This window comes from Diplotaxodon limnothrissa, linkage group LG12, assembly GCF_057381915.1.
Source record: "Diplotaxodon limnothrissa isolate DT_005_m linkage group LG12, D_limnothrissa_male_GT1.1, whole genome shotgun sequence".
Classification (NCBI taxonomy): Eukaryota; Metazoa; Chordata; class Actinopteri; order Cichliformes; family Cichlidae; genus Diplotaxodon; species Diplotaxodon limnothrissa.
Window position 1 is genome coordinate 37,077,884 of NC_140607.1, and position 122,827 is coordinate 37,200,710.

General features: G+C 42.2%; 3 protein-coding genes across 3 annotated transcripts; all 3 read left to right on the forward strand.

The window, feature by feature from the left end:
• The first annotated feature begins 5,574 nt into the window (after positions 1-5,574).
• LOC146621837 (uncharacterized) lies at positions 5,575-7,349 on the forward strand. The gene is made up of 3 exons (XM_085367683.1): positions 5,575-5,591; positions 5,677-5,726; positions 5,806-7,349. Exons 1-3 carry the CDS (start codon positions 5,575-5,577, stop codon positions 7,347-7,349), a joined length of 1,611 nt encoding a protein of 536 aa, XP_085223809.1.
• Positions 7,350-9,979: 2,630 nt separating this feature from the next.
• Positions 9,980-11,059, forward strand: LOC146621838 (uncharacterized). Its single transcript, XM_085368579.1, has 3 exons — positions 9,980-10,116; positions 10,280-10,332; positions 10,428-11,059. Exons 1-3 carry the CDS (start codon positions 9,980-9,982, stop codon positions 11,057-11,059), a joined length of 822 nt encoding a protein of 273 aa, XP_085224705.1.
• A 1,248-nt stretch (positions 11,060-12,307) lies between these two features.
• Positions 12,308-102,020, forward strand: LOC146621839 (protein unc-13 homolog B-like). Its single transcript, XM_085368580.1, has 12 exons — positions 12,308-12,387; positions 32,520-32,549; positions 47,028-47,127; positions 72,258-72,375; positions 74,018-74,141; positions 76,824-76,882; positions 77,199-77,256; positions 77,681-77,716; positions 78,142-78,334; positions 97,235-97,522; positions 98,044-98,131; positions 102,015-102,020. The coding sequence occupies exons 1-12, from the start codon at positions 12,366-12,368 to the stop codon at positions 102,018-102,020; spliced, it is 1,122 nt and encodes a 373-aa protein (XP_085224706.1). The 5' UTR covers positions 12,308-12,365.
• Positions 102,021-122,827: the final 20,807 nt, after the last annotated feature.

The window sequence follows — 122,827 nt, forward strand, 5'->3', positions numbered from 1 at the left end:
AATATATATTTTGTACAGTTTTTAAATTTAATGTTGCTGAAACAACAAAATACTAAATCTGATGGAGAAATCACTCATCTTTGGAAAAGAGAGTTTATTACAGAGAAATGTCTCTTTCCAAAATAAAAGCTATACTATACGCTTCTTCTGGGCTATATTCTCAGCAGCATATTAAACATATCAGGTCCCCATAAGGAGAATCCTGTGCTAACGGCTGTCTAAATGACTCGGGTAAAGTTTGTAGCATGCTGCTTGTTGTTTTTGTCTGCTTCCACTTGTCTTTGCACTAGGATGATGTCGGAGTAAATGTGCAGTCATATTCGTTGTGTTCCCACTAGTGCTGTCAGCGTTAATCTCGTTAAAATGACATTAACGCCAAAACGTGGCAAATCTCCATTAACGAGCTACCGCGGATCACCCGTGTGTGGGACTGGACTGCGTGAACACGTTAACAAGCTAACTGCGCTAACGCACTAGTTCCCACAAATTGAGCATTGCGTGGCACATCCGACATACTGTTTTACTTTTGTCCATGACGCGCTTACCTTCAGGGTCATGCTTCATATGAAAATAGTTCCAAACGCCAGATCTGAATGAGGGTGGGGGAGGTTCAATTTGCCATCTTGCAGCGAGCTTAGCTTCTGTCTTGCTAGCTTGCGCTGCGCTCAGTGGATCTGCGCTCGACAGTGCAGCCTAGGCGGAGTAGTCGAACGCAGATCCACTGAGCTCTCAACACAGACAGCATCATCAGAAGACAAGTTGATAAAATAAACAAAAAATGTTGTATTGTTCGATACATATGCGTACCGAACCCAAAGCACTGTATCTAACGGTTCAATATCTACATGAGTATCGTTGCACTCCTAATGAAAACCAAATAAGATTTTGAAATCCATAATAATCTGTTTTTAATCGATTATTTGATTGACTAGAAGTCCCAACCACCGCTTTAATGATTCTCAGCAGAGCTGAGCACAAGCAGCTTAAGATTCCCTCTCCAAGAATGGAGTTCACTTTAAGAGTAAACTTGATCAGGAAAGACAGACACGTGTTGGATCATGTAAGACTGTGAACTGTTGTCTGTCTATGTGTTGGCCCTGAGATGCAACAGTGATCTGTCAGGATCAAATACCTGTGAATAATATAGAAAACAAATTCTACCATCACTTTGATCAGTAGTTATTTCACTGGAAATACGACTTTGAAATTTCAAACCCCACACAGAGACCTTCACGGGTTTCAATGCTACGTGTTTACTGGTGCAAAACAAAACCATCTTTTGGCATCACATTTATTCAAAACAGTTTTGCTTCATCATTTTCATATCTAAAAGCATCCACAAAATCATCAAGGTTCATGGCTCTAGCCCTTCTTGCCTCAGTGCTTAATGCCCCCAAACTGCTGAGTCGGTTGTCACTCATCGTGTTCCTTAAAGAAGATGTGAGCACTGAAAAGCTGTGCTCACATGACGCAGGTCACGGTAATGGAAGTGCTATTTTGCACGGTTTGAATAGTTCACGAAACAGCTCCTTATACGGCTCATGATAAGCTCTAATAAACTTGTGTTTATGTTTTACAGTCGCTCTTTTTTTTTTCAAGAATTCATGTTAGTTGGGGAATCTGTATTTCCGGTTGTTGATGTTGCTGTGTGTGTACTGTGCAGAAAATGGAAAAAATTTAGATTTAAAGCTTGTATACCTTTCATAATAACAGTTTCCTGATGATAATCTTCTCTTCTCTCAGACCGAAGCATGTCAGTGATTGGAGGAATGTACCAGTTTGAAATGATTCCTTGTCTGTGCTGATCTGTCTTTGAACTACTGGAGTGGAAATATAGTAGGCTCTAAGCCAGAGCTTGGTGTGACGTGACGGCCTGGAGATGCATCACCAGTGTTACCACCAGTGTTTCAACAAGAGCGTCAATAACAGCTGTGACTAAACTGAGCTGTGGGGATGGCAAAATATCAGACAGATGTTTGACCTCACCAAACACAAAACAAAGTTATAAGAAGACAACATTTAGATGTATTTAGGCTAACAGACCTCTTGTCTCTACAGTTCTGTCACCATTCCCTTCCTCAGATAACTCTTTCAGCAGACGTACAATGGCAGGTAGTCTGTCCCTCACTGTTGTGTAAGCATTGTACCTTCATACCCACTGTGTTTCTATCAGCCTTTGTAACTCTCTAGGTGGACCTTAAATATTTTCCCTTTGTACCTCTGGCCACTTTTGGTACCAGAAACAAAAACATAAAGCTATTGGAAAAAAGAAAAAAAAAAACAGTCTGCTTCAGGAATGCATTTCACACTGTGAACTAATACTAAACTTAAACAATGTGCATTAAAGCAAACATAAAAAGCTAATGGGGCATAAAATTTAACGCGTGCCTGCACACCTGTGTTCTTTCCACTCATTACTGAGGCCCCAACATTTACAAGGTTAGTGTTAAACCACAAGGTGGTTTCTGTAGTCAGGCCCATACTTCTGCAGTATTTATAGCAGCATCCAGATGCTCTGCAGCTTTAGAGTTGAGGAAGCACCCACACACTGACCCTTTATAATAATATGTTATTACAAAAGACATCTGGTCCTTCTTACTGAGGTCTTTGGTTACATCCACCATTATAATAAAAGCCTCACTTTGTGTAACTTCACTAATTATTGAGGAAAGGCCCATTTCAGCCAGGCAATCCATTATTTCATTTTGTGTAGCATGTCCAAGGTATGTGACATTTCTCTGACTTGTCATTTTTTTCCTTACAGCAGGATCGTGCTTTGCTCGTAGTTCCATAATTGACAGGAGATTTCCTTTATTTTCACCATCTCTGTCATTGTGTGCTCTCTGTGCTATGTTTTGACAAGCTGATTTGTTGTGTTGCAAAGTTATTGCATATGATATGATTTTCTGTCATATCATTCTGCCCCGCCCCAGGCAACCGCCCGTGTCGCCCGTATCAAAAACCGCTACTCGGTGATGGCAAGCTACATTGTAGCCACAGCCACCCTGCCCTCTGACCACCACCAGTAGGCAACGGGCGAAGTGTCTTGACAGTCTTGGTCATTATGGACACAACGACCGAGACTGTCGGAGCTGGGGCTCGAACCAGCAACCTTCCGATTATAAGACGAACTGCCAACTCTTGAGCCTCAATCTCCCCCTCATTCAAAATCTGGAAAATAATGATTTTATGTTTGTTTTATTTTTGTAACTGTGTTATTTTAGTCAGATTACTTTGAATCTTTACATCCTGTAACTTGATGGAACAAAACAACTGATATGTGAATACAGTAACTAAAAAAATCAGTTGAATTAAAATGAAATTAGTGCCTGGGCCTGCAAATTATATCTTACAGCAGGTTTAAAATTATTTATACCATAAACTAAAATATTACATGTTTGGCTACAAACAAATAATATGAAATAATTGACCTGTAAATAAAAAACTTGAGTTTTTTTCTCAAACAAAAGACAATTTTGTTGTGTAACATAACCAACGGGACTCTCATAACTTTGTTTATTCTAATCTTCTTTTTTCTCATGCATGGAAGAGGTTTAGTTTAAAAAGTGCAAAAAAAGGGACCCCCCTCCCCCCAACAGCTGAACAAAGATATAAACTATAAACAAATGGCAAAGTTGTGCAGGTTGCAATGATTGCCTGAAACTGTCTGATTAATTGTACTTGTTGAAAAGCAAGCTTATGGTTTCTTCATTCTCATGCGGCTTGCCCAACCTGCAACCATTATCTCAGTTCACAAAGATGAGGGTCAACAACCAAACATCTTAGGTTGAAATAAGAATATGTCTGATAAAGGTGAGAAGCCATAACAACATGATGAGCCTCACAAAAGACTGTAGGTGATGCAATCTCCCACACAAATGGGGCTGCCAGGCCAGGTGTGGAGAAGAGGAGACAAACAAACCTCTTATGGATTTTGCAGAAGATTATTTCATTTAGACTATACATTATACTATACTATACTACTATACAGCATAATTTGAAGGACAATCGTTTACTTTCAGAATGGCTGAGGTTCAGGGCCTAGAGTAGGTCATCTACTAACTGCAAGGGTGGTAGTTAAATCCCTTGCTGATCCACTCTGCATGCCAAAGTACCCTTGGGTAAGATACTGATCCTCGAGTTGCTCGATGCATTTAAATGTGAATGTTAGACAGAAAGCGTTTAAACGTAGAACTAAAAAAAACTCATATGAACGGGTGAATGAGACATGCTGTATAAAGTGCTCTGAGTACCAGTGTTGAAAATCACTATACAAGAACCAGGCCACTTTCCTTCCCAATGAGATTTAAACTCCAGTTCAGTTTGAGTGAGAATTGCATATGCTGAGCTCCACCTACTGGTTTCCTGATGTTATTGCAATGGCCAAGACAAAGTTACCCACAGGAACTAAAGCTGACATGACGTTAATGTGAATAGGCCCGAATCCAATCCAGCCCTGATTTGTACAGCCTTGAGCTCTATGGATAAAGATTATGTCAGTTAGTTATCCAGCTATCTTTCAGTTCCATTCAAGCCCTTAAAAAACGCTCCCACTTGTCTTTATTTCATTTATGTTATTCTTTAACATCAACGAAAATATAAACTGTTCAAATATGTACAAAATCATGTATTGTTGTAACTGAATTTTAAGGCGGGAGAAGTTTCACATATCAATACGTGTCAATACATCACTCGCACTTCTAACTTTAGCTCTATAATCAGAACAATGGTTTGGCTTTTTATCCACTTACATACAGTGGCTGTTGTAGACTCTGTTAGGATCTCGGAAAAACCCACAGAGGGATGCGGTGGGTTCATCACTGTGTTCATCATCATTATGTTACAAATAATCTGACACCAACAGAAAGATTGCATGCTCAGTCACATCACACAGGATGCTCTGTTAGCTAAGTCAAAGTCAGAATAAAGAAAAGAAATAATGTCGTGCTACAGGAAGCTCTAATATTCAAGTGTCCCCAACATTTAAGGATAGACTATTTACCATTAGATTTAATTGTTATGTGCCTAACTCACTGATTTGTTGCTTCGATTGCTTTCATTTCTCCTCTTTTCTCTTTTTTCTTCATCTTTCTTTTTTATCTTGGTGTCAGATTGTTAGATTTAAATTTTTTACACAATCATCATACATGCCACTTGCACAGAGTGAGTGGAGTCAAGTGGGGCTCTCTTTAGAAGGCCGGGTCTCTCATACTTTCACTGCAAACTTTGCACACTCTGCCGCTGCTGGAAAGTTAAAGTTTGTCCGTCTTCAGCACCACACACTGGCATCACTAAGCAATTGACTGGTTCAGAAAGAAGTCTCTTCTCTTCTGAACACCTGTGTATCATAGTGAATCTGCATCAGGTGCAAGCAATCTGTCTGTTTCCTGTCAGTTGCTTTGGAACCGAGAACTTTGATTGGCTGTCAAGAGAAGATAAATTGGGTGCCTTGACCCTACCTGATACTGTGCTGCAGAAGGAGGGAAGCAGAGTTGTAGTTGTTTTGTGCTGGGCTAACAGACGCTAGATTGGGGCTTCTCAAGTTTATACCTGATATTATTTCTGCTTGAAGCAATGAGCTTTATATTTTGGTAATCTCAAATAATTCTTTTCCTGAGATTTATGATTTTATTTGATGTGATCACAATAGTTTGTTCAAATATGTTTTTGTTTTAGTGTGTTGCTGCCATGGGTACTTGTTGGGGAGCTTCAAGCAAGTATGAAACGTAAGTCTCATGTGAAGCTAGAATTTGAGTTAAGTATGACAAACATGGTTATTCACTATTAAATTTCATCTCTTTTCAGCTTCCTATCTTGGCTTTGGAAATCTTGATGCCAGTAAGCAGGTCTCGGGTGACCAGCTTCATCAGTTGCCACACTGGTTCCACCCTCTGCGCCAGGACCAGGCCCAGCCTCAGCCTCGGAGCTCTCTGGCTCCTAGCTCTCAGCCCAAGGTCCAACCCCAGTCTCGCAGCTACCTCCCCCAGCCATTGCTGCAAGCTCATGGTTCTCAACCACAAGTCCAGCCCCTGGTGCAGGCTCGCAGCTATCAATCTCAGCCACAGGTTCATAGTTACTGGGCTGAGGCCTATCCCCAGCTGCAGATTCGCAGTCAAGGCCATCCTGAGATCCAGGGTCCCCCCCAGGTCCGTCCCCACACCCAGCCTCGGAGCTTTCAGAATCGTGCCCAAATCCAACCACAGCCTCGCAGGATTGAGGGCCATCCCAAGACCCAGATGCAGCCTCAGCCTCGTACCTTTCAGGGCCAACCCCAGACACAGACTCAGCTGCAGCCTCGCAACTTTCAGGGTCATCCTCAGGGCCGTCCCCAATTCCAGCTTGAGGGTCATCCCCAGAACCAGTTGCAGCCTCACAGCTTTCATGGCTATTCCTACCAGCCACAGCCTCGCATCTATCGTGGCTATCCCCAGGCTCAGCTGAAGTCACAGCTTCAGCCTCGTAGCTTTCAGGGCCATCCCCAGGTACAGACCCAGCCACAGCCTCGTAGCTTTCAGGGCCATCCCCAGGTACAGACCCAGCCACAGCCTCGCAGCTTTCAGGGCTATGCCCACCAGCCACAGCCCCATAGCTTTCAGAGCCAGGCCCAGAACCAGCTGCAGCCCCGCAGCTTTCAAGGCCAGGCTTATCCCCAGGCGCAGCCACAGCCTCGCAGCTTTCAGGGCCATCTCCAGGTACAGACGCAGCCACAGCCTCGCAGCTTTCAGGGCCATCTCCAGGTACAGACGCAGCCACAGGTTCGTACCTTTCACGGCCATCCCCAGGGCCATCCCCAGGTCCGTCCCCAGACCCAGCTTCGTAGCCATGAAGTCCATCCTGAGACCCAGCTGCTGACCCAGCCACAGCCTCGCAGCAATCAGGGCCATCCCCATGCCCAGCTGAAGTCCCAAATGCAGCCCAGCAGCTTTCAGGGCCATGCCCATCCTCGGGCCCAAATCCAGACCCAGCTGCGGCCTCGCAGCTTTCAGGGCCAGGGCCATCCCAAGGCCCAGACCCAGCTGCAGTCTCTCAGCTCTCAGCCTGAAGGCTATCAGGCTGACTCACTGCCACAACCTCGTAGTTCTCCGGCTCAGCCCCAAGACCAGCTGCATGCTAGCAGTTCTCAGTCACGGGGCCACTTAAAGCCTCGCAGTCATCATGCTCAGGCCAAGACACAGCCTCATAGTTATCCAGCATATCCACATGCCCATTCTTACTATCAGACTCAAATCCCAATACAGGCACGCAGCTATCAAATGCGTCCTCGGATGATGCGTTACCAGCACAGACCTCATCTTCAGCCTTGGGTCAGGACAACTGGCACAAACCACCAGATTCTGCAAGGGGCTTAACCGAAGAGGTATACTCCATAAAACTAGTTGGTGTTTACTTTGTCGTTTTTTTGTTTTTTTTCCTCTTTCCCTTTAGAACCTGCATAAGCTCAACATCACTAATTATCTTTCTCATTCCAGGGCCAACATCAGAAGATGGATCATTAACTGCATGGATACAATTAAACTGATCTTTAGGGGAAATGTAAATAAATCTTTCTAGATGAGTCTGTGTGTGGGCTAGCTTATTTATACTTTATAGTAATATCTCACAGTTGTGAGAGCAGGTGGTGCATGTTTCAAATTTTTAGCTCAAACTGAAGCCATTCATGTGCAGCACTACGGCAGGCAAAGAAGATCTGCTCTGAAAGCACAGGTGATGCGTAATGACCTGCTCTTCATTTTGCTGGTGACCCAGTTCAACTGGAACTTTTTTCCTTTTTTTTTTTTTTTAAAAGGGTGGGGGGACCCAGGCAAAGAACCCTACTGTACAGAACTTAAACAAAATAGAGACTTTAACATTGGTTCTGCATATAGAGCCAAAGTTTACATTTTTTTTTTCAGCATGTAACTGAAAACGTATGAAATCTTGAATACTTTTTTGCACCTTTTATTTCCAGATTGCTTTTAACTTAAAAGAGAAAATCCAACTGATTCAGAGCAGTATTCAGTCTGGTTACTAGATAAAGTCAGATTTTTGATGTGCACCAGAGACAAATGAGTCTCAGGTGCACATCTAAATTCACTGGATAACTGCAAGAAGAGAGAAAACAGGCCTTCATGGAAAACTGCTGCATGCAGTGCACTCGCAATGCTTAACTCCCATGTTCCTTTTCAACAACCAGCAAAGCGACCAAATTCATCTCTTTATCAGTTAAGTATCCTCCAGGAGGTATGGATAGAACATAGGTGGTAGAAATAAGATTGTTCATTATAAGCTTTGAAAATGTGCATGTCTCTGATAATTCCCTTGACTGATGAAATGCTGTTTGTCCAAATCGTGGTTTTGGTGGATCTTGTTAAATTGCTTTGAGATGTGGAGACTGCAGGCCTGTGACTAATTCCATTTTGTTTGGCAATCCCTCCAAGTCCTTAGCAGAGGCATTCCATGTTTTTGAACTTCACAGCACATTTAATCTATCAACTGTTTCCTATCCAGCATACAGTGTTCCTACACGTCCATGCTTATGTTCTGCCATTAGGTGGCACCATCTGACATGAAACTTGAGACTGTCATGGACATGTTGGGACTAAAAGACAAATACTGCTGGGACTAGAACATTTTAATAGTTTTTTTTTTTTTTTTTAAACTATAAAACCAGTTTCCCTTAAATGGCAAATGTCAGGATAGATTCTTTAAGGAACTGCTTTCTAGAAAGTTGCTTTTAACTGAAATGACTTTACGCTGTCTCAGAAGTATAACTTGTGCTATAATGATATATTATAATGAGTTAAAATTCTTCTATATCTCCTGTTTAAAATGACAGTCACATTTTAAGGTTTTAAAGTAACAACAAAGTAACACGTAATGACAGCTGCAGCTTAAAAGTTATATAATTTCCGGTCACACTAATGCTCAGACGTGTGTGTGTGTGTGTGTGTGTATATATATATATATGTGTGTGTATGTATGTGTGTATGTATGTATGTATGTATGTAAATTAAAAGGTTAAAAAAATACAGTTGAAAACTGACATTAAGCCACCAAAAAGTCAGCTGTGAATGCAGCTTGAGTCACTGCAGCAAAAGGTTGATCCTGCAAGAAAGGCCAGAGGGCTGAAGAGGCGAGCCTAGTGATTGTTTTGTCCTGCCTCCCTTCAGCTGTGGCAGATGGCCCCGCCCCTCCCTGAGCCTGGTTCTGCTGAAGGTTTCTTCCTGTTAAAAGGGAGTTTTTCCTTCCCACTGTCACCAAGTGCTTGCTCATAGGTGGTTGTCTGAACATTGGTGTTATTCCTCTGTAGTATTTTTAATCTTGAGGTGCCCGTTGCTGGGATTTGGTGCTATATAAATAAAACTTAACTGCATTGAATAAAGACCGCCAGTCTCCAGAGGGGTTTCTGTTTCAATAGTCACTACAAGCACAACTGGTTATGTTAGTGTTAAATCATGCAATTTACATGCTACACTATGAAGTCCAGTGTCCAAAGAACTCCCCGAACATCTGCGCAGTTAATTGTATTTGGTCTAGTTTAGGCCATGTGTCACCAGATCCTATCATTTAACAGCATAATACATTTAGTAAGCCAATCTTCTTTAGTTGATTTCTTATTAATTTTTTTTGTTTTGTTTAATTTTTGTACATTTGTTTTTTTAATTAGCTTCTTTACATGCAATATTGCTTTGACTCTGAGTCTAGTAATTGCATTGGCAGTAGTGATGCGTTATTGTTACCTAACAATAATAAAACTCATTTTAATCTTGTCTCCATTAATTTCAAACACAGATCTTTAGACAACCATTCTGTGAATCAAACTGGTTGGCATAGTGACCACTAAGCATTTAATTATAGAATAACTCAAACAATAAATGCAAAGCTACCAGATGGTAACCAGAATGTGTCGTTTGCTTTATGGCAATTTTGAAATAAGATTGTGGCTTTGATATTGTTCAAAGTGTTTCACAACAAAGTCCCACAACACCTGTGAATCATGATGAATCTGGTCCAGGTGCAATCAATCCACCTGTTTCCAGTCAATCAGATGGAGGGCAAGAACTTTGACTGGCTGTCAAAAGAAGATAAATTATGTGCACTGGACCGCTCCTACAACTGCACCACCGAAGGAGGAAAGCAGATTTTTTTTTTTGTTTTTTTGGGTCTAGCTGCCTTTCTGCATGCATTTAGGTCACTGATTGAAGCTATGAGACTATTATGGTACTATTTTGTGCCCCCATACAATGGCTATGTCCATTTGAAGTGACACAGGGTTACTTAAACCTGTATTCTTTTCTAGTGCGGTGCTGCCATGGCTACTCTGTGTGGGGGAGCTTCAAGCAAATGTAAAATGTAAGACAACATGTTGACTCAAACTACAGCTTAAGTAGGAAATGACATAAGAACTATTTCACTTGTGGCGTCGATCTGAAATTTTCTGTTTTCAGCTTTGTATCCTGACTCTGAAACTGCAGATGTGGTAAAACCTCAGCAGGCCTCAGGTTACCAGTCCAACCTTCAGCTCCAGCTTCCCAACTACCGGCCCTGGTCACATTTCCAGATTCCTAATTATCAGTCCTGGTCAGATTCCCAGATTCCCAATTACCAGTCCTGGTTGCGTTCTGAGGTTCCCACCTATAAGCCTCGGTCAAATTATCAGATGCCCAGCTATAAACCTTGGTCACATTACCAGATTCCCAACTACAAGCCTAGGTCACAACACCGGGTTCCCAACTACCAGGCTTCGTTGCCGTCCCAGGCTTCCAGGTATCAGGTTTGGCCTCGGTCCCTGGTTCCTGCCCACCAATACCAGGTTGGATTACAGGATCAGGCCTTCCAAAGCAGTACTCTGCCTCAAAGTCAGGGCACACAGAGAAAGCCTCAGACTTGGAGGCAAGTACAGAATTCCCAGCACAGGTTTCCGACACGTACCCAGAGGCAGGGCTCTCAGCGCAGGCTTCAGATTGAGACCCAGAGGCAGGGCTCCCAGGATATCCTTCAGACTCAGCCTCAAAGCAGAACGTGGCCTTATCCTAGGGGCAGGGCTTTTCCCATAGACAACCATCAAGCTTGGAAATAGGCTTAATTAGCACACATGAGGATGCTCAAGGTAAGAATGGCATTTACTTTCTAATCTACTGTTGTGCTTTTAACATAAGATCGACACCCTAAATTATCTTTCTCATTTCAGATATGTCAGAAAATGCATCTTTAACTACTTGGACCCAATTAAAATGATCTTTGTAAAAATAGTAATAAAAAACTTCTATTTGTTTCTTGCTGTGAAGCAAATCTCTATAGTTCAGTCCTGGAATTGAGAACTTATGCACATGCTGTGCTGAAGTCTTGTCTCAGAGGCCAAACTGCTGATGTACTTTACAAGCTTGCACCTACTACAGACACGTGTATCTGCTCAAGTAGGATGACTGTCTTGACTCCATACAGTGAAGGAAGATGGAGAGTGTGGTATTGGGTGGGGTTGCTCTATGTTGGGATGGAGCACTGCTTAGCATATTTTATTTTGGGTATCGTGCCTTTTTTACATCTGCATTTAATATTCATTATGTTGATGAGCAGAATGAATGTTCAAAATCATGCTGTACTTGAAATTACTTACTGTATAATTTGTTTCTCCTCTTCTGTAAAATACCTCAAATTGTGCAATATTTAAAATGACTTCTGCACTGCCAAAAATGACTTACGCATCAATTAAAATCCTTACAGACTTTAATCACTTTACTGAAATATATAATTATTCTTTGTTTGTTGTAAAAACTTTACTCGTTAACCCTTTATTTTAGCGTACGTGCCCTTAAGTATTAGTAGGTAAACATAATTACTTTGTAATTTTAAATACAATAGAATGAAGTTCAATTTAATTACAAAGGAATTACGTGTTTAGTCGCGGTCATATCATAAAGTGTTGCCAAGTTTTCTTTTGGCATCACTTAATACTGTACTGTTTTTCCCTTCTTTTTGTCAGTGAAGCAGGAAACTAGGATTTGGGCATGGCAAGCTGAATTCAACATTTCAAATGTGGCGTAAAGTGTTATGAACCACAGGAGGACAATTGTATGCTCGAGCTGATAGCCCAGATTCCTACTTTGCCTGTGACATTTGAACGCAGCACAAGTGCCGCCCCGCTCTACCGGATTTCAGCCGGTAGGCACTCGTTTTCTGCCAGTGACAGTCATCCCTTTAAACCCTAAGGACCTCCTGGATTGTCCACCTGCCCGACATCTGTCCCTTTCCTCACCGCGCGGCGCGATGAAGCGGAAACTGAGCGACATTTAGGAGCAGTCTAAAGGACTTCTGTGCAACAGGCACCTGGGCTGCAAACTCACTGAAGGCTGGTCGGAGGAACTGTTGCACAAAATCCCGCTGCGATGTCTCTGCTGTGCGTTAGAGGTATGCTCTCACTTCACAGCTACAGGTTATCGTTTCAACAGGAGAACTCATGGATCTGCTCGTGTGAGGGTTTCTTAAACAGGCGAAGTTCTCACGGAAAAGATTTTATATATAAAACACAAAAACTTAGATGAAAGAAAAAAGGAAGGCAGAATATTTGAGGGCAATACTGTAACATGATTCTGAAACTATCCAGTTGTGAAGATACAGAGCATAACATAAACTTTAAGTGTTTCCCTGAAAGGTGAATTTAAACCATTTGCCTCCAGTGACATTTAGTGTAACACTCAGGCTGGATGCTGACTTTAAAAAAGGAAAATCACAGTTAAGTGAGAGCGTTTGGTCATTATCGATGGCTATGTGCGCATTAATGTTTTGTTGCTATTCTATGGTGCGATATTGCGAGTCTGAAAAGTTACGCTGTGGTTAAATCGAGCCATAGTAATCAGTGCTCAATGCCAATGCTCACCAAAGAGCACTCTCAGTTTTCACCTGTTAAGGTATTAGCTTTGTATCTAAAGGAGGATGGATTTAGTCTGTTAGGCTATACCCAAACATAAGAGGGACATTTATTTCTGAAACTATTAAAAATCATAGACTCGTTTTTCTGAATGAAAAAATGCTCACAAAATGATTGAAGTTTGTTTTCTTCCTGTTATAGTAACATATGCTTGATTCTGATAGGAGGTCTTCTGGCCCTGATTTTTACCCATTTCGTTGGCATATTTTTATGATTATTGTTTTTTTGTTTTTTTTGGTTTGTTTTTTTTAGCTTTTCATTATTGTTCTTGAACTTTAATTTGGATTTCCATTTATCCGAGATTCTATGATTATTTTAGCGTTCCAAGTCCTGTTTAGAATCATCATTATAGGTCAAGTAGTCTTTGAGTTCTATTATATTTGGTCCTTGGTGTTTTTGGTGATCGTAGCCTCCACCGTGTTTCTCGGTGTTCAGTTGAGTGTCAGTGGCTTGTCACTGTGTCTAGTTGGCTACTTCCTGTTTGATTTTGTCAGTCTCTTTTCTTCACCTTAGTTTTACTACAGGTGCTTCATGTCTCAGTAGTTTGAGTTCAGCTGTGTCTTCTTACCTTTATGTTTCCATTTCCCTGTGCATATCCTCGGCTACAGTGCAAACAAGGCTGGATGCCGTGTCTCCATGCCGTTTTCAGACTTGATTTGTGATCTGGAGCTACATCAGTAAAAGCTCGGTTTTCTGATTCTTTCAGGTGGATTCTTAGCAGCCTACATTTGGGTCACTTATACTCTTAAATGACATGAACCTGAAAACTGTCAATACTACATGTTAAAATAGTTTAAAACTGGATTCATAACATAACTTAGGACCGTATACTCTCACCTGACCGTTAAGACTGCACATCTTCAATACGGTAAGAGGAAGAAAATAGATTAATCAGTGGCTATTTCTTTGTAATTTGCTGTGGCAAGAGCACATTTTATGTATTTGCTGACATTTGGTACTTTAAGGTCTTTATCCTTAAGCTGACTGACCCCTTTAAGGTAGCAGGTTATAGATCTCTGCAGGGACATTATTAATAAAATGTGCACTTCCTCCTTCATCGTTCAGCGTTCTCTTTCCACGTGAACTGCCCCCCGAGTTGCCCTGAAGCAAGTCACTTGATCTGCAGTTGTTCAACTAAAGCTGATGAGCGATGTGAGATTTTAATGTCTAAGTAAAAGAATAAGAAATGATTTTGGATATTTTTTTGTTGAAAACCTGCATGTTTATCGGGTCTGACAGTTTGATTCATTAAAGGTTAAAAAGCCGGCGCTTCCCCTCACCGCCAGTTTATTAACATTTTTGGCTCCTTCCCAGATCACAAATTGCTCTTCTCTCGCAGATTGCTGATTGATTTTTCACACCATCAAACTATTGTCTGGCTATCTCCAGCTCTCAGCCCCTGGTGTATTGTTTCTCACTGATCATTTCTGACCATTTCTCATCTTTGGGTGCGAGTGCTGCCTGAGGATGAAAGGCCACCACCACCTCCACCCAACTCCTATTACAGAGTGATGAGATGAGGGTGAGGCTGGAGATGGAGGGAGTGAAGCACACCTGGGTCGCAGTGGGCTCAGACAAGTGGAATTATAAAATAATCTAATTTTGTTTCATAGCTTGCCCTGGGATTGAGAAAGTGTGCTTCATGCTCACATAAAAGTTGTTACTTGTTCAGGTTAGCATGAACCCTGGACTCGGCTTTTTAAGCTTTGCTGTTTCACTCAGAAGGACAGAAATATGGATTCAAATCAGTCATGACATTGTCCCACAACATCTGGACATATACGCCAGAAATGTTCACTACATCATCTTTATAAAGTGCAGATTTGTGAGTGCTTGCAACTTGTTTCTGCTGCCCAGATGAGGCCATAAATATCAGTTATTGCAGGTCTGACTTAGGATGGACTCAAACACTCATCGAAGCGGTGATTGAAGTAAATGCATCTTATAAATATGAGTGGATGTGTGATTCTCAACACAAGTGAATCTACATAATATGTCATCTGACTGTCCTTTAAACAGTATTTCTTTTCCTTTTTAAAAAAAATCTGAGATATTCCATCATCTGACTTTCACAGACGCATCAAATCTTTTATAAAGAATATATTTTTAGATGCCAGACTAGAATGGTTTAATAGTAAACAACAACACTGTCAGAAATAGGAAGTAAACCACAGTTTCCCATGTGAAAAGCTAATGTTTTGTTAACTTGTCCAGCCCATCATTGTTTCTTTGCAGATTCAGTGCTTTATAATGTCACCTGAATTCTTCCTGAGATAATCTCCCTTTTTAATGGAAAGGTCTCGAGGGGTCAAGCTTGGTGGCCTTTCTTTGTAACGCTAATAATAGACTTGGAACTCTACCTAGTATCTCCTTGCATATGCAGACAGTAAGGTGAGAAACATGAGCTACAGGCAAATAAGGAGAAATAACCTCACAGGAACGAGCAGCGAACAAAAACAAACAGTCTATAGTATTAAGATTCACGCTGTCAAAGAGCAGTCCTTGGACGTGCATGACCCCACCTCCTGTAATGTGTGCTCTTTACTCTGCTTTTAGGTAATTTCTGCATAAAAGTAAATTTAGCTGCTTTAAAATTTCCACAATCCTTATGTTTTTTCCCTGTTTCTATGGTTTAAAAACTGCTTGGTGTAGTTTAAAGTGATTATATTGGACTAAAAAGAGCCTTTCTTGGCGTAAAACGTCAGACGCTGACAACACCAGCAGATAACAGATAACCAACTGTGTTCTTATGATGTCTTCAGGCTGTTCAGGGACAAGAGATGTATCTCTGTGTGATGAGCTGGGAAATGCTCTCTCTGCCTGTGGTAAATGTGTTCTTTGGCAGTTTTCTTGTCTATGATGTACCTGACATGCTATCAGAGAAGCCAGTCTTTCCATCTCTTAAAGGAAGTGCCTGATATAAACCCTGACGAGTGGCATTCTTTCTTGGAAGCTGTGATACCTTTCAGAGGCTCATTTCCTCATTCCTGGTTGTGTTGAGCGCCCTCAGAACCTGCATGGTGGCTTGCAGATCTCTGCAGGAAGTGAACGGCTGCAGAAACGAAAGCAGGATGGGAGGACACAGCTTCTGACAGCTCAGTCAGTACCCACTCCTAGCTATTTCTGGATAGCAATTATCAGTGGAATAAATGCATACACTGATGGCATTGCATAATTTGCTCAGTGTTGAGTAAGGTTACTGTGAAGAAATTGGATTAGAGGAAATTATCCGGCAGTAATAGAAGATAAATACGTGCAGGTCGACTGTCAGGCATTTGGAGAAAGCAGAGTGGCATTCAGTCTCAGCAGATCGGCACAAAAACTGGAGCTTGTGCTGATTTTATTTATGTTTTTTTTTTTTTTAATGGCCTGGTTTGGATTCATCCATTCAAGGTGATAACTAAAACCATTTTGTAGGCCACCAGATGAGGGCAAAGGTGAAGGCAGACCAGGTCAGCCAGTACACTGGCACACACTGTAGTGAAATGACAGGGATGCAAGCAAAGCTTCAGCGGCCAATCTGTGGAGGCGGGGGTGGGGATAGAGGGGAAATAATCCCCATGCCATCTGCTGCTTTTCCTATCCTGCGTGGTTATGCTTGTATACGTGTGTGTATGTTGGACTGCAGCTCACATGGGCCAGAGGACTTCACTTCCTCCTTCTCTTTCCCTCCCTGTCATGATAAGGCTATTTCCTGCTACGAGCATTGGCTCAGTCTAACAGTTTCTCTTTACACTTAATCTTTGCTACTGGCCACTTGTCTCAACTCAGGTCGAGGAGTGCTCAAAGAAGTACACTCCAAGACGATTGTGACATGAAATGCAGAGAAAATACAGACACAAAACTGCGTTCACCTGATTTTTCTGCTCTTTGCAGAAATTGGTGCTGTCTCAGCACTTTTTCTTCTCTTTTTCTTTTTTCTTACAAAGGCGGGAGTTTTGATAGTGATTGGTGATTCTTATTGCAGTAAAAACATCAGTTGGCACATCACCACACGTATTTGTAATGACAAATATGTGTAAACCAGCATCCGTCCATTTTTTTGCACTTATCTGAAACAGAATTGGATCAGTATTAGGCTAAACGTTCCTAACATCACTGTTTTCCAGTTACTCCTGGAAAATCCCGAGATGCTCCCAGGGTAGATGAAATATATATTTAATATCTCCAAAGACTTCTGGTCTCCCCTCAGAATCTCCCAGCTGAAAACAGTGAAGGTGCAAGGAGTAGAGATGGTGAGAGTACATGAGTTTAAATACCAGGGCTCAACCATCCAAAGCAATGGGCAGTGCACAAGAGATGAGAAAGAGAGTGCAGGCAGGGTGGAGTGGGTGGAGATGAGTGTCGGGGTGATTTGTGACAGAATGATAGCAGCGAGACCTGCTATGGTTTATTATTTGGAAACCGTGGAGCTGACAAAAGACAGGAGGACAAGCTGGAGGTGGCAGAGCTGAAGATGCTTTTTACTGGGAGTGACCAGAAAGGACAAGATTAGACATGAGTACATCAGAGGGACAGCTCAGGTCAAGCTCTTTGGCAACAAAGTTACAGGAAAAGAGGGAGACCACAGAAATGATCCATGGATGTATTGAAGGAAGCTGTGCAGAGGATGCTAGGGATGGAAGTACATGATCCACTGTGGAGGCCCCTAAAGAGAAAACCAAACAAGAAGAGGACAAAGAGTATTTAACAGTTCATGTGCACTGCATGGTTTTACATAGGTGATCGTAAAAGTTGTAATATTTCAATTAGGGCGCAGCGTTGTGGTTAGCACCACCGTTTCACAGCAGGTGGGTTCTGGGTTCGAACCTTATGGTTACCTGAGGCTCTATGTGTGGAGTGTTCTCCTGTGGCTTTCCTCTCACAGTCCAAAGACTGTTGGTTAGGTTCATTGATGACTCTGAATTGGGTGTAGATGTGATTGTGTGGTTGTCTGTCTTTCTGTGCTCAGCCATGTGATGGCCTCTTCCCTCGGTGACATCTGGGATGGCCATGATCGCTGTAAACCTAAGATAGACAAGGTGGAAAAAAATCAACATATGAAGGCTTCTGGGATGAAGCGTTATGACTCCTGGATTCTGGATTCTCTTTGCGCTCATCACAGTGACCACAAAGGTTAGATACTGATAAAACTGATTTAATGTCATTGTTTTTATTGATTCTTATCGTTTCCTGGTCAATTTTCTTGAATTAAAAAAAATAGACCTGCAGAGGTTTGAAGGGTCAAAGTAATTGTGCAAAAACTGATCAGGAAAAAGGGGTTGGATGTAACTCAGGAATGCAGAAGTCCATAAGTTTCATTTCCTTATGAATGCAGGTCCTAGAAAAACACGGAGGATCTAAAACTGGTTTTAATCCTGGTTTGTAAACTAGGTTTGTGAGTTCTGATTTGTTTTAGACCCCAGATATTGATCGATTGGGACTCTAATTTGTGTTTGTGATGAATACATGTTGATACACAGTGAACAAATGAAGACAAGCACTCAGGTAATGGTGCGACTGTATGTGTCTGTGGTAATGTCATGGTCTATAAAGCCCTCGTTCCATGATCCACTCATACTGGATCACTCGTGGACTTTCAGTAGCGTCTCTCTAATTGGCTCATTACCGTGGAGAGGTAGGGAGACGGTCTCTTTTAATTTGCGTTTATGCAGGATAATATGTGGTATACATGCTAATGTAAACACAATGAGGCACTGGCATTGAAACAGATAATTAAATGAAGGAATGTGTATGCCCACAACACTAAACTATACACAGAATATATATATTACAGCTTAACCTTGCAATATAAAGTGTCTTTAGATACAGTTCAGAGAAATTATGTTAAACCTTGGACTAAATGAAGACAAGGATAGGCTCAATACAGCGGGAACTCAGCGTAATTGGCAGTCCACAAATATAATCAAACAATATATGAGCGACTTTGGTCTTTGCGATGCATGGCGCTCCCTTCACCCCACCAGTAAGGAATATACTTTTTTCTCACATGTCCATCACTCCTACTCTCGTCTGGATTATTTTTTGGTCAGCAGCTCACTGCTGAACGACATTTCAGACACTGAGATTCACCCTATAGCTGTCAGCGATCATGGTCCTGTATCTTTAACACTAATGCACAAGAATAATACTACGCCAAGAAAAAACTGGAGATTTAATATATCACTACTTAAAGATGAAGACTTTATTAAATATTTTAAAAAAGAGTGGACTTCATATTTGAACTATAATGACACTCCCGAAACATCAGCTTCTGTTCTATGGGAAGCAGGGAAAGCTGTGATGAGAGGTAAAATAATTTCTTTCTCATCACATAAAAAGAAAAAAGAAAACAAAAATATTCAGGAATTAGAAAAAAACATCAAATCACTAGAAGAAGCCTACGCGTCCCACCAAGATCAGGAAACATTGAACAAAATACGCAAAACAAAACTAGAATTAAATGAGATAATTGATAAAAAAACAAAATTCTTAGTACAAAGACTACGCCTACAAAATTATGAACATGGTAATAAATCTGGTCAATTTCTAGCAAACCAGCTAAAAATAAATAAAGAAAAAACAACTATATGTGCTGTTCAAGATTCATCTGGGAACACAATATATGATCCGATACAAATAAACAACATTTTCAGGGATTTCTATAAAACGTTGTATTCACCACAAATAAACCCATCTAAAAAAGAAATTGATCAGTTTTTGGACAACATAACTCTTCCAAAATTATTGGACACTCAAGCAATGGCACTGGATTCACCACTGACACCAGGTGAACTCCAGGAAGCCCTGATAAGTATGCACAATAATAAGGCTCCAGGTCCAGATGGCTTTCCTGCAGAATTCTACAAAGAATTCTGGTCGATTCCAGCACCAGTTTTCTACAGAACGTTGTTGGAAATTAAAGAAAAGGGCAGACTTCCATCAAATATGAATTCTGCAAACATTAATCTCCTGCTAAAACCAGGCAAAGACCCTGTATATCCCTCAAGCTATCGTCCAATATCCCTTATAAATGTAGACCTTAAAATAATCTGCAAAGCTCTCTCAAAGAGACTGGAGAAAATAACCCCCCTCTTAATTCATCCTGACCAAACTGGTTTCATAAAAGGTAGGCACTCATCAACAAATACACGTAGATTACTTAATTTGATAGACTACTCATACAGTAAAAACCTAGAAACTACAATATTCTCTTTAGACGCAGAAAAAGCATTTGACAGAGTTAACTGGAAATTTCTATTTGCAACTTTACACAAATTTGGTTTTGGATCCTCTTTCATAAACTGGTTAAAAATATTATATAATTCCCCAACAGCTTGTGTTAGAACAAATGACCAGACATCCTCCAGCTTCTGTCTCTTGAGGGGCACCAGGCAGGGATGCCCACTCTCCCCTTCACTATTTGCAATTTTTATTGAACCACTAGCAGCAGCAATTAGACAGAATTCAGTAATTAAGGGCATAAAATGCAAGAACGTGGAACATAAAATCAGCCTTTATGCGGATGATGTGTTACTCTTTCTCCAAAATTCACAAACCAATATCTCTGGGGTGATTGAATTGATAAACTCTTTTGCAAGAATATCAGATTACTCAATTAACTGGTCAAAATCTACAGTCCTACCGATTAATTGCTCCTTCCATAATTCCTCTTCTACACCACTGCAATCGGGAAATATAAAATATTTAGGTATTAATGTTTCTCCCAAGCTTGCAGATCTAACTAAATTAAACCATATCCCACTTTTAAAGAAGGTAGAAGATGATCTGGCTAGATGGAAATGTCTACCCATATCACTCATGGGAAGGGTTGCCGCTATAAAAATGATGGTCTTACCAAAAATAAATTATTTATTCTCAATGATCCCAACTAAACCGCCACAAGATTGGTTCAGATCTCTAGATTCATGTATGTCCAAATTCCTTTGGAAAAATAAACCCCCACGTATAAGCTTAAAAACACTACAAAAGACCAAGGATAAAGGAGGACTAGAACTGCCTAACTTTCAGCACTACTTCTTAGCCAACAGGCTTCAGTTTATCTCAGGATGGCTAAAACACACCCTCTTAGATGAACCTTGGCTAGATGTAGAACAAGCACTCTGCAATAATCTAGAGATCTCAGACCTACCATTTATCAGCTCAAACATCCAACGACATGAATGCTTTAAAAGCATCAACATCAGCTCTTCTCTGACAGCATGGTGGGAGTTTCTAAAATTGACGGCGTCTTCATTAATCCCATGCAAACGTACACCTATCTGGAACAACCCTGACATATTACAAAACAATAATATGATAAACTTTTCAGATTGGAGTGATAAAGGAATCAAATATTTAGAACATATACTAGAAGGAACAGAATTTATTTCATTTGACGGACTAGTTACACAATATGGGATCAACAAGAAAAGATTTTTAGAATATCAACAAATTAAATCCATAGTAAAAAAGAAATTTAAACCGGGTCAAGTTGAACTACAAACACCACCAAGTGTGGTTCAATTTCTTACTCTTAAAACCCCCAAATTACTATCCAAAATATACAGAATGCTTTCTAAAACAGATGAATCAATATCACTTCCTATTGCAAAATGGGAAGCGGATTTATCAGTTAACTTAGACCTAAACTTCTGGTCTCAGATTTGCTTAAAAACCTTTCATCTAATTAGAAATCCCAGTCTTCAATTAATTCAATACAAAATATTACATAGAGTACACTATACAGGTCATCGGATGTTCAAGATGGGCTTTACGTCTACCAACAACTGCTCACACTGCCAAACCAATTCACCGGACAATTATATCCACGCTCTTTGGTTCTGTCCACCAGTTCAGAAGTTTTGGCGCGAGATATGTGAAGACTTATCGAAGTGTCTGAAATGTAACATTCCAACTTCCCCCTTAGTGTGTTTGTTGGGCAGCTTAGATAATGTCACTTCAGAAAAGAATATCGCCCATATGGTTTTCACTGCCCTATGCATAGCCAAGAAAACAGTCCTCATGAACTGGAAAAATAAAAATAATCTTAATTCTAACCAATATAGAAATTATCTATTAGATTACATTAGTCTTGATACAGCCTCTGCCACCACATCAGATCAATTGCTCTGGGCTCCTTTGATCAGCTCCATCACCTAGTGGGGGTGGGGGGTCATAGTTTGGTCCCGCCTTCACTGTTGTGATTGGTGTGGGGGTAGGGACAGGCTTAGGGCGTCGGGGGGTTCCCCGGAGGCATCTTCCTTGGGGGGCTCAACCCGGGGTAGCGGTCATGTCCGGTTAGGGGCTCTGTTGGCTCTCCGGTGACTGTTTCCTCGCGGCTGCGTGCAGCGGGGCTAGGGGAGGGTCTGTGCTGACGGACGTGGGTTACTGACCTGGTAGCCTGGCTGGCCCTGGGTGGGTCCGGGATGGGCGTGAGGTTCTGGGGGCGCTCCGTCTCTGGGCTGGGACCCGGACTGGGCCTCGGGGGCTTGGGTCCTGGTTGGTGTGTTGCCGGGGTGGTGGGCGGGTGGGTGCATGGGGGCCCAGCCCTGGAGCAGGGTGCCGCCGGTGCGTCGAGCCACCTGGGGGGCTCTTCAACTGGTGGGGGAGATTGTCACATCTTGCAGGAGCTTTCCTCTCCTCAGGAGCTCCCTCTGCAAGAGGGGGAGATACAGGAGAGGTGGAGGAAGATCTCAGCCTGGGTGTTTATTGTCTTATGTAGTCTGGAAGATGAGTGGATGGTGGGGTGGGTGCAGTTTTCTCTGTGGTGGGGTTGGGTGGACTGTCCCGGGCTCTGTGGGGCCGGGCGGCGCTGCTGCACTGGGCCCCGGTCTGGATGGGCCTGGGCCCCCTTTCCCTGGCGGGTCGCGGAGTATGGGGGTGCCTACTGGGGTCAGCGGGGGAGCTGGCCCCAGGGAGGGGTCACTTGCCCCTCCCTTCCTTCCCTCCCCATCTCCAGCTGCCTCCCTCTTCCCGCTCCACCACAACCACCCACACATGCAGGGCCTTGGAGTAGGGGTATGTCACCAGGGTGCAGAGGAGGCTACCCCCCCTCTGTCCCCTTCTGGCTGCCTCTGCCTCAATTTTATCCCACAACTTAGACATTCACATTACTCACACTCTCATTACACATACATATAGGATCTTGGGGGTGGGCACGATACACGGAGTCCAAAGTACCATCAGGGTGTACACCTCACCCCTGGCATCGTTGCCCACCTCTCAATTTTAAATACACGTAGACATTGAGGGCTATCAGGAGGGACCATGCGCTTACCTGCTGCTCTCTGGCAGGTAGCTCCATGCCCTCCTGGGTTTTAAATGCACCTTAGAACACACATGCATCAACATTACAATGAGCGGGTGGAGGGAGGTTTGGAGTCTTCTCTCACCCCCGTTCTCTGCGACCTGCTGGAGCAGGGGGGCTAGGAGGAGGAGTTGGCCGTCCGACTGCGGTCTGGAGTGTGGAGCCTTCCTGCTGCTGCGGAGTCGGGGCGGTCTGCCTCCCCCCACCGCAGGGAAAAGGGAAACACCACCTGGGTCTGGGTGCAGTTCCCCCCTCCAGGGGCGAGGGCACCTAGACCCGGTTTGTAGAGTACGCTTGGGGAGTGTGATCGTGTGTACAACGTCTCTTTATGTCTGTCTCCACGTTGGTTGAGTGTGGAGTAAGTGTATATGAGAGCATGAGGGTGGGAATGGATGTTTGTGTCTGTGTGTGCCTGTATGTCTGTGTCTATATGTCAGGTTGGGTGTCAGGCGCCACCTCTCTGGGGACATCTCAGGCCCTCCAAGGTTTGGAGGCCTATCTCCCCCTACCACCACTTCCCCTGCCAGTGGCGGACCCCCTCAGACATCGGTGCGTTGGTGGTTCTTTGTGTCCGGGGATGGGCGTCCAGGTACACACCGGCTCACTCCTTGGCGGCCGCTTATCGGGGCCTGGAGCCTGGGGCTCGCTCGGGCCACTTCGGAGGTGGGGTGCCCCCGGCCTCTCGGCCTGGGGCTCGGTCACTCAGGCGCAGCTGGCTGCCGGCGGAGCTCACGGGCGCGTCACTGCAACTCCCCCTGGCTTCTGCTCCGCGGCTGCTGAGTGAGCCCTCATCTGGGACTCTCCTCAGCTCTTTCCGGGACAGTGGCGCAGCTGCCCCTCTGTTGGTCTTCCTTGGTCTCTTGTGTTCTGGGGGCCTCTGGATGTCTGGAGTTTTGATCTCCTCCACACCTGCTTCACGCCCTGGAGGACGGGGCTGTGGCCCCCCCACACCCTCTAGCAGATTATTACATGAAGGAACCTTTTAAAAAAACAAAAAACAAGCGCGTCCATGCTCACAGGTGTACACACGGGTGATCACACCCACAAACTACACCCTTTTTGGCTCCTACCTCAAAGCACACTGTGTTCTGTTGATCTTATGTGCTGCACAATAATGTTTAACATTTAGTATTTACTGTCATATTCCCATATATCATTGTGATGTTGTTTATTCTATTACTCTTGTTCTCTTCTGCTTGCTTTCTTTTTTCTTTCTCAGCAGGTGATCCAGGTGATTGATATATGCATTTTTTTTCTCTGCCCGTTCTGTTGGTTTTTGTCTTTTGCCCTTCTCCCCCGTCCCTCTTCTCAGCTGTTTCTCTTTCCCTCTTTCTTTCTCCCCTTCTTTCCCCCAGTCAAGTCTGTCCCGTATTCAGTAAGTGAAAATAAAATAAACAATAAAAGGTGAATCAAATGGACCATTACGGCAAGGCTGGGATGGTCAGTTTGGTAAAGTAAATCCGTTGGGCATCTTTCTTTGCCTTTAGACAACAATTCTGATGGCAAAAGAGCCAAACGGGACAGGCCAAAAAAAAAAAAGAAAAAAAAAAAGAAAAAAAAAAAAAAGAAATTATGTTAATCCGTAAGCTGAATTTGAAGTGTTTGCACACAAACATACAGCCATATATGCTGCTAGCATAAAGCCCGAGCGTAAGCAGAAGCTTATACATGAGTAAAATGATCAAACATACTTCAGTCAGAGGATATTGACCAACCCATGCTAGATCCACAATAGTTGTATTTATTAGGTCGGCCTGGCGAGGTCCACGGGGGCTGTACATTAATGGAAGTGAGAGGGTGTTAATGACATGGCCAAAAGGTTTGCAACCTGTACGCTCTCAAACCCACCATGAGCTGAAGGACTGGAGCTAAAAATAGAGGCACAGTCTGGCCCCTTGTAATGACACTGCTATAGTCTGCGCCTGTCTGGCTGCTGAGCATGTCAGGTCTGCTGCTCCTGTTCAACACGTTTTATTAGGTGTTACTACACCTGAGTGATTGTGTGGTAATGTTATATTTCAAAGTAAAAGAATATCATATCTTTTATGTGCAGCTTTTCTTTAGATGAAAAGCGCATCATTGTAAAAGGGTGCCATCTTTTATTTTTAATGAAATAAACCCCCAAAGTATGCCAAACATAAATAAATATGCACAGATATGCTCAAGTTTCATGAGGGGTGCAGATGTCCTGTAGGTTGTCTGGCGGGGTGTTGGTCACAAACTGAGACCAGCTGGCAGAAAGAAGCAATCAACTTGTGTAGACTTTCAGATATAATTTAGGGTGTTTAAATATTGCATTTGACTATTTAGGAATTACAGCCATGTTTTCCCAACCTGATGAACAGTCTTGTGTCCAGCTGTGATCTGCTTTTTTCTCTTTTTTTAAATGAATTCATGACAAATTAAAGAAATAAAGATATAGAGCTGATTCCAGGCATTCGTGCTGAGTTTGGTTTAAGAGGTGTCCAAAGGGATGTAATTACAAGTGTGCTAACCTGGACTTGTAATGCTGACATTAGAACTTGGTCACTGGTGTTTGCTGATGATGTGGCTCCTGATAAAAGTAGCTTAATCAAATGATAACACTGGTTAGGTGTTGCTTCACAAGACAGAGGTAAAGTGGCCCAAAACTTCTAAGATCGCCATAAGATCACCAAATTTTCTGAGACTGTCGCCTGACCTTTGACCCAATCAAGCATGTCTTTCACTCACTGATGACAAAACTGAGGGAAGAGGATTCGTGAATGTTCGGGCACAGATTAGAGGTCGTGGATCCTGTCCAGGGCTCTCCTCTACACGGCCAGCTTCCAGCGAGTTAAAGTTGTGACGCTTCAGAGGCTCAAAAGTGTCTTTATTTCACCACCGAGACGCCATTTCCAACCCTGAGCTTCAAAGCTGCACTTTTATTGTCACTTCAAAGAGCTCAAACCTGAGACACCAGAGCAGATTGTAAGTGGTCACAGTCAGAGCTGCAGTCCAACAAAGAGAAGAATGTCATCGGGGTACAGAGGAGATGACAGAAAATCATTTTAGCTTTCAGAGTTTGTCAGATGTTGTTTTTTTTCTCTCCCATGTCAGGCTAAAAGTTCAGTCTTGGATAGTTGTTTTGGATATCGGTTACAAACGTGCATTCACTGTTCATGTAATTCATAGATGTTGTACTCCTGGTGAGAGCAACGTAACAAATATTTAGGCCTTACTTTCAAAATGTATTTGGATGAATTTTACATGTGATACGGAGAATAAACTTAACGCTTAAGTGAACGATGCATATCCGTAAGTTAAATATAGTGAAGCCCATAATTTGACTCAGTTTCTGTAGTTTAGCCTCTGCACGCAACCACAGTTGCAGCTTTACTCAAAAAAAAATGTGTGAGGGGTTTAGAAATTACACCCATTTTTATACACATAACTCCATTTTTTAGAGGTTTAAAATGAATTGACCAAACTAACAGGATGTTAAATATAAAGATTGTTTTGTATTAAAAACATCTAACTTTGTAGTCAGTGTCTGTCTGAAATGTGGAACCTCTGGAGTTCACCAATTGTGGGTGGGTGCTAATTGTGGGTGTTGCTTCCTTGAGGTTCCTTGAGAAAACTTGTCTAGTGGGTTGAGATCAGGTGACTGACTTGGCCATTGATGAATATCCCACTCCTGCCTTCAGTGTAACCAGCGGTTTGCACCTTGTTGTAAACCTTCTGTATTTCCTTCCATGAAGGCGTCTTTTGATTGCACTTGGCTAAAGATTTTGCTTCCTGTCTGTTAGGTTTAGTTTGACCTAATGATTTGATGTGGAAACACCCAAAGACCCTGCGATGTGATATTATCATTATTATCATATCATATTATCATACTTCACTCGCAATAAAATATAATTGTGCTTTTTAACATTTAGCAATATCTGAGTACTGAAATAACATACATACGGGGTGGCAGAGCAGGTCAGCCACTAATCAGAAGATCGGTGGTTCGATCCCATGCTGCCTCCTGGCTGCATGCCAAATATCCTTGGGCGCCACCGGGCCCTCTGACCACCGGCAGCCTCGCCTCTGTCAGTGCGCCCCAGGGCAGCTGTGGCTACAACGTAGCTTGCCATTGCCAGTGTGTGAATGTGTGTGTGTGAATGACTGAATGTAGTGCTTTGGGGTCCTTAGGGACTGAGTAAACAAATGCAGGCCGTTTACCATTATGATTTAGGCATGTTTCTGATAATCTAACAATTAGCCGTGATAAATCATTAAAAATCCCACATCTGTTGCCGTCCACTTTGACAGAAATTGACATTTAACTATTACATTTGTGCTCATCAACCTTCCTGTTATATAGGAATGTAGCCAGAATATAACCAGCGAGCTGCCTTTGCTCACTGACAAACACTCATTCAGATTAATGGCAACATGTTGGCAATCTGACTGCATTTGTAAATTAGACAGCAATCTTTTTTTAAACCTTTGATAATCTCTCTGAGAGCGAGTGCAGTCAGTTCAAGTCAGGCACCAGTTGGCTCTGAATTTGTGAAGCTAAGTGTGTCCAGTTGTTTTTTTGTTCGCTGTTTTTTGAGCCAATTTAATTTAATTTTACTCGGCTACCGTTATCTCAGGACGATATGCATGTTTGTAGTATTCCTAGAGTAATGTAACTTTGTCCCTGAATGGATACAATATTGCAATTTTGCAATAGTATTGTGATACCATGCTGTATCGATTTCATTAAAAGAAAAAATCTACTTGTCCTGCTAATGATGACCTCCCTCTCTTTGGGCCTTGTATTTAAAATGACAATGAAAAGTTATATAATGCAAACCCTGAAAGTTCAGGATAGATACAAGATGGCTCAGTAAACTTGTTTTCAAGCAAACATAATTATATATTTTAAATTGGGCATTTAAAGAACCAAATGAAATATATTATCAAGCCTGCTGTGCTTGAATATAAGCTTCAGTATAAGCATTGTGTTGTGCAAAAACACAATGCCTTGTCATCCACGTCCTCCATTGCGTATGGAGACATTACAGATGTGTGTTTGAGTGCTCCTCAGTAGCAGCTTTAATCCAGTGCACTAGTCATCACACAAACATCAGCCTGCTCTTTTCCCCAAATGGGTTTTCTCAGTCTCTTTATTTTTTTCAGGTATTAAGAAAGAAAAAACTTTGTAAGGTTGAGAGTTAGCTACTGACCAATGAAAAGAAGTCTTTCTGCTTTCCTATGTCTCTTTTGTAATTCATCCACAGAACAATGTAGCAGGGTCTGGTAGATTTCAGCCCCGCTTAAAGCATTAGCTTGGAGGGATTATCCCACCAGCTAAACACGAGGTCACCAGCAGCACGCATCCTCTCATACAATCACTCCAGAGGACACGTGCCTGCTTTACTACCTCTGATCAGCCTCACCAACCCTGTAGCCCAGAGGGATGCTGACCTCTGCAAGCACTAAAATGTGACACTGACCATCGCTTTTTTATTTGTCCAGATCTTAAAGAGTGCTTCTGTCTGGTGTAGCGATGCACTTGCATTTATATTTTAGGTGATTTTTTTTTTCATTACAAGCCTTTGTTTTCTGCCAGTTTGTCAGCACTTCCTGTTCGTTGCTGTCTTCAAAGAGAACATTGTATTGGCTGCGCTTCATTTGCATGAAGTTGAGGTTTAGGCTGCTTTAAACAAATCAGGATATCTTGTGCTACCCAACACCTGTAACACGCACTCAAAACTGGATCGCAACAAATTGGCGCTTTCGCGAGTACGTTTGCTGATAGTAATGTCATGTGATTCAGCTAATAACACAAGGATTTCATCATTTTTGAAGCCACGCTGAAAATACTCAGCAATCTGTGCATTCATGACTGGATGTAATACCGGTAGCTTAGCTGTAGCATTTGTACCTGAGGGTTTCAGCTTCCGGGCAACAAGGAATGACATCATTCACATAGATTACTGATTGGCAGCGCTAACTCGATATTTTGAGTCACTTTTTCTCACAATTTTGAGTTAATAACTAACTCAAGTAAGTCGAAATTTTGAGGGAAAAAAGTTGAAATGTTGAGAAAATGACTCGAAATTTCGAGTTATGGAGCCTTTTTTTTCCTTTAGTGGCGGAAACAGGCTTCCATACACATCAGACTAAGGGGAGAGGATGCATTTTTCCACCAGGCAGAAGTTCAGAACTCATTCTGATGTTGCATTGTCGCTCTCAGGTTTTGAAGGATTTTTTGATTGTGCTGCATCATTTTGATCCTTGGTGCCTTGTTTCAGAGATGACTCTGTGCTCAAATGTCACAAACGCACATCATCACATCTGGTAGGGCTTTAAATCCTTTGTACGTTATATAACGTCTAAGTATAAACTTTGCACAAGTCACATGTCCGACGCTGCCAATCATGTGTGTCATGATAAGGCTCTTTTTGATTTTAATTTGAATGAGCTGCTGATCCGGTTTTATCGACTTGAATCGAAACAATGTTACGTTATATAACGTCTAAGTATAAACTTTGCACAAGTCACATGTCCGACGCTGCCAATCATGTGTGTCATGATAAGGCTCTTTTTGATTTTAATTTGAATGAGCTGCTGATCCGGTTTTATCGACTTGAATCGAAACAATGTTGCGCTGTGCATTACCTCGGACTCAGGTGTAACACCTGACAGCTGCCATCTGTTGTCACACAGTTACAAATATGAGCTGTGTTGTTTTAATGTTGGTTTTAATGCTTCTCCGTTAGGAGCTGTGATTCTGAAAGGTGGCTCACTGGCAAACAGAGCCAACTTTACACTGAATATTTTGTAAAGTAAATTCAGAACATGTGAGCTAAAGTTTCAGAACACTTTTTACATTTATATAAAGCAGTGGCGCTACCCTTGAGTCACCTGTTTCACATTTATTTATTTTTGAATGAGACTAAATCACATCTTCTCTCACAGTGTTGGGTCATTCATACAGGTAGCGTCAGAGCCCAGTTGGCACTTGACCAACGAGGCCACTGTGAGCCTCTGCCGAGCTGGCACGACTGACACACAAAGCAAGCTGTGCTGACAGCCTAAGATAAATGACCTGTTAACAGTCTCTCTCTCTCTCTCTCTGTTTTTCTTATCACATCTCTCACTCTGACTGTGATTGAATGAGCATATTGATCTTCCTCAGTGAGAACATGTGTCTAAACTGGATTTAAATAACTGAATTAGCCCTAAAAAGGCAATAAGCTTTCATACTGCTGCATAGTCAAATGACTGCAACAGATTTAAGGGAGGCCTGATTGAACTGCAGATCAATATCGGGGACTTTCAAGCCTGAAGCCAAGAACATGTTGGCATTTCAAGACTCTCTTGTGAATTTCAAGGCATTCTGGGTCTCAGTACATTTAAAATCTCAGCTCTGTTTTTTTTTAAATATAAAATATTATTGAGTGCTTTTTTTCTAGACAAATAACCCCTTTTTCTCTAAATGCTAGCTTATAATAGCAGTTTCTCAAATTTTTGTCATGCTGCTCTTTAGAGACTAATAATATTTAGTCCTCAGAATAAATACATTGATTGCAACACCATCAGGAACACAAGGTTTAGTTTTCACATAGTTCCTGTTGTGCAAACAAAAGTCGCTGCTTGATGCTTTGCTCAGCAAAAGTTTAAAATGCAACATTACAGTAAAGCCAACAAAACGCACAAAAATGTGTATACAGATGACATGTGTCAAACTCAAGGCTCTTTATACATTTTAATAAGGCCTGTGTATCACTTTAGGTTCTTAAATGTATCAACTGAGCTGGGAAACTGAGTAGAGCATAAAGAGAGCCCCATTCTGCTCGATTATTCTGTTTGAATCCACATAGTAGCAAAGACACGGAGTCATAGATGAAGAACGGTTGCTTCAGAAAGCTGGACTGAGAGGAGAAATGTAACTGCAGCATCATGTTTCCTTGAAAGTGAGCGAGCTGTAGTCATATTCAGGTTTGCGTGTTGCTGTAAAACTGTAATCAGAATACATTATTTTGCTTGGCTAAATGTTGTAAACCCCTCAGTCGTAAATGGCTGAGGAATATTGACATCAGCCCGCTGATCAGGCGGGTGGGGGCGTGGCCAACGAAGTTTGTGAACGCCATCGGCACACATTTGGGATTGTCGTGCCAACAGGTGCAGCTTGAACTAGTAACACAGTTGCTTTATTCCACCAATTACTGCGGCGCTAGTGTAGCTAATAGGATTACTGATTAGCAAAGAAGTAACTAAACATGTAACAGAAACAGAAACATGTCTCATAAACTCACATTTTATTCATGATAGAATGTAGAAAACCAATCAAATGGTTAAACTGAGAAAATGTACCATTTTAGGAAAAGTATTAGTCTATTCTGGATTTGATGACAGCAATACTTTTCAGAAGTTGTGACAGGGTGATGTTTACCACTGCGTAGCATGCACTCGTTCTTTTTTTTTTAACAACAGTCCAAAAACATCTGGGAACAGAGCAGCTGTTGGATTTTTGAGAAAGCAATGTTTTCCCATTCTTGTTTGGTAGAAGATGGATTTGTCTGTTTGTTTTGCGTGCAGTATTATGCGTGCAGTACCAGGGCGGAAATAATAACCAAAACCTTCTTAAAAGCAAAATTCTACAGGGAGGAAGGGTTGTATCAGGAAGTGCATCAGGAATAAACTCTCTTCCAACTCAAACATGCAGATTTATCCACTGTGGAAATAAGAAAGCACCCAAAGTACCATCAGCCGTTCATCAAGGTGGAAGCTATGGCTTATAGTAAATTATGTGAAGTCACTGAAAAGATTCCAGTAGGATGTATGCAGTGAGAAATGTGTCCCATATCCTTCCACCCACAAGATAAACTATGAACTGTTTCTTATCACGGATGTGTGATCTCTATGAACGGTTCCAGTGTTTGGCTGGGTTAACTTATTCTAGGTTAATATTTATGGATTTAGCAGATTGTGTCAGTGTCTTTTCACAACTCATTTCCTCGCTGATTGTTGATTCACACAGTCCATTCTTCCTGCAGCTATTGCAACAGTGCCAATACTGTTTCAACCACAATAATATACATCAAATATAAAAACTGTATTTGTTTCCTACAGTCATACAACACATTGAACTGTTATTTAATAGGCTTGGGGTTAATTTTATGAAATTTTATTGCACAATTTTATTTTTGAAGTACATCAACAATCAGGAATAAGAGTGTAGAGGGGTTAGAACATTGTTCAGTCCCTCAAAAATTAAATTCCATTGAAATATCTAAGAGTATATAATCCTGATGAGTCACAGAATCCTCTTCATCCTCTTCATCACATTGGGACTAATAGGTTTTTTCTCTCTTCTTCTTTCAGTAAAGAAAGCCAAACTCCACGGGCCCCCAGGTAAGAGCGTATTATTTTGGCTCTTTCTCTGCTGCGCTTTTTTTGTATATGCTATTTGTATTTCTACATTATTTCACATTAAGTCACTTCAGTGATCTCCAAAACCTGATACAGACATATTGACTCTGCAGTGTCTGTGTCCAAGATACAGAGAACTTGATCATCCAGGAACAACGGTATCCACTCATCACACTTTTTGTTTTGTCTTAGCGATAAAAAAAAGAAAGAAATATAAACAGTTTTCTTTAAGTTTTGACAGAGTCCTCTTTTTAAGACCTTGACCTTTTTCTCACAGCCTGAGGTTTTGCACCAGTGTTAGAAGTCTTCAGTTTGTAGGCATGCTAAGACTTTAATCATGCACAGCTGAGGCTGGCGGTGCTCTCATTAGTTTTGAAGATATTTAATAAGCAAAAATTGAATATTTTGAGCAGATGTTTGAAAAACAGTAAGAGGTTTCCTAATGTTTAAAAGTCCTCCAGTGACCTTGAATGCCTGACAGCATCAGAAATCATGCTCATAGCTCAGTACAACAGATAGAAAGTTTGGCCTTGATGATTTTTGCATCCTTTAAACCTTTAAACTGCCTCTGAGCGGGGTGACCTGGACACTGGAGGGGACGTGGGGGCGTTGGTGTCCTGCCATAGACGGCTGGAGGCCTCATCTCTGCTAACTGGAGTCACTGAACTTTAATATGTTTATCCTGTTGGTGCCATTTGGAGCAACTTTAATGGAAATTTCTGACTAATATTGTAGCTTGTTGTTCATAAAGTTAATATTTTGGTTTTCATTAGTGAAATGTATTTTATTAGGCAAATATGTATATGACACACACTTTTTTTGGATGCAGTTTGCTAACCAAGCTTACTAGTGTTAGCTGATAGTACTCCATATAAAGTCTTTTATCCACATGAAGTCACTTCTGGCACCAAAAAAACAATAAAGAGGCGAAAGTCTCTTCTTAAATGTTTATCCAGTCTATAACACAGCTAACACAGAGAAACAGACAACCATTCACACCTACAGCCAATTTAGCCAATGTGACGTGTAAGTCTTTAGACTCAGGGAGGAAGTCAGAGTACCGGCTAGTGGATTTAAACCCAGATGGTTGCTGTGAGGCGACAGTGGAGTTCAGTTGCCTATGGGCAATTTAGAACTGCCAGTAACCGATCCCCACTAACTGCATGTCTTTGGACTGTGGGAGGACGTCAGAGTACCCGGAGAGAACCCATGCAAACTCCCCACAGAAAGGCCCCGGCCAGGTGGTGGATCAAACCCGGGGTCATGTACTTAAGTTGAATTAAAATGTGGAAATAAAAGTTTGTCAGTCCAAAAAAAGGGTACATTTTGATCTGCTAAGCAGATGTTAGTCTGCACTTGTCCCTTTGCAAACATGTTGCAAAACGCTTGTTTGAATCTCTCTGTGGCTGCACACAGACGTGTCACAAAGCTGAAAAACCATTTTTCAAACGGTTCCTTTTCACACATGAAGCATCAACGATTCAGCAGCCAGTCAAGAGTGGGACTCCGTCTTCCCGCACATTTTTGTTCTTTGTTTTTTAAACAGTTTTGCTGGCTGCAGCTGTTTGTCCTTCCATCTTCTCTCCAGGCGATGATGATGGTAGAACAACAGCAAAGAGTGGGAGATTGAGAAATCAAGCTGGAGGACGGGAGAAGGAAATCAATAGATCATCACAGACAAAGGGCCACCTGCTAGCCTGAAATGACTACGTGTCATCCCGGCATAAAGGAGACGATGGAGACAAATCTCTCAGTTTCTTTAGTAGACAGAGACAGACTCCATACACGAGCGATTTGTCACTGGCTGCCTTTGGCCTCTGATTGACGAGCAATTTCTCAGAGCAGGAGGGCGAGATTTGAATCCAGGGTGCATGAAACGGGACATGGGTGGTTGTGTCGGTGGCGCCTGTGGTGTCCTGTAGTTCCTCTGAACTACCTGCAGTAGGACACTGTAAACACATTAGTTCACAAAATGTCTTTTTTTCCTATCTCGGCCTGCTTACACAGGGTCTGTTGTTCTCTTGTTTTTCACTGTTATACATTAGTGTCTGATGCACACTGGAATTACTGGAGCTCTCTGTTCGTAATTTTCTCATTGGAATGACCTGAAATAACACACCTACTTCTCCTCCCAGCTGTAACACCCAGTCACGTCAGTGAAAGAGAATAAGCGCAGGACGGCTTTCTGTCGGGCGACATGAGTTTGTCCCACTCTAATGCCCCAGTTTTAAAAACATGATCTGATTTTATCTTAATAGTAGAAGCAATAGATTGTTTGCCTGGGGGGAGCTGGCTGCTGTCCCAGGGCCCTCCTGAAATCTCATGGGTGGATGACCTCTGAGGGATGTTAGCTGATTTGTGTCACTTTATTAGTTTAGAAGATGTAACTTTTATCTTGTTTTTAGGCTCTGGAGACATTAATCTCAGCTATACAGCACCCAGCAAGCATTGGGTTTCGGTGCGAATATTAAAATATTATTAATAGTGATTTTTGTTTTCATCCAGAGCCATAAGCAGGTCAGTTGTTTGGTTGTCGCTGAGCAAGAATACCAGCCCAGTCTCAGAGTCCAATTTAAATGCATAAGCTGAACACCATTTTTAAAGGTTCACAAGCAGCAGTTGATTTGTAAACATAACCAGGAAGTTAAAAAAAACAAACAAACAAAAAGTAAAAATTAAAAAAATTACCAAATCAAAACAAGAAGAAATAAAGTTCACAGAGCTGAGCTGTCCCCAGAAAAACCACAAACACTGCAGTCACCTAGCTGACAAACCTCCAACATATTTGTAGTTCTTTTATTTTTTTTATGTTCTGTACTTTAAGAACCATTATCTCTACACATACAGTTTAGCTGCGACACATGAAAATACTTGTGCATAACTGTAGTATTATTTGAGCATATTGCTCCAGCTCTGGCCTCCTTACACTGGCTTCCAATTCAATTTAGGATCTATTTTAAAATCCTTTTACTGGTTTTTAAATCCTTAAATGGTCTGGCACCTGTATATTTGTCCGATCTGCTGAAGCCCTGTGTCCCCCCTCGCTAACAGCTGTTGCTCTCAGTCCCTAAATCACGTTTGAAACTTAGAGGAGACCGAGCGTTCTCTATTGTGGCCCCGAAGCTTTGGAGTGATCTTCCTCTGCCTATTAGACAATCTACATCAGTGCTGGTTTTTAAATCCAGACTAAAAAGTCATTTTTATTTGCTGGCCTTTGACTCAGTGGGTAACTGACACTATTATTTTATTGTTATTTATTTACTGTATTTATTATTCTTATTGTATTTTTATATGTTTTCATTGTATTTTTTATGTTTCTGCTGTACAGCACTTTGTTCGGCCATGTTTTGTTTGTGCTATATAAATAAACTATGGTATGGTGTTATGGAGTCAGAGGCCACTTAAGATGTTCACATGGACCATTCCACGGCTCATTAAATTGAATGCTTCCCTTTTAAATAATGTCAGAATTTCAAACATCTGCTATGACAGCAGATTTTTAGTATTTTGAGGTCCCAAGCACAGGTAGTTGAAATGACTACCTGTGCTTGGGACCTGAGGGGCCGGACACTACTTACTGTCTGGGTTAGAGGTTTGGGATGTAAGAGTAATGCTCATGACTGCAGAAAATCTGACTGAGAAAACGACTGTGTCAGTTTAATAGTAAATCAAATGGTTTCCTGCATCTTTAAAAAAAAAAGTTAATTGTCCATCTTACCTGTTTTTAGTTTTACGTTTCAGCTGAAGTTGAGTCAGTTAAAATATTTAGGCGTTGCTTGTTAAAAGAAATCATTTTCCCTCAAAACAAGAGACTATTTTTCAGTTTTGTTTAAACACAAACTCGTCTCAAGCCATGTTCTTTTCCATATCTGACAGCTTGCTCATTAGCAGAAGTGGCTATATAGCTGTGATGGTCCACTGCTGCCTTGTAACTGCAGAGGAAACCCTCACCCTAATGAGTCAATAGTGCTGGTGTAATGAGGCAGGCCTGTCTCTGCACAGCCTGAACCTGTTGTCTGACTTATTGCAGCTCCTCCCAGTTAACAGTTTATTCATAATCTGCGTAGCTGCCCCAGAGGACAGTATTATTCCCTGTTAGAAAAAGAAATCTAGGTTCAATTAGGGCTGCTCAATTAATCGAATTTTAATCACGATTACGATCTGGGCTTTCAACGATCATTAAAAATGACTGAGCCGATTATTAGCCCCTCCTTCATTTATCCGCGACACCTTAAAGGCCGGTCCGTGAAAATATTGTCGGGCATAAACCGTCCGTGGCGCAAAAAAGGGTGGAGACCGCTGATTAAGAGGACCCGAGGGAAGCTCGGAAAGCTAAGCAGAAGTTATTTGGAGAGGAGAGTGACTGCCGCTGGTTGAAAAGAGAGGTAAAAAAAACTTCAGTGGTGTTGCACACTATTTTATATTATTTTTTAAAGTCATTGTTAACCCTTTAAATCCGGTCAGAGCAGCGCGCTCCGTTTTGTGTAACTATTTTTAAATCCCTGTAGAACCTGAACCTAAGCTAGCGCAATAATTTGTTTTGCATATGAAACCGGAGGAGTTGTACTTACATCTGATGCCATCAGCTTGTCCTCGGTCACGGTTTCCTTCCACATAAAGCTTTGCAAAAATTGCATAAAAAGCGCTTGCAGGAACAAAAACATAATATTCCAGAAACACGCTTTGCCGATCCGATCAGCTGTTCATAACACTTCCCACAGTGAAACAGATGTCAGCGCGAACTGTCTCATGTCCGCCATTTCCTGGCCGAAACCGGAAGTGACGTCATTTTCGCAGAAATGTAGTTTTTTACTTGTAGACCTTAAAACCTCTACTGGTCATGTTTGACTTTTCTGAATAGTTGCTGGGATGCTTAGAACTCGAATTGCACAGCTGGAAATAGTTTATTTTGATGCACCTGCTGTTTTCTTTGCAAATTTGCATCATAGGATTGTTTTTTTTTGTTTTTCCTGCAGTATATAAAAATTGCTGTATCTCCAAAATAAAACTATGAAGACACTCAAAATAAATTTCCTGTTGTTGTAAACTATTTTTTGCAACTTTTTTGTATTTAAAGTTTTGAAGGATAAGCCTCTTAAATTTCTCCAAGTAGAAATATATGTAAAAAAAACAAAACAAAAACGATTTTCAATTTTTTTGTAGTTTATTGCACTTTTTTGCAATTAATGTAGTTACTATGGACTTAATGCATACATATTATTAAAATATGGGCTATAACAGTTGTATTAATGTATAGCAACTTGAAATGCTCCCACAAATGGCACTACAACATGTAAAAAAATAATATAAGCTCTGGCGGACTTGGTTCTATAGTAGGTCTTAAAGGGTTAAATAAATATCGTCAAATAATCGCGATCTCAATTTCAGTGAAAATAATCGTGATTATCATTTTTGCCATAATCGAGCAGCCCTAGGTTCAATACAGTAAGGCTCTACAGTGTCGGTTAAACAAACAGGCATGGAAAGTTTTTCTACTGGAGGGCAGACGAACTCCAGAACAAGCTGATGCACAGAAAAGAGTCTGCTTAGGAAGAACAAGGCGACGACTCAGACTTCACTGTCATTTCCTGGTCTTGACCAATATTCTTCAGGCTTTCTGAAGGTCTGCCCTAGTTTCTCTTTGGGCATTGGCTGCTTTTTCACTCATTTTCAGTCCAGTCTTTGTACCTGACCATTTTCAGAGAAATATTGTATGTGTGTTTTTTTTATTTTTTTGTCCTTTGTTGTAAGCCTGTTAACACTGACTTATCAGTTATTCAAGCATTACTAACTCAACCACCTAACTTGATGAAATCCTTGTTCCTAGCAGAAGCATTCATGTCCAAAGAAATAAGAAAAAATCCAAGACCTGACACTGACTTAGAGATGCAGCTGGTCGATCCATCCACTGCTCACTGCAGCATCATCAGAAATGGTCTCAAAAAGCTATTCTAAAGAAAGAGAAAAGGCTGAGTATGCTAAACTACACAAGAACTGGACTGAAAATCAGTGACAACAGGTCTGATGGACAGAATAATGTGACATTTTTGGTTCAAATCATAGTCAGTATGTCTTGATACATGCTCAGTCATCCAGGTCGTGACAATTTGCGTTTCTCCCGCTGAAAACGCAACGTCCAGATGAACAGAATCAACCTTTTGGCATAGTCAGTACGTCTAGAGGAGGTCAGGAGAAAACCACAGTCATCTATAACAGCATCCCCAACCTTTTTTGCAACACCGGTTTAATGTCAGACAATATTTTCACAGACCGGCCGTTAAGGTGTCACGCATAAATAAAACAAAATAAAATGACATGACCAAGACAAAAACTGTGGTTTTTGTAAATATAATAATAAACGCAAATTCGCTGTGTAATTGTGTAACTTTATTAGCAGCGTCCTCCTGAAAATTGTGACATCCTCCTCTCTGCCCCTTAATGCTCTGTGGTTGCTATGGTAACATGTAAATAAGACACACAACTACAAAGAACAGGGAAACAGAGTTAACAATAAAACTCCTGAAAGCCATAAATTTCACACCCGAGCCTCAACTCTCGTGATCCGGTACCAAACGACTCGTGGACTGGTGCCGGTCCGTGGCACGGAGCTTGGGGGCCGCTGATCTATAAGACGGTGGCTGCTCGATCTGCTTTTCAGCCAGCGGTGTTGGGATCTGGTCAAAGTTGATTCTTGCTTGGAGTGCGAGAGGTCTCCGATCCAAATCCCAGATGAGCCCACAGTTTTGTTACGCTTGGCCTAATACAGTTAGTGCAACAGCGACATCCACTTTCCCCAAAATTTTCTTCACCGGTGTCTCAGAAAATACTTTTTAAATTTAAATTAGTAGCAAAGAATTTTAAATATATCATATATATTAAATGTAATTAGCTGAAACAAAATGCTGCTGATTGTGTTTGTTATGGAAGAATTTATTCTTTTTTTTGTCACCACCGTAAGCTGTCCTCATCGACCAACAGCTCTTCTCTGTTTGAGCTCCCCATCACTCTGCCACATTCTCCAGCCTTCTCCAGCCCCGCCACCTCCCCTGACACCCATAATAGAGTATTCATTACTGCCTAGTAAATGTCATCTTGCCTGGCTGTGCTCTACACATCCATGTATAACTGAATATAACTTATTTATTTTCATAAGTCATCGCTGCTTAATTATAAATGACGCTGGCTGCCCCCTGAGAGAGTCCCGCTGCATGCTGGGATTTGTCTTTAGCAAGGAGCTGCTGACAAGAGGAAGGTGTTTGTTTGTTTTTTTTCACTGCAACCATTTATGGAGATGTGCTTAATGTCTTTCAGATATTTGTTATGATGCCCATATTTTGCATGACAACCGTGGAGGTGTCATAGGAAATAGATGCCACACTTTTACATTTTTACTATAATGTGTTTTAGGTTATTTTTGTTGTTGTGCTTTTCTTTCATTCACTGCCTATCCAGTTGTTTGTTTTCCTCGTTTTTTTTCCCTTTACCCTTGGTAGCTGTCAGTAAATTGGGCTGCCTTCAGCCCTGCCAGTCACCTTGTTCCCTTAATCACAGACCTGGCAACTGTCTTAAAGGAATGATGGATTATTCCCAATGTAACCCTTTCCCTCCTGCCCCCTTTCACTCTAGAGCTGTGCTTGGTGAAGAGAAAGCACTGTACATAGACAGTGGACGTCATTTTAGTTTTATTTTATTTCATAAATGGACAGGTATTATTTATAGATGGAGAAATCTATTGCACCTAAACCTGATGAACGCACGCACGTGCGCGCACACAAAGAACAGTGATTTATGAATGGCAAACTCTCTTTTGTTCCACTACAGTATGACAGAAAAATCACTTTCAGCCATTTCATAATCGCACGGCTCAACATAGAAGAGCCACCTCGACGGGACAACACTTAGCTGCACATCTACATCTAAAGGTCAAAGGTCACTCTTTCGAGGATGCCAATATTCACATTTTGGGCAGAGAAGACATGGTTTGAAAGAGGCTACCTATGTCCACTGTGAACGACAGTCTTTGGACACTGGGTGTGGCTCATGACACCAACTGCAACCTACAGTACAATGCAACTGGAGCCCCCACTCACACCCTGTGTCAGGTGAGCTCAGTGGGTGACATAATTGTGTGGGGCAAGGCCTCACAATGGTTTCACCCAAAACCTCTGCCGATAATGACCCACACGCTTTTGCACACCTTGGCCCATGTGGTGAGGTGCATGATCATTAGTGGGTCACAACCCCCTTAAGGGACAACTTCCACTAAGTCTCCTCCACAGAAGAAGCTTTTTGGATGAGAGTGGAAATGTGTTCAATAAACCTAAAGAAGTCCAGTCGATTTTTTCTTTCCAAGCTCATCCTCCTTAGCTCGTGCAAAATGTTTTTAAATGACTTTGCAAAAAATGTAAACGTAAATGGTTAAAAAAACGTTTTGTCAGACGTCTAAGTCCCACACTCTTCATTATGCATGATGCATTTGTTTTTATTCACGTTGTACCTTTTAGTTGCTAGGCACTAAGAACAACTTGCTTAGGGTTAAGTCATGTTTGGGAATGACAGCAGCGTAACATTGATGCCATAACCCGGTCTGTTAATGCACTGTCTCTAAAGGGCACTATATGCATAAATGAGAAATGCCAGTGACTTTTGAAAATGGCATTATGTGACACACCAGTAACTGGAACGATCTTAAAACCATTCCCAGAATACTTTGATAAATATGTTGTGTTGTATTTGTGTTCATTCTAGCATAAAATCATACGTTAAAAATCTGGCAGAAATGGAAAACCTAAGAAAATACGCAGAGAGAAATCTTTAAAGTGACCGGATATGGAGACCTGCATTGGTACAGGGTAGAGCCAAAGGGCTTATTCATCAGGGTAGTTAACTAAAATATTGCCATGTTTATGGCGCTTGTTTGAGGCTTTGTATCAGTCATACATTTATTTATTTATTTATTTTAAATCTTTGGGTGTTCAGTGTTGGAGTTACACTATTTCGGATTTAGCACCACAAACTAAAAATATATCTATCCATCCATTTTCTTCCACTCATCCTGGCCGGGTCGCGGGGGCAGCAGCCTAAGCAGAGAAGCCCAAACCTCCCTCTACCCAGCCACCTCCTCCAGCTTGTCGAGAGACATAATCTCTCCAGTGTCTCCTGGGTCTTCTTCAGGCCTCTCCCAGTGGGACATGCCTGGAACACCTCACCCAAGAGGCGCCCAGGAGGCATCCTTGTCAGATGCCTCAACCAACTCAACTGGCTCCTTTTCCATGTCGAGGATAATTTTATTTATTTTTATATAACCTTTATTTATACAGGTAGCCCCATTGAGACCCAATGTCTCATTTACAAGTGAGACCTGTTTCAGACAAGCATATTTTAAAAAGCGGCTCTACTCTGAGCACCTCCCAGAAGGCTGAGCTCCTCAACCCATTTCCAAGGGAGAGACTAGCAACCCTTCGGAGAAAGCTAATTTCTGCTGCTTGTATGTTTGATTTCATTCTTTCAGTCACTACCCACAGCTCGTGACCGTAGGTGAGGGTGGGGACGTAGATTCCCGTTTACTCTCAGCTCCGTTTTCCCTATGACAGACCAGTACACTGCAGCCACAGCACAAATCTGTTGATCTCCCACTCCCCTCAGCCGTGAACAAGACCCCGAAATACTTAAACTTCGACACTCGTCCCTGACCCGGAGTGGACACGCCACCCTTTTCCGGCTGAGGATATATAATTTATTATAATGCCAAATACCTGTAAAGATCTAAACTCCATTAACATATTTTTCAGTTGTATATTTTCAGAACGTGGCTAATGAAGTGTCATATTTTTAAATGATTTTTTATTTAGCCTTTATTCCACATGGCAGTAGAGAGTAGCACTGGACCCGATGTACAAGAAATGGCTCCTGCAGACATTTGAAACCCTCGACGAGTCCAGTTGATGTCTTACCTACTTCCTTAATGTTTTTGACACCTTTGGGTCCACTGTGGTCACCTTGATAAACGGTTCCCTGCGATCTGGCTCTGTCCGCAGGTACTTTAAACATTGAGTTATTCAACATCTGCTGAAAAAGCCTAACCTGGATCCAACACTACAGACAAGCTAGAGACCCACCGGGTTTTAGAAAGTTAGACTCCACAGAAACAGCTCTCCTTAAAGTCACAAATGACCTTTTGATGGGCGCGGACAGGCCGGGGACAGGGGCTCAGGCCTTGTTCTATTGGACCTTAGCTCAGCCTTTGATAGCATTGATTATCAGATATTAATCCACTGCTTAAATCTTTTAGTAGGGATATGTGGATCTGTCCTCATTTATGGCTGATTGAACACTTTTGGTTTCAGTGGGAAACTTTCGGTCAGATGGAGCTGAAATTTCATGCGGTGTCCCACAAGGATCTGTTTTAAGCCCCTTGTATTTTTCATTGTATAATCTGCCTTTAGGCCTTCTCATTAGTTGTTTCAAAATTATTTCCTACCATCTGTATGCAGACGATATCCCAAAGTACATCTCCTTTAAACCTTGTGAATTGGACAACTTCCAATCCACTTCCAATGGACTGTCTTAAGGAAATTAATGGTTGGATGACAAACAATTTTCTGCAGCTGAACGCAGAGTAGACTGGGTGTTTAATTCTTGTTCCAGAGAGTATCATGCCCCAAATCAGGCAACATCTGGGTCCTTTCTCATCCTTGGTAAAGAGTCTTGGGTTAATTCTTGATCAATCTCTGTTTTTTGATGCTCAAGTCTGTGACCCGTTCTTGCTTTTTTCATTTAAGAAATATTGCCAAACTTAGGACTATTGTCTCCAAAGGTGAACTGGGGATGCTTGTTTGTGCCTTCATCTCCTCCCGATTAGATTATTGTGATGCACTCTTTTCCTGTCTGTCAAGGCTTCTTTAAATCACCTTCAAGCGGTCCAAAATGCCACAGCAAGGCTTTTAACCCACAGTCATAAATTCTCTCATATCACTCCCTTGTTAAAGTCCCTGCACTGGCTTCCGGTTGGGTACAGATATCAGTTTAAAATCCTCCTCACACGAGGACAGGCCCCCACTTATATCATTGAGCTTCTGCAGTATGCTATGGATTCTTTTTAAAAATGAACCACATCAACCTTTGTTAGATGGAAAATTGCTGTCTATTTCTACATTACACTACTAACCACTTTATTTCTATAAGCAGGTTTTAAACAGCTGGCCAATGATGTCTTTTCACAAAGAATATGTAGTTTTCAGGTATTCACAGCCCTTATGGCATCTAAAGGTCACCTAGCAGGAAAGGTCACTTTCCTGTACTGCATGGCTGTTTGACCGGCCCATATTTCACATATAAAGACATTTTTGAAACGCCTTTTCAAACTCACACACACCCCTAAAAATAACCAAGGCATGGCGTGGACTGATGTGATCTAGAATTTAGGATTTAGCTATATTTTACAAACTTGGGCACAGATTCAAATGAAACCTGGATATTGGAACCGAGCAATGGCTGTAATGTATTCATTCATGCAGATTAATGAGCTCATCGCTTACCTCATCTTCACCCCAGAAACACTAATGGTGCTCTTCAAAAGAGAGTAATTGTAAGATGGAGAACGCAGAAGTATACAAGGACACACACACACACACACACACACACACACTATAACACTGAGTGGATTCTCTTGTGTGTAGAGTGGCTACTTGAGGCAGGTAATCAAGCAGGGATCAGGTGGCTGGATGCTCAGACCTCCTCCGTTATTGCCGAATATGCAGACACACTTTGGTTTTGTGTGTGTGTTTAAACATCAAATCACATTTTATGTATTTATTTATACCATTTATGCAGTAAATTGATTAAATAATTTCAGTTTAGTAAAAGAGCAGATTAGTGGGTTAAAATGACAAAGAAGATAATCTAAGAAATGCAAAATTCAAATTAAGTGCTTTTAAATTTTCCACCAGAGTATCACGTGCAGTTATTTTCTGTTCTCAGGATTGTGTCATTCATCACTGCCTTCCAAACCATTAAAAGGCTATAAAGTTTTGTTTTTGAAGTACATTTAGGCCCATAAAATCAAGAATTTGAAAACAATAAGGAACATATTTGGTGTGGGTTAAACGCTCTTATAGTCAGGATGGCCTTTAGTGACAACTGAATTAACTTCTTGGGCAAAATTTGTTGATTTGATTAAACCAACATAGCTCAAAATGTAAGGCGTAATTTCCCTTCTCAAGTACTGATTGCTGGGAAATCACACTGAGCTCTCAGCACCCATGAATCTGCAAAATAACCCTAGTAACCATATTTCATTACAGTTTTGTAAGTTCATTAAATACCTTTCTAATTGCAATTTCTTTTGTTGAGCAGAAAATAGATTTTAAAGGAGAATGCAGTTTATTTGCATGGCAATGTAGATTGTAGGAGTTCTATTTATTTTATAAATACTGACATAATTGATTATGCTATTGATACTTTAGAATAACCAAATGTAACTTTGATGTGACTGAATATGATTTGCGTTACATCTGAGTGCATGACTTGGACTAGTTTTATAAAAGGAAACAAAATAAATTCCGTTTTGCTTGATTAATAAATATAATGTCTGGTTTACCTTCTGAAATGGCGTTTTCTTGTCACAGCTTCTCTCCTGCTCAATTATCATACAACAGAGTGCAGTTTTTAAAGCTATTTCTACTTGTTCATTTCTCTTCACCATCTCCTGGTTTTTTCAGTTTGATCAAATATTCAACATTTTGAAGGTTTTTTTTAACATTTTTGCTGCATATTTCCTCAAATGACTACACTACTGAATACTATTATTAATAGTAATTATTCTGTTTTGTCATACAGTATCCAATTAAAGCCCATTAAAAATGTAAATGTGTGTAAAGTTCAACTCACACCATTATTTATGTGTTTTGATTATTTTTCACACGTTGCTTTAAGTGTCAGTTGCTGTTTTGTTAGGTTAAGGAAACAAAACTACTTGGTAAAGTTTAAGAAACGATCGGGGTTTGAGTTAAACTCGATATTTTCAAACAAAGTGAAGAATTTACAAACTTTCCCTCCATTTTTTGGCTCACCGGGAACATAAGTGCTGCCTTCAAATAGAAATGATACAAAAAAAAATTAAAGGAACATTTTGAAAATACATCAGTTCTCAATGGGAAAAGGTCATGCTGGCTATGTATGCTGTTACAGAATTAAAGACTACCGCGTTGTTTGATTGAGGTGAAAATTATCGACCTACAGAGGGCTGGATCCAACAACGCCCTGAAAATCTGACAAAATTCTGCATCAGGCTAGTCCTTTTTGTCCAACCCTAGGGCACGGTCCTAATGAGATGACGGATGGTATCCTGCAGGATCTCCTTCCAGATCTATACAAATCACTGAGCTCCTGGATAGTCTGAGGTGCAACCTGGAACCATTGGACGGCCTGAAACATAACATCCCAGGGGCGTTCTACTGATTTATGCCAGCGAGCACGTGGGCCAGTCAGTGGTATCATTTCCATCCTCCAAGAATTGCCTGCATATTCTCGCCAAGTGATGCCAGGCATTGTTGTGCACCGTATAGGGTCTGATAGTGGATTCAAGGATTTCACCCTGATATCTAATGGCAGTCAGGGTGGTGATGCGTAGCCTGTAGGTTTCTCTGTTCCTCCATGGATAGGACTCCCCAGAACATCAATGACCAACCAGCAAAGTAATAATGCTGAATAATGGTAGAGACAGCAAAATGTTCTCTGTGGCTTTTACTTTTTTTTTCTGAAGAGGCAATAGTAGGAAGGCATGAAGATAAGTTGCAAATATTAGGATTAAGACTTATAAAACAATAAAATTGTTTGTTGCAGCCAGCAGGAAATAAAAATCAAGACATAAAGTTGTCTAAAAATCTGAAATTACTACTGATGCTCCTTATGGAACAACAAAGATTTTAGATGCTAGGAATCATCATAAAAACCTCTGAGGTCTGAGGAATAAATGGTGACGTTGTTTTCTAAAGACCTGATTGGTTATATCAAGCATAAGCTGCTCCAGGTTATACCATGAGGTAGGTCTTTATCTTATAGTGGGTAGCAGATAAATGCTTTACCTTTTCTGTGATAGTAAATTCTACACAGAATTCTCCATCTAACTGGACGTGTGTTCTTTAGTCTTTGTTTCCAATCCAGGTTATTCTTTTTTTTTTTCCTGCTGTGTGCCAGATACACCGATACCTCTGTCTGTTTTCTGCCTCTCTTATCTCGCCTTCATCTTTCTACTGAACTCTTTATGAGACTGCAGTACTCTAAAAATAATGCCTGTTAATCATATGGCTCTGAAGTAAGGAGGCTGTGTGCTGGTTCACTGCAGCTCGCGATGGTAGAAAAGAGCAAAAAGTAGTTGAACCTTCAATAAAAGGCTTGAGATAAAATGAAAAATGTTGTGTGTTAAATAATCAAAGTCTCACATTTTATTTGCTGTTGCAGACAAATTCAACGCCTACGTGACTTTGAAGGTGCAGAATGTGAAAAGCACAACCATCACAGTCCGAGGGGACCGGCCATGTTGGGAACAAGACTTCATGTTGTGAGTACCTCAAACCCTGTTACTGCTTTGCTCTAAATTTCACTTCTCAGTGTATAGTTTTTATGTTTTATCACTTTTATATGTTAATTTAAAAAATGCATTTAAATTATTACATTTAATTCAGTTTCCCTGCTTTTTGCAGCATTTTTAAGCAGTAGAAAGCCTGACAATAGCTTAAATATAAAATGACAGTTCATACATCTTTATGTAGAAACTACATACATCTTTCATCCACTGAAAGATTACGTGTTCTTTTATGGTTTAAATATTGCAACATGGTGCTGTGCTCTGGCGTACAGATTTGCAGTATTCAAATTGAATAATGTGGGGCTGAAGTAATGTATTCCACCCAGCAGAAACTCATTGAACAGATGGCTTTGCTAGACTTGAGAACAAAATAAAGATTTGGTCAATAAGTGAAAGGTGGAAAGCTGGCTGTTCATTTGTCTATAAAAGCCTGTTACATCTGATTTAGCTTTTAAAGTAAAGACCGTCTCTTCCTCCTGCACGTCTCTGTAAATTGCCACCAGATTCAAACCCAGAACTTTGTTTCTGTCTGACAACGGATACGGAAAAGCTGCATTTCCGAAATGGGCTGAGCCTGATGTTGATACTTTCAGTATCACCCAAACTAATCCAGACTTTGAAGTTGAAAGAGATCTAAAAGATCTCTCAAAGACAACTTCATCTTGCACTTTTTAACCAAATGTAGGCAGGACCGTCCAACCACACTTTAGATTCCTGGTATTGGAGGCATATTTAGTTTTGGTTTCATTTATAAGACCTATGCTATAACGCATTGCACCGAGGATCAGTCACGTTATTCTGACTCTAGCTTTGGTTTACATGTTCCTCGTTTACTTTTTTGGCTCAGCGTTGTCACTTTTATTGGCAGCAGTACGACACTAAACTCCTGGGATGTATTAAAGAAAATGCAGGGAGAAATTGGAGCTTCAGGAGTATGTGTCAGCCCTTGGATGAATGCAGGCCAGGTATCCAATGCAAGCTGACTTGTTAGCTGGCTTTAATAGGGCTCGCTGAAATTGAAAGAGCACCAGCCGCCTGTGGGACTCCAGTCGGGCACAGGCTACTAAATGGGAATTTGTGGTTGGAGCAGGTAGGATGGATAGAAAGTGAAATGACATGCCCAGCTCAGATAAGTGGACGAATTGGTGATAAATCTAATGAATTGTCCAGCCAGGTCTGAGTATATGTGAACAGCAGAGGGGGTGCAGCTGCAGCTGAAATAGCTGAAATCCCACTTTACGTTTTTTTTATTGTGATTCCTGAAGTGCTGGTTCTTGGTACTCTTCGATTGGTGTGGATGCAAAACCCATTTTTAAACTGTTATGCAGCTGCCATTTCAGTTGTATATGTCTTGAGATCTGTGTCGGCACATTACTTTTTAATTCCTACAGTAAATATTAAATGTGCATGTGCTTACTGTAGGAAGTAATTTGTTACTTTGTGTGCCACTTTCTTTTTTTGCGGATCATGTAACTAGCAGTTATTAATTTTAAACCCTACGTGTGCTGACATACATGCAGGGTTCGCAGAATAATAAGGACTTTCTTGGCATTTTTATTCTATTTGCCAGTAACTGCTGTACACTGATACACTGATTGCACTGACTGGGAGATCAGTTAAAATAAATGCATGTTATGAATGCATATGGGTCAGGCTAGGATCACCAAGGATGTCTTATACCTCAGTTCTTTGCACAGATATGCTAAGAAGCTCTGTGAGAGTGTTTACAGGCTAAACTAACGAACAAACTAATCACCAATCGTCACAAATGGTAAATGGTCTGTATTTGTACAGCGCTTTACTTAGTCCCTAAGGACCCCAAAGCACTTTACACTACATTCAGTCATCCACCCATTCACACACACATTAACACACTGGTGGTTTTGCATCCACATCGTGGAGAATAACATAAAAGATTTGAGTGAAAAACTCAAAAATCCGTGTGCATGTAATGCCACTCCAAGCACCTGGTCTTACACAAAACAGCAAACCCCAAATCCTGAGTGTCAGGTCAGCACTTTGCTTGAGAAAGCGTGAGTGAATGAGGGGTAAATTTTAAAGTGATAGATAAACATGCTTTATAAATGATTCACTAGTACAACAGTGTGAAATAGTATTTTTCTTTACATAACAGTTTAGCATTTGAATGCAGCTTGTAAAGCGCGCACCAGTATCGCACATTAATCTCCCTCCTCTCCCCGTCTGTCTTTGTCAGACACACACACACAGTTGTCAGTCGTGCATTGTGTGCTGTACAAGGGATACTGATCTTTCCTGCAGACTGATCCCTCTAGACTTGATTAGAGAATGGAGTGGAGAGATTGACTGTGAATCGACATTATTATATAACACTGTCTCCTCGCCTCACTCTTTACCTGTTACTCTGTGCTTTTTCTTCACATCCATTTAGACCGTTATCCTCACTTCTCTCACCTTTCTCTCTTTGGAGAATTAGTTTTCCAGAGTCAGTATGAAGATTTTTTTTTTTTAGTTAAGTAAAATATTAAGTTTTATGACCTTACCCAAAAAGTTGACTCTGTTCATCTGGATGTAAGAGGTCAGCTGGATGAGTGACAGACGTTTCTCCCACTGAAAACGCTGTGATCAGATGAACAGAATCATCCTTCTGGGATTTCCTTACCTGGATGATTGAGCGTGCATCGAGATATTATGACCTTAATTGTTGAAAAAAGAACCACACAGCCCCCCATGCTGTAGCTAAATGGCTAATTAACTCCTGAGTCTCATTAGCAGCAGTTATGCTCAGTGGGGCGCAGAAGCAGTGCGCTGCCTTTGAGCCACGTTCGAGGTATCAAGAAGGAATTTCAAGGTTTCAGTGAGACGGTCATATCTGTCATAGGACCTCCTGAAATGTGTTTTTATGTGTTTTATTAATGGATGAAATCACAACATACCAAAGCAAGGAACTAAGACAAATGGTAATATTTTTTAAATAAAAAGCATTCACTACATGGGCTTGGCTTCAAGTCATGGGGGGCCTCTGCACTCAGGTTTAAACTGGTGACTCTAGATATTGTTCTAGGTGTTGCTGTGATAGAGATCTGCAGCTGTTCTCGACCCACAGTATATAACACAGTAAATCCAATAATAAAAAACTAAAGAGAAGCTGAAAATTACCTTTTTGCATCTTCTTCTTTTTGTACTGAAATGACATTTTCCAGTGTGATGCATTGTAAATATCAACTGTATTACAAGCAGGACTCACTCTAAATATGGTTGCGTTGCTCAGGAACAGTGAAGAAGTCACCTCCTCACAGCTGGATAGTGACTGTGCCGAGACCCTGCCAGATGTGCAGTCTGACTCTTAGGCCTCACTGGGAGCACCAGGCACATCTGTGGCTTTAGATTCTTATATTGTTTCTTCTCAAGATTCTTAAAACGGATGATTACAGACAGAAGTTACCGTGCGTTCAGATACAAACAGGGATGGCACATGTCTAAGCTTACACAATGTTTGTGTGCTCATGTTTACCTTGTGTGTGTTAGTGAAGATAGGAATTGGCATGCCTATGTCACACTGGGCATCTGTGTTGATCAGGAGTAGATTTCATAGTGGTGGGATAACCAGCTTCACTGTGGCGTGCTGGTATCTTGGCTCGGATGAAGCTCGGATCAAAGAAAAAAGTCAGAGATGAGTTTGGACTGATACTAGCTTGCACTCAAACGTCATGCCAAACCTTTCACTCCTGCCCAAAATTAAAAATAAAGCTGAGAACAGTAACCGCCTTGCCAGCTGCACTTAGGCCATCCTTTCAAACTCGATCTCTCACCTGCTGATTGCATTCGCTTACTCTGTCTGACACTCTGCAACCTTCTGAAATCCTGATTTCTGATTTTTGAAAGCCACAAGATATCTGTTCTACAAGATATCTGTTTAGGTTGGGGGGGGGGGGGGGGGTCCGCTTACTTTGAAAGTAAACAGTCAGTATTTTTCCATGTTTCAACTGTTGGAAGTATTTTGTGTGTCAATCAATGGTCTTTAAGTTGCATCCAGGCTACACTGTAGATATGGATGTAGCCACCTTGATGTCATCTATTCTTGTGATGAGCAGCAGATAGATGTGGCTGAGACACCAAAGGACACTCCAACACCCTAAATTATGCCCTGCTTTATTGTCTCCTTTACTCTTAATGGAACCATAATTTCCAAAATGAACATCATCATGTGCTAAATATGAAATATGATCCAGACTATACATACGGGGCTGTTTTCTCAAAGACTTTCATTAAATTTGACTTATTCTTGGAGCCAAACAAGTTGCCCCCTGCTGGCCATCAGAAAGAATGCAGGTTTGAGGCACTTGGCTTCACTTTTAAAGCCCAACTTTATATTTATATTTGTGCACAGGATAATACCATTATACATAATGGTGAGCGAGGACTAATGGTGAGGTTTAGCTGAATCTTAGTGGTAGTAGTAATGGCCTGAATGAGTGTATTTTCTAAAGAGCCTATACCTCTGGAAAGACCGGAGCTTTCTCAGTTAAACCTCGGGTAACGTCACAGGTGGAGATACTGTATAAACATCTGGCAAGGATCTGTATCAGGATAGGATAGAATAGAATAGCCCTTTATTGTCATTGTACATGTCCTATGAAATTGTGGAATTCATCAACAAAATTATCCTGTAAGAATCTGTTTCATTATAGCCACAGAGTAACCCAACAACACTCTTGCATGCACACATTCACACAGACAGACTGCAGCCTGCGACATACTTGAAGATGAAAAAAATCAAAAAGTGAAGTTAGGAAAGAGTTAAACAACAACAGCAACAACACAAATGGACTCAACAATACAAACACAAATATTAAACTACTGTATTGTAGCAGTCTTTGAATGAAAGCAGTAATAGCACCAGGAAGGAAATACAAATGTATAAAAAAACATGTTGCTTTAAAGGTCACTGCCAGCTGGATTTGCTCAGCAGAGGTTGTTTCAAAGCTGAGGTGTCCTCGTGGCCACAGCACGGTCACCTCTGGAGACATGCTTTGACTTTGGAGTAACCACAAGGATCCCACCTTAAGGTCTGATGCTGAAAACCGTCTCATACCAGTTCTGCTGTGTAGTCTGTGCCTTATATGCCTGAGCTATCAGTCGAATGCTAAGATCAGTTAATTACTTAGTGTACCTAATCCTGACTTCTCTCCATGGGTCAGTCTGTCCAGCAGTGTGTTGGTGAGCAGGATACAGCATGTCACTGAGTACCAGTGCAACTACTTTGAGATTCAGCTTAGTTGCAAAAGGCCACTACTGCATTCTTTGACATTAAATAGATTAAATCTGCACATTTATTCTCTGTAGATACTGAATGTTTACATTAACTTCTGAAATTTGTCCTAAAAAGAAAACAGACTCAAAAATTATGCACAGATGACGGCCTCGACAGTACAGTTTGAAAGTATTAAAACATCTCTGTCCACAGACACGACCTAAGCCTTTCAGAGATTTAGGGCAAACCCCTGATGAGCACCAGTCACACAAACGGGCCTCCTTCTACACAGGAATACATGTTCCCATAAAAAGCTGCTGTCGAAAACTCAAGAGGAACCAATTTTACACATCACTGCTGCAGCAATTTTCTAAATTTTAGAGATTCTAATTTAAGCCATTTATTTCCTCCAGGAAGATTTTTCTTTATTTTTTAGCTCTGCTGTAGATACGGTGATGGCAAAATGATCAGGATGTTGCTCCATCAGGACCAGGGTGAGCTGTAATGAAGTTTGGCTTAGAAAATACACATTTTCTTGGAGATGAGAGGAAAAATGAGGCGGGTGTGCGTGTGAGAGAGAAATAGAGGGAGATCACAATAAAGCAGCAGTTTAAAGGTGATTCGTGAACCTCCAGCACTGCCTCTCAATCTCAACACACACAAGCAATCTATGATATGTAAAAAGTATACATACTTACCAAATGACTCGTAGTCATCAGGCTATGTACGAACAGATGCTCAGTTGGGTATTTGAGAGGTCACATTTGCATTATTTATGACATTTTTTTCTTGTTGTTTGTAAATTGAGTTTGTTTTCTTCTGCTGAAAGCATCTATCTAACATCTTATTGCAAAGTCTAATATTTTTCCTTCGGCTATCACTAACTGTCTTGTGCGATCTTAGCCTCCTTCGTTCTTTGTGTCGTGTCTGATCTGTTAAATATGTGTGATGGCTGCTTGGTGGGCTGGTATATGAGACGATAAGCAGTTGAATGTTGATTCCTCTAAACAGACTCATGAGACTTAGCCTGTTGGCCTCTCCTCATGCATGTGAGGATTTCAACTCTCCAGCTCGGTTTGCTCTTGTCTTTCTTTTCTTTTATCACAGGTAAGTGGGAGTGGCTTAGCTTCGTTATCTCCATTTCCTTTTTCAGTATGTCTCTGCTTGCTTTGGCTCTTTGCTGAATCCGTCTGTTTCATTTAGTCTGACTTGCCCACTCGCTTAAATCTAGATCTCATGATTGGCACAGTTCAGAGGTCTGCTGTGAAGGCGGCTTCAGTAAAAGTTGACTTTTAAAGTTACAGGGGTTTGAAGGGATGTGTAACAGGATGCCACATGGAGCTTATGCTTTATACCATCATTTCCTCCTGAAAACAGCAGCTTTCACATTTTTCTCTTCAATCTGAAACCCCCTTAGTGTAAGACAACGCGCACATAAAATAGATTTGTTTCGATTCCTTGCCCACGTGTGTGGCCTTTCCTTCAAGTTCTCTGTCAATTAAGTGTTTAACTATCAAAAAAGGGCAACCTTTCCGTCTTTTCACATCAACCCTTATTAGTCTTTGGCCACCGATTTTATCAAGTTATAATATCAGGACTGATCAACATCTTTCTGATCGTAACCTTTTCCTTCACTCTTTTGCACTCATCTAACGTTTGTCTCCGTAGGGTTGTTTATTAGAAAGAGTATTTTCCACCCACGTCTGGCTTTAAAGAAAGCAGTAGTTGGATATTTGAGCAGTTTTCTTAGAGTGCATTAAAAAGTGTTTTGATTTGTGCAGGTGATGTCAAATAAAGGGAAAATGTTTTGTAAATTTGAGCAGGAGCACTGATTCGTAGCTGGAGGAGCAGCTTGTGTAAAGCTTTTCTCACAGGAACACATAAAAAGCTGCTTCACCACTGACTTTATCCGTTATTCTCCGGTGCTCCGGTCTCTCCCTCACAGGACATAATTTCCATCAAGCATTATGCTCAGTAAAAATACATACTTACACATCCTCTCTGGCCTTTCTGTTTTTTCAGTTTCTGTCTCTTCTGTCAGAAACTGCACTCAAAGACATCCCTGCACATGTACGCACTCCCATCTGAGTGTTAAAAATACAACGTTTCATTCCCTTTTACCACAAACCATTCCCTCAATAATGGATGGGCTTTGATGGAGGGCATATGCCAGAGCCAGATGTAAACCTAAGGCACATGTACACGCACACAAACACACATCTGAGCTATGAGTCACATAGTTTGGAGACAGGCTTCACAGAAGGGCAACGTCAGACTTATTTCTAAAATTTGGATTATATGGTATCAAATAAATAATCCCTCAGATTAAAATGAGCAGATCATGAGGTACTTTTGTTTTTTGGTTTTGTTTTTTTCCCCTTTCTTTAAGCCCGTTGATCCAGAGCTGACTCTCTCGTTATGCAATGCATTACTTGCCTTAGTCGAGTTCACCTTCATCTTTTTGGACCTTCGAAAATTACACAATCTGCCAAGAACAGATCGCTTCAATAGCGTGGCTGAAAAACCCAGAAAATGTCCAAATGGTGTTTTTGCACTTTGGCTACAAACAAGGGAGACTGGGAAAGTCAAAAGAGCAGAAGTTCTGTGGAAGCAGCTCCCAGTTTGAATTTGGGAGATAGACACCCTCTCTACTTTCAAGATTAGACTTTCCTTTTTGCTAAAGCAGATAAGATGTGTCCCAAAACCTAGGCCGCATCCTTCGGAGAACCGGCCTTCGTGGTCTACGTGGGCTGGGTCCTTCGAAGACTGAGAAGGCCGCAAGTGCGAGGCTGTGAAATGGGACGGTCTAACCTTCAGATGTGCATCACTGCTGTCTTGGTGTAGTTAACTCAGCCGTCTGCTCCTTGCTATTTAAAATATAACAGGACACTGCCGTAAATTCTCGACCGTCTCACACTTCTGTTCAATCAGTTTTCTGTTTGACGGTTATTCAGCTGTGTGAAAACCCAGCTGAAACTTAATAGTGGCTGCCATTGTGGGGAAACTGGAACTGGCTGGGCCGTGCTATGAATTCTGGGATATGGATGGCCACAAAGGATACACCTGACCCATCCTTCAAATCTGGGGAAAAGAAGGACGCATTTGTCGGCCGGATTCGGAGGAGTCTATGAATTGGGACAGCCTTCGTCGCATCGCTGTGACGTAATCGGTCTACAAATGCCGCCTCAGGAGGATGAAGCCTACGTTTTGGGACACAGCTAGAGTTAGGGCTGGATCATGTGACCCTGGATCCTTCCTTAGTTACGCTGTAATAGGTCTAGTCTCCTGGGGGATTCCCATGATGCACTGTTTCTTCTTCACTCACCTTTTTCCACTCACTGTGTTTATACACGTCACATCTGTGGCCATCTTCAGCAGCATGTCTTTGGTTCCGCCAGAGGTTTCTTCCTGTTAAAAGGGAGTTTTTCCTTCCAGCTGTCACCAAGTGCTTGCTCCATTTGTTGGGGCTTTCTCTTTATTATTGTAGGGTCTTCACCTTACTGCTGTTGTAATTTGCTGCTATGTAAATGCTAGGGGTGCAACGATACTCGTATCGATATTGAACCGTTCGATACAGTGCTTTCGGTTCTGTACGCATATGTATGAACAATACAAAATTTAATTTATTTTATCAACTTTCCTTCTGACTATGCTGTCTGTGTTGAGCGCTCAGTGGATCTGCGCTTGACAGTGCAGCCTAGGCGGAGTAGTTGAACGCAGATTCACTGAGCGCAGGGCAAGCTAGCAAGACAGAATTGAACCTCCCCCACCCTCATTCAGATCTGGCCTTTGGAACTATTTTGGTTTTCATGTGACGTATGACCCTGATGGTAAGCGCGTCGTGGACAAAAGTAAAACAGTATGTCGGATGTGCCACGCAATGCTCAATTGGTGGGAACTAGTGTGTTAGCGCAGTTAGCTCGTTAACGTGTTGACGCCGTCCAGCCCCACGCACGGGGCGATCCGCGGTAGCTCGTTAACGGAGATTTGCCGTGTTGTGGCGTTAACGTCATTTCAGATTAAGGCTGACAGCACTAGTGGGAACACAACGAATATGACTGCACATTTACTCCAACATCATCCTAGTGCAAAGACAAGTGGAAGCAGACAAAAACAACAAGCACGCATGCTACAAACTTTACCCGAGTCATTTAGACAGCCGTTAGCACAGGATTCTCCTTATGGGGACCTGATATGTTTAATATGCTGCTGAGAATATAGCCCAGAAGAAGCGTATTGTCATGATTCGGCCGTGTGGCAGGCAGGATGAGGACCCAAATTGCAAACTCACAGACACGGGGGATAAACTCAAAATGCAGCTTTATTGCTGACAGGTGATAAACAATAACGATGATACAAAAGCAATGCAAAACTACACTAAACTGGGAAAAGCTAAAGTAACATATACCGGAAGACACGGGGAGAACCACACACGGCTTGAGGGAGAACGCGACGCCGAACAGAGGAAGACGCAGACAGAAATACACAGAGGGTTAACGAGGAAAGTGGGAACACACGGGGAACACAGCTGACACAGATAACCATAACGAGACAGGGCGGGGTGAACATAACACTGACGGGAGACGGGCAGAGTCAAACAGGAAGTACACAGAGGTTCAGACAGGAGGAGAGAGAGCACGGGGAAAACACAGACATAACGGGCTGGGGAAACATGGAATAAAACATAAGGAGAGACGAGGGCTCAGATACACAGAGGGGCACACAGGGGGTGAGAGTCACAACGGGAAAACACATAAGGAACAACGTAACAGATCAACCCAGGAAGCATGGCCTAAATAAAGAACAAAATACAAAAATACATGAAAACTAAGAATACTGGGCCCACATGGCCCAGGACCATGACATCACCCCCCCCTAAAGGGCTGGCTCCCGACAGCCCAAACACAGGAAAACAAAAACCAAACAGAAAACGACCCAGGGCGGGCGGCGGGGGCCCAGGACGGAGGGCTCGGAACAGAAAACAAAAACGAGCAACAGAAAACATAGGAGCACAAGACCATAGTTCAAATAAAGGTCAGGGGGCCGACCCAGAGCCCACCGGCACAAAAGTTCACGGGTCACACGGTCGGGGGGCCGACCGGGCGGGTGGCACCGGTGACAGAGCTGGTCCGGAGGCCGGCCGCGCGGAAGGCAACGGCGGCGGCGAAGGGGACGACTGAGCAGTTCAGGAGGCCGGCCGCGCGGAAGGCAGCGGCGGCGGCGAAGGAGACGACTGAGCAGTTCAGGGGGCCGGCCGCGCGGAAGGCAGCGGCGGAGGAGACGACTGAGCAGTTCAGGGGGCCGGCCGCGCGGAAGGCAGCGGCAGCGGCGGCGAAGGAGACGACGGAGCAGTTCAGGGGGCCGGCCGCGCGGAAGGCAGCGGCGGCTCTCCAGTGTCAGGCGTACTGGCCGAGGCCCGGTGGGCACAGGACCAGTCGAGGCAGGACCAGACGAGGCAGGACCAGACGAGGCAGGACCTGATGGTGGCGATGCGGGGGCCGGACCAGGCGTCGCTGCAGAGGCTGAGGCTGGACCAGGCGACGGCGAAGCAGGAGCTGAGGCTGAGGCCGGACTGGGCGAAGCAGAGGCCGAAGCCGGACTAGGCGGAGCAGAAGCAGAGGCCGACGCCGGACCGGGCGGCGTTGAAGGCGATGACGGGGCCGGACCAGGCGATGACGCACAGGCTGGAGCTCGACCAGACGAGGACGAAGACTCAGAGGCTGGGCCAGACGAGGACGAAGACTCAGAGGCTGAAGCCGGAGCCGGACCAGGTGGAGCAGGAGCAGCTGATGCAGAGGCCGGACCGGGCGAGGATGAAGGCTCTGAGGCTGCAGCTGACGAAGCACGGGCTGGAGCTGCGGCTGACGAAGCACGGGCTGGAGCTGCGGCTGACGAAGCACGGGCTGGAGCTGGACCAGGAGGAGCAGAAGCAGAAGGTGGCTGGATGGGCTCCTCGGGCCCTCCAGCTGAGGTGGCATGGTGCTGGACGGGCGGCTCGGACCCTCCAGCGGAGACAGGAGGCTGAACGGGCCCCTCGGACCCTCCAGCGGAGACAGGAGGCTGAACGGGCCCCTCGGACCCTCCAGCTGACATGACGCGAAGCGGTGGCGTCGCCGCAGGGTGCCGGATAGGCACACCTGGGAGTCCAACAGCAGAGGCAGGATAAACTGTTATGAAGGCCCCTGGCTGGACTAGGAGCTGAGGAAACACAGGCTGCTGAGGCACAAACCCAGAGAGAGAGAGAGAGAGCAGGTAAAAAGCAGTCTATAGGGCTTAACATCTTAACACAAGAAACCATGAAGTGGACAGTGGTAGGGACCACCAGTTCTGAGCCAGCAATCACTAGGTTCCCAAAGTCTGCATCAGTCCAAAGTGGCTCAGAGGTTACTAGCCCAGTCTGTGTAGTCCTAGGAGAGGTCAACATAAGCTGGTTGGACTCAACCGGTGGTAGTGTGCGACTCAGAGGAGCTGGTTCAACCATACGGAAAACAAGAATTGCCACTCGATCCACAAAAACAAGGCTTAGATCATCAGGAGCTAACTCCTGGAAAAACAGTAAACACACAGGTATGGACCTAACCAATGGCACCGTGGTAGCATGACTGTGGTGTGTTGGATGGATGTGTTTGTTGGAACCCGCACCCACAGTGATCTGTGGCTTCAGAGTGATGACTATATTGAGTGGAGAGACAGATACAGGTAAAACGGTACGTAAACCATTAACTGAAGCGGGTGACACTTCAGGCTGAGAGTGAGTGGTTACACCATTGTTCGAGGCCAAAATCCTATCTAGTGATGAGTTCACAGAGGCAGGAGAAAATGGTGTCACATTAACCCTGATCTCAGCCTCCATCTCCTGAGTGGAGGTAATGGTGCTGGAGCAAAACAGTTCAAAATCACCCTGTTTATTACCTTCAGGAAGACAGAAGTCATGTTGTGACATTACAGAGTCCAGGTCACCATGATCTGCAGTTATGTTTGCCTCATGATGACTTTTTTTTTTTTTTTTTTTTAAATGACATCAGAAACAGCAGTATGCGACATTACGTGATGGCAGAGCTTCAGTTCATCCTTTGTCATTTTTTTTTTTTTAATAAATAGGACAGGGGGAATGAATGAGAGAAAGAGGGGGAGAGAAAGAAAGAAAACCAAAGGGGAGAAGAGACGGTGAGAAGGGGGGGGGAAGAGAGAGAAAAAAAAAAAAGAACTCCTGGGTCACCTGTATGGAGAAAAAAAAAAAAAACAAACAAAAAAAACAAACAGAGGAGACAGCAAACAACAAAGAGCAACATAATAATAGAGAAAACAAAGCACCATCACAATAAACTAGCTAGTCATAGATATCAATATTTACTAAATAATAAACGATATTGTGCAGCACGCAAGATAGACAGCGCAGAGTGTGCTTTGAGGCAGCAGCCAAGAAAGCTTTAGTCCGCGTCTGTGAATACCCATGTGTGCATACCTGTGTGGATCAGCATGCTTGCATTCCAAAGGTTTCTCCATGTAATGATCTGCTAGGGAGTGTGGGGGGGGCCACAGCCCCGTCCTCCAGGGTGTGAAGCAGGTATGGAGGAGATCAAAACTCCAGACATCCAGAGGCCCCCAGAACACAAGAGACCATGGAAGACCAACAGAGGGGCAGCCGCGCCACTGTTCCAGTAAGAGCTGAGGAGAGTCCCAGATGAGGGCTCGCCCAGCAGCCGCGGAGCAGAAGTCAGGGGGAGTTGCAGTGACGCGCCCGTGAGCTCCGCCGGCCCCCAGCTGCGCCTGAGTGACTGAGCCCCAGGCCGAGAGGCCGGGGGCACCCCACCTCCAAAGGGGCCCGAGCGAGCCCCAGGCCCCGACAAGCGGCCGCCAAGGAGTGAGCTGGTGTGTACCCGGACGCCCACCCCCAGACACAAAGAACCACCAACACCTGAGGGAGTCCGCCACCGGCAGGGGAAGTGGTGGTGGGTGGAGATAGGCCTCCAAACCTTGGAGGGCCTGAGGTGTCCCCAGAGAGGTGGCGTCTGATACCCAACCTGACATATAGACACAGACATACAGGCACACACAGACACAAACATCCATTCCCACCCTCATGCTCTCATATGCACTCACTCCACACTCAACCAACGTGGAGACAGACATAAAGAGACGCTGTACACACAATCACACTCCCCAAGCGTACTCTACAAACCGGGTCTAGGTACCCTTGCCCCTGGAGGGGGGAATTGCACCCAGACCCAGGTGGTGTTACCCTTTTCCCTGCGGTGGGGAGAGGCAGACCACCCCGACTCCGCAGCAGCAGGGAGGCCCCACACCCCAGACCGCAGTCGGACGGCCAACTCCTCCTACTAGCCCTCCCGCTCCAGCAGGCCGCAGAGAATGGGGGTGGGAGAAGACTCCAAACCTCCCTCCACCCGCTCATTGTAGTGTTGATGCATATGTGTTCTAAGGTGCAATTAAAACCCAGGAGGGCATGGAGCTACCTGCCAAGGAGCAGCAGGTAAGCGCATAGTCCCTCCTGCTAGCCCTCAATGACTAAGTGTATTTAAAATTGAGAGGTGGGCAACGACGTCAGGGGTGAGGTATACACCCTGATGGTGATTTGGACTCCGTGATTGTGCCCACCCCCAAGATCCTATATGTATGTGTAATGAGAGTGTGAATAATGTGAATGTCTAAGTTGTGGGATAAAATTGAGGCAGAGGCAGCCAGAAGGGGACAGGGGGGGGGGGTAGCCTCCTCTGCACCCTGGTGACATACCCCCACTCCAAGGCCCTGCATGTGTGGGTGGTTGTGGAGGAGCGGGAAGAGGGAGGCAGCTGGAGATGGGGAGGGAAGGAAGGGAGGGGCAGGTAACCCCTCCCTGGGGCCAGCTCCCCCGCTGACCCCAGTAGGCACCCCCACCCTCCGCGACCCGCCAGGGAAGGGGGGCCCAGGCCCATCAGACCGGGGCCCAGTGCAGTAGCGCCCCCCGGCTCCACAGAGCCCTGGACAGTCCACCCAACCCCACCACAGAGAAAACTGCACCCACCCCACCATCCACACATCTTCCAGACTACATAAGACGGTAAACGCCCAGGCTGAGATCTTCCTCCACCTCTCCTGTATCTCCCCCTCCTGCAGAGAGTTCCTGAAGAGAAGAAAGCTCCTGCAAGATGTGACCATCCCCCCCACCAGTTGAAGAGCCCCCCAGGCGGCTCGACGCACCGGCGGCACCCTGCTCCAGGGCCGGGCCCCCATGCACCCACCCGCCCACAACCCCGGCAACACACCAACCAGGACCCAAGCCCCCGAGGCCCGGCCCGGGCCCCAGCCCAGAGACGGAGCGCCCCCAGAACCTCACGCCCATCCCGGACCCACCCAGGGGCAGCCAGGTTGCCAGGTCAGTAACCCACGTCCGTCAGCACAGACCCTCCCCTAGCCCCGCTGCACGCAGCCGCGAGGAAACAGTCACCTGAGAGCCAACAGAGCCCCCAACCGGACGTGACCGCTACCCCGGGTTGAGCTCCCCAAGGAAGATGCCTCCGGGGAACCCCCCGACGCCCTAAGCCTGTCCCTACCCCCTCACCAATCACAACAGTGAAGGCGGGACCAAACTATGACCCCCCACCCCCACTAGGTGATGGAGCTGATAAAAGGGGCCCAGAGCAATTGATCTAATGTGGTGGCAGAGGCTGTGTCAAGACTAATGTAATCTAATAGATAATTTCTATATTGGTTAGAATTAAGATTATTTTTATTTTTCCAGTTCATGAGGACTGTTTTCTTGGCTATGCATAGGGCAGTGAAGATCATATGGGCTATATTCTTTTCTGAAGTGACATTATCTAAGCTGCCCAGTAGACACACTAAGGGGGAGGTTGGAATGTTACATTTCAGACACTTTGATAAGTCTTCACATATCTTGCGCCAAAACTTTTGCACTGGTGGACAGAACCAAAGAGCGTGGATGTAATTGTCTGGTGTATTGCCTTGACAGTGTGAGCAGTTGTTGGAAGATGGAAAGCCCATCTTGAACATCCGATGACCTGTATAGTGCACTCTATGAAGTATTTTGTATTGTATTAATTGCAGACTGGGATTTTTAATTAATTTAAAAGTTTTTAAGCAAATCTGAGACCAGAAGTTTTGGTCTAGGTTGACTGATAAATCTGCTTCCCACTTTGCAGTAGGAAGGGATATTGATTCATCTAATTTAGAAAGTGTTCTGTATATTTTAGATAATAATTTGGGGGATTTAAGAGTAAGAAAATGTGCCGCACTTAGTGGTGTTTGTAATTCAACTTGACTGAGGTTAAATTTCTTTTTTACTATGGATTTAATTTGTTGATATTCTAAAAACCTTGTCTTGTTGATCCCATATTGTTCAACTAGTCTGTCAAATGGAATAAATTCTGTTCCCTCTAATATATGTTCTAAGTATTTAATTCCTTTACAACTCCATTCTGGGAAATTAATCATATTATTGTTTTGTAATATGTCAGGGTTATTCCAGATAGGTGTACGTTTGCATGGGATTAATGAAGACTCCGTTATTTTTAGAAACTCCCACCATGCTGTTAGAGAAAAGCTGATGTTGATACTTTTAAAGCATTCATGTCTTTTGATGTTTGAGCTAATAAATGGTAGGTCTGAAATCTCTAGATCCTTGCATAGTGCCTGTTCAACATCTAGCCAGGGCTCAACTAAGAAGGTATGTTTTAACCATTCTGAGATGAACTGAAGCCTGTTGGCTAAGAAGTATTGGTGAAAATTAGGCAGATCTAATCCTCCTCTATCCTTGGTTCTTTGTAGCGTTTTTAAGCTAATACGCGGGGGTTTATCTTTCCAAAGGAATTTGGAAATATATGAATCCAGAGATCTGAACCAATCTTGTGATGGTTTGTTAGGGATCATCAAAAATAAGTAATTTATTTTTGGCAAGATCATCATTTTTATAGTGGCGACCCTTCCCATGAGTGATATGGGTAAAGATTTCCATCTAGTCAGATCGCCTTCTACTTTCTTTAGAAGTGGGATGTGGTTTAGTTTAGTTAAGTCTGAAAGCTTAGGAGAGACATTAATACCTAAATATTTAATATTTCCGGATTGCAGTGGGGCAGAGGAAGAATTATGGAAGGAGCAGTTAATGGGGAGAACTGTAGATTTTGGCCAGTTAATTGAATAATCTGAAACTCTTGAAAACCAGTTTATTAAAGTAATTACCTCAGAGAGGTTGGTTTGTGTGTTTTGCAGAAAAAGCAACACATCATCCGCATAGAGACTGATTTTATGTTCTATGTTCTTACATTTTATTCCCTTAATTGTTGTAGCCTGTCTAAATGCTGCTGCTAGAGGTTCGATAAAAATTGCAAAAAGTGAAGGGGAGAGTGGGCATCCCTGTCTGGTGCCCCTCAGGAGACAGAAGCTGGAGGATGTCTGGTCATTTGTTCTGATACGAGCTGTTGGGGAATTGTATAATATTCTTATCCAGTTTATGAAAGAGTTTCCAAAACCAAATTTGTGTAAAGTTGCAAATAAAAATTTCCAATTAACTCTGTCAAATGCTTTTTCTGCATCTAGAGATAATATTATGGTTTCGATGTTTTTATCGTATGAGTAGTCTATTAAATTAAGTAATCTACGAGTGTTTGTTGAGGAGTGCCGACCTTTTATGAAACCAGTTTGGTCAGGATGAATTAAGAGGGGGGTCATTTTCTCTAATCTCTTTGAGAGAGCTTTGCAGATTATTTTAAGGTCTACATTTAAAAGAGAAATTGGACGATAGCTTGAGGGAAATAAAGGGTCTTTGCCTGGTTTTAGCAGGAGACTAATGTTGGCAGAATTCATATTTGGTGGTAGTCTGCCCTTTTCCTCGATTTCCTGCAACATGCTGTGGAATACTGGTGCCAAAATTGTCCAGAATTCTTTGTAGAATTCTGCAGGGAAGCCGTCTGGACCTGGAGCCTTATTATTGGGCATACTTATCAGGGCTTCCTGGAGTTCACTTGGCGTCAGTGGCGAATCCAGTTCCATTGCTTGACTGTCTAGTAATTTTGGAAGAGTTACGTTGTCAAGAAACAGATCAATTTCATTTTTAGATGGGTTTATTTGTGGTGAGTATAAAGTTTCATAGAAATCCCTAAAAATGTTGTTTATTCTTCCAGGATCATATATTGTGTTCCCCGATAAATCTTTAGCAGCACATATAGTTATTTTTTCTTTATTTATTTTTAGCTGGTTAGCTAGAAATCGACCTGATTTGTTACTGTGTTCAAAATTCTGCAAGCGAAGTCTTTGTATAAGGAATTGTGTTTTTTTATTAATAGTTTCATTTAATTCTAGTTTTGTTTTGCATATTTTGTTCAATGTTTCCTGATCTTGGTGGGACGCGTAGGCTTCTTCTAGTGATTTGATGTTTTTTTCTAATTCCTGAATATTTTTGTTTTCTTCTTTCTTTTTGTGTGATGAGAAAGAAATTATTTTACCTCTCATCACAGCTTTCCCTGCTTCCCATAGAACAGAAGCAGATATTCCGGGAGTGTCATTAAAGTCTAAATATGAAGTCCATTCCTTTTTAAAGTATTTAATAAAGTCTTCATCTTTAAGTAGTGATATATTAAATCTCCAGTTTTTACTTGGCGTAGTATTATTCTTGTGCATTAGTGTTAAAGATACAGGAGCATGATCGCTGACAGCTATAGGATGAATCTCAGTGTCTGAAATGTCACACAGCAGTGAGCTGCTGACCAAAAAATAATCCAGACGAGAGTAAGAGTGATGAACATGCGAGAAAAAAGTATATTCCTTACTGGTGGGGTGAAGAGAGCGCCATGCATCGCAAAGACCAAAGTCGTTCATATACTGTTTGATTATATTTGTGGACTGCCAATTGCGCTGAGTTCCTGTTGTGTTGAGCCTATCCATTTCTTCATTTAGTCCAAGGTTGAGGTCACCGCCAAGAATGAGTGTGCAATCAAGGTGTTCAGAGAGTGCACTAAAAAAACCGTGGAAGAATGAGGGTTCATCAACATTTGGACCATATATACTAACAATACATAGTTTTTTGTTCAATATTGATAGTTTAATAATTAGAAATCTACCCTCTGGATCTATAACTGTATCGAGTACTGTAAAATTAACATTTTTATGTATTAAAATTGCTACTCCCCGTTGTCTAGAATTATAACCGGCTGCAAACACGTTAGGAAACTCAGGTGTTTTAAGTTCATTTAAACCTGTGACAGGTTTGTGAGTTTCTTGTAATAAAACAACATCTGCCTGTAGTTTTTTAAGCTGGTTAAATATTTTTAACCTCTTTCCTCTGGTGCCAGCTCCATTTACATTCCATGTGACAAACCTCAGCATGCCCTTAATTGTGCGTGTATGTCTAATGATGTATGCTGGGTGTTTCGTTTAGACAGGTGGAGAGAATATGGAAACATCCCTTGTTTGTAAATAGAAAGAGAAAAAGAAGTGTGGTGAGAGACTCCATAAGTCTGACTATGTGTGTGAATATTCACTAATATGAACAAGCGTGGCTTGCTTATGTGTCCTGCAAGTCTGTGCGTGCTGTGAGGCTGTTGTGAATGTGCTGCCGTTGAGCTGATGTGTTTGCGTGATCGTGTTGTGAAAATATGGAGAAATAGAGGGTGTTGTTTGTAGGTGAGTGGGGAAGTAGGTGATCACAGCAGTGAAAGACAAGAGAAAGAAAGAAACCACATGAACTGTGAGCGACAACAAAAAAAAAGAAACGAAACGGAAACATTCCAATTAAAGCAATGACGGAGGGTGACGGTGTTATATCTGCTATGACATCATATTGATATTACTAGCTTAAACTCATGTTAAAGGAGAGAGTGTGAATGAATAAGAAAAGAGTGTAGCGGGTTCTTATCTGGAGTGCAGTTAATATAACCACGGTGTGGTGCCGAGGTCGCGGTAAAGCTGTCCGTCCACGTAGAGCCGGTCCACGGCGATGACAGCACGGGAGCCTTTCTGGATGAAGCTACGTCGAACTGGGAACAGGACCTTGCGTCGTTCCAGGATCTCTTTGGGGAACTGGTCGTTCACGCTGAAGTCCGTTCCTTTCAGCTCTCTGCCGCGACTCTTCACCTGTTCCTTCTGTTTGAATTGACTGAATTTGGCCACAATAGGCCGTGGTCTCCCGGTCCGCGACCGCGCGCCCCCCAAGCGATGTACTCTATCGAAGTCGATGTTCTTTACGGTGTCCTCCGGCAGCTTCAGGTGGATTTTAATGAAGTTTTTCACCGTTGCCTCTGCGTCCTCTCCGGCAGTTTCTGGAATACCAGAAAACACAAGATTATCTCTCATGCTACGGGCTTGTAGATCGATAACGGACTCTTTTATTTTTTTATTTTCAATGTTTAGCTGGGTCACGTTATCGGTGAGAGATTTAACCAACTCCCGTAGCGTGGCATTTTCAGCGGCAAGCGTTTCCACCTGCCGCTGGCTGAATTCCAGGGATTCTCTCAGAGATTTAAATTCCCGGTGTAAAATCTCCACCAGGGACAGCCTCGCATCGAAACTGGACAATCGCTTGTCGATTGACTCCAGGATTTCTGCGATGTCTTTGCCGGCAGGCGATGTTGTACCGGGGGAGTCTGCCTGGCGACTTCTCTTCGATGACGGCGTCTCGATTTTGGCCGGGGAAGATGCACTCTGGGCCTTATGCATTACTAAATCTTGAAAACAGCGGTCGATGTAATCTTGGAGAGCGTCTAAACTCTCCCCGTTGTCCTCCAGGGTGTTAGAAATGATAAAACAGATGTTGTTAGTTATATGACAATTGATTAGTATATTTGGTAATACTGAAGCTTGGAAAACCTTTGTTAAACTCTATGCTACCATTTGCTTTTTCTCCGCCAAAATCTCCGGCGTCTGACGTCACCTACAACATCACTTCCGTCACTTACCTCATGATGACTTAACATGGGTTCATGATCAGTGTTCACAGTTTTCCGTTCGTGAGAAACAAGTGTAGCTGGGCAAACCGGAGCACTAGTTATGCTTCCGTTACCTTCATTCAGAGACTGGTGAAGGAGCAGGGCCGGGTCAGGAGGGAAGACATTAGCCACCGGCAACTCAGACTTGGTTGGAACTGCAGACACGGAAAGGGACACAAAAGGAAACACCTCCCTCCCACTATCAACATGAGAAGCAGTGGAAGTCTTTCTCAGTCTATGTGTGGATTCAAAGGTCCCTGCAGGAGTGAGTGAATTAGTCGTGAATGACTGAGAAGAACTGTCTCTAGCCTGCGGCTTGGTGAACAGCTCGTTGTTAGCCATATCACCGGCTAAGTCTGTAGCCACCTCACACGCCTTCTGCTCAGAGGTAACTTGGAGTGACTGGACAGTTTCACTCACCTCCGAGCGTCGGGCGATGCGATGGCGACGCGAACGCCGTTTTTTCTTGACCGTGGGCCCCGTAGACGTGGGAGATGGAGGCTCCTGAGGCGTCGCAGCGGCTGAGGAGGCGGTAGTAAGCGGAGTGGCAGGCGGGAGTCCCAGGCAACTCCGGGGGCCCCCAAGGGCTAGCCGTGTCCCGCGGAAAACCTCATCATAGGGGGGAGCGAGCCATGGCTCCTCTCGTAGCTCTTCCTCCAGTTGCGCGCATACGGCGCGCTGCCGCTCCTCGAGGTCGGAATCCGCGCACCCCACAGCCACCTCGTGTTGCTCAGTGGAGGGCAGAACGGGCCGTGGCGGTGCGCGACAGCGGCGGGAACGCCGTTTCCTCTTAGGGGCGGCCGTGGGCTCAGCCTGGCCTTCCGTGGCGACCGGCTCCTCGCCCTCAGACCATATCCGTGCCAGGCAGGAAGCAGGAGACGAGTAGCCCGATCGCGGCGGCGAGGGTGGGTGGTCGATCTGTGGTGGGACAGCTGACGAGAGCTCCTCCTCGGTGATAAGCCAGGGCTTCCAACGGAGCTCGTCCTCCCGATACGCCCGTAACACCTGCTGCCGCTCCTCTTCACCGAAGTCGCTGGCCTCTGGCATCTCCGTGCGCCACGTAGTGTAGACAGGCGGTGGCGAAGATGTAGAAGCCGATGAGAAGCGAACAGGCGGCGTAACGGTGGTGAGCCCCATGGTCCTGATCCTGACCATTTCCGGTTCTTTCCGGGACAGCTGCCCCGGGCGGATGCCCACGGCGGACACAAGAAAGTCCCGGATGTGGGGGCGCAGCGCGCCGAATAGCCACGGGAGCCCGGACACCATCCGCTGAAGACGGACGGCTACGGTCTCCCGGTATTCGCCTCTAGGCAGCGTCGCCCATTCCTCACAGTGGTATTCCACCGTGTAGACCAAGTCTTCTTGGAGGTCCGCGGAGGGGTTGTGAGCTGCTGGGTCCAGTTCGGGGTCGCGTTCTTCTGTCATGATTCGGCCGTGTGGCAGGCAGGATGAGGACCCAAATTGCAAACTCACAGACACGGGGGATAAACTCAAAATGCAGCTTTATTGCTGACAGGTGATAAACAATAACGATGATACAAAAGCAATGCAAAACTACACTAAACTGGGAAAAGCTAAAGTAACATATACCGGAAGACACGGGGAGAACCACACACGGCATGAGGGAGAACGCGACGCCGAACAGAGGAAGACGCAGACAGAAATACACAGAGGGTTAACGAGGAAAGTGGGAACACACGGGGAACACAGCTGACACAGATAACCATAACGAGACAGGGCGGGGTGAACATAACACTGACGGGAGACGGGCAGAGTCAAACAGGAAGTACACAGAGGTTCAGACAGGAGGAGAGAGAGCACGGGGAAAACACAGACATAACGGGCTGGGGAAACATGGAATAAAACATAAGGAGAGACGAGGGCTCAGATACACAGAGGGGCACACAGGGGGTGAGAGTCACAACGGGAAAACACATAAGGAACAACGTAACAGATCAACCCAGGAAGCATGGCCTAAATAAAGAACAAAATACAAAAATACATGAAAACTAAGAATACTGGGCCCACATGGCCCAGGACCATGACACGTATAGTATAGCTTTTATTTTGGAAAGAGACATTTCTCTGTAATAAACTCTCTTTTCCAAAGATGAGGGATTTCTCCATCAGATAGATTTAGTATTTTATTACTTTGTTGTTTCAGCAACATTACATTTAAAAACTGTACTTTTGAGTTAAAATATATATTTATAATTTTAATAAATGACAAATTAAAAAGGCATGAACATTTTTTTGTATCGAAAAAATATCGAACCGTGAATTTTGTGTATCGTTGCAGCCCTAGTAAATACATTTGAATTGAATTGATTTAATAAAAGACCAAACAAGGTATTAATCATTTTATTTGGTTTTCTGCATATAATGAACTCATTAAAACATTATTTTTGTATCACATACATTACAAGTGAAAATAAGAAAAAAAAAGAACATTTTAATGTCATCAATGTTTTCTTATTCATGACAAATGGTCAACAAACATTGTGTTTATATGTTTACATTTACGAGCATCCATGATGTGAAAGATTTAATATGTGCAGAATGTTTTTGTGTGTCAGTTATATTGTGGAGCTGAATTGATTCCTGCTGTTTAAAATTCACAGATAAAAGTCAGAATTTTCCATCGACCTGGTCTCTGGCCTCTGCTGTCATTTTGCTTTCCTCAATGAGAGCGTCATTAATGGCGCTGTTTTACATAGTTGGAATAGCAAACCGCCAAAAACACATCAGTGTTTAATATTAACCATGCTAACATTTAGGAACATCACCATTTTGGTTTGACTTTCCTTCATCAGGCAGCAAGCACACACACGTACACAAGTGCAAACTTTTCACATAGCATCTCCCACACACCCTCTTCTCTCCATCATCCCAGCTGTGAAGTGTCATCTTGGATGACTGACAGCTAAACTGAGGCAAGATGAATATGAATGGGACTGTGAATATGAATATGCAGATGAGGAGCGGAGACGGTTTGGCTGCCGTCTTCTTTTTTTAAAAGATCTGTCAGAAAAAGACGGCTGTCACCCTTCAGCCTCGCTTCTTTGAGATAATACTGGCCCACTTACAGACCTGCTGGGAGGAGAGCGGTACTGCAGTGTGCTGAGGTTAGTGGCACACACAGAGTATATAATGATAAGCCTTGAACCAAACAACTGTTGTGTCATAATCACTAATTATTTAAGTTGTTATTAGACAAATAACAAGTAAGCACTAAGTGAGGGTAGCATTAAGTCAGGTAGGCCACAGAATTGAGCTCAGAGACAAGCTTAGCGGGTCAGCTGATCTCAGTGTCGGCCTGCATCAGCTGATGGATTAACCAGTCAGTTTCTGTGCACCCAATTTGTGAAAGTCATATAATATTAAAGGGAAGGCAGGTATGCTCTGAACACAGATGTGCCACAGATGAATTGCTACAGATGGAAATGACCGTTGGCATGGGCAGCGGAGTGGTGTGGTGGGTAGCAGAGCACGGGCTCAAATCCACCATCTGTATTTTTTTGGAGTTTCCATGTTCACCCCGTGTTTGTGTGGATTCTCTCCGGCCTCTTCCCCGTAATCCAAAGAGATGCGTGTAGTGGCGTTAGGTTAACTGCTGATTCTAATGTAGCCCTTGGTGTGAATGGTTGTTTCTCTGCATTAGCCCTGCAGCAGTCTGGTCCAGGGTGCACTCCGCCTCTCATCCTATGACGGCTCCGGCGTCCATGCAAATCTGAATTGGATAAATGAATGGATGGACATGACAGTCTTCTTTTGACTACAGTATAATAGATGTTTGATGTAACTGAACTTGGGATTGTCTTTAATCCCTTGATGAAGCGTATTGGGATGTTTGTTGCAGCTGCTCTTTTCAGGGGTCACCGCACCACTCAGCATGTCTTCCTCCACTACTTCCATGAATATACACTGAGGGCTTCCTCTTTTCCTCCTGCCTGGCAGCTCCAGATTCAACACCCTTTGTCTCACAGATCCACTGTCCATCCTCTGCACATGTCCACACCATTTCAGCCTTGCCTCCTAACTTTGTCTCCTAACTTCTCATCCTGAGCGCTCCCTCTGATGCACTCATCTCTTATTCATCCTGGTGGACAGGATCCTGTTTGCCATTTATTCCTACTGTCTGCTATTTATATTTTATTCCAGCACACTTGTTGTGGAGCACCTACAATTTAATTGTACATTCAAAATGACAATAAAGGGCTATTCTATTCAATTCTATTCTAAAATCTGGACATCTTTCCCCTCCACCCCTGCCTCCTTTTTCTCACTGTTCCCATCTTCAAACCATAAATCGTAACAGGTCTCACTACCATCTTCTAAATCTTCATTATCACTTTTTTTGATGTCCATTTGTCACAAATCGTGACGATTGTTGTAGCTAATTGTGTGAAATTGTGTTCTTTTTTTTTGTGATATTTGATAAATCAAGTTGTAAACTCTGGGTTCTTCAGCATAAGGCCCTATATTCATCCCTGCCTCATTTTGATTTCCACGGCTCTCACATTTGTAATAAAGTCATACGAGACATCACCAAAGACTGCGTGGAGTTTATACGACAGCTCGACAAATTCAGAGCGAGACAACACCTCCTACTTTGTTTATACACGGCAGTGATTGACAGTCACATCAGTGTGCAACAACGGTACAAAGAGAAAAGTGAAGGATGTGATTTCCCACCAAAGTTATATATTAATAATGTTCTATTATGAACCTGAGTGTGTTTGCAAATGTTCTCAAACCTGCAGAACAGTTGTGCGTCTTTGTTTTGAAGCTGGTGACCAGAGGTCACTCACAGCAGTTTGCCACCTGAACAACTACACAGACGTGTTCTAGTTAATAATCTCTATGGCTAATACACTGGTACAGAGCTTTTAACTTTGACTGTAATATAGGTGATGTGTTTGTCTTTTTCCCAGTGAGATCAGTCATCTAGAGTCCGGGCTGGTGGTGGAGCTGTGGAACAAAGGTTTGATCTGGGACACGATGATCGGCACGGCGCTGATACCCCTCAGCTCCATTCGACAGTCTGACGAGGTAACACACCCTTTAATCTCTTTGTCCTCACATGCATGTGGACACGAAGGGCTTAAAACAACATCACCTGGTTATGTCACTAGACGCAGAGTTCTGCACATGAACTATGAGCACATATTCATGGTTTCAGTTTAATTTCAATATGCAAAGTTTAAGGTATAAGTCAAATAAAATTACTCATTTTTCAAAGTTAATCAATGCTTAATGGTTTGTTCTAAAATAAACCTTCCCCGTCGAGGAGCATGCTGTAATAGCGCTGTTCTGTCAGTTACTTCCAGCATGTCAGCATTGAGTGAAAGGCGTCCTTTGGAGTGAGCGCCCTGACACCCTGTCTGCACAAATATTGAGAGATAACAGCTCCATTTTAAACACATGCAAAATCTGCATTGGAAGGTTTGGGTCGGGGGATTTAAGTGTCGGGCTTTTCAACCAGGAGACCCTGGTTTGCGTCCCATTGAGACCTTTTTTGTTTTTGTTTACTCTTTTTCACTCTGACTCACTTGTTAGGTTTCGGCATTAAACATAAATGAGCCGTGGCCATGGTTCGTGTATTAGTTTGTGCCCCTTAGTTGACACAAAAGAAAACATTTTCTTGATTTGATAGCCTCACACTTCCACAGAATTATTGTGGACTTTGCTTTTTAATGGCCTGTGTGAACAGCAAGACTGACTATAACAACCAGGACCTGTTTCAACATACAAATGGGAACTTGATTGTTATTTTTACACACTTGCTGCTCTTTTTAGTACTTCTTATACCTGATAAAGCAGACTTGATGCTCTCCCGTCTGTGAATGCCTTGGTTCTTTTGCGGTTAATGTAGGGATCAGGTTTTATTCAAATAAATACTGCAAAGCATGAATCAGTTTAAGCATAATTTGAAATATTTGATCAGTCAACTGCCAACTGGAAGTGTAGCTTCCAGTCAGCTGTGGTCCAAACAGTTTAATCGGTCAGTGAATCTGCCACAGCGGGACACACCTCAAGCATAATTGAACCCAACAAGATGCAACTGATCACACACCACAACAAAGCTACTGATAAAGTTTTAATTATTAATTTTGGGGTTATTATTTGTATCTGATTATATTTGAACTGAACAGATGGTTACACTGGTTTTTACCATTACAGTTAAATTAGATCTGGTGTATCTGCAGCTCAGGCTACTTATGCTAGCAACAGCCCTTAAAGTAAACACACACACACCATCTGCCAAGCAGTGCTTACTTATTAAATCTCCATCTTTCCCTTTTAGCTTAGTCTTAAAAAGCCCTCTCACAGGTGAAGCATTGGCTAAGTCATTTTGTCGGACTGTGGGCAGGCCGATCTCGCCTGTAGACCTCATTACTTTTTCTGCAGTTTTAAAGCGAGGCAGCAGCTCCTGTGTAGTCATTACTAATGTAGCCTCAATGTTTGGCGTCTAAGTATGAAGCACAGCATACACTCACCTTCTTTTTTCTTTTTTTCAACATCTGAACTGCCAGTGTTGTTCCTCATCTTTTCATCTTTGCTCAGGTTCAGTGGATGATATTCCTAATAAGCCCTCCTCCACAAAGCAGATGTTTGGCATTGTTCTTTGTTTTAGTCTTCCTGGCTCTCTCCTGACTCTCTTTCTTTTTGCATCTGCTTTTCTGTCTTCTAGGAGGGACCAGGAGAGTGGACGTCTTTGGACTCTGAGGTGTTAATGAGGGAGGATGAGATCTGCGGCACCACCAACCCAACTCCGCACCAAGTGCTGATGGACACTCGCTTTGAGTTGCCCTTCGGTCTGTATATTTGTGCAAACACATTTTCTCACAAAAGAAAACTTATCTTTTTGTGTCCAAAGATATATGCGTTAGGCTCACCGGTGATTCTGAATCGGCCATATTTGTGGATGTGACATCGTGTCGTTGTCTGTTCTAAGTTAAATCAGTGGTTAAGAAAATCTATGCTGGGTGAGAGCAATAACAATTAAAATTTTGAAGATAATAACTATTTAAAGCATTTTAACTTCAAAATAAAACCTGAACAAAACAACTATCCACAGCTTAGCAACATGTGAGATCTTTCAGAGTGGTTAGACTCTAAACATTGCACTAAATATAGCTGTTTGGAGTTTTACTTGTGCCATGTTGTATCCTCTAAGACTTCCTGTAGAATCCCTCATATATCAGAGCTTGTGGAAGAACCATTAGGCTTCATAAAGTTTTTATGAAAGATTTATTCACTGTAACATTTCACTCCTAAATATTCCTCAGTCCTCTATTTTTATTCCTCTTCCATGGAAGAGTTGAGGTGAAGAATTGTGCACAGCAGTGGCTGGAGTGCGTGCTCTGCTGTTGTCCTAATTGCTGTTTTTATTTCTGGAGTGCAGTCACCAAGCAAAGCTGGCAGATCAGCAGTTGATCCTGTTGTGACCATCCAGCTGGTAGATTTCATATATGGGGCACTTTTGATGTTAGCATGCCCACAGTAGTTCTGCATCTGCAGACCGCATTGTTACCCACCTCCTCCTCCCAGTGCTGCATGTAACCCAATTAACATCATATCTGTTGTCACTGAGCTCTACTCTATGCTGGGGTTTTGCTGCCTCCACACTTCCACGTGTGCACACTGGACAGCAGGAATGTGTGCTCTAAACAGAGCCGTAAATACGAATGTAAATTACTGCAAATGGAAATAATTTTTTCCCCACTATCAGTGTTCTGACTGAAATAGCAACGTAACTGTGGAACAGTTTGTTTCCTCTGCAAGCTATTAATCTCAAGAAGCTGTCTGAAGTGTGTCTTCTTGAGCTGCCATTTTCCGTCCACCTTCACTGTTTGTCAACAGTGGAACTGTGGTTCATGTCTGCTCAACTTAAAAAAAGATGGAGAGTTTCTATTTTTGATAAATCCTCAAAAACAGGAGAAGGTATGTGACCTGCAGTTAACAACGTAGGTTCTAATCAGTGATTAGTTCTATTTTTCATCAGTTAGCACAACATATCATCTAGAAAACACATTGACAAATGCCTCAAAGTTTTTAAATCGTAACGCACAGCTGCTCGGTGAGACAGCTTGAGCTGAGGGGAGGCCGCGGGGTGAGATGCAGGGATGTGAGGTGAAGCAGACATGTGAAACCTGCTGCAGCACTGACTGAAACTTGACTGCTGCAGTTTGCATTGATACTTGAACATTGACCAGACATATGTGAATTACAGTGCTGGGATTTTGTGACCTTTTCACTGCTTGATTGAATTGTTATGAAGCTACTTTCAGCTACTCTGTTGTCGCCACACCAGGTAGCTCTGCAGATTTTTCGCCTTGCCAAGTGAATGTGGATAATGGAAGATGAAATTCAAATCCTGTCTGACAATGTTTCTTCGTTTTCAGAGTAATCTAGTAATCCACTTTCTTTTACATCCAACAAACATAAAATTGCCACCAGGTCCTGATCATGGCTAATTCAACATTCTTGTAACGCACACTCAGCTTGTGGGTGAAAACTGGTCTGCAAAGTTTGAAAGTGCAGAGAAGAAAGGTGTAATTGTTGGAATTTTAACTGTATTCTGCAGAAAAGTCATTGTGCAAAGTCTGAATCACCGTTTAACAGCTTTCTTCTTAAGAAAAGGCATCACCCCTGAGCCGCTATACCACTGAACAATGGTTAAGCCAAAGAGCCACACTGACGCATTTCTTTGAATTCTAGCTGTGGTCTAACAGGTTTTCTGTAATGATTTTACTGTTTTGGCACAGATTGACAGACTTTGTGAAATGAATCTCATGCATCATATATTTTAAAGCTATCGCCTGTAGTTTGTTCATAGATTGAAGTCCGATTGATGATTCAATTTCAGATGAATAGAATTTAGTTTAAAGATATGTTTTTGCAGCCATTGAGTGTGATATCATCTACAAGGCAATTACCCAGTTACTAACATTTAAAATTATTTTGATAAAAATTAACATTTAGAAACCCAGGCATGAAATATGAGTATATATGAGTATGAGGATCTAGATAATTTTCTCGATAGTATGGCCATAAATCTGCTTGTACAAGATTTTGCTGAAACATAAGCTGAAATATTATTTGGTTATTTTTTCTTGGGGAACCACAGCAGAGACGACTGCTCTTTCACATTTCCTCTTATGCTTAAGTTTTTTTCTTCTGCTACTCCCTTTTCTTTGGGAAGAACCTTTAGGCCCCTGAAAGGGAACCTCATCAACCTGCAGACAGAATAGGATGGGATGGGGCAGGGAGCATGGAGGAGTGGCAAATGATGGAAGGGTGGAGCTAAAGAAATGGTCCTTCATTTCTTTCTGCACTTTGCCTCATATTCTGTCATCTCCCGTTATGTATTTAAACCTAAATTCCCCTTTTCCATGCACCTGTATTTCTTCCACACGTTCTTTTTCACCACCTTGTAATCGCCTGTCACTATTTTAACTCACTCCATATTTCTTCTGTCCCATACGTTTATCCAGACATTCCCGAAGACGAGGCTCAGTACTGGACCAGCAAACTGGAGCGGATACATAATGAGGTAACTTCACTGCATATTCTGTTTTCCTGTTACTGTGTTATATATTAATCAGCTGTTAGAGATATTGAGTAATTGATGCTTGAGTTTTTATCTACAAACTCTGTGTGCTTTAATATCATATTGTTTCACACTGTGTGGGCTTCTCAGTGACGTGGCACTTTGTTTTGCTGCTCTGCTTCCACCTACTGACATAACATGGGAAACAGTAGCAGGGGGTTTATAGGAACTGCAGTGACAAGCCCATATTCCAATAAAGGCATTTCTTTGATATCTTAATGCTTCTAATTCTCCTCTATGTTTTGTTTAATCTTTGCAGTATCCATCACAAGATGAGGGCCAGAGAAGAAGAATGCCATCTGTGCCTTCCCAGTGCTGTAAGTATTAAACTTTCACTTTGATTTGGACAAAGTCATCTCACTCTGTGTAAGATGAGCGGAGATATAATTTTCAGCTTCTGTGAGAAATTCTGCTGGATTTTGGGTGTGAAGCCGTTTCACCGCCTGATAATAATAAGTAGTCAAAGTATAAAATAATAAAGTATAAATTTGTAGTTACTTGTACACGGATATGAACTTACTGACTGTAAATACTTTTTTCTGTTTTGTTGTTTTTGTGTGATTTAACTCAGTCATCACATTACTTCATTTTCGTCTTCACCGCATTTCTTCACATAGTTCTCATCCATCTCTCTTTGGATGTGTTCAGTACCATGTTACACTCTCATTCGGCCATCATCAGTAACACTTACTGGCTTCGTTCTGCAGTAACAAAGTTTAATTTTTGCCTCCATGCCACCAGGCAGTTGGAGTTATTTTGGATGGAGTGACCAACAGAGTACGTATGGCGGTGTTTCCTCCCCTCTGTCACTTGTATTTTCTGTCTATGACTGCATGGTATGGATGGTGCCTACTGAAAACAAGTACCACTGCATGTTAGCTCTTTATTCTTTACGATTGCTGTAAATGAAATTTAAAAATCTTGAATTCTTTTGGTCAAAATATAAAATGCGAGTCCCTCATTTGTTGGCATGTTGTTTTGTTATGTGGCACTTTGATATGTTTTCTAGCAAACATATCCCATCATTTCCCATCATTTTGGGCTTTAACTTCCTTCACTTTGTAATACATGCCTGTTACCCCAAGAGGGAGCCATTTACTCAGATATTTTCATTGTTTGGCTGTGTTCTAAGTGCAGGCAGCATTCTGCAGAGGGTGGACATGATCTTATTCTTTACTGTGTTTTTGTTGTCTTCCACCCAGCTTTTGATGACCATGACAGTGCAGTGGACGACTGGGACAGTGAAACTGGAAACAAACCTCCACCCTTCCACAACACTTCCCAAACAAATTCCTCAGTGCATCAGTATCCCATGATGCGCAGGGTTCAACATCAAACACTGTCAAAGGAGTCTGACTCTGTGCATAGCTATGAGCTAGAAATGAGGGGGCCCAGGTAAATATATGCTCACTTAAAAATACTCATAAGCAAGCACATCACTGCAGCACTGCTAGAGGTTAATATTTTCATGGTCACTCTTTGCCTCCAAATACAGTTTAAAGCTAGTAAATAATTCTAAATGAATTATTCACACTAATCCACTACTCTTCCTTGTGCCTTTGGTTTTAGTGATTTAGTTAATATTAATAATAGTTAAGAATCCTTTAATGTTTTTAAAACAGGGCTTAGATCTTAACTGGGCTGGACCAGTGAAACGTCCCTTTTCTGTCGGTAAAGTTGTTTAAGTGCGCATGTAATCCCTGACATGTGGGATTTTAACAGTACATCTCAATTATTTTTCATTTATTTATTTATTTTTGCATGATAAATGATGTGCTGCTTTAGTTAATGAAAGTCATCCATCAGCACAACTTTTTGGTCTTAAATTATAAGAAATTAATGTGTAAAATTACAGAATAACTTCTTAATAGCTCATTGTGCAGATTATCCTGTAATTATAAAGAACAAGCTTTTAGAAATTTAGACAGAAATTGTCCTGTTTTATTTATTCGTTTTACTGTGGACGCACAATAAAAACATTTCACTAGTAGATGAAGTGAAAAATAGGAACTTTTCTGTAATTTGATTCTTTATTATTTCATTTCTTTTGTAATGAAAAGTCTAAAGTCTATGCCCTTCTCTACATTTTCCAAAGACATCAAGTGGGCCAGATTTGAATTTTTGCTGAGCCGATTCTGGGCCCCAGGCCTTATGTTTTACCCTCCTGTTTTAAATGGCAACAGTTTGATAGCAGAAGTGGCACTTTTTGAGTGAACTATGCTCTCACTGCATATATAAAAATACTGTCTTCTGTCAAAACTTTTTTACTGAAGTATGTTAAGTCTAATTGATTGAACATTTTTATGTTTGAGTAACTCACCGCCTAAGATCAAAATCAAAAGCCAAATCTGATATAAATGAATGGTAGCCCTTTCAATTAAATCTCTCTCTGACCACTCCGACTTCAGATGCATCTCCACCGCTCTCTCAAAAGGCGTCCCACTGACTTGAATATCAATTTGGGAAAGAGGACAAAAATCTAGGAAAGAAATTATAGCAAGTACAGCAGTGATGATTGAAGATGGTGTTGCTGCGGCATTCATGAAAGCACCACAGTTAATTTTGTTTTCATCAAATGTCTCCCCATGGATGCCTCAGCATGTCACAGTAGAAAGCCAAGCTGACAGTGGCACAATGAAGGACAAATTGAGGGTGCATAACCCTGTGAATTACACACACACACAAATCCTAGCATGTCTTTTGTTGTGTATCTGACCTCCTGACCTGACTGTGCTATTTTGCGTCCACATTGTAGACAGCTCTCCTCACCTGTAATGACCCTTGACACAGATGTTTGTTTGAATTCTATGATGGAAATGCAAATGTGCATGAGCAAATAGTGATCGCAGGACTTCCACAGAGTGACCTATAAATGGCAGCTACACTGGAACTAGTCCAGAGGCGCACAATAAGGTGACCTTGAAAGGCAGATCACTGAAGGTTGAAATCAGGAAAGGTTTTTATGAGTGTTGTAGCTCATAAGATGCACACTGTTTTATTTTTTACTCTATTTAAAGAGTGTGTTGCCATGGGAAACCAATATTTTTTTATATAATGTATTGCCAAAATCGGAGAAAAGCCATTATACCCAACTTGTTTTGCGAAAATAGAAAACTTCTCAATCACAACTGACATATGTCAAGCATAACTTTCTGACAAAAAAATTGGACCATGAAAATTTGCACACTATCACATACTTTTTCCTCTGTCTGTATTTCTTGTCTTTTGTTTTCTTTTTTACTACACAGGTATTCTACAGTGCTTTTCTTTTCTGCATGATCTGTTGCTTTTGGTTCATGTCTAATGCTTAATATCTTTTTCTTTCTTTTTTCTTTGCATCGTCCTCTGCTGCTTCCCACTTGGTACTTTTAACTTTATTTTTAGGAAATCAAACAGTAAGGGTGGAGTAAAAATAATCCCTGTTGATTCAGGTATGGGTGTGGAGGACTGGGAGAGTAAATACAAAGTGCCTGACTCTGGTGTCTTGGACGATTACTTGGATGCTGAGCAGAAAATGTGGGAGGATGAGGACAAAAGCATCATCTATAAAATTAGTGACAGTCCATCCGAGTCCAGAGTCAGCAGATTCTATCAGACAGTGGAATGTGATGCACATTTCCCAGAGGACTTGCTGGAGCTGGATGGCAGGACACACAGACGGAGGCGTGCCTTCGGCAGTGGAGAAGTGCGGTTAGTCTACAAGGAAGCCGGCAGCTTTGAGGATGAATCGTCACCTCCTGAAATTGATATAATACCCTCTGCTAAACAGCTACGACAGCTGTCAGATAGAGAGAGTCTACTTTTCAAAACTAGACTGTGGGCCAAAACTGCTTTAGAAGACACACTTGAGAACTATGCAGCTTTTCGTGAGGAGGAAGCTGCTCGGGAAGAGGCTGAAAGGATCAGGGAGAGAGGGGAATATAACTCAGTTGGTTCAGATGAGATGCAGTATTCCTTTGGCTCTGAGGAGGAATTAGATGACCTGACATTCACTGAGGGAGATACTTGCTATGAATATGAAAGTTATTACTACCCTGGCAAGTATATGCCGCCTTACGGAGAAGACTTTTCAAGTAAAAGGAGGTCAAGTCATGGACAAGATCCTATGTTGTCGCCGGTGAAGGAACCAGGTGAAGAATATATAGATCCAATGGATGAACTAAAGAGTTTAGTTCACTCAGTGTCGGAATACTTAGCTGTAAAAGAAGAGGAGATCAGCAACTACGAATCAATGCCTAAACCAGTTAGACGAAAACTCCCAGCACTGCCAACTGATGCTAAAGTTGTGCAACCTAAAGAGAGTAGTAATGACGATGTCAAAGTTGATACTAAGGAGGATAGTGCTGTTGAACAGGGCATAGCTGGAGTAAAGAATGCAATGAGTTCATTGTTTAGTACAATAACAGGATCAAAGCCTGCCACTGAGGGAGATGCTACTGGTACAACTCCATCTCCCCAACCAACCCAAGCAGACTCTGGTATTTCAAAACTTCTCTCTTTGATCCCCAAAGCGAATACTGAAGTCACAGAAACCTCTGGTGCTACTGCCACAGAACCACCTACCTCTCAATCATCACCCCAACCTGAGTCGGGCATTTCAAAGCTGCTTTCATTTATTCCCAAAAGTGGTGGTACTTCCCCACCCGTAGCTATAGTTCCACCTGCCTCTCAGGAACCCACATCAGAAAAAAAGTTTTCCCTTCAGTCTCTTTTGCCATTTCAATCTTCCGAATCCAACCAGCAAGCTGACGCCAGTCAGACGGCGACACTTAGTACAGATTCACAAGGAAGCGGTTCTAAACAAGCTACATCTGGTTTTGAATCCATGTTAGGAAGACTTAGTCCTTTGAGACTTTTTTCTAGTGCACCACCATCTAGAGACCCATCACCTCAGCCATCAGAGCAAAGAAGTGCATCTGCTCCAATCAATGACTCCCAGCAAGGCCCTGTAAACAAAACGGTGAGTACTATTAGAGAGGGATCACAAACAGACCGGCAATTATCAGGTGAAATGAGAACAGGCTCTGGCAGTGGATCAGTTGATCTTTTGTCAGATACAGGAAGTGGATCAATCGAGCTTTTCCAAGAAACTGGTAGTGGATCAGTAGAGCTTCTTCCAGAGACAGAGTCCTCTGGTGAACTACCTGATGTTCAGCAAAGAAAATCTTCACCAGTACCTGAACCAAAACCTGAAAGCAGTTCAGAGGAAGCAGGATTTTTCAGTCCTTTTAAAAAGTCTCTTTCTTCACTAATGTCAACAACTCCTCCAGAAAGTTCCCAGCAGAGTGACACCAAGCCTGCAGATGAGTCATTTTTAGGTACCAAACTCAAACTTCCATTTTTCTCAGAAAATATTTCCACAACAACAGCCCCACCAAAGGCAGAAGGGGGCATGCTATCAGGGATTCTTAAGTTTGCATCTGGTGAAGATGCCAGTGCCACGCCAAAGAGTCCAACCCCAACCCCTACAAGAACACCCTCTCCAAGTCGTGCAGCACTTCTTGAAAGTTTACCCAAAGGAAACACAGAAACTGGGTGGTTTTCAAACCTTTTTAAAGTAACCCCAAATGAACCAGCTAAGGAAACCATGAAGCAACAAATGACTCCCACCGTGATATTAACCAAACCTACTGACCAAACTGAACAAATAGTGTCTGATATCACAGAGGGCACCGTTTGCAAAACAGAACCTTTGTGCCAAGAGCAAATGTCATCTGAAAAAGATTCCCAGTCCAAGCCAGATGTTCAGTCTGAATCAACTGCGACATCTAAAAATCAAAGTCCTCCCAAATCTGTGGAACAAGATGAATCGCAACCAGAAGCCTCACAGACTCAAGGATTTCTTTCTGGATTGTTGAAACTTGGATCAACTGATTCTGATTCTTCTGTAATGAAAATTGAAGGAGGAAACACTCAGTCTCAACAGGGTGGGCTGTTCTCAGGTCTATTTTCACCACCTTCCCAGTCTTCTCCCCAAACACAGCAAACGTCTGCCACACAACAGTCAGGAGGACTGTTGTCTGGATTTTTAAAATTTGCCTCTGATGTCTCTGCTTCTACGAATCAGTCCTCATCCACTTTACCAGGAGGACAATCTAGTCAAATTTCAACTCCAAAGCAAGAACAGCCTACTTCTGCTCAGCCATCATCTGTAGGACTGTTATCTGGGATCTTAAAAAAAGCCACAGACACAGTGTCTGGGTCTCAACCAAATCTTGCTAGCCATGAGTTACAACCAGAAGTGGCTGACCATAAAGCAAAAATGGAAGGATCTGATCAAAACTTGAGCCAAGGGATGACTCCTACTCAGTCAGCAGGGATTTTGTCAGGAGGGACTCCATCTGACCCACAGCTAAAACAGCCTGCAGTCTCAGACCAGAAACCAAGCAAACAGCAGCAACAGACAGACCAAACACCCCCCAAACCACCTCCAACAGAAACAGGAACAACACCACAACCTAGTGGATTGTTTGGAGGTTTGCTAAAATTCCCAGAAACTGGTTCCCAGCAAGAACATCCTCCTCAGCAAGGTGGCTTCCTCTCTGGTCTTTTTGGAATGGGAGCTCAAGACTCTGCTCCAGCTAACCAAACCCAGCACTCACAAAACCAGTCGCGGACTGTCAAACCTGGGAACCAGCCCATTCAGCAACCCACCAATAGGCAAAACCTACAACGGCAAAACCAACTCCCACCACAGCAACCCCCCAGTAGTCCTGCAGGGATGCTCAGTGGATTATTTAGCAAAATTACAGATGCAGCTACTCCACAGTCTACAGTGGGGAGTCAACCTGAACAGCAACAAGCACAAAGACCAGGGCCTAACATTACTCAACAAGCATCTAGTCAACAGGGAGGCTTTTTCTCTGGGTTATTTTCAACAGGTCCTACTCCTCCACCTCAGCAACAGCCACCTGTCAGTAGAAACCAACAGCAACCACAACAAGGTAACAGACAACCTCTCCGGAGACAAAACCAAATACCTCAGCAAAGTGCTGCCTCTGCACCAGAGCTACAACAGGGGGGACTATTGTCAGGGCTTTTTAATAAATTGGCTGCTAGTGATAATGCACCACAACAGCCCACCCCACAGACTGCATCTCAACAAGGCAATAAATCAAATTTAGCTGGACCCAGCCAACCTGTAGGTCAACAGTCATCTCAAACAGGTCAGCAAGGAGGATTTTTGTCTGGTCTGTTCAGTCAAACATCACCTCAGCAACAACAGCAGCAGCAATCTGGTAAAACAGGCTCTCAACAAACTGGAACTCAGCAGCCGAGTCAAAGTGGAGGCTTGCTCTCAGGTTTTCTTAAGCTTGCATCCGGTGACAGCGCACCACAGGAACAACCGTCACCTCAACCTGTACAGGGAGGTCAGCCATCTGATAAGCCTGGACAAACTCCAGCTCAGTCTGAATCAGGGGGATTATTCTCTGGCATTTTAAACAAAATTTCAGGTACTGTGGAACAGTCGCCACCCCCACCTGCTGATCAGAAAATACAGGAACCAAAGCAGCCACATACAGGACAGGGCCGACCTCAGATTCAGAGAACTAAACCTGTAGAAATGCATTCCTCCCAAGATGTGGGAGATAAAGATAAGGACTTAAAAAGTACATCTCAAAAAGGTTTTCTCAAAAGCCTTTTTAGTGCCACTGAGGAATCACCATCAAAAACACAGCAGCCATCTACTCCTCAACTTGGAAAGGAAGAACAAAAAACCAGCGCAAGTAGCAGGTCTCCTAGTCTGTTATCAAGTATTTTAAAAACAGGCACCAATGACAGTACTTCTGCTCCTGGAAAGGAAAATGAAAAAGGCTGCTTCGATCATTTACTACCAAAGAGTAAGGTGGATATCCATTCAAGTACAGCAACTCTAACGAGTGGCAGTCCAGTCACTTCCACTGTTGAGACTTGTAAAGAAGCCACACATTCTCAGGGCTTGCAAGATCCTACAATTTCTCCAACGCGACGTTATCTTGAGGAAATACAACGTCTCTTGTATGGAACAGCAGATGAGTATGGTTACAAGGATCTTTTATACAACTTTACAGAGCATGGTGTTATTCCACCAGACCTCTATGAGCATCAGTGTCTTATTGAAGCTCTTTTGTGGCAACAACTCAATGATTATATCCTTGCTGAATCCCTTGCAACTCAAGTCCAGGAAGGCTACCAAACATACCAAGGGCATATGGCTCCTACAGTTAGACCACCTCAATGGGAGAATCAAACATGTTTGAAACCTAAAGAAATGGACATTAGTGGCTTTAATGTACCCTCGCATCCTTGGAGGGATTCTGCTGCCCAGCTTTTTGAAAGCAGAAATCGTTTCCTTGAGCCAGGTGAAGATGTTATTCTGTTTGACATGAGCTGCAGAGATAACAAATCCTGGAGTAGCTGTGACCAATTGAATAATCTTGCTGGAAATGCTAAACCTTGGATCGTTAGAGGCAGTGCGCTGAATCTGTCTACGGAAAAAACAAAGACCCAGTTAAGTAGATGCCAGTCGCTCACTGAATGCAGAGGACAGGAATTTAGCAAAATGGTGGAAGAAACTACTGTTAGTCATTTAAAAGATAAAGACTTTGATTTGAAATCAGCAACTGAGTTTTTAAAACAACTTGCCACAAAAAAGGGTCCAATGGATTTAAGACGTGGTGCCCTGGATTTAAGCAGATCTGCAGGCATTACAGGAGATGCAGAAGAACAAATGCTATTTAAGGATTCTGAGTGGTATCAACAATGGCTTTTACTATTGGAACAAGGGCTGTGGTGGCCAGCTGAGGCTGGGGACTGTGGATATTATGTCTATACAAATGAGGATTACATTTATTCTCTTTTAACTGACAGAGCTGGTAAACATCTCTATGCCTGTGCTACACCGGAGGATGTACAAGCTCTTGGAAATATCACTGAAAATATTGCTAAAATTCTGAAACAAAAAGAAAGGGATAAAGTTACCCTTTGTGGTTTTAAAATCCCCTTTTACACTGAAAATGAAGGCTTCTGGATTCAAGGTGACCAGCAGAATGGGTTAGTTCTTTCTGATGCTCCTGTGAACCTAACCTCTGCACTCAAAAAGGGTGAGAAAATAATGAACATGAATTTGGAAAGCTTTTCTCAAATGTTTCAGGAATCGCTATCTTCCCAAGCAGAACAACCTGTAGACTTTTCTGTGTACAAGCTAAAAAAGATCAATGTAGAATCGTTACAAAATACTCATGACCATCAAGAGGAACCAATAGAGGCCGCTGATATGACTTTAAAGTCACTGAAAGGTGGACATGGAGGGCCATATTGGAAGAATCAGGCAATAGCAGATGTAAATACAACCTCATCAGCACATTCTCCAAGGTATCGTTCAACACAAATCTTTCCAAATAGACACTCCCAAATTCCTGAAATCAGGATTGCACCTGCAGAGGATGTACTTGCAGAACCACCAAGACAAAAGTCAAGCTCTATAGTTTCAGCTGCTGGAGAAGCTGTTAAAAGGCTTTCCAAGACTGATACAAGTAAAACTAGAATACAGTCATCAACACCTGCTACATCACCACCAGTGTCTAACAAGGTTTCAGAGACATCAAGGATTCTTTCAGGGAGCCCATCAGCTCAAAAAATACCAGGACCTGTGCATTCAGGAAGGAAACTCCCGACACCACCAGCTGTTAGTACAGGTGTCAGCTCTGCAGCATCTCCATCACAGGCAGTTTCTATTAAGATTTCATCCACGACATCTACCTCAACTGTACCTTCAGTTTCACCACAGCGACATAGGCTTGCAAGACAGCCCTCTCAAGCAGAGAGACCCAGAGTATTATCACAACCAAATCAAATCACAGTCACTGGGATGTCTAGCATTAGCAACGTGAACAGTTCTTTAGCAACTGATGAAAGTGCTTCCCTGTCTCAAAATCAACCACAAAAATCCTCTCAGCAACTTACACCCCAGTTACATATTTTAAATGACAGCTCGGATACATACAGTGAAGCTTACCTTTACAATAGAAATCGGACATCACTTTTAACCACTGCCAGCTCTCAAATATGCAATAAAGTCATAGACTGTTCTGCCACAATGAAACAAATCAAAAATGTCAAACAAAAAGGTGCAACCGATGACAGAGTAAAGTCTGCACAGAGAATTGAAGTTGTTGACTTCACAAAGTACAAGTTAAAAAGATTAAAAGAGAAACAGTCCATTGATACTCAGGCGAACACTGACTTGACTGGCCAGACTACCATTGCTGTAGATCTTACCAAACAAACTGAGGACGATGAAGTTGAATGGCCTGATTCAGAATATGGCACTATGAACACATTACAGCAAAGTCCAACATGTTCTCAGACTGATCACAGGCATGCTGATCCTCACAAGAAATCAGAGAGAAGATTGTCCAGGCCAGAAGTTACAACCAGCCATGTAACTTCTGTAGTTCATATCCAAATGCTCCCAGGCTCTCAGAGTACCCATATAATGACTGAGACAAACTGCACTAAAGTTGAAGCAGACAATTCACCCAAGCCGTCTTCTACCTCCAAATTGTCAGAGAGTTCTCACAGTAGTGTTAGCTCTTCAGTTACTGATGTTTCTAGTAAAGCCTCTGGCCTCAATAGTGGTCTTAAACAAACTGCAAAAATGAAATCAGCACAACCTGTATGTACCTCACCACTATTAAGCCCAATTTTCAGAAAACAAGTAGCTACTCAGGAACCACAACCAAATTGCTCTGTTGGTGTGGGCCTGCAAATGCAGCTGAGCCCACAGATATCCACAACTCCTCCTTATCAGTCTAATGGAACAGCTGAGCAATATCAGAAGAACACTTCACCAGCAAACTCAATTAAACCTACATTAGATATGTCTAAAAAGAAAACAACCCAGCAGACTCAGCAAACTGTTGTGCCAACTGTTCCTATCTGTGAGGCACTGCCACTGACAAAGAGAAAAACATTACCTTCTGAAAAGACAGACAAAAGTCTCAGTTGTCACGAATCCATTGACTTGTCAAATAAGGCAGAATTTCAAGAGCCAACGGAACAAACAATAGAGTATACTAATTCCGTTCCTGTTGAGAAAAAGCTTCCTCTTACTGTTGGAACGATTCAAATAAGATCTTCTAACACAAAAGAGGAGACTTTATGTGGTGATAGGAGGATATCATTACCAAGGCAGCGACCTCTTCTTGGACAGTTTACAGAATCTCTTGAAACTGGCAAAACACTCTGTCAAGCCACAGCACCAGCCAATGCAGTTAAGGCCACACTAGACATGACTTCTAAATCTTCTGCCAAATTTAAGGAGGCACATCTAGAAGTGGGAACGAATGATACTCTTTCTGAAGCTCTACCACTAACAAGAAGCAAGCCAAGTGCACATGAATTTGTACGAAATAATTCTGTTGGCATACCATTAGTTGTTGATAGCCCATCTGAAGTACCTCTTGGTAACTTAAGAAGTTCAAATGCAAATGCCCAGCAAACAGATATGAATAAGCTTCAAAATCACTCAGGTTCTATTCTGTGTCAACAACCATGGCACAGAAAATCTGAGGCCTTTCTCCATTCAAATCAGATAACTTCACAGCTATCAGTCATTACCCAAATGAAATCACCTGCTACATCTCCAGCAAACTCTATTAAAAGCACAATCGATATGTCAACAAAGACAGGTAAATCAGATGCGATGGTAAACTATTCAGATCCAGTATCACTGGTAAGGATAAGACCGTCAGGCTTTTCATATTCACAAGGGGATTCTGTTGGTGTACCACTAATTGTGGAAACCCACCTATCTCAGATACAAACTAAAAGGCAGCCAACAGTGGCTGGCTCACAGGTGCCAATACAACAAGGATATGTTCAAAGTGGATGTCAAGAAATATCTGCACCTGCTAATTCTATCAAAAGCTACCTAGACATGTCTCCAAAACCACAGGAGAAATGGTCTGAAACAGTGCCTGATACCTTGTCAACTGGAGTTGTGCCACTGATCAAAAACAAGGCAAATATGATAAGAAATGGTTCTGTTGGTGTACCACTTATAGTGACACAATCTGCAAATCAACAAGGAAGACAAGTTTTGAGTAGAATCAGCAAAACTGAGACATTGCACACAAACATATTTCCCTACCAATGTAATGATGTATTTTCTGGGCCAAATGCCATCTCTAAGGACATGTGGCAACAAAATAAACCAGTGAACTTCTCAGCAAAAGACAGCCTAAAGCCTAGTGCTTTAAGTAATCAAATTGAGCCAAAAGCTGAAGAGCCCATGAACTTTTCAAATGTTAAAGCAAAAAAAGAAATGTTTGAAAGAAGGAAAACCGAAAGGCCGTTAGAAAGGGAAACACCAGATGGTATTGTGAACCTAACTGTAGATCTTCAAAACAAAATCACAGTTGTTAGAGATCAAAATACAAAGGATTTTTCTTCTTCTTATATTTCGTCACAATCTCAAAATAGTATCTACTGCCACCAACCATACACACCTGCAGCCAGTACTGAAGATATCAGAGAAGATACTCAGAAGCCTTTGCAATACAGGGAATATTTACCTGATAAAAACTCTACCATCCAACCTGGAATAAATTCTAGATGGCAGTTGGGAACAGGAATAAACTCTGAGTCATTGACTACTTCAGTGTTATCTCCTGTACCTGTTCAAATGAAGACACAGCCTCCTCAGGCTATAGAGGAACCCAAGAGATCTTCACTAAACAATGCATATCAACCGCTCAGTTGTGCAAATGTTGATTACAAAAAACATGATCCACTGTCTCAGCAGCAGCAAACCCAACATTCAGCTGTGCAACACCAATATCAACATTCTGGTGCTAAAACTGGTTGGACTCCAGCAATTGTTACATCTCAGCCAATACCTTTAAAGGTGGAAAGACATGATCCAAGTGTTCAGTTTGACATTTTATCTAGACCCAAAATTCTTATTAAGCAGGCAACTGTGGACAGCTATGAGAGCACTGAAGAAATCCTGCCAAACAGTGAAATAGTATCAAGTAATGGACATGCATTGCCTTCTGCATCTACCCATCAACTGTATGGTACAATCCAAAATGATCCCACCACACACAATGTTCATAATCTTTCACTTAGTCAGCAACCAGATGGTAGGCCTAGACCTGAACCTTCTCCACAGTCTTCTGGCATACAACCTGTACAAAGTATGGCAACAGAAGATTTTTCAAAAGGACCTCTTGAACTGTCAAAACATTCTAGTCAATACCAAACCCCTGTCACTTATAAGCAGTATTCCACACCAACCGTACCTTTAAAAGTAAGCACATCTGTATCCCAACCATCCACAAAATGTGATCCACTACCTGTACAACCATTAAAGAGCAACTTTCCTAACCAGAACTTTGGGGCTGAATTGCAACAACCAGAGGCATCTGTGACAGGATCTCTTGAACTATCAAAACAGTCTACTCAAACTCAAACACATGTCACTGTCCAACAATATTCCACACCAACTGAATCTTTGAACATTAGCACATCTATATCCCAACAGTCTACAAAATGTGATCCTGTGCGTGCACAACCATTAAAGAGTAGCTTTCCTAACCAAGACTTTGGGGCTCAATTGCAACAACCAGAGGTATCTGTGACAGCAGCAAGGTCTACCTCTGTTAAGGGTTTGATTTCATTATTCAGCGGTGCTGGATCGCAACCATCTGCCAGTACAATGCCAGCTGCTGCTCCGTCCCACCAGCTTATGTCTACATCCGAGGACCAAAGGACGCAATTTACTGGAACACAGGTGACAGCTGATATTAAGCAGACCACCCCCCCAGTAACCCCTGCTGGGCTTCAAGGAAAAACTGCTTTAAGCTCACAAAGTCTTATTGTGTCAAGTTCTCTGCCTGTTACTGACCAAGCTAACTTTGGTTCTAGATTGACCAGTGAAAATAATGACATATCAAACAGGAAAGAAATTACCTATCCAGTTACACAAACAAAATCTTTTGAAGACTCTAGATCAGTGGTGGTTAAAGATAAAGTAACTTCTTCCTTTTCATCTGAATCAACAAAGGATCAATCTGCAGCCCTACGGACAGAGCTGGATCCGACCCAATCACTAATAAGCAAATCTGAACACAGAAACAACGATTCCATTTTAAGTGATATAAGCTCTGAAACGTCACCAGTGATACTGCCTATGGTTTCCAACATCAGTGAGTTGCCAGTACATGGTTTGCCTTCATCTCTTTCTCAAGAATATCAGCAACCACCGCCAATGCTAAATGCAATCCCAGAGAAAGAAAAACAAGATAAAGAAAGGCCTTTTCCTGAAAAGGTACTAACAAAGCCATCAGATACCATGCCACCCAAGGGAATTCTGAGTTTTGACAGTTCAGCAGAACCTTCGCAAACACCGTCAGAAGTTACATCAGAAGCAGGTGGCAAAGAGGGTTCTGTCATCACGGATAAAATGTTTGTACCAGAATCAGACATATCTATGCATGAGATTCTAGAGCATTCCAAACAAACTGTAGCCACAGAGTCTTCCGATGGCAATACTGAGTGTGGTGAAAATTCTTTGTCTAATGGATCACAGGATAAAAGTCAACATCAAAAGTCAATTTACATTGGCATTGGCTCTGAAATACCTGAGACACAAATTGAACCAGGTGACCAAAAACCTTATATCAGGCTGCCCCATATTTTTGTCTCGGCAGCAAGTTCACCAGAAGAAGAGACAAATGAGCATGAGTTTAGTGAATGTAGCACGCCTGAAATCCCAGAGGCCAGTGTTTCTAAAGAAACTGCTCCCGATGTAGAATATAAAGATTCTTTACCTTATTCTGTTTCAGAGTCTGAGATATCTAAGGAGGCTAGAGCTACAGAAATATGTAGCACAGAGCTATCCACTGAATTAGAACAAATCAAGACCTCTTCACCAGAAATGCCACTTATACTGACTGCAGAAAGTAGTACTCTTGCAGAGAGAGACTCACAGCACATCATGACTGAAAAATGTTCAACTACAGATGATGTGCTCTCTAGAGCTGAAGGAATATCAGAGAGTACTGAAGCCAACGAGCCACAAACTGAACTGACTTCCAAGGATGCAAAATTATCAGTTCCAGACAATACAACACTTGATGTGGTTGAACAACTCGGTGATCTGGCTGGCCAGATTGGCAATACAACTTCAGTAATAAAATCCTCCAATGCTCCTGAAACACTTGACGCTCTAGCTAATAAGAGGGAGAGCACATCTTCAGAAATCGTACTGTCTGAAGGAGTACAGTCACATGAAAATGTGTCACCAGAAGAATTACCTTCAGTCTCAGATGCAAAATTGCCTGAAAAAGTCCAACCACTTTATGATGAAACTCAAAGGGATGTCTCCTTGTCTGAACCTAAGCCCAGTCCTGTCAAACCTCTCACAGAGGAAATAATAGTTTCCAAGGAGGACAGTTCTGCTGGCAAGGTTGATCAACCTGAGGATGAACAAGCAGGTAAAGGATTATTTTCTTTATTTAGTGGCTCTACTCCAAACTCACAGCAGACTTCCTCCCCTGGTATATCATTACTTGGTGGTATTCTTCCTGGCTCATCTGCCAAAGACGCTCCTGGGACAGGATTGCTTTCAATGTTTGGTGGGTCAAGTACCCCATCTTCACCTGGATCCAAAGAAACAACACCAACGCCACAAGAGCCACAGGGAAAAGGTTTATTCTCCATGTTTGGTGGAGCCAGTAGTCAAGCATCACCTGCTCCAAGAGGTCCAACTGTTGGAAGTGTGCGACCTAGAGGTCCTCCACCCAAAGAACCTCCAGGAAAGGGTCTGTTTTCCATGTTTGGTTCATCTGCACCTCAGCAACCACCCAGTCCCAGAGGTCAACCTATGGGTAGTGCTACACCAAGGGCACCTTCTACTGGATCTTCTATATTTGGTGGCATACTCCCTGGTTCTACTACAAATAAAGAAACCCCTGGAGCAGGTTTGTTTTCAAAGTTTGGTGGTCTTGGTGCCCAGTCTCAAACTAGTCCTAGAGTACGCCCACCTGGGCCAACTGTTACACCACCAAGACCCAGCAGTTCAGAGATAACAGGAAAAGGACTGTTTTCGATGTTTGGTGGACAAAGCCAACAAGCATCAGAAGCACAATTACCAGTTTCTAAACCACCTGAATCAGAAGGTTTCAAAGTTTCCTCTGTGTTTTCACTTGGTGGGAGTTCTGATAGTAACAAATCTAAAACTGGGTTTGGTCTTGAAACAACTGCTTTTGTAAAGGAAGAGATTGTTTCAGAACTAGTCAAACCTCCAGACACAAAGGATAACTTGGAAGAAGGAAAGAATGACCACGTTGAGAAGATAAAAAGTGTCTCTCCAGAGCCTCTTTCTGTATCATCAGATAAGGAGGAAATTGCCTCAGAACAAGTGAAACCTCAAGGCACAAAGGATGACTCAGAACAAGAAAGGAGTGACTGTGTTGAGAACAAAAAAATTATATCCCCAGAGCTTCTTTCTACATCGTCAATTCGGATGGAATCTCAAATAGAACAGGCATGCCAAGATGTCAAAGACTCAACTGCAGACATCGATCAAAATGTTACGAAAATGTCTGTTCCCTCGACAGATCGAGATATAGAAAATAAAACCACAATACAACAGAAATTGCCCTTTGATGAAAACGCATCAGACACGGTTAAAGCTTCCACTGTGGACACTCATGTCACGACTTCTAAAGAGACACTTGTGGAGGCTGAAAAACAAGTTTGTCAGGCAGAGTCGGAAACTGAAAAAGAAAATAAAGAGATAAAAGACAGCGTAGATGTTGAGAGAAAATTTGCAGAATCAGAACTTGATAGCTTGAAAGACGAAAGTAAGTCCACAGGTGACGAAGCAGAGACAGCTGATATCAAAAGTCTTTCAGAGAAAAATGACACTATGCAAATGGCATTGCAAGTTTCTAGTGAGTCTACCGACAAGAACCCAAGTTCAAATAAAGTTGACGATAAGGCTGTTACTAATGCAGAGCTAGCAATTTCAGAGATTGAAAAACCAAGTGAGGAGCTACTGAAGGTTGCTGATGAAGATGAAACTAGTGTTACAGGTATAGAAAAAACATCTGAGGAGGCTTTGAAAGTTGCTGCAGAAAAAAAGACAGTAGTTGCAGATGTAGAAAAACTAACTGAAGAGCCTTTGAAAGTTGACAGCTTTGAACAAAAAGCTGTTCTGGAAATAGAAGAATCAACTGAGCACACTTCAGAAGATGCTAGTGAAGAAAATACAGTAAAGGCAGTTATAGAAAAATTAACTAGTGAGCTGGAAAAAGTTGCTGATGAACAAAAGGTAATGACAGATGAGGAAAAATCCACTGAACATACCAATGTAGTTGATTCTGTGGTACAAAAACCAGAAACCGTTACTGCAGAGTCTGTAGTTACTGCAGTTTCAGATTCTGAAAAAGCTGTCCAAGAAGACTCAAAAATCGCATCTAGTGAGACAATAAAAGAAATAACTGAGGCAGAATTAGAGCATGCTACTACAGAACCTGCAGAAAAGGTATCTGAAAGTTCACCTTTGGCAGGAGTGGCCTCTTCAACAAATGAAGAAAAAACCATTGGTACCAACTCAATTCCACCTCTTGCTCCTTCAACTCCTCCACCACAACAACAACCTAGGCCGGGTATGACCAGGCCTCTTGGTCCACAAGTCCAAAGAATGGGAGTACCAAGAATGGGTGGGCCGCGAATGGGAGCACCACGAATGAGTGGGCCAAGAATGGCTGGTCCAAGACAGCCAGGGCCACAAAAGCCACCTGAACCAGCTCCATTTTCTGGGTTTATGTCTATGTTCTCTGCCCCAAATACACAAAGTAAATCACCAACTGTTGGTGGATTTTTTTCAAGTTCAGCTGCCTCACTTTTTGGTTCATCACCTGCGCCTCGTCAGCCACCACCACAACCGCAACATCAACAGCAACAGCAACAACAGAAAAGCTCATTTTTTGGCCTTCCAAGTAGTATTGCTTCAGAATCTCTTACAAGTGACTTACTTGGTATGTTCAAAGGTCCCGAGACAACAAAACCTGAGGAAACTCAACAGTCTGGTACACAGTGTAGACCTGATGAGCTTTCTGCTAGTGTGACAGACTGTGCAATCACTGAAAAACCAGAGATACCTTTATCTGAAGATGGACATGTCAAGAGCACAGAATCTGAACTTCCTGAAAAAGGTTTGGTGGAGGAGACGGAACAAAAAGAAACGGAAGCAGAAGGAAATTCTCTCACTGAATCTATTATTCAAACTACTGAGAAACAATCAGGGGATGATGAACATGTAGAGCATTCAGAAGGGCCAGTTACTGCAGTGTCTGACAAAGCAGCACCACCCCCCACAGCTCCAGAAAACAAGGGCATCTTTGAAATTCCAGGTCTCACTGCCCCAAAATTAGGCTTTTTGTCTGTAGCTGCTGAAGGTACATCATCGATTGGATCCCTTTTCTCCACCTCAACATCTCCAGCCACTGCTTCAAAGGCACCTCAGACACAACAAACTGATGGTGGTCTATTTTCTGGTTTTAAAAGCCTTTCAGCTGGTATTTTCCATGATGAAAAGTCAACTGGAAAGGAGGAAGCATCTGTTTCATCTGTGTTCGGCATGAAACTTACCTCAATGTTTGGTAACTCTGACTCTCCCAGACCTGAATCCACCCCTCCTGTGGTCAGCGTAGAGCCTCAGTCTGAAACTCCAAAACCTACTGAATGTGACGATCCAGAACCTGATCAACCTTCCCCAGGTTCTGGAGAAACTGAAAGTGAAGATGGCAGTGATACAGAAGGACCAACAGAAACTTCAAAAACAGGAAGCTGTGACAGCTTAGCACAGTCACCTCTGTCTGGTGTTCCTTCGCACTCTGTTTCCCAAATAGAAAGTTTGGATACACCTCAGTTAATGGTCACCCCATGTGAGTTAGATAAGAGTGAAGTAAACGCACCTGATGTCGTGCATGCAGAACTGGAAATGGATCAACCAAAGGAACAGTTAACGAAGGAAGCTATGAAAAGGCTAGTGCAATGTACATGATAAATGGCATTCTTCATTTATCATGCTAGCATAGATAAATGTACAGCCCTTTTCCCGCTTTTCTTTTCCCATTTTCCCCCCTTTTCCCTAATTAGTTTTCATTAGGACACTCCAGTCCCATTCTCATTCTGCAACTCTTGTATGGCTCCATAGCCATACATGGAAACCAGTTACCAGATATCTGACATGATCGAGGCACAGGAAATGATAACATGTTTAGAAAGTGCTAACCATCAAGTGTAAATGTACTGCAGCTATTTTGTGCTTACACCACCTCAGTAATAGCTTTTGTGACAGTGATGGAAGCAAAATGAATGACGAAACCGGCGGCTCTTATTTATTACCTTTCCACTGGTGAGGTGGTTAAAAAGCCCCTCCCTCCTCTGTCCCCTGCAGTTCTCTGAATTATTTCCAAGCCTTAGCCAATTTGTTTATATGAATCAAACTGATAGATTTATCATGGCATTACAGCGTACACAGTAGAGGCAGGCTGGACTCTGGAATAAAAGGAGCAAGGAGAAGTGGTTTGGCCCACACCCAACAGAAAGTAAATCGTGCAAGTTAAAGCACAGAGCCAGGAGTCTCAGTCTTCCAGCCCCTGAGTCGATGACTTATGAGATTTATCAGTTTTATCCCTATTACTTAAACAGGTTAACTTTTTCTTTACTAACATGCCAACATTGCTTTAAACTTGCACATGCTCTTAAAAGTTGTGCACAATTTTTAACAAGTGGTGGTGTCAGAAAAGATAGCAACATGCAGAACAAGGAGAAGCAGACTGCAAAATTAGTAAAAATGACACATCAACCAAAAATGCACGAAGTTTCCAGTGATGGCAGATAGTCACATAGTCATGACCATCAACTTTGCAATCCTGGTGGAACCTCTCTTGACCTGACTATTACAGAAATGTATTTAATCAACTTATCTTCCTGAACCCTCTTAGTTTTCCTTGTTGTGTGTGATATTCTTTGTGATATGATAAAGAGTGTCCTTTGACCCTTATATTCCCCTTTGATCCTTTAATGTTTCATTCCAAAATCATGTCTGCCATTGCAAACTGAACTTTTTTTTCAGTATTAAAGCAAATAAAATGTCCACAATCAATCAGTTCCTTACTACCATTTTGTAAATTGCAGATTTCCATATTGATTTTGGAATAAAACCTGGACATTTATACTATTTTTCTGTCTAAATCACCTCCGTATTCTAAATTGTGATGTTGCTGTCTACAGCCCTCCAGACAGCAGCCACTTTGATTCGTCAGGCAACCTCAGCCCAGTCAGCTCTCAGCTGAGCTCTGAGCCTGAAGAGCGCCGACATGTAGAGTCCTGCCACCCCAGTAAGCCTCGCCCTCCTCTCCAAAACCAGCCGTCCAACTGGAACAAGGAAGAAGAGGACGATGCTGAAAAGGACGTGCATGCACTGCCAGAGCCTGGTTCTAAGAAAGATTTAAAGGACTCTTCAGACATCCTTCCTAAACCAACCTTGGACAACTGCGATAACAAGAGACAGACAAATGGGTATGTGGGTCTTGCATTGTCATTTTTAAAAATATTCAAAGTAATTGAGCTGGTAATCCTAACCAAAATATCCATCACTGTACACAGCATTTAGTTTGTGAGATACCAGTTGGAATTATTGGCTTTTAGTAACAAAGTAGTGACGACAACCTACCCAATAAATACTTGTTGAAAAGATGACCTTTCCAGAGGCAAACCCAAACCCTTTACAGCTATGACTTTTCTAGATGTCCTTTCATCTTTCAGACAGCCAATATATCTGGCAACATTGTCTTCAATGAGTTTTGCTGGATGGGATTGCTGGATCTGTATTAAGACTACATAGTGTCCAAAACGATGCTCAAACTGGGCTAAATTGAGACCAGTTCAGCCAGAATAAAAACAGCCAAATTTTCAGGGATTATTTTTAAACTAAATATATGACTGGCTGACCAGATTTAGCCAAGAAGACATTTAATTTTATGTTGATTGATTTCGGTCTTGTCTATGTGTCCAAAAGCTGATCTCTTCTTGGTCCTCAGTCTCTTCGTAGATGGCCCTCCACCCTGCTCTCCGTCCAAAGTTCGCTGGCTGAAAGCCTACAACAAAGTGAGAGTGAAACTGCACGAGGTAGGAAGACTCTTTCTCCTGTCTCTTTACGCTGCTCTTACACACTCACTACAAAAACATATTGCATGCCTTGCATACATTTTAGAATCAGTTCATTGTATTTAGTAGCGGTTCAACCCTAGAGAGCACAAGAAATACAAAACAGCCAAATCCCAAACACAGATACAGACACATTGACATTTCCTGTTCCCCCCTCTCTCTCTCTCCACTTTCCTTCATGTAATGATGCTTTCTCTCCCTCTTTACTGCTCTGGGTTGGTTGAGTTTCAAGTCATGCCACAGCAATTTGCACCAATTTTGCGCTCCTTAAGGATTTCTGCTTTGATCTGGGAAACTCCTTTTCTTCACTGGCTTCTTCAAATCTAGCTATCACTTCTGCTGTTGCAGAAAGGTTTTAGTTCCAAGATATGGTACTGCAAGTTAAAAAGATTCATTATTATAGTACCAAACACCTGAGGGTGGTTTGCGGTCGACTGGGGTCTGAGTACTGCAAATGTCATTTCTGGCCTGTTTATCATTTTGCCTCAAATCACTGTATGCTAAGAAGTACATTTTAGGCTGTGCAGAGACATAAACCCTGGAGAATATAACTGCAGCAATAAAATCTATTTTTGAATAAAGCAACTAATAGGGAATATAGTTTTGTACATATCAAATCAGACTTTAGACTAAGGACGACATTGTAGCCTCGTAATTTTTCTGCAAGTACACACACACACACACACACACACAGAAAATATTTTTATCACAGGCATAGGCTTAATTAGTATGATATATTTCTAGTTTATGTTCACTATAAGAAATGCTTTAACTTGTGAAAATGAATGTATTGTAATTACATTTTCCTTGCATTTAATTTCTAACTAAGTGTCTTTTAGTTCTACTGCACATCGGGTGACTTTGTTAGATTAGTTAGAAAAGTTAGTTATTACCAGTGATTCTCATAATAACTCAGGTAAATTAAACATAAGTTGGAAACAGCTGTTGTCTAAACACTCTGAGCTTTTGCTTTGTAATATTCATATTGTTTTCACTTTGTGACCTAAAAGCATGTGAACACAGTGAATGTGGCTGCTTTACAATGACAATTTGACTATTTTTATTTATAGATTACATGAAAAATCAATGTAGTTAAAACATACATAGAAAACAACCTGCTTAGATTTAGAAAGCCCATGTTGCTCCGATGCATCCATCAGTGTATGAATGTGCGTGCATGGTAGATAGAAAGCACTTTCATAGAAAGGTGCTTGTATGAATGGGTCTGAATGGTTGAATGAGGCAAGTTATGGAAAGTGCTTTGAGTGCTCAGAGTAGAATCGCGCTATATAGGAACCAGTCTGTTTACCATTCACTTACCAGTTAATGAAGCCTGAAAATTTGATGAGCACCTGAAGTGATAATCATCTCAATTTGTTTGTGTTTGCATTCATGCTTTAAGCTGCTCTCTACGTCCTGCAACCTCTAGTATGTAATGAGAGAATCCGTGAGGCTGTGTGATCTTAATAAATTGGTTGATCGGGCAGCAAGACTAAATAAACGTTAACACAGTCCATATATCATTAAGTGCTCTACAATAGGAAGAGTGCAAAATATGAACAATGGTATCAGGAAATATATGGCTGAGATGAAGATGTGTCCTACCCTACAGAAGGCTGTGGTCCATGGATATGCCCCCCTGCCCCAGCAACAAACCAGTCATACTGAACAATGTTACAGGCAGTGTAAGACTGCCCTTCAGACCCCTTCATGTTTGTCACACATATTCAGGGTTCTTTTCCATTTCTGGTGCTGGCAATACCAGTCAAGCTCCAAGGTGCTGGGCAGTGAACACAGGGCTAACTACATGACATCAGGCCCCCTTCTTGGACTACCTGTGCCACTACCAGTAGTGACACTGACCCTCAAAACTAGTGAAAAGCAGACAGAAAAGATGAGAAGGGGAACAATGTCCACCTGCAAAATCATTTCTGTTCTGGGAGTTGTCTCATCGTTGCCCCTCTACTGCTGGTGTTGTTAATTTTATAAAAACAGATCAACACTTCCCTCTGCTACTTGCTCAGATCAACGTCCCACAAATGTATTTGATTTGTTGTTATACTCTCAGACGTGTTAAAAAGTGTTCCTGTAATTTTTTTGACAGTATAGCAATCAGTCCATTGTCCCTCCTTTATACTAATGAATAAATGCATGTTCTATATACGTGTGGACTCTACAGCACAGTCTTAACCCTAACAGTTAGTTTGTGGTGTCCATAGTTTTGTCCCTAGATGGGAAATAAGTATCTACACTCACAAACAGTCACAACTGAGATCTGCTTTTGTGTTCATTGTTCTTTGGGTTATTTCACATTCTCATTTCTGATTTGTTTCTTGGGCCTCTGAAATGCCACAAGCTTAGTTCACTTTGGCTTAATGCGGGGGTGCGAGTGGGTTCACGGCCCCGTGCTGAGAGGAGAGCCCTTGAGCAAAACACAGAATCCCAGTTAACTTACTGACCTACCTGGCAGGAGGCTGACAGAAGTGAGAAGTTTCCATCAGGAGCCATTAAGTTTATGTTAAATTATCTCATCTCCCATCTGTGACTCTGTCTCCTTAAACAATAAAGCTCATCAGCGCTCGTTCATGAATCAAATCTGTCTTTTGACGGCACTTCTTAGGAGGTAAATTTGGGACCTTACACAAAGTGGCTGCTTTGTTAAGTGAGTTCAGTGCGACATTGAACTATTACAACTACAGGTGCGTGTTTACTTGGAATTAGTGGTTCTAGTTGGCATTGAAAGTTGAAGAGCTATTGAAAATGTCAGAAAAAGAACAAGAAATGGTTCATGGTTCCATTTAGTTCTTCGTTTAGTGCCCCGCTGCATGAATTTCTCTTTGAACTGACATGTTTGTGGCTCACAGTCACCTCGAGTGCTTTCTATCTGAAGAAACCTTCAAGTTGTCCTCATAGATTAGAGGTCCTTTGCCACTTTTGTAATATTTCTTTGAATCATGGGTTTGTTTTAGTCTTCCCCCCCCTTTTTTCCTCTCTTCACCTTCTTCTGATGCCAGCAGCAGACATTTTAGTCATAACTAGTTTTTAAATTCCATTGTTATGTTTCTTATCTTATGAATTTAGATTAATGACCCACCTAGTGCCAGTTTTAAACTAGATTCAGCTAGCATGGGAATGACACCCTACAATATTATATTAGGTTTAATGTGGAGGTTGTTACTGTCACAGGGTTTCAATGAGACATTATTGCAGAGGTTACTGAATAGGTTAAATTCAGTTTTATTCATATATATTCATACTCTTAGTTTGCAATAACATCAGTCAACTGTGGGTACTTTAGACTCTGAGGCAAAAACTTAAAAATATCACAGGGAGAAATCCAACAACACCTGACAATACTGGAGAGAACTAATTCCCTTTTAACATGAGGACACCTCCAACAGAGCCAGATTCAGGGAGGGCAGCCATCTGTCTCCATGGCTGAAGTGAGGGAAACGCAAACAAAGTAACGAAGAAACAAACTAAATATGTGCACATTGGAGCAGGTCGCTGCAGAACAGGAGCCGGGAGACTCAGAAGGAGAGAGCACAGAGGCAAGGCACACACTACAGGAAAAAAGACAAGTTCATTTTAAATTAATATATTTGAACACACGGTTCTAAATGACCTGTGGGCTCTAAGGTTAAACTAACACATTCTCACTCCTGACGCTCGGTCAAGAATTCCTTCTCCACATATTTTAGCCTTATTGTGATTTTTCTGACTCTACACACTAACGTACTATTTTATTTTAGATAAAGGCAAAAAAGCCTTCTCAGACATATCTGTTACATGTCTTATGTCAGTGTTGACACCATCATTTCACTTTTGTCTGTGCCTGTTTCAGATGTGAAGAACTATTGAACCCTATCAGACTACCTTAGACACTGAAAAGCGTGGCGCTCAATGCATTTCAGAATGAAAGCTCACCAAGAGAATAGGTGAGCTTAGGCTGATTCCACAGGAAAGAATTCTAGTCGCTAAAGGTCCTGCCTTTCTTTCCACGTTTAGAAAGGAATCACAAATACACCTGAACTCTGAGAGGAACTTGGATAAAATGGTTGATGGGGTATTAAAGATATTAATGAACCTCTGTCATCTCGGCTTTTTATATTTACTATAACATGAAGGATTTTAAAATCGATTTGGGATTGGCTGAAGGCTCTTCAGAGACCTAATAGAACCGAATTAGAATAGTCCAGCCTAAAGTTAACAATCCCTCAGTTGGATTAATATTTTTGTTCATAATTTTCTTCTTTCAGCATTTTAGAGATTTTAGGGCGGTTCCACGCATTTGTTTTTTTTCTGAGGTGCGACAAGTACTTAATCTATAAGTACACAAACAGTGTCAAAGCTCCAGTGGAAAAGCTTTGAAGGTATTAATATTCTCCTCCCTTTGTGAGATATATTTTTGGGACCTGCTTTTCCAGTCGTCTGTTTCATTTGTGTTTGGTGCAAACAGAATAAAAGACTTGAAAGTTCTTCACCTCCTACTTTACAGGTGAAGCCTTTGCTGCCTTTGCATGCCACTCCAGGACAGATCATAGAGAATAATTAGTTCATCCAGTCCCGAGCGGCTTATCAACAAGAGATCGTTTCTTTAAATGCCACCTTTGATCTTTTGCAAAACCGAGAGGAGAAAGCACATCAGATCCTTCACCTTTTGTGACCAATTACACAAGTATTGTGCTGCTAGTTGATGCTCATTAGCGTGTGTTCTTGGGAGTTCTGTTTGGAGATTAAATGTAGCTTCTAAATGTTCAGTTTTTAGCTAGAAATCCTGTTTGATATTGAAGAAAAGATTTGACGGCTGAACAAACTGCAATCAATTCTTTCACTGGTTATAGCAGCTAATAACTGTATCTCACTGTAAGGCAATATGTCAGAACACATCTATGATGTAATCTTATGCATCACAGATGTTGACCATCAAATCACCAGATATTATTGGAACTGTATTCTACATGACGAGAGGAGGAGCTGTCAGTTAGGATCATTGCTGTAAAAATACATATGTTGGTGGCACATCTCTATTCTGAGACCTCACCACTTTCACGTCCACACGTGGAAATCCAGAGGTGAGGGCATCAGTGGTACGACCCCAGAACAGACAGAGAAGACGTCAGTGACAAGAGATTTGACGTTGATTAAGTCAGAATAGGAAAGAAAAATGAGATGTTGGATGGAAATGGGATGCAAAGAGGCAGCATCAACTGTGCACAGAGCATCTTAGAAAATGAGAGTTGCCTCTGAATGCGTTGAAGGGTATTGGCTGAACCATCAGGTGCTAACGCTGAAAACAGAAATCTGCCAAAATTGTAGCCTTTTCCTAAACACTGCTAAGCTGCGTATATTTCCAGATGTAATTGCTGGTGTTAGTTCGGTTCTTTGCCCCACAGTTTGGGAAATATTCAATGAAACCAACAATTTATCATCCATAAATATGTAATGGCTTCATAACACATGCAGTGGATCACTCCCTACTGACTGACTGTTGTTTGTCCCTTCTTTTCCACTGCAAAGCCCAGATAGTGACATGTCAAGGGGAAAGGTGGACATCTTTTTGACGGTTTTGACAAGTACACCATAAGGGTAGTAACAGTGCACTTCAGGTACTCATACTTATGTGTGTATGTACTGTCAGTTACAATGTTGTTATTTAAAGTGGACTTTTCATCTATATATATATATCTAGATATATCTAGATATATATATATATATCTATATATATATCTATATATATATCTATATATATATATATATATATATATATATATATAGATAGATAGATAGATAGATAGATAGATAGATAGATAGATAGATAGAGACAGAAGTATTTATAGTATTTAAAACAATACCACTGATACATTATTCACATGTGACGCCTCATTGACTGCAGTTAAGGAAACGTCTTTGCATCTACGGCTTTTTTCTGTTGGCATATTTCATACTTTGCTGCGATGAACCACATGACATTTTGGCAGAACAATCTGAGTAACAGAACAACTAACATGTAACTGCTGGTGAATATCAGAGGGGAACATGCTTCCCAGTACAGTTAAGTGTAGCTGTGAATTGTCATGTTGGGGAAAACTGAGCTCAGACTCGCCTTCAGCAAACACAAACATTTGGATACATTTTAACTTAACGAAGGAAGATCTTCATCTTAATCATGTAATATGCAGTTTAAGGGATGGCACCAAAGTCTGGCATGCTAAATAATTATACTGCATTAAAAATAAAAGCGTTGCCGAGACGAAGATTATATATTTATGTAACTTCTATAACTATAAAGTCAAATAGTGGCTTTTCTCTTTTCTTTTTGTTTTTTTCTCTCTTCAATTTAAGGAGACGATTAGGAGTCTTTTCATGCCCGTCACTTTTCTCCTGCCACATTTGATCAGCTCTGTGGATTGGTGTTGATGGATGTGGCTCCAGCTGTATGTTGCACACAGACTGTCGTCGGGAGAAAGATGACAGTGCTGTGATTCACTGGGATGCTTCAAACAGCACTGTGCTCCTGCTTATCTGATCAGAACCTCTTGTTAAGCCTATTTTGTTAGTTTAGTTTTTTAAGTGTTATTTTTGTCTGTCAGACAAAATTATATGACACAACTGTGTCTTCATGTATGCAGATGTCACAGCAGCAGAGTTTACAGGTCATGGATCTTTGACGGTGTTTGCTGTTTTTACCTGAATTTAACAGTTTATTAGACGAAAGCGGTAAAGTTTGGGGAACTAAAACATATGCAACAAATTCTAATCTCTGGGTGAAAAATATTGTCGTTTCCTCCTATAAAGCTGCCATCAGCAGAGATTTATACAAGATGCCCTTTGTTGCCTGTGCCGTGATGAACCAGTTGTGGCAATATTGTATGCCAAGAGATAATTGGCCTGCAGTTTATGTCTGGTGTGGAAGCTTGTTTCACTTTATCTCATAATTATAATTTTCCCTTGCAGTGCAGGGTCGGGCCTGAAAAACTAGGGTTAGTTTGGAGAAAAGACCATGGTTTAAGTTAAAATGTGTCTCTTCATGTTGAAACAAGAATTCTACTCCATGCATGTAAATATGATGCCAAGAGCTCACAAGTGTGTACATGTAACAACTAGGAACGACTAACACCAAAGGACACATAATGCTGTGTATATGCCAAAATAGCAAGACCTCACTTTGCTGCAATACAGTAATATTACACATCAACATAACTGTGATGCATTTCAATAACAAAACTGCAATATATCAAAGACGGGGTGATGTTGTTATACTACCTTATCTAACGTAACACTTTAAGAATGTAAAGGTATTGTAGTCAGAGCTTTCATTTGTATCGGTGCCACAGCAGGACCTTGGTCCTGTGTTCAGTAGAGGATGCTTTTAGGGGCAACTTTCTATTATGAGCTGTGCAGAATTTCCAGATTTTGAAACTGGCAGAAGGGTTTTTTCCAAAAACAGTGTTTGCTATTCAAAAGATGCCCATAATGAGGTTATGATGTCTGAAGGGAACTCAGGTTAGAAACATTCAGTCAGTATTTGCTATTGTCGAAATTTGTGGAAACAGTACTTTAGGTTACAGGACTATGCAGATGTTCCCTCATCCTTGGAAATGCTTCACACACACACACACACACACACACACACACACACACACACACACACACACACACACACACACTTATTTGTGCAACCAAAGAGAGGCTTTAACAGATGAGATCGCTCTCTGGGCCGGGCAGACATCAAAACAAGCATCAGAGAATATGAGGGGCAGCCAGAAAGGACTGTGGGGAGGGAGATGAGGAGATCCTGTGGCCCACAGCATCTCAGGGAGGTTGTTACAGTCGCTGTACAGACCCACTTTCTAAAGTACAGCAGACTCAGAACCTGCAGAACTGACGTTTCACCCCACAAATATGGTGTAATGCAAATATTCTATTTAAATATGTCAGCTCTTCTTCCAGAGCTCCAGACAGTCTGGCTATAGCAGTAATGAAAATCTGGAAATATAATTGTTTATTTTGAATTATTGATGCAAAACTGGTGGGAATTAGATTTTTTTTTTAATGCTTTTATTACAATCGTAGTAAGTTAATCATTAACTCAGAAAGAAAGACATAATCACAAAGATTTCTGTCCTCAAACACTTTTGCATTATTTGGTAGATGGTAAAATACAAATACACACTGAGCTGTCATCATTTGGTTGCTCAAAGGGAGTCACTGGTTTGCTCTCAAACCCTGTTAACACGCAGGATGAGACTGTGGGAAATGTCCTGTCATGACGTGTGTCGTTATAAATCTGAACTGAAATTGACAATAAGGTTTTATTAAACAACCTGTAGGAAAGGGATTCTGAACTTTCACAGTAGCCTGGGGGTACTCGAAGTAATAACTGGTCTGAAAATAACAAGGGAAGGCAACTTAATTAAAGAATTGAGTCAACCTGAACAGTTTGAAATTATTTAATTAAATGTAGTAGATAAGTGGTTGAAATTGCTGTCAAAAGAACATATCAAAATGAAAAAGTAGTAGTTTAAAAAGTGAAATAGCTGATTAAACACACACTCATCAGCCGCGTCACCGGTTTTACTTTGTATGTAGTGAGTTTGACCCTGTTTCCTTCAGACCTGCATTAAATCTTCATGGCATAGATTCAACAACCATTCTGGTCCATACTGACATGAAGCATCACACGCACAATGCAAACCTCTCATTCCACAACATTCCTAAGGGGACCTGTCGGATTGAGATCTGGTAAGTAAGGTGGTTATTTGGGTATAACGAGTTTGAGATGATGTGAGCTTTGTTACATGACATGAAGAAGGATCAGACGGTGGGTCGAGTGTGGTCATAAGGATATGGACATGGTCAGCAGCAATACGCAGGTAGTGCGGCCACTGTCTTCTCACCACAGCAAGGCGACCCAATGCCTTAATAGCCTGGGTTGGCGGATTAGTGGATTTATGATGTACCTAATGAAGTGCCTGGTGAGTTTATATCTAAAATTCTAACAGGTGAAAGTGTTCATGTGTGCAGATAAACATTCAGAGGCTTATGAAAAAATATATATTTTCAGTGGCTTTATTGGCTGCTGTTGCTTTACCTGCAATTTTCACTTTATTTGCTTTGATGCTTTTAAGCCTTTCCTGCCTGCTTTTGCCTGTGCAGTACAAGTAGCCTCAAACTCAACATGAACGGCCTTGCTCAGTGAAAGCCATTTCAGTAAGGAGAGCTCATTTAGAGTAAGTGAACAGGATTCATTGAAATACAGAGATTGAGTAATAAACTATTCGGTGATTAGACTTTGATGAAGCAGAACCGAGTAGAAAAAAGATGAAGCAGATGGAGACTTGGACCAGGATCTCTGTCTAGCCAGGATGAGGTGGAGTTGGGGTGGAGCTGGATCGCAGAATGACAGAAGATCAATGAAATTTAAAGAAAAAGGGACAGATGCTGCTCAGTCTGTGTTTCACATCACTTCTGCTTTCCTGCACTGTCAAATGTAACCCTGTTGTCATCACTCTGGCCCTTTTATTTCCTAAAGACTGAGGAATGAACACAGATATAAGCTTCATGTCTCTTTGATCCCTTCAACCTGTTTTCACAATTAAATCGACTTTACATTTACCTTGTTTATGCATCTACCTCAATTTCCACCATATATTAGAGTTATTTTGTCATCTATTGTAATTTGTAATATATTGCATTCTTTATTGTGGTTTAGTTAGTTACTGTTCTCACTGTCTTGGAGCAGTAAGAAGTTAACACATCTTTTCCTTTGGGATTAATAAAGGATTCTGATCCTGATGTCTCTGAGTAAGATCAGGGGAAAAACTGAAAGCAGCATTAATAACAAAAGGAAACAGCACGTTGGATGGAACAGGGTGGAGTGTGATAACTCATTATCGACAGAGGAGACATGCAGACATGATTGGATATGTAAGGAGCGGACCACCTCCCGACTGCCTGTCCAGGGGTCCTGATGAAGACGAGCAGTGAGAATGAAAAGGTGGGAAATAATCAGAAAGATAGGGAGTGAGAAAGCTTTGTTTACTGTATTTTTCAGACTAGTCTAAGGATCTATATTTGTTTGAAATGGCATTCCTGTAGCATTTCACCAAGGATCCAAAGGAACATGTGGAAAGGAATAACCTCCTGCTCCCTGTTACAGATGGTTTATTAAGCACTTCATAAATATTCTGCGGTTGCATTTGCAGTGATTCATAAACACAAAACACTCAATGTCGTGCTGCTTCACTGAATTGTGATGTACTGGAGCTCCTATTGGTGGAGAAATTGTTATCTAAGTCACTCAGATGTGAACTGTTTTATTTCAGAGCGTCAACAATAAGGTGGGGGCAGACGCGCTTCTTCTTTTGATTAGAAAATTAGTGAGTGAATTTTCAAACTGAGTGGATGGAAGCAGGCGGCTTCTTTACGCCCTGAGCTCTTTCTACACCGGGACGTCTGTCTTAATAAATGTGCTGCGCTGCCTTATTGCTAATGCAGTCAGGATTTACCTCCATCCTGTTTTATCATTTTAATGGCTTTGTGAAGTTTAGGCTAAATGACATATTCACATTCTAGACTTTGTGTTTATTACTGCCAACGCCTTTCATCCAGTCAATGATTGAAATTAAATGTTTGAAACATTTGGAATTTAAAGCACCGTGATTTTTATTGACTGATTTTAATGAGTGTCAAGCAGAATTTATCGGGCTTGGATAATGTTTATTTTCACAGCAGACAACCGTGCATTAAAAGAAATGATACATTCATTGGCCACTTTATTAGGTGCCCCAGTTTTGCTTCCAGAAGTGCCAACAGCTGCACATCCAAGATAAGAATCTCCTGTTCTATTACATTGAAAAGGTGCTCTACTGGATTTACATCTGGAACTGATTTTGATCTTCAGGAAACTAGTTTGAGTTTATTTGAACTTTGTGTGTTATCCTGCTGGAAGCAGTGATCAGAAGATGGGTACACAGCAATAAACCTCAGGTAGGCTGTGGTGTTTACACGATGCCTAACTGGTACTAAAGGGCCTGAAGTGTGCCAAGAAAATACCCCACTTATTCCACCAATATCATCAGCCTGAGCTGTTGACAGAAGGCAGGATGGAGCTGCAGGTTCATGTTTTTAGTTCAAACTCAATCTCTGCCATCTAAATCTTGCAGCTGAAATTGAGATTTATCATTCCAGGCAATGTCTTTCCAAACTTTTTCTCCCAGTTTTTTCGAGCCCGTGTGTGTTTTTAGCTAACAGGAGTCCTCTGGTTGGAGCCCATCTGCTTTAAGGCTGATGTGTTATCCATTCAGAGATGCTTTTCTGCATACTGTGGCTGTCGTGGTTGTTGTTCAGGTTCAAGGCGCCAGGATGGCGACTTAGAAAACACTCAACTCAACTTGATTTTTACAAAATTCTTACTTTTGCATTGACTTGCGTGTTAGATTTAAGCAACAACATCTTCTTAGTCAGGTATAAGAAAAGGTTTATGTTAATGTGCTCCTGTGCTACATTAATGCTGCACTTATGCACTTAAATGTGGACCTTCACAAGTGTCCATGTGTAGTTGGGAGTGACAGCCCCTCCTAGTTTTTAACTACACCAATCAGATTTGGAAATTGTCAACAGGTGAAACGTTTCACTTGTGTTCTGCTGTTTGTTGTTGAGACATTTACAGAAAACAGTTATTCTAAATTGTTTGTTCTTTTTACCTTCAATCAAAAATTGATTTAAAAGGTTAAAAACAAAACACAAACTGGTGGCAATCTTTATCTTAATTGGTGAAACTTCATTTGAAGCCAGAGCAGGAGACGTGGACACACGAGAGGAAAAGGAAACAGGACTGAGTAAGAGGAGGAGGAAGGGTAAATGAGGGGAGAATTGTTTTGTGTGTTTTGACGATCATGAGTCTGTTCAATATACTAACGACCCGCCTCGCTGAGAGATCGAAGCCTGATGTTGCTCCATGACTTTGGCTGAAAGTCACTGTGGAAATCTGGCCCGTGGGGCAGCCTGTGTGGATATGTCTGTATGTATTACAGGAAGTGTAAGGAGCCTCATTCATGCCCTCATGAATCCTGGTGTTAAATCAGATGTTTGGCTGCTTGTTTGCGCCGAGCGACTGCACCTAGCTTAAATACAGGGGCTACCTTCACACACACACACTAAAATATGTTGATGAAATATGTTTCATTACAAAAGATTACAAGAATAACACGCCTTAAATGTGAAACTTGTATAGCTAAATTGTAGATTAAATTCCTCTTCACACTGAAAACGAAACATCCTTATCGGTAATGAAATTCTTTATATCGCGTCTTAAACGCTCCGGGGCTGAAGTTAATTCCAGGCAATGGCAGGATGTTGGGTTTATTTGTCAGCTCTGTAGCCACCGTATCAGATAACCATGACTCCTATACCCAGATGCCATTTGTCTGTTCAGTTTGTGAAAGGTGCAGCTGGTGTATGAAAGCGTTGCTCTCCTGCCGACAGCCTGTGTAGTAGGTGAAATGACTGCACTCACAGACATCATACAGCGTTTTACATAAATGATGTCATGATTAGTTTCTGGTACTCTGCAATAAGAGGCAGCAGATATTGTATATTAGTCAGTCAGTAAATTTTCTGGCTTGCTCATTTCTTGACAGCAGAGCAGACGTGGATGTCAAATTTGTCGCCCAACTTGTTGACTGTTACGGTGCTTTTTCTTTTGTTTCTTTCACACGACTCTATCACAGTGATGCTTGAGGTCATTTGTTCTTGCTCGTGGCATTTTAGGCAGCTGACAAATGCATATTGGAAATCTGCCTTAGTTTATGTGGACATAAAAAATGTTCTTGTTTTGACACCATAATAAGTTGGATATATGTAGTTTAGAGTTTTGGTTTAGTGTGCACTCAAAATTCTTGTTACGCTGTTGGAAAACTGTCCCTCTAATTAATAATTACATGCACCTTAGTGACTTGATTACTCTCAGCTATCTGGAATTACCTGTGCATGACTTCACAACAGGAAAGCTTCACTGAAAACACTGATAAGGAAGAAAGAAAGGAATAATAAATATTAAATTATGAGTTCTTGGACTTATAATTAAATATATTCTGCTTGATTCCCTGTATGCTTTCTAATTTATCTTTGTGTTTTTCCTTAGTATTTATCTCTGGTGTTTAGTTGCAGTTGCCATTTGTAGCTTAGTTATTCCTCGGGTATTATTTCCTTTTTATTAGTCGCTATGGTTTCATGTTTCCAGGCGTTGATGCTTTCTTGTATTCTGTGCTCTTTACATTTTGAGTCTTTGCTACAGTTTGTTTGCTATGAGCTCTTGTTCTGTGCACCTTTCTGTGTTTTGCTGCAAACAACCACGATGCCCCCACCCACCCACTGTTGCCCATCCACCAATCTGAGTAACCTTCATCCCTCAAGCCACTCATACACGGACTCTATACACAGACCAATTCCTTTGCAACTTATTCTTTTTATATTTTGTGCCTTCCTCTAGTTTTGTATATATATTCCCCTTGTTTTATTATTCCTGCTGTCTTGCTGTTTATATTTCTTGCACAGTCAGGAGGAGTACCGGCTGTTCCTTTCATTCCTGTTGCACTCCTTCCCCTTCTCACGTCAAGTTCTCTATATTCTATTGTACAGAGATTCAATGTTTTCGTTACTCACTTCCTGTTTTACTTTGATAGTCATTTGTCTCCTGTGCCTTGTATTTATCTTACTTCCTTGTCTCGTTTTAATTCGTTTCACCTGTCTCTCCCGTGTCCACTTCCACTGGTTGCCTCGTGTGTGTTCTTTGTTGCATCATGCTATTTCCCTGCTGTATTTCTTCCGTACTTATTTCTTTGCATTTGGAACTTTGTTTGCTTCTCTTTCTGTTTCTATTGTTTTGGACTTAATCAGACTTAATAAGGCTCATCTTTTGTTGGGTTCCTCACTGCACAGCACATGACAGAATTTCTTCCTAATAACTAGCATGCCAGAGAAACTGCTTTCCAACGTAGAGAATCTCAGTGTTTCACTAAGCCAAAAAATCTTGAGGAGGGAAAAAATGCAGAAAACTCCAACAGCTGTGTTGTAGAGAATTGGCACTAAATGTCTCGCTCCTCTAACACAAGGAAACAACAATTGAAAGAGTGGTGAGTCTCACTGAAAAACTGTGGAAACTGCAATATGATATGATCATATGATTACACTCTATCGTCTAATGTACTACATGGGAACATAATTAAATTAGACTTAAAACTAGTGATTGAGGCTATAAACACACCAGAGAAGGGTTTACAGAGGTAATCAAACGAGGAGTAAACTGGCTCTCTTTTTATAAAATCTAACTTTATTTGGAAAAAAGATGAGTTGCCTCCTGCTGGCCATTAGAAAGAATAAAAGAGACACTGAGGCACTTATGATTTGCTTTGAGTTTTCGGACCCTGAGGCCACATCCTTTGCACAGTCCAAGATTTCTTTCTCTGTTACTGCACATGGTCCCAGTAACTCTTGTTCTCTGCAACAATGGCTGTTGTAAAAAGTAAAATGCTGAGACATGCCTGGAATGAGAGAACCTGCATTTCACTGCCTTTAAAATTACTACTCTTGACTAGGGATGGGTATCGTTTAGGTTTTGTCTGATACCAGTACCAAACCGGTACTTTTGAAACGGTGCCGGTGCTTAAACGGTGCTCGAACCGGTGCTTAAAGAATGGAGAACACAAACTTTGTCCTAAACCTCTTATGTTCAGCTGTTTTTTTGTAAAAAGATAACAATGTTAGCCTTTTCTGCAGCTATGGGGCATATATGGTATCACTCTTGGCTGGAAGCAGTGCTTAAACAATGGAAAAAACACCAACTTTGTCCTAAACCTCTCATGTTTAACTGTTTTCCACTTTTTCTTTGGTCATTTTAGCCTTTTTGGCCAGGGTGAAGGGAGCATCTGCCATCAAACAAGAAGACAGCCGCATGTAACTACGACAGTGTTTGCTAGTTCACCTTACATGCATTAATGTAATAATGTGGTTAGAGTACACAACGTAAATTACACACGGACAACATTAAGCTACTCACGCAGAGAAGAACGGCTGCTGCTGCATCATCATCCTCATCATTTCTGCTACACTGGCAGGGCTAGGGGCCAGGACTCTCCTCTCTGAGTTTTTGGAGGATGTTGCTAACTCCGGGTCCAATAACAGGCACCACACCCGCAGTAGGTACGGTGCATTTCTCGGCTTTTAAAAAAACGCTATGCATCGCCAGGTGTTTCATCAGATTCGAGGTGTTACCTCCTTTGACAGTATCACAGTATCAGCTTAAAGCACTTGTTGCTGCTGAGTTTGCATCTTTTGCTGTGAAGTACAGCCAGACTTTTGACCGCTTTGTCTTGGGCATTTTTAATCTGTAGCTCTGCTCTAAAGGAACGTACGTACCTGGGCCCGCCTACTATCCTTGGAAACGTAAAATGATTGGCTAGAATCCAAAGTGTATCACATCTCAGGAAAAAAAACCTTTCGGTCTGGTTACTACCGTTTATGTCAGAACACCGGATACCGGTACCCATCCCTACTCTTGACACTAAAGCTCTCTGAGAAGACTGAAAAGCTGAAAAATCGAACCTCCGACTGTCTGCCGGCAGTGTGATTCCTGTCTTTTCAAGTGCGATTTGTTTTTTCTATGGCTCAAGGCTCTTGTGGGCTTTGCTTGCCCAGAGCACATATTTAATTCAACCAAGAATCGTGTACAGCAGAAAGCATTACGCATAAAGCATCTCAGCACATGCAAAATAAAGGCCTGTCAGGTGTTATGTGGGCCTTGCTTTCATAATATTGAATGGCAATTCTTCTTCAGTGATGTTTTCTCACTCTGTCAATGAACACCCAAGCCTTGGAAAAGATGTCTGTCTTTGTCACATAGGCAGAGGTGCTAATTATGTGACTTTCTGTCATAGAAGTGTGTTTTGCAGTCATTTGTGGCTGGTTCCTTACTTAATAGGCCCTCATTTTTAAAGCCTAATATGACCTGAGTAGTGTGTAATATACTGTGCAATAACAGATGCTGGTGTGAAACAGTTGTTCCTCTGGTAGTAGTTAAATATGTGACTAATATCTACAATCACGCGTGTCTTTCGTAACAGCAACACGAGCGGTTATTAGTTTGAGCTTCGCCTTCAGGGCTGAACGCCGTGTCATGGGCCGGAGGCTGTGGAGCCACTGGCCATGGCTTTGATGCTCTTTTGTGCTAATGGCTTTTTAATGAGCCGTAAGTCACATCCCTATCCGCTCGCTGCAAAGCATTTTGTTCCTGTTTATCATCCATAACAAAGTGGATGCCTTCGTGCTTCAAAGACGATGGTTCCACATCAGTAAAGAAACTTGAATACATTATTGTGTTTTTGACATGAATTACTCATATTGTTGTCAGTCTTACAGATGAGCTCTCACAAATGTTAAATCTGAGAAATTAAGCCGGCACACGCTACATTTCTGCACACGTCAGCCACAATATTCAAACCGCCTGTGAAACATTGTCCCTCCAGGTCTCCTCGTGGAGATGAGACTCCTGGAGGGGTCTTCTTGCACCAGGATATGTTGACTATCAGTGGGAATTTAGCGTGTGAGGCTTGCACTGGTTCTCCCTTGAATGCATGAAAGGATTGAGGCCAGAGGTGATTTAAGGCAGTGTCACCACCTCTGGCTTTTTGTTCCTTGCAGCATTTCTGAAAAGATCTTTTTATGTGACAACCTGCATTGGTCTGCCAATGAAGGCCAATGTGCTGTTATCATGAGGCTGTGCATGGTCTGTAATAATGTTTGGGTGACTGTATGTGTCAAAGTAACATCTACAGGAATGCCGAGACTCAAGGCTTCCCAGAGGAACATTGCATTCTTACACTTGCAATTTTTATGGCATTTCGGTCTATAACTTTGACTTCACTGGTAGCATATGTGTAAATGCAGATTGCAGATGCATTATTATTTATTTGAAGGTATTTTTTCAGTCACGGGATTGACGTTCCTGGAGTCATGCCACCTGCATGACTAAAAATAAACATATTTCACAAGTTTAAATAATCTGCTGCTTGATGTTCAGAATCAGAATCAGAATCAGAATCAGAATGGGTTTATTGCCAGATGTTGAGGTTTACAACATTAGGAAATTGCTGCGGTGCTTCAGTGCAGACAATAAGAATTAAAGTGCTATGTAGAAAGAAAGATATGTGCATGAGATATACATGAGATATATACATGAGAATAAGAATTATGAGTGCTACGTAGAAAGATATATACATGAGTGCAGGTGGTGATCAGTGCCAAACATGAAATGATGCAGTGACACAGCGTAGGGTCATGTGTTAGTGGCGGGGACAATCATGTGGTTATTGTTCATGTGTCCAACAGCAGAGGGGAAGAAACTGTTCTTGTGGCGAGAGGTTCTGGTGCGAATGGACCGGAGCCTCCTGCCTGAGGGGAGCAGGTCAAACAGACTGTGTCCAGGGTGAGAAGGGTCAGCTGAGATCCGGGCTGCACGCCGCAGTGTCCTGGAGGTGTACAGGTCCTGCAGAGATGGGAGTCTGCAGCCAATCACCTTCTCAGCAGAGCGCACAACACGCTGCAGTCTGTTTGTCCCTGATAGTGGCTCCAGCGTACCACACGGTGATGGAGGAGGTGAGGATGGACTCGATGATTGCAGTGTAGAATTGCATCATCGTCCGTGTTGGCAGGTTGAATTTCTTCAGCTGCCTCAGGAAGTACATCCTCTGCTGGGCTTTCTTGATGACGGAGGTGATGGTGGGCTCCCACTTCAGGTCCTGGGTGATGGTGGTACCCAGGAAGCGGAATGAGTCCACAGAGGTGATGGGGGTGTCAGTCAGGATGATGGGGGGGAGTGGGGCTGTGTGCTTCCTGAAGTCCACAATAATCTCCACTGTCTTCTGGGCATTCAGCACCAGGTTGTTGTGGCTGCACCAAGACACCAGACGTTCAACCTCCCTCCTGTAGGCAGACTCGTCCCCGTCCGAGATGAGCCCAATGACGGTGGTGTCATCTGCGAACTTGATTAGCTTGACAGACTGGTGGGTGGAGGTGCAGCAGTTGGTGTACAGGGAGAAGAGCAGAGGAGAAAGAACACAGCCCTGAGGGGAGCCGGTGCTGATGGTCCGGGAGTCCGAGACATTCTTTCCCAGCCTCACGTGCTGCTTCCTGTCCGTCAGGAAGTCAGTGATCCACCGGCAGATGGGATCATACCCTGAAGAAATTAATTAGAATGAATTTCTTATTGGAAACAAACAGCAAAATGAAACAAACTCTACAGCAGCGCTGACATGATTAGGAAATTAATAATGATAACCATGAAAATTAGATCAACACATGATGAGTCTTTGGTTTCATTCGTTATGGAAAACAGTTTCTCCCCGTCACTGTTTCAGCTGCTTTAGTGCTTCTGTTTTTTGCTCCAGGTAGAAGTCGTTTTTTAAAAATAGTTTTCATTAAAAATGAGCTCTCACACAACATTTTAAAGCGTGATATAGTTTGTCTTCAGCGTGACTTTGCTGTATCAACACAGCCATAGAGCGGCACTAAGACTGTTGATCTGCCATCAGATCTGCTACCTTCCATCTGTTGGCGCCAATACGTCGATTAACTGAGATAAATGGGCAAAAATGTCAAATCTGCTGCCATCTTTTGCACATATGTTGTCTTCACTCACAGAAATTCACTTCAGCTACGACATTCAGACTCAAACAGAATTTTATAGATTTGAAAAAGAAATTCAGAAATTTATCCACAAGTTTGACACGGTCGCTCCGGTGTCATGAACCGAAGTTCAGTACACAAGCTGGACCCAGAAGCAGAGACAACACGCACAGGAGTACGAAAAATAAACTTTATTTCAACTAAAGGTGTCCCGGAAGGGTCAAAGGAAAAAACGCGAGAAACTAGAAAAACCAAGGGACCGGGGGATGAGTTACGCAGGGACGCTGTAATCGGGACTGTGGGAGGAGTCAAAGCGGGGCCGTGGGAGCCGGAGGGAGGGGTGAGGGTCCGCGGGGGAGCTCCAGGAAAGTAGAGGTGATTGGTACCGGAGGCGATCCAAACTCCAGACGGGCAGGTGGACAGGCAGGTGGCTCAAAAACACGCCGAGCTGTTACTGAGATGGGATGCAGGTGTGGAGTTAACAGCCACACCCGTGGGCGTGGGCATCCCATCAGCTCCTCGGACACCGGGCCGCGGACCATGACATCCGGACAGTCTGGACATGTTTGCGTCTGGACTAAAGTGATGATTGGACCCACAGAGAGACACTTTGTTTTCATTTGCAGGGACAGCAAACGATTTAAAGTACTTCTTAATTTTCATACTGGAGAGATTAATTAATTATAAATTAATGGGAACTCTTCAGCGGTAGCAAAACATTAATTAATGATTCCAAATTAACCATTAAAAATGTTTTATTTTTAGAAATGTGAATCACTTCAAAGCAGAGATTAAAAGGGTAGTTTCTGTGATGGGTTAAAGGATGAAGCGTTCAAATTAATTTCTTCCTGGCATAATTATTATGTGTCTGCACAGCATATATCTGAAAGTATACGAGTGTAGTCCTTCAGATATCTTCTGCTGAGGGCATACTGATGTAGCTGAGTAACGTGCAGCTGTCAGAAACTATGAGAGAAAAAGAGCAACAGAGAGAGGCGAGTGAGAAGAGAGTGAACGCAAAAAGAAGCGGTGCTTTTGTCGGCCGTGCAACAAGCTGCGATCAGTGGAGCTAATAGGAAGAGGTGAGCTGAGGGAAAAGCCTGGAAGCAATAAAGATCGCTCGGGAGATGTGAGGGTGTGAGATGGAGAGGCAGGACCAAAGAACGAGAGAGAGATGGAGAGGGAGAGGAGGAGGAGACAGCGCCGTGTGTGCAGACTGAGTCGGAGGTGAAAGAGACTGCTGGGAGGCGACTCGCTGAGCGCTGTGATCAACACAGAGACGAGTAGAGGAAACGAGGGGAAAGTGACAGAGTGCGCTGATTGACACGCCCGACGTGGCGAAAGCAAAGGACAAGCTTGCCAACTTTTTTCTTCTTTTTTGATTAATGTTTAATCTGCTAATGTCTTCTGATTTATTGTGGAGCTGAGTGGATCGCACTACAAGGGGGTTAATTAGTTTTCCCAGCTTGTCACTTCAAAGCCTTTTGTCTTGCACATCTTTGAAAATGATGTAAAGAGGTGCAATCACTCTGTTCGTGTTCACTGGGGATCGTAGCCGCTCTGTTGTCGGATGCTTGGATTTTGCTGTCAGACTTTGATTCTTTATTTACCACCTTGGCTTATTTTCAATCTGCATGAGGTAGGTATTCAGTTTTCACTCAGGACGGAATCACGGCAGGAATGCAAAAATATCATTAGAGTTAGAATTAATAGAATTAATTCTGTCCTTTGAATTGTTTAGGATAAACTACATTTAGTGACTCAGGAGAACTTTAATGTGTTTAATGACCTCCTGATTAAGCTGTGTGTGTGCAGATATGTGTGTGTGACACAAAGTGCTGAAGCATGTGTTCATAAAGGAAACACATTTCCTCTCCTTTTCTTGTGAAGATCTTATGTTAGAAATTCACATTTTTCCAAGGTTGCTGAAACAAAATCAAACTTTCTTTCCGTCTCGTCCTCCGGCTGTGCTGATACATAATTTTCTGTTAATGCGATACAGCATCCCTGCCTCTTGTTCTCCATCCCTGCCAGTCTGACTTGGCATTGAGCTTCACAGGAAAAGACAAAAGTATTTCATCCTCCAGCTCTGTGCAGACGCTCCAGAACAGCTCCCTGTGTGGGTTTACAAGTCGTGATCCCCAACTCGTGTCGTGTAGAGGGTGTGAACGCGTCGAGGCTTTAGCGCCGCGGGGCGTGTCCAGAAGCTCGAGCTTTAAACATTTTTTTAGAAGAGTAATAGCAGAAAGTAATTAACATTTTTCCTTCATTACATTACTTCTCAACCTGCAGGTCAGGACATTCATCAGGTTGAGGGACGACTAGAGGACTGATATGAGTAATTTCTAACTTGGAAGTGTTTTAATCATTCTTTTGAATCTTTGCTGTAAATGCATTTTTCATATGAGCCATTTAGCAGCTTTCAGAGCTTCTTGCAATAATTAAAAGTAATATTTCAGACAAAGTTCATCATCCTTATGTCCATGCCCTGCGGGTTGTATTGTGGCTGTCTTTTGGGCTTAGAGTAATTGAATAAATCCCGGCAACTATGATTAAAGGAGCTTGTGACTGAAGGGTTGAGTTTGAGTTACCAGCTGTAGGCAGTAATAGGTTTGGGGGGGGGGGAGAGAGAATGTGTTTTTATAAAAATGTTACAGACAAGCAACTTTAAATGGATGTTTTATTTTCAGCTTTTGTTCTTTGTTTTTTTCCATCGAGACATAAACTGAACAGATCATTTTAGAAGCAAACTTGTTAGCTTGTTAGTGGACAGGAGGCATATTTATAGCCATGATGTTGTAAAGCAGGGGTGGGTAATTCCAGGCCCCGAGGGCCGGTGTCCTGCAGGTTTTAGATGTGTCCTTGGGTCTCACCTGAATCACATGATTAGTTCGTTACCAGGCCTCTGGAGAACTTCAGGACACGTTGAGGAGCTAATTTAGCCATTTAAATCAGCTGTGTTGGTTCAAGGACCCATCTAAAACCTGCAGGACACCGGCACTCGAGGCCTGGAGTTGCCTACCCCTGTTGTAAAGGGACAACCTCCAGAGCTAAAAATGAAGCCATTGGTCATAGCAAAAGTTGCAGTTCCTCTAGTGGCCACTCAAGATTTGCTTCTTTTCCTTTTTTTAATGGGGGGTGGCCTGCATTCATCGACAGATGTCAAGACAGTTTTTCTGAGTGAAATTCAGTCTGTTCATTGCACCTGTACAGTTTATAGGTGCACCATGCTAGCGTTAAGGGATAAATTAGCACTCCACCTTTTCACCCATGCAGTTACTTCTGGCTTCAAAAATCAATGCCGTGATGGCCAAAGGTCGATGAATGGATGCCATCGTGGTGGTTACGTCCATCGTCTATACTGCCTGTGGCCATTTGTTGATTTCCCATTTGTTTCAAGAGTGGTTACAAAGATTCATAGTCACATAGGGAGCGAGAACAAGTTGAGGGAGCCCACAGGAAGTTGGAATATTTGATCAGGTAAGATTTTCATGTAAATCTGGGAAGATTTGACACTTAACAATCGTGAGGAGAAACTTCGAAACTAACTGTGATTTGAAATGAAGACGGATTCAGGAAGTGCATTCTTCATTTATTGCCTGAAAAGTTTTTGGAAACTTTTTGTATTATGTGAGGTTTTGCAAATAATCCACCGTCTCAGTTTCTGTTTGTATGAAGTGAAGCTCAGTGTTTTTGCAGTTACTGTAGGTAACGGGGGAGGACATCTCTCTGTCATCTTTCTTGGCACCGTCACAAACCGATCTCTCGCGTCTGGTTGTAAACTTTAAAACAACATGGTTCATGTCAGGTTTGTAGCAACAGTGAGTGAAACATATACTTTGTAATGCATGTCAAGATATTTTTCTGAAATGTTTCCATAAGACATTTCAATAGGGACGTTTTGATCACTCTGGTGCAGCATCACTTTGATGGCTGACATGCAGACAGCTCACAAGAACATGTATCAGATTTTTATTTTAAACAAGCACACTGTCCAGTTTCAGGCAACTTGCGACTCATAGACGATCTGAATAAAAATTCATGACTGTAGCAAAAAAAGAAAAAGTTGATCTGGGTCTTGACCTCCTCACATTTGGACTGACGTGTGATTAAAATGATCTCCACCGAGCACACCAGTCCTGACCTTGTTAATTGTTTGTAGGCTCTCCCTCCTGAAGGCAGGCTGATGTAGTTAAAGGCCACAGTGATTCTTTGCTGCCACTCAAGTAATGTGTGCATGACCTGAGGTTTTAACCTGCACAGGCATTCGTGCATTGGACACGTTGACATTTTACGTGCAAATGAGTAAACTCGTTGAAAATACTCTATTTCAGTTTGTACCCTCACCTTGGGGCAAAACCATTTTAAGCTTGAAACACTGGGTTCTGCAGACAGCAGTGTAGATTACTTCCATCACGTCATCCGGTTTATGGTTAAAGTCTTGACTTGAAGGTTAAAAAGACAATAATGAATTTCAGGCTGGGGCAGAGCTTCTTTTAATATTTACATTATTATCTCCAGTGCTAACCTTATGGGAAGCGGTGACTTTGAATACACTGACTTTATATGAAATACTCCAAATGAAAAGTAAATGTGGGATGTCTGCACCAGCATATCAATGGCTGCATATTAACTGCAGGTGGAATAGACAGATGTGAACTAATTTTGTGTGTTAAAGAGTAGACATAGGCAATAGTAGCTGTCATAGTTTGTACAGATTTGACTTAGTCTTGTGGCTGCTGTCATTGTCTTGGGGCTTTTTAAACCTCACGTGCACATATTTAGATGAGTGTCGCACAGATACCTGCTAATTAGCGGTAAGTAAATTACTGGATTTCACTCAGCTACTCCACACGGATTTGTCAGATAATAGATTTAAGGCAGAAACACTACAAATGGAGTCAAGAGGTTCAGCTCAGTGAGTCATATTAAATGAAATGTCGGATACCACCTGCCAGTCAAAGTGACCATGCTCTGCCAAATGCAAATTATAAGCTTTAATTAATTTTACACACATGAGCAGTGATGTTAGCTTTAAAAAAAACAATGACTATGTTATACATGCCTGCAAACATGTATATTTTCATGTCTGAAGTAAAGCAACTAAACATGCAAATCTATGGGGCTTGACTCACTGTCGTTAGCACTACTAACTGGCTTAATCTATCAGCCCAGGAGGTGACTGATTTTTTTTTAAAGTAGTTCTCACTGTGGCTTTGACTTAACAACAACAATATTTCATGTAGATTAGAATATTTGCCAGTGGATGGAGGGCTATTCAGGATGCATGTGTGCAGAGTTGCTGTTTTAACGATGTCACTGGTGGCTTTAGACTCGAGTTGATAAAAATTAAAAACTGTACACTAACATCAAGCCAAGTGTTGATAGTCAGATGTGGGAATTTACTGTTCCTGGCAAAACGTCACAAAAAATAAAGCCTTTGAACATATTTATAAGTCACGTGTTTGTGTGTTTTAAGTCATTTTTCCTTTAGGCCCAGTGTTTAACACTAGGATGTGGTCAAGGCCTTTTAGTGGCATGTCCTCACACTGATAGTCACACTGGGTTGTGTGTGTGTGTGTTTACTGATGGTATGTCTAGTTTAGCCCAGACACGACAAGTGATGAATGAGCTGAATACCTTGAAGCAGACAGAGCAAGGAAATAGAGACAGCAAGGGTCACTGTGTACAGACCTGCCGCAGCATTAAATGGATGGAGTGATGGAGGAGAAATGGCAATACAAGACCACCTTTATATCTAAGGAGTGCTTTGATGGAGGGAGGATGCTACTGAGAAGTATTGTCTATAGTATCCTGGCAACAACTTCACATACATGGGGAAAAAAGCAAAACAACAGCACTGTGTGTGAAATCCACAGAGACTCCCAGATATACATGTTTATTTATTTGCACTTACAAATGTGTCCATAAATACGCATAAAATACCAACTGCTGAATACAGGAAAGGTTTTG

What these genes read in the sequence shown, in the direction of transcription:
- LOC146621837 (XM_085367683.1), top strand. An exon ending in GCTTCAAGCAAGTATGAAAC is followed by an intron (nt 5,727 to 5,805) that starts GTAAGTCTCATG and finishes ATCTCTTTTCAG; the next exon opens with CTTCCTATCTTGGCTTTGGA.
- LOC146621839 (XM_085368580.1), top strand. Translation starts at nt 12,366, where the DNA reads ATGTCTCTGCTGTGCGTTAGAG. An exon ending in TGGAGCGGATACATAATGAG is followed by an intron (nt 76,883 to 77,198) that starts GTAACTTCACTG and finishes TAATCTTTGCAG; the next exon opens with TATCCATCACAAGATGAGGG. An exon ending in CTAGAAATGAGGGGGCCCAG is followed by an intron (nt 78,335 to 97,234) that starts GTAAATATATGC and finishes TGCTGTCTACAG; the next exon opens with CCCTCCAGACAGCAGCCACT.
- LOC146621838 (XM_085368579.1), top strand. Translation starts at nt 9,980, where the DNA reads ATGAATCTGGTCCAGGTGCAATCAATCCACCTGTTTCCAGTCAATCAG. An exon ending in TGCACCACCGAAGGAGGAAA is followed by an intron (nt 10,117 to 10,279) that starts GCAGATTTTTTT and finishes ATTCTTTTCTAG; the next exon opens with TGCGGTGCTGCCATGGCTAC. An exon ending in GCTTCAAGCAAATGTAAAAT is followed by an intron (nt 10,333 to 10,427) that starts GTAAGACAACAT and finishes TTCTGTTTTCAG; the next exon opens with CTTTGTATCCTGACTCTGAA.